Genomic DNA, 144179 nt, shown 5'->3' on the forward strand with positions numbered 1-144179 from the left:
ACGCTCTGCCATGTAGGAATACATAATCAAAGCACCCCCAACAGATTGGCATGCAGCCTTTGTTTAAAAACCTCCAAAGAAGGAGACTCCACCACTCTCTGAGGGAAATTCTTTCTAATGTTGAGGTGGAATTGTTTTTCCTGTAGATTGAATCCATTGCTTGTTGTCCTAGTCTCTGGATCTGTGTAAAACAAACCTCTTCTCTCTTCGATATGACATCCCTTCAAATATTTAAACATGACTATCATGATCCCTCTTAACCTTCTTTTCACCAGGGTAAACATTCCCAGATCCCTAAGCCACTCCTCATAGGGCATGGCTTCCAGATCTTTCACCATTTTGGTTGCCCTCCTCTGGACATGTTCTGGCTTGTCAACATCCTTCTTGAACTGATGTGCCCAGAATTGGACACAGTATTCCAGGTGAGGCCTGACCAAAGCAGAATACAGTGGTACTATTGCTTCCCTTTAGACACTATACTTCCATTGATGCAACCAAGAGTCATATTGGCTTTCTTGCCTGCCACATCACACTGCTGACTCATGCTCAGTTTGTGGTCTACTAAGACTCCTAGATCCCTTTCCATGAACTGTAAGAGGCTTTGAAAATCCTGTATAAAGATACTATGGAAGCCTACACAGGTAGGAGTGTTTCCACTAGCTTTTCTCTGTGACTATTCTGATAGAGTATGACCATCTGTGATCTTAAGATGGCCATCCTTAATCATAATATTAAAATCTTAACATGATTTAACAGCTGATTTAAGCAGCAGGTATAAAATAAAAAACAGCTCATTCCCCATACAATGCGTAAAATTAAAGGAGCACTGAATGTGATATATACACATGAAAGAAAAGACCATCAGTGGTGAGAATGTATCATAGGAAGAGCTATTGTTCTTCCTGTAACAGTAAGAGGTGTTGCTTGGTCACACTCACTGTCTAGTATAATCAGGGTTGGAGGTGAGAAATAGCCTCTCCCCAGCTTTGAGGCTCAGAGAAGCAGTGTCAGGAAGCCATCCTTGTTCAGTGATGTTTTGGTGGGTTGACCTTAAGTCATTTGTACTTCAATCACTCCACTCTCAGGATGGCAAATGGGCATGGGTGCCTTCAAGGGTGCCCTGCAGGATTGTTTAGCCTCTGGCACATGAGAGGAAACTTCTCCCCACACAGTTGAAGTTTATTTCAAAAGGCATTTATGTCATATTTTCACTCATTTCCTTTTTTTCTCTTCATGCATTTTCAAGCAATTTGATCTAGGTCAACTCTCTGTGAGAGCCAATATGAGGTAGTGGTTTCAGCACTGGACCATGGTTTTGGAGTCCAGGTTGGAATCCCCACTCAGCCATGGAAACCCACTGGATGACCTTAGGAAAGTCATAATCTTTTCAGTCTCAGAGGGAAGCAAAGGCAACCCATTCTCTGAATATGTCTTGCCAAGATAACCCTATGATAGGATCGCTTCAGGGTCACCATAAGTTGGAAGTGACTTGAAGGCACACCACCGTCACAACAACCGCTCTGTCCCCTGCTTTCCCGTACTTACACATACGTTAACAATTACATTTAGGAGGTCATAAACATGGGGAAGGGGTCACTATTCTATGCCATTTGCTGAGGATCATGGGTGCTTCTGGAGGGAAAGTAAAGATTGTAGTCTGGATTATTATCTATGATCCTATCATTTTAATTGTTTTGCAACTATATATTTAACCAATTTTGTTGTCTAAAGTTTTAAAGAAACATATTAGATGTGTACAAAAATTCCAAGTCTGTAAACAGTAGGAATGTAGTACTTGTAACTGACAGCCTTTCCTACACTTTATCATTTTCTGACTGCTTATTTTTATATTATAAGCCACTTTGGACAGGAACTGTTTTGTAGATCTGCCCTTTTAGTACAGTAAAATATAGTTTAAGCACTATACAAATATGTTGGGGATTGTTCTACAGATAACAGAAGGGCGAGTTTCAGTTGGAAGTATAAAATCGGATAATTTCTGTGCATGCACATGCTAAGGGATGCTCTTTCAATAGCACTCTGCAAAAGGCCTGAGAATTTTATTTAAAAGCCATAGCAATTCCAGGTCAAGAATTCATATTTGTAGCACAGGTACAAAAATGGTCATTTGAAAATAATGTCTGAAATCCTGTTGGTTAGTTCCAATGACAGTAGACACATTGAATCAATTACTGAATAGCAAGTCAAGACATAAATAAATCCAGATGATGCAGAGGCTCTCCTTTTACTTTTGGCAACGATGGAGTTAGGCCATTATAGTGATACATGAATTTTCTACCAGCTACATATTTAACAACATTCCTTTTTTCTGATGATCTGAATAATTCAGAAAAAGCACTCCACTACAAAACTACCCAAAGCTTACTCTGTTTTTATTATAATGGTCTTAGCTTTTTCCAAGAGTCACAACCCTTTGTAATACTTTGCAATTTTCAATTCATTATATTGGCACTTTACTGTGAATGTGATACATTTTCTAAATTTTATGCTGCTGCTTTGCTTATAACTGTATTGAGAGGAAAATAGTTCTTTGGTTAGCCAATTATTTTAGGGAAACAGTTTTTGTAAGTAAGCAGCTTACTGAGAGAAACTGGATATTTTTTCATAGTCCGATTCTACAACTGTTGTTACTATTTGATATATGTAAATAAAGGTAACTTCAACTTCATGTTTTGTCATTTGTATATAATATGACAGTCCTTATTTGCTGATTCTCATTTTAGAAATAATAAAAGATCTTTCCTCATTTAGTATATGTGTGTGTGTGTTGGTGGAGGATCATGCAGACTCCAGGTATTGTTGAACTACAAGCCCATCCCTGCAGTTCTAACTGTCTTCATTAGTAAAATATGTTGGGAAATGCAGGCCAGTTATCTCTGGAGGACTGAATTATTAACACCCCAGCAATATAAATGATGAAAAGTAATAGTTTTGCTTTCTGAGAGGTTAAGAAAAATTGTAACCTGTATTCACAATCTTATAAGCTAGGGGTGGGCCATGGTGGGAGGCTTGGGGGCACACACCCTCTGCTAAAAATAACAAAACAAAAAATGTTTTTGTCCCACAATGCATCCCCCCAAATACCCTCTTGGGGGCATGGGGGTGGTGAGCCATTTGGGGCCCAGGAGAAGCCTTTGTTATGAACAGCAAGTTACCATGCGGCACTTCCTATTCACTTTCTGCTTTAAAATTAGGCTTCTCCTGGGCCTAAAATGGCCTGGGATGGGGCAAAAATACCACCCAAGCCTTCCACAGTACATTTTGGGGTAAAATGCCCCACAGAGTGTACTCTGCCCAACCACTGCCTTTAGTACAGTTGTTGTCAAAAGTCGTATCTTTATGGTTATTTATTTAATTTATATCATGCTTTTCTCCCATAGGGAATCCAAAACAACTTACGCATTAAAATCATATAATAGAATCATACCATTGGAAGAGACCACAAGGGCCATCCAGTCCAACCCCCTGCCATGCAGGAAATCACAATCAAAGCATGCCCAAAAGTATGCAAAGGAATCTTGTAGCATACCTCCAAAGTGACCTGAAGCAGCTTTATTTTGGCCTGTCTGTTCAGGCCCATTGCTAGGTATAGACACTCATGTTAGAATCCCTGCAGAATCCCGGATTTTAAAGTTGTATTTCCCAGAAGAAGGCCATACAAATATTTCTAGACTGAAACATGTTGAGCAGTTTTCAAGAATAAAATCTTCTCTTTTTTAAAAAAACTCTGGCCCTTATCACACGGAGGGTTTTGCAGTTCTGATCTGAAGCCACTGCGGGTCCAACCTTGTGAATTCATGTTAAAACGTGATGTATTATCTCATGTGATTGCTTTCTATGGGGGGAGTTGTTCTGAGGCAGATCCACAGTCAATCCAAAGTGACTCCTGATTTTTGTGAATTCGGTAACAAGCAAATTCACAAAAATTGTTTCCAAGCTCACTTCGATTTCACTCTGAATTGGTCTGGTGTGGAATGCAACTTTGCTTCCGTCCTGGTTCACCCCCCCAAACCTCCAAGCGCCCACATTTCCCATGATGCTGCACTGCAGTTTTTCCCCATTTGCTTCCAGTGCTCCTTCAAGAACGGAGGGCACGTTTGCATGTAGTTGACAGGGATGAAGGGAATGAAACAGGAGGCTGGGGGTAGATATGGGAGCAACGGAGGGGCAATTGGAGGCTGGGGGGACCAACAAATTCCAACTCCCAGAATTCCATAGCCTCGAGCCAAGGACCCCACAACCAACTCCAACTCCCAGAATTCCATAGCACTCAGCCAGGACAGCTAAAGTGGAGTCAAACCAGATTATTTCCCCAGTTCGGATGCAACTGTTACAAAGGGAAGGAGAGTGGACTGGATTCAGGGAGGTGGTACTTTAGGGAGCATGGAGAATATGGGAAACCGGATCATTTCTGCAATCCTCCAAAATGGGTCTCCTTCAGATCCAAAGGAATTACTTCCAAGTAAACCTTCAGCTTCTACACTTATTATTTTGCAGTGAAAGAAAATTATTATTATTATTATTATTATTATTATTAAGGAATTATTATTATTATTAAAATTTATTTCACTGCATAATAATAATAATAATAATAATAATAATAATAATAATAATAATAATTTTGCTGGTGATACATTCGGATGAAGCAGAGGGCATTTAGAGATAGGTGACACATTCGGATGAAGCAGAGAGCATGTAGGGATAGGTGACATTCCCTATCATCCACGTGAGGCTAGCATTCACGTGAAACTGGAACCATGAAGTGGCCCTCTTCTTCTTCTTCTTCACCCTGGAAGTGCAAAGGTTCATGATGCGTTTAGAGCCCCACTGAGCATGTGCAAGGATCCCAATTCAGATCATTGAATCTGCATGGTATGTACCAGTGTGATAATTTAATGTGCACTCACTCCACTTTCACTCAGGAATCAGCACAATTTCGTTCTTCATGTGTGATAATTCATCATGTGAATTGCCTTGGATTCGAATTTACTCTGCTTCCCCTTCACTACAGATTGGCTCTGGATTGGAGTTCCAGTCTCGTGTGTGTTAAGGGCCTCTGAGACTTTATCTCTTTCCCATTTCGTACTCACTTAGGTATAGCAACATTTGATTGTGGACATTAATCTCTATGTAGGTTAGCAAAGATTCCCAATGGCTTCACAGTGACAAAACTGAGTTACTGTAGACTATTTAAGAAGATGGGTTGACCTGCAACACCGAAAGCCAAACAGCTTCATCTTTAAAAGTGTGCAAACCTCTGCTGAGAAGGAAATTAAAAGGATGAATGCACTTTGCATCCCAATGACAAAGTAATAAACTTTTCTTCAAAGCTATTGTTTCTGCCCTAAATCAAAACAGTTCAAAAACAGAATTTCAACTGGAAAAACAAATAATTTCTCCTGATACATACTGAAGTCATGGAAACAAAACAACAGCCATGAAAAACACCATGTTGAAATTAAAATAACACACTGGGAGCCTGTATTCAACAAGAGGATTATATTTGTTTTAAGAGATAGATTAGAGGGAAAACATTTCTGCAGAGCTATTACATAAATCAGATTTTGGTTCTTGGCTTATTCATTCTAAATGCCTAAGTCTATAGGGCACTGGGTGACAGATTTTGTATCCACAATAAAAAGGATCTTAGTAGGATGGCCCAAGTTCTTGCCCTAAGGCAAGCTCAGTCCAACTATTATATTTCAAAAAGACTTGAAGGAAACAGTATGCATTGCATAGGCATTGATTGACAATATAAAAGTCCATAAAGCTGTGGCTTCCAATACATTTTGAAAGGGCCTCTGGCTTTAAAAATACCAAAGTTGTGTCTGACATGAAACATAGTTAACAGGCCTATTGTTTCCCAAGTGTGGGCTCAGTAGTGGGATCCATAGCTAGCATGACCAATGGTTGAGGGTTCTTTAGCTTCTAGTCCAACATCTGGGACCTGAATTTAGGAATCCTGCTTAGAGTATTATGTCAGATTCTGAACTCAAAGATTTGTATTAAAACTGCTGATTAGGAAGGAAGCTTGCTGGACACACTTTCTTAGCCTATTGCTTACTCTTTTATTACGGCATTGTAAAACAATTTTCTTGAGAGATTAAAACAAAACAAAACAGAAACACACTCAGTAGTGGTGAGCAGACTTATTTTCAGGCTTTTGCATGGGTATTTTTAATCTTTAAATACTAGAACCCCAAAGTCCCCCAACTGAATCAGGTGTAAAATAACAGGTGGATGTGGATGCAGAGTCAGGTACAAAACTAATTCAAGAGATAGTTTCAGTGATCAAGAACAATATCACATAAGCCATGGCTTATGACAACCTTCACATTAAAGAAAACTGACTTAATAGATATGAGGAACAATAGAAAGAAGTAATAAAATATCAGAACTATGTCTAGCTCCCCCTGGCGCATGCATCTCACATTCCATGTCCCTATAATATGTTTGGATATTATTTCTTGTGTCAAATGTGTGTGCTGCTTATTTCCCATCTTTTTCAGTTCTTCTGTGATCTTGAGCAACTCTCTATTTGTGATTTGCCACTGTAGCTACACTTTTGCTCTCTGTTTGTGTTCTAATCTTGCTTTATTTTCATTTTTGGTAGTTTGATCATGCCCTCTATTCTGTCCCTTTAGCTGTCTGTATTCTTTCTTGTTTTTCATGAGATTGTCATATCCTGGGATTTTCTTGGTGAAACGATTGGATGACAATGTTAATACTGTACTGTAATGATGAGAGGATTTGTTTGAGAACAAATGGTAAAAGGTTGAGAAACTGTGGTATTAGGATACAGATATACTTTCTATTATATAAAGAGACTGAATAGTTAAGAATGTAATGTGGAAAGCAAAGTTGTTATTAGACACTTATATTGAGTATGCTGAAATGGAAATATGATGCGGTTAGATTTGTAACTCATACATCATTATAAATATACAGTGCTACCTCGGGTTACGAAATTAATTCGTTCTGCGGCGCCGTTCGTAACCCGATACATTTCGCAACCCAAAAAGGCTTTCCGTTAGCGCTGGAAAGCCGCTAGCCGCGCTTCGCATTTAAATTTCGCACCGAAATGAATTTCGTAACCCGAAAATTCTTTCGTTACCCGGAACAGTTTTTTCCAATCTAACTTTTTCGTACCCCGGAAATTTCGTAACGCGATCAATTCGTATCCCGGGGTACCACTGTATAGGCTCACATTTTTTCTGTTTTGTTTTGCTTGTTTGTTTTTTCTTCTATTGTTTCCTTTGTTCTTGCCCTTCTTCTGTTTTTTCTCTCTCTTCCTTTCTTTATTTTGTATTTTTAATGTATGAAAATTCAATAAAAAATATTATCATTCTAAAGGCCAGCCATTGATGATATTAATGAGCAGTTTGAAGTAAAAAATGCTGGTTAAGGGGGAGGTAGATCAGCATCTAACCATTCTCCAGGCTGAATACACAGAGAAAACCATTTTCTGGATCTGCCTGGGAAAGCAGCCAGTAATGCTGATAGCAGCACTAAACAAGAGTATCTGCTCATGGAGGCTGGTGCAGTTTTAAGGAAAAGCAAAGTCAATTTGAAACAAAATAGGATTAAAGCAAAGTTCCATAGTACAAACCAAGAGTCCAGCCAGAGAATAGTCAAGCAGTCTGAGGTCTAGGGTTCCAACGAGGCAGATTAATAAGGCAGTCCAAGGGTTCCAGATAGTCAAGATGAGAAAGCAGTCCGAGCATCAAGGGTTCAGGCCAAGGAGGGAGTCAGAGACAAGCATGCTTTCGCCAACAAATTTGAGACTATCTCTGCCAACTGACCTGGCATCCTGCACCTGTTTATATTACTAGCTTGCATGAGCTCAGCTGTTGCTGATGGTTCAGCGTTTTTCATAAAGCCTCCTTGAATGCCGGAGTCACACCCTTTCAGCTCTTCGCTGGTCGAAGGTAGGTATACCGCTTATCAGTACACTTAAACACTCCCTAAGCAGTTTACAAAGTGTAAGCTAATTGCCCCCAACAATCTGGGTACTCATTTTAGTGATCTCCTCAGAAGGATACAAGCCTGAGTCGAGCTTGAGCCCTTGGCTGGTATTGAACTCGTAACCTTGCGGTTTGTGAGTGAGTGGCTTTTCATCCTCTTCTGTGCCTGAAAGCTCTGCTGCTGGGAGGCCTGGTTGCTGAGCCTCTAGACTCTGCTTGAGCTGGCAGGGCAGAGCTAGGGCCTGGCTCAGCTTCAGTCTCAATCTCAGACTGGGACTCTAACTCAGCCCCCTCATCCTCTGAGTCCTCAGCCATGCTGGGCACAGCAGGATATTCTAGGACAGGGGTTCCCAACCTGGGGGTTGTGACCCCTTCTCAGGGGTCACCAGGTTGGGAACCCTCCTTGCCTCCCCCCTATCCTTCTCCTTGTGGGTGCCGGCGCTGGCGCAGGCACCGCGCAGGGAAAAGGGGAAGGGGCGGGGCTCTCTCCTTTCCCTTCTCCCTGTGAGTGCCGGCGCTGGCACAGGCACCTGCGGGTAGGAAGGGACGGGGGGCCACCTCCTCCTCCTCCCTCCCTTCCCACGGGTGCAGGTACCCACGGGGAGAAAGGGATGGGGGGCCGTCTCCTCTTCCTCCCTTCCTTCCCACGGGTGCAGACACCCGCGGGGAGGAAGGGACGGGGGCTGCCTCCTCCTCTTCTCCCCGTGGCTGTCAGGCAACCGCGGGGAGAAGGGGACGGGACTGCAAGCCCCAGCAGAATTTGCGGCCAGAAGTCTTGCCCCTTCTCCCTCGGCGGCCTCCCTAATTGGTTGGGAGGCCGGGAAGGGGCAGGACCTTCGGCCCCAAAGCCCGCTGGGGCTTGTAGGCGTCCAAAAGTCCCGCCCCTTCCCAGCCTCCCAACTGATCAGGGAGGTCGTGGGCTTTCATCCCCAATGGGGGTTGCAGCCCCACAAAGGTTGGGAACCACTGTTCTAGGAGGTCCTCCTGAGATCTCAGAGAATGATGTCATTGCTCTTTATCCAACTATAGAAACATAGCTGGGTGTTTCTCTTCTCTCCCCCCCCCCCCCTTTCTCTTTACTGGGCACTACATTGCTTTGTTGGGAGGAGGTTACAACAGATGGATTTGAGAGGGAGAGCATTTGTTGGGTGTTTTGTAGAGAATGTTGACCTCTGGCACAATAAACAAGTGAGTAAGATGTAAGTTGGATATATGCCATACCTTTGATCATTTCACAGATGAAAATACGTGGACACACGTGGCCAAGCAACATCAGAGATAGCAAAATAATAATAATAATAAAATAAAAAAATGACAAAAAGCACACAATTTAGCAGAGGCTGCAACAATTTTACTTTTGCCTGATTCCTTCCCCTCTTCCCCCCCACTCCTGAGGTAACTGAGTGCAAAGTACTCTTTCACTTCACAGTATCTAGCAATTGAAGTAAGCTGGGGACAAATGGGGAAAGTGGAAATAGGAGAAAGAAACTTGGACATTTTAAAAGCAGTTGAAAAAATGGGATGACAAAGGATTAATCAAGACTGTGCCTGCCAAATTAGAACAGTTGGAGAGTAGGGCATGCCTCCATAACTCACCAACTGCATCTTAGCCATATTATTTATAGACTGTAAGCTCCTTGGGGCAAGGACATGTCTTTGTCATTCATGAAGCATCACGTATGTTGATGGTGCTATGTTACTAAAGAGGTAAATAAAGTATGGATCATTTAAATTTCTTCTGCAAACTGTGTCTGTTTGAAAAACACAAAGATGATTAATGAATATAAATTTCGTATAAACCTTTTACTTGAAACAATATATATGCCTATGCAAGTTTATCTAAAACAATATGTTTATATAAGTCTTGGTTTTCAAATAAAGCCAAATTGATTAAAAAGTAAAAAGCTGAAAATATTTTTCTGTTGCTTAAAAAAAAAACTTTTAAGCTTGCATTTCAAGCAGGCAGATGGAATTGGATCTGTTTGTTTGTTTTTGTTATAAACCCCCCCCCCCCAACTTATATGTTATACTAACAATAAGGGAGGTTGTGAGCATTACTTTTATGGACTATAACCATCAGAAGCTGAAAATCAGTGTGGTTCCTGAATTTAGAGTCCAACAAAGTGGCTTTTCCAAGCTATGAACAACAGACTAGCCTTCCACAAAGTGATGCCCAGGTAATAGGCTATTTACAGATACATCATATTTCAAAGACACTGATCTTGTATTATAGATCATAGCCTATCTATATGCCTTCATTTTTGTATCTCTCTGTGGTTCTACTCAAGCCAATTTTAAGACATTTTCAGTTCAAAAAGCTGAGTATTATAAAGGTTAAACTAGCTTAAATAAACATGTTTGGTATTAATCAAAGTCAGTATGCTGTAATTGCTAAGAGTGCTAGACAAAAATGACATGGAGGTTGAAAAGATAGGCCAAATAAAGCAGTTTCTAACCACTTTGAAGATGTGTTGAATATTTATATGACACATGTCTCCAAAGCGGACAGAAACCGGACTGAAGCTGTCCTTTGGGGCTAAAAACCAGAGCAAACAGAACCTGGGATAGTTTTGCTTGGAATGGAAGATGGACATCTTTTTCTCTGCATATAAACATCCCAAAATGAGTGTGAGGCTGCAGCAAATAAACAAATGAAAGTGTGCCAACCCCAATTGATTTAATTACAATGCACACAAACCAGACAGTCCAACAGAGGGCATGGGGCAAAGGAGCATGTATGGAGGGGGGACTCCATGATTGTGCTTTGCCAAGGTACACCAATGCACCTCCTCCCTTACTGACTTGCGTGCAAACTACTTTTGCATGTTGAACTCTGCTTGCAGCAACTGAAGTAAACTGAGAAAACAAAGGGAGTAATTGGGAGGATGAGTAACTGGGACATTCTAAAATCAGGTTAAAAATTGGGAACACAGAGAAGTAACTAGGACTATCCCTGCCAAATTGGGGCAGTGATACTACAATCTGTCTTTCCCCCTCACCTGGTGTTTTTGAAGTAGTTGAACAATAACAAATGCTGTGCCAAAATAATAGTAAGGGGCAATTTGAAACTATAATCATGCAATGGACAAGGATACACTATGGCAAGGATAAATTGAGTCTTCTTTCAGATTTATATGACACAAGTCAATATACTTCATTCTACACTCTAGACTTTATTCTGTGTCAAATTCATATTTTATTGTAATATACTCTGGAAGCAGCAGAGTCATTCTCAATAGGTAATTAGATAAAATGGAAATGAAGCATCCAGAGGCCCATTCACACATGTTTTTGTATTGAGTAGATCCAGGGAGAATTGATGATGCAGTACGGAATCAAAGTTCACATTATGTTTACTCCAATCGAATCTCTCCGTGACAATTTAACCCTGTTGATGTTCACATTACCATTTGTATCAATTTAAAATGAAGCCTCCATTTTGATCACTCTCGGATTTTTTTTTAATGTCAATCAAATGATGTGCATGTACGTCACACTGTTTGGGTGACTTTTTCCAGTCTAGTTCAACATTAAACTGCATTCCCATGCTGAAATAGTATAAAGGAATTGTAAAGTGTGCAAACTGCAATAATGACTACTGGTGTGTAAACTGATGCCATGCCCTTCACCACCTCACAGGATGGCAATGGCAAGCCCCTCTGAAGAAGCCTTGCCACGAAACCCTGTGATAGCTTCAGTTTGGAGAGATTCTTCCCCTCGGTCAGCCTCAGAGGATGGCAATGGCAAGCCCCTCTGAAGAAACTCTGCAAAGAAAACCCCGTGATAGGGTGGCTCTAGGGTCACCATAAGTTGGAAACAAGAGCAAACAACACATAGTGCAGTGGCAAAACCCTCAAACCCCCTGTGGCAACCATGCGAAAGCAACAGTGCACATAAGGCGTCAAATTTTTTTATTAAAAATCCACCATTTCATCATGTTCTGACCCTCATCACATAAGCCCTCCTTCGGAATGGGATCAATATTGTGTTCTCTTTCAAAAAACCAGTTCTTTTTTAAAAACACACTGGAACCCCTGTGTCCAAAAGAACTGGTTTAAGTGGGCTTTGCACCCTCCCAATTGCACCGGGTGTAATTGGGGTGAGTATGAATACCCTCCCTCGTTTAACCAACTCTCTATACTGGGTTAAAACATAGTATGAATGAGGCCCAGGTCTCCAAATCCACACAGATTCTAGGTTGTTTTTTTTTCCAACACCCTTTTGCAAAGAACAGCTTCTAGCTGTTTTTCTTCATCTTATTTTCTTGTTGGCATTAACAAAAAAGTATGGCTTATTCTCTGTTTAATGTACAAATAGGACTCTGTCTCCTGAAATAAAATGAGAGAAAAACCTTTTGACTCCAGATCCTGATCCATGCCAGATTTTATAAAATATGTTATGTCTTCTTGCATCCTCATCCTTCCTCTGATTTTCTATAATCCTAACTATAACCCAGCACTGAACACTGTTTCATACAAATTATCAGCATATCACTACCCTGGACTGAGAAACACAGCTTTGGTGACCTATGACTGGCTTTGAATGACAAATCAAAAGTCAGCATTTCAGCAATCAGCTGGGCTTTTTTGTTTGTTACTGCTGAGCTGCAGCAAGGAGAGGAAAGGGAGAATGAAAGAATCTGAAAATAAAGGTAAGAAAAAGCTATTACTAGAAACAGGTACAGTGTTGCAAACAATGATGCCTAATTAAGATATGGGCTACTAATTAGTATATTACAGTCTATTCTGCTGAGTAACCATTTTAAAATTGCATCTTCACATCCTGCATCTTGGATGCTTTAAAAATTAATGCAATTATGTAATATGCTGAGGGACAGACTTTGCATGAAATTTATCTGTTATGCCAAAACCTTTCACATTTGCTGTTTGATATGCTACTGAGAATGCCAAATTCAGTAATTTATAGCTGCCATCATTATTGTACATGTTATTGTACAAATGGGAAAATTATCTCTTTCCTCTCTTATTGTGGCTTTCTTCAGATTCCAATACATATTTAATATTTCATGTGGTGTTATCTGATTATAATAAAATCAGCAAGGAATAATGAGATAGTTTCAGGCTAAAATTTTAGCAGCATGGGATCTAGAACAGATAAACAGACCTCTGCTTCTTTTTGAAAGAAAAAAAATCAGTATCAAAATACCCAGTCTTTCAGGTTATATGCATGAAACTGACTTTTATAACTGCAGCAGGGTGATATTTCAAGATCACATAACGTTTACTGTTTTGGAAAACACGCTAATAAATCCCAAACACATATCATCTTAGATTTATTTTTAAATTATTTCTGCTTTGATATCTGAAATACCAAAACCAAAGGAGTAAAAGTGTTAGTGATGCAATGATATGACATTACCAATGCTATAGGTAGGTTATCCAAGATCTTATAATGAAGCTTTGGCCTTTTCTGCTGTTTTTCAGATGTATACTTTTATATACAGATCTTGGCTATTTCTCAGTGTTGCAAAATAAATAAATAAATAAATAAATAAATAAATAAATAAATAAATAAAATGACATGCACAGTGTAGATTCAGATGCCAAATTTGGGTTGAGACCTCCATCTTCTAATCCTCCTTTGCGGGGAGGGAACTAGGTATCTCAGTTGCAGCTTCATTTTTGTGGTAAAAGCTTTCTGTCTGTTCATGTAATTCAGATGCTGCTACCAACAACAGCTTGAAGAGGCAATGCAGGGATGTGCTAAATTTAGCCAGCTGTGACAGCGTCTGTTTCCCACTGATCCAAGAAATGCTTGTGGCTGGTATATATGCAGCATTTACAAATCTCTTTAACCTTTAAGGTGGAGCCATGTTTCGCCCTTGAAACTCTTGTTTTTTGTTTCTACTGCATACCAATGGTAGTATAAGCACTCTTGTTTAATTGCTGACTGAACTAATCTGTTCCACATAAGGCTTTTCCCCAGCTGAAGACTAATCCTCAGAGGAGAAAGAAAGCCTAGGCCGCAAGCCTAGATGTTGTGCTGTGTGATTCCATCCCACTCACTCTTGCAACACACACACACACACACACACACTTTTTCTGAACAGTGCTGCTGTGGAGTTCCTGGCACATTAAAATACATATACTTCCCCCTTCATAAACAAGATTCTTACCTTAAGGTCTAGCGTATAACTCATTTAAAAAAACAATATTTATCTTTTGGATTTAGCAGCTATATATCAGCACCTTAAACTATCTTACCTATGGCACATGAACTCTATAGAGAAAGCAGCATAAATCTACAGCTGCTTCTCTATTTTTAGCATTAGAGTTCCTGTAGCCAGCATAATATTACATCAACAGTAGCCAATAAGTAGTCCAAGGGACACTTTGTCTAGTGAGAAGGTTCCAATAGTCCCCCTTTTTCCATGACTGTACAGGTTTCATTTACAGGTAAGGAATATGTATTTGAAGGCAGCTCCACAAAATAATAATGCCTCGTTATTGTTGTTTTTGTTGTTGTAGTCGTGTGTGCCTTCAAGTAATTTCCAACTTATGGCGATTCTAAGATGAACCTATCATGGGGGTTTCTTGGCAAGATTTGTTCAGAGATTCGTCATTGCTTTCTTCTGAAGTTCAGAACATGTGTCTAGCCGAAGGTCACCCAATGGATTTCATGGCCAAGTGGGAAATCGAACCCTGGTCCCCAGAGTCATAATCCAACATTCAAACCATTATGCATCCTTTCACATATCAAAAATGGTATGTCAAGGAGATAACTGGTTTTGAATCTTTCTATCTAAAAAAATAATTATATATGCACAGGGAGAGTGGTTTCTTTGTCATTCTCATGGGAGGTATTCAAACATATATTTCTCCACCTGGGGTGGTAAAGTCCAGGAAATCATAACAGGGGCTTTTTTATACAGTACAGTTTTTCCACTGTGATTCTACTTTAAATTCTGTGTCTACATATTGTGGAATCATGAGGTTTGTAGTCTGGTGAGACACTAGCTGATTTTCTAATTCTCTGGTTGATCATTCTAAATGTGCCTCTGAAAAGGCATTTAGATACTGAAAAGTCCAAGACGCCATATGATGTTGCCATGGTAGATAAAGTGGAATCATTGTGCTCTAACTGTATTCTGCAGTTGAAAGGGCTGCTGCATTCTGCTGAATGTACCTTTTAGCCTATATGGTTTGAGGGTGCAAAGAATCTGTTCCTGATTATGTCAGCTTGTTTAATATCTATATGGGGAGATCACTCTTCTCTCATCCCTAGCTTAACATATGACTCATATGACTAGTAGGAAAGGGCCACTTTTCCTTGGTATATGACTCACTTGCTTTAACCATCTGGACTCATTATATAAACTTGTTTTTTTCTTTTAAAGATGCCTCAAGCATGGCACACTTTTTTGTTGTTCCACTTTGTTTGGGACAGACACTGTGATATGGATAATATACTGGTATGTTACAAATGACAGATGCTTCTAATTCAACTGCAGAATTAATGCAGCTTGACACACATTTAACTGTCATTGCTCCATCCTTTAGAATCCTGGGATTTGTAGTTTATTGTGGCACCAGAGCTCTCAGACAGAGAAGGCTAAAGCTGTTACAAAACTACAAATCCCAGATTTTGATAGCATTGAGTCATGGCAATTAAGCAGTGTAACACTGCATTAATTCTGCCATGTAGATGCAGCCTCTGACTGTGATTATATATTTATTAGCAGTGCAGGAGATTTTTCTTTCTTTCTTTCTTTCTCTTTTCTTTTTTGTGTTTCACAGCTGGCAAGAGTACTCCAGCCACCATGGGCCATCCTGGCTGGCTCGTTCTGATAGCTGTAGACTAAAAATATAAGTTTCTCAACCACTACTTATTAGGGGATAAGCTCCATTAAACATAATTTAATAGATTTATCTCTGAGTTTAATTGATTTATCTGTCATAGTTTAATAGATTTATCTCCCAATGCTTGAAACCAGATTAGTTTACCTTCCAGTTGCACATTACTCTCTTGTTCTTTAGTAGAGCCAAGAATAGATACTATTGCCACCCTAAAATAATAACAAATTGCATATATAATCATTATCAGTGACATTACATGTAAAATCAATGTACATTCGGCCCTCTGTATGCACATATTCAACCATCTATGGCTTTAAAATATTCCAAAATTAAAATAAGATAACTATCCAAAAGGCAAACTTTGATTTTGCCATTTTATATAAGAGACACCATTTTACTACATCATTGTATAATAGGAATTGCGCATCCATGAATTTTAGTATCCATTGTGCGTGTGTGTCCTGGAAGCATGTCCCAATGGAAACCAAAGACCAAATTTAATATTAGATGTTGTTTAATATTATAAATCTTTTGAATTTGAAGACTTCCACTCTGCAACACAGATTCTTCCCTGTTACATTAATTATCAGAAGACTTTGAGGGGTGATGAAAAAACCCCTTTTTGAGTGTTGATGGAGTGACCACCAGGTGATTTATTTTTGACAGAGAGACTGCAGATCCTTTAACTGTCTTGATTTGGCAGGGACAGTCCTTAATAATCCTCTGTCCTCCCACTTTTTCAGCTGCTTTTCAACTGTTTCACTTTCTCGTTCCTCCTCCCATTTTCCTCTTTTGTCATCGGCTTACTTCCCTTGTTGCAAACTGAGTTCAAACTGCAAAAGTACTTTGTTTTTGTTGTCATGATTGTGTAACGTCAAATCATTTCCAACCTATGTTGACCCTAAGGCAGACATATCATGGGCTTTTCTTGGCATGTTTCTTCATAAGGGGGGTTGCTATTGCCATCCTCTGAGGCTGAGAGAGTATAACTTGCCCAAGGTCACCCACTGGGTTTACGTGGCCAAGCTGGGATTCAAACCATGGTCTCCAACATCTAGACCACTAGACCACACTGGCTCTCATACTTTGTACAAAGCACTTTCCACTAAATTAACTCAGGCTGACAGAGTGAAGAGGAGGGAATCTTGCCCTTTTCTGTAGACTCAAATAAAAGAAAACTGTTCCAATCCTCTCCTAGCTTGTGTGTTCTTCCTCATTAATAGCTTTTGCCATTATGATCATGTTCTCATGATCCTTGGCAATATTTTCATCTATGAAATATCAGAAGGTATGAACTGACCTCTTCAGCTTTTCAACATATTGCAGCGTGAAACTCACAATTTCAAACCTGACTTGATTTTAGATTCGGTTCACTTAATGGGAACACAATAATACTACAGGAATTCCAGGACAGACTACATATTTCCTTAGCTCTTTACTGGTTATATGTACCAGCCTTACTTCCTAGGCCTCCTTCCTAGGCCCTTCCCATTAGGATCATAGGATCATAAAACCATAGAGCTGGAAGAGTCTACAAAGGACATCCAGCCCAACCCCCTACCAGGAAAGAATACACAATCAAAGCACCCCCAACAGATGGCCATCCAGCCTCTGTTTAAAAACTTCCAAAGATGGAGACTCCACTGCACTCTGAGGCAATATATTTCACTGCTGAATAGCTCTTTCTGTCAGGTGGAATGTCTTTTCCTGTAGTTTGAATCCATTGCTCCATATCCTAGCCTCTGAAGCAGCAGAAAACAAGCTTGCCCCATCCTCAATTTGACATTCTTTCACATATTTAAACATGGCTTTCATGTTACCTCTTAGTCTTTTTTTCTCTGGGCTAAACTTGCCTAGCTCCCTAAGCCACCCCTTCAAGTGCATGGCTTCCAGACTCTTCACTATTTTGGTCACCCTCCTCTGGGCATGCTCCAGCTTGTCCACATCCTACTTGAATTATGGCACCCAGAAATGGACACAGTATTCCAGGTGAGGTCTGACCAAAGCAGAACAGAATGATATTATTACTTCCTTCATGAACTCCCATCTCTTTTAGTATTTCTGACCATGGGATCACACCCAGTATTTCCCTAAGATTAATGAAATCAGCTTTCTTAAAGTGTAGAATGTGTGCCCAACTTCTCCTACTGAGGGGAGCAGATGTAATGGTTTGTGAGCTTGATAGGATTCGAGAAGTATGTTGTCTCCTTGGGGCAAAAACCTTTGATGTAAGAAAGAGGCTGACAAGACTCATCAAACCTTCTGACCATTACCCCTTCCTTTTGGTTCATGCGAACCGTAGCAAGGTATAACCTTCAGGATATTACAGGGGATTACGAAGCTCTGGGTAGGAAGATGAAGGACTTTGATATCAGCACAGGTTGCCATTCTGTCTCTCCTCGCAGCTGAAGGGCATTACCTGTCACCTGATTCTTTATCTAAAAATCAAGGGTACCAGATTTTAAACCTGGGTCTTTCCCCAAAAGGTGCTGTGCCAGTGAGCTTTGGTCTTATCACAAATTTGTTTTCTGCCTGGCTTAACCTGCATTAGTGGCATGACAACTATAACTCTATGAGCTCACCTCAGGGCTGGCTGAAGATATTTTGAGGCAAATGAGGGGATGAAATATATACATAAAGAATGGACCGAACTGCATTTCCTGGTCTTAATCTTGATAGTCACCCATTTATCCATGCCTTTGCATGGAGTTTACAGTGGAGTGTATACAGCATTATAGACTTTGCTTGTGACCTTCACTGTAAAGAAAGTCAGATGAACACATGGAAATGAAGGTGGGGCCTGTGGCTTCATTCCCAACTCCCCTTCCCCACATTAATTCTCTAAAAATGCACTGTAATCTACCCAAGGCTATTAATATGCAGACCCCATATGCCCAGCTGTAATTCCTAATACATTAACAACAGAATGCCTTTAAAATGTGGAATTACTCTAAAAGTAACCAACTAGAATATAGCAGGTTCATGGAATCACAGAATCATAAAGTTGGAAGGGGCGCATGGGCCATCAAATCCACCCTCCCACACCTCTCAATGTAGGATCTCCAGCTAAAACATCCCCAGCAATTATAATAATAATAAAATAAAAACTTTATTTATATACTGCCTTTTCTATAGATCAAAGCGGTTTACAGTGTAGCGGGTATGTGACACATGTCACAGTAGAGAACAATAAAATACCTCACTAGTTACAATTCACAGTTTTATACAATTTCATAAAAATCTGAGCCATATCCAAACCATTAAAACCAACGGTTATGGGGGGAAGTTCCTAATCTAAACAGAATCGGGAGGGTATGCTACTAAAAAAAGGTGAGTTTTTAATGCCTTCTTAAAGGCTACTAATGTGGGACAGAGTCGGATCTTTTCTGGGAGAGAGTTCCAGAGGGTAGGAGCTGTTGTCATATAAGCCCTCCAGTGAGTTGTTGCTAGTTTTACCCTGGGGCAGTCAAGTAAAAATTTCCCTGTTGTTCTGAGGGTGCAGGGCGGATTATGTAGGGAGAGGCGCTCCCTCAAGTAACTCGAGCCCAAGCCATATAGGGCTTTATATGTAATGACCAAGACTTTGTATTGCGCCTGGAAGCTAATAGGCAGCCAGCGAAGAGATTTTAGTATAGGTGTTATATGATCCGATCTCGGGGTACCTGTAATTAATCTGGCTGCAGCATTCTGAACTAGTTGTAGCTTCCGAACCTGGTACAAAGGTAGCCCCATGTAGAGCATGTTGCAGAAATCCAAGCGAGAGGTTACCAGTGCATGTGCTATAGTTTCAAGGTCCTTTCTGTCCAGACAGGGACACAGTTGGCATATCAGCCGAAGCTGATACCAAGCACTCCTGGCCATCGCATCTACATGAGATGACAATTGTAGAGATGAGTCCAGGAGTACTCCCAAACTGAGAACTTTATCCTTTAGGGGAAGCTTAATCCCATCAAGGATAGCATGGCAAATTTCCCTGTCTGGACTTGGGGTACCTATCACAAGTACCTCTGTTTTCTCTGGATTCAGCTTGTTTGTTTTCCCTCATCCAGCCCATTACTGACCCCAGGCAGGCATCCAGAGGGAAGGTGCCATCCTTAGTCACTGTATCAGTCGGAGACATGGAGAGATAGATCTGGGTGTCATCAGCGTACTGATAACACCGTGCTTCATGCTTCCGGATGATCTCTCCCAGCGGCTTCATGTAAATGTTGAATAGTGTGGGGGATAGAATGGCACCCTGAGGAACGCCAGATGTCATCTCTCTTTTACAAGAGTGACTATCCCCCAGTCTCACCGACTGGAACCTTCCTGAGAGGTTGTCTAGCCTCTTTTTAAGCTGTCTAGATGAGACCCAACCACCCCTCTAGGCAATTGGTTCCATTGCTTAATCACTCCTATTATCAAGAGGTTCTTTCCAATGTTTAATCGAAATCTACTCTCCTGTAATTTATAACTGTTAGACCTGATCCTGTCCTCTGGGGCAGGAAAGAACAAACGTACACCCTCCACTCTGTGACAGCCTTTGAGGTATTAAAGAATGCAATTTTATCACTCTTCAGTCTTGTCTTCTCCAAAATGAACATATCTATATGTTTTGTTCTCCATACCCTATTATCATTCTTGTTGCCTGTCTCTGAACCCATTTCAACATGTCTGTCTCCCTCTTAAAAATTAGGCACCCAGAACTGAACACAGGACTCCAGATGAGGTCTAACCAATGCAAAATATAGTGGGACTATTATTTCCCTTGACTTAGAAACTATGGTTCTATTGTTGTTGTTAGCTGCCCTTGAGTCACTTCTGACTCATGGCGACCCCATGGATGAGACCTCTGGGAGAGGCCTACTTCAGCCACAAAAATCTAGGCTTTCGACTACCTCCCAGAGGGCATTTTCCATCGTCGCCCCCAGACTGTGAAACAGCATGCCGGATGAGATCCGTCTACTTACATCCTTAGACAGCTTTAAAAAGGCTGTTAAGACGGATCTCTTCTGGCAGGCCTTCCCAGAATGGAGAACCCGGCCTTAGAAGAATGTCTGGGAAAGATACTGCTGCTCCCACTGATTGCGGGCGTGATGTTGCTGACTTTTTGGTCAGTTTTTAACTTGTATGTTTGTGTATTTTTTGTTTTGTGCCTTTTTAAATACTGTAGTGGATTTAATACTTTTTTAAGCAGGGGATGGTATTAGGGATTTTACATGTTCTGTATTTTAACTTTGTTAGCCGCCCCGATTGTTCTCAGAGGGGTGGGATACAAATAAATTTTATTATTATTATTATTATTATTATTATTATTATTAGAATCCCTATCCTTCACTGCCCTGCCAGATCCTGCAAGCCCCTGCCCACAGCCCCCCTGACTGAGTCTATCCATCTGGTTTCTGGTCTTCCTCTTTTTCTTCCACCTCCACCTTTCCTAGCATTATTGTTTTTTCTAGTGATCTGTGCCTTCTCATTATGTGTCCAAAGTATGATAGTCTCAACTTGATCATCTTTGCTTTCAAGGAGAGCCCTGGTCTGATCTGTTCAAGAACCCATTTGTTTGTCTTCTTGGCTGTCCATGGTATCCTAAGTACTCTTCTCCAGCACCACATTTCAAGTGAGTTGATTTTCTTTCTGTCTACTTCCTTCACTATCCACCTTTCACATCCATACATGGTAAATGGGAATACAATGGCCTGAACGATTCTGACTGCTCAGTTGTATGTCTTTGCTCTTCAGTATCTTTTCCCGTTCTTTCATAGCTGCCCTTCCCATTCCTAGTCTTCTTCTTATTTCTTGACTGCAGTCTCCATTCTGGTCAATGTTTGAACCTAGATATGGGAATTCTTTAACTATTTCAACTTCCTCATTATCTAGATTGAATTTGTGTATTTCTTCTGTGGTCATTATTTTTGTTTTCTTTATGTTCAGCATCAGACCTGCCTTTGCACTTCCATCTTTGATCTTCCTTATTAACTGTTCCAATTCCTGAGTGTCTTCTGCTAATACAGCGGGCCCTTCCCTTACATGGGGGATATGTTCTGGACACACACCCCCCCCCCCGGTGTAAGGGGAATTCTGTCTATGCTCAAGCCCCATTAAAGATATGGCGTGCTCGCCATTACCTCTACTGGGGCACGCCGAGCCTTCTTCTGGTGCAGCTTTCAGCATATGCGGAAAGCCACGTAAATTGCATCCACGTATGCGGGCGCACTGTATTATGGTGTTGTCTGAATATCTTAGGTTGTTAATGTTGCTTCTTCCTATCTTCACTCCTCCTTTTTCTGATTAATTCTGCTTTTATTATGATGATTTCAGCTAAGGTGATAGGGTGCAGCCTTGCCTGGCCTCTTTGCCTATTGGGAACCACTCTGTTTCCCCGAATTCTGTTCTGACAGTGGCCTCTTGTCCTTGGTACAGATTCCTCGTCAAGACTATCAGATGTAGTGGCACACCCATGTCTTTGAGTGCATTCCATAGCTTTTCATGATCTATACAATCAAATGCTTTGTTGTAGTCTATAAAACACATGCTGATTCTTTTTTGGAATTTTTCGGTGCAATCCATTAGCCATCGCAAGTTTGCAATGTGGTCCTTAGTGCCCCTCCCTTTTCTGAATCCTGCTTGCTCTTGCTCTATTAGTGGAGGCTTAAATATTATTTTTATTCTTTGCTGCAGCATCACACTGCTGTGTCATTCAATTCATGATCAACAATAATCTCAAGGTCTTTTCCATATGTAGTAATGCCAAGCCACATATCCCCTATCCTATATCTGTCCATTTGTTTTTTGTGGCCTAAATGTAGAATTTTTCATTTGTCTTTGATGAATTTAATTTTATTACTTTCTACCCAATTTATCAAGGTTCTTTTGAATTCTATTTCTCTCTTCCTATATATTAGCTACCCCTCCCAGTTTTGTATCAACACTTTCAAGGCAAGGTGGGTTCTTCTGCTAGGCAAAATAGGGCTCCCTGAGGCAGCAGATTCTGGAGGAGAAGCAATGAAGTGTTGGAGGACAGAGGTATAGAATCATAGAATCATAGAGTTGGAAGAGACCACAAGGGCCATCCAGTCCATTCAGGAAATCCAAATCAAAGCATCCCCAACAGATGGCCATCCAGCCTCTGTTTGAAGACCTCTAAGGAAGGAGACTCCACTACACTCCGAAGGAGTTTGTTCCACTGTCAAACAGCCCTTATTGTCAGGAAGTTCCTCCTAATGTTGAGGTGGAATCTCTTTTCCTTCCTCCCTTGCACCCCCAATGCTATGATGTTGTTCTCAGATGTGGTATATGGCATTACCCCCTTGTAAGTGTTGAAACAAAACCTAGTTATTGCTTTGGTCAACTTCTGCATTTAAACTACAGAAGGGATACATTATCTTTCATCTCAGGCAGAAAAATGTTTTGAGACAGTCCTGCTTTCATGTACCTTCTAGATAATACAAACTGTGTTTTTTAGCCCAGGGAAAAAGCCCTCATCATTTCAATGTCTGTTTTGCTAACTGTACAATATTTAAAGTTCATTAAATACATTGTTACTCATGGGGCACTTCTCAAAAGTCTCTAGGCAAATTTCAGTTAAGTTAGTTTTAACTTTTGAGGGCAAAATGTTTAAATTAGTACAATCTATACCATAAAATATTAAAATCAGTGTAGAGTTTTAAAATGGCTTAATGAAGAATTCAGGAAGGCCGGGAAGTGGCTGTCTTCCAGGTAAGGTAAGAGTGATGGAAGGCAGGAACCAACCTGAGAAGACCAAGTAGGCCAGCAGGAGGGAGGGTAAAATGGAGGGGCTGCACACAGAACCATGAGCACCAAATTAACCGGGTGCTTGGCATGGACTGGAAGATGATTTGGAAATCTTTAGCCATGTTCAAATCTCTTCCTCTTCCTCCTCCTCCTCCTCTTCTGCTCCCATCTACTATTAGCACCATAAACATATAAAGTATTGGTCCTCTGTATCCATGGATTCAACCATCCATGGCTTGAAAATGTTTTAAAAATATATACATTCCAAAAAGGAGACCTTGATTTTGTCATTTTATATAAGGGACAACACTTCATTTTGCCACAATATTTAATGGGACATCAGCATTTTGGCATCTACCAGGGTCCTGGAACCAACCCAGCAGATACCAAGGGCCCACTGTATTATTATTATTGCTATATTTACTATTTCTATACCAATGGGCAAGGAAGAAAATCATGCTAACCCTCCCCCTTCCATCACTACTCTACTCTATTGCTTCATGTAGAGGACACCCTTCTGAAGAAGAAAATTTCTAAGGACACATCTCATTAGTGTCCAAATACATATTGAAAAAGCAATTAAAAACAGCCTTAAGAGAACAGGATATATAGGAGTTCTAATTCAAAGGGAGGGCTGTGGTACTGTAGCATAGGAAGCGGTGTTTGGTAGCCAGTACTAACTCAGGCCATGTCCACACAGAGGAAAAGAAACATTCCCACCTCGTTCCTGCTGATCTGTTTAGATAATGACAAAACGGGTGGATCATGGGTCCAATGCATACTCCAGAGTGATTATCTGGAGTAAAAAGAGTCCCTGTTTCCCCTGAATCAGGCCAGAAACTCAGGAGAATCCCTTGGATGTGCAGACTGTGCGCTGGTGCAGAGATGGGGGAGGAGTGTCAGCAGACAAGGTCAAGACCGTTAACCCAGAGGAATCCTCCCAAGAAGCTGGGGTTTCATGTCAGTGCAGACACAATGTCAGTGGAATGACTTACCAGCAAATAAATTATTAGGCATGCCAGTGTATTAGAAGCAGTAATTGGTCATTGTTGCCATTGTAGAACTGTGGAAGAGGTGGAATACAAATTTAATTGGCATATATTTTTTATTTATTTATTTTATATAGTTTTGTGTATTTGTGGATTGCAACCATCCTGCAATTTTACCTCTCCCTTGTTTTAGGCATATGATGAGAAACACCAGCTTTTTTAGCTGGAATTTTAAAATGATTTAAGTACTACTACTAAATAGGAAGGCATATTTCTCATAGGCATATGAAGCATGTGCAGATGTTCCTCTTGCTAAAATGCTTACAAAGATATGTCAGTTTCTGTATGGCAATAGGGAGCAATTGAGCATTCAGTTTACTGCCTGTTTTGTGAGCCCCAAACCATGCCCAGACTACCAGCCCATGGCTACTGCCAAGAGAGGGGGATTGATATAAAACAAGAAAAAGCACACTTCTGGGATCCTCTAGGATTCTCCTCTGAAGTACAGTGCATTGTCTTGCTTTGCAGAAAAAGTGCTTTTTCATGTCTTCTGTTTCAATGGCTCATGAACTTCAATCATTTGTTGTTTAATTTTTTCACCCCACAGTTTTAGAGGGCATATAACTTTCAGTGCATCTCTAAAAGCATAATTAGTCCACCTCTGCTCTAAGGAGATTTATTTCACCGAAGATTATATATAATAATTGCCATTAAGATATGACTTTATTATACTTGTAGTACACCAGAAGGTAAACATCTAAAGCAGCCATTGCTGGCCAAACACTGCAAGGAATACTTTCCCTGTCATTGGGCCTGAACAGACAGGCCAAAATAAAGCTGGTTTGGGCCACTTTGCAAGTGTGCTGTTTAAATGATGCATGCGTCCTAAGAGGCCGGAAGCCGTGTCAAAGTCATGCTCCAGTCCTAGGGACTGGAGCACAGCTTTGTCACAGCTTCTGGCCTCTTAAGATGTGTGTGTCATTTAAACAGCATACCTCCAAAGTGACCTGAAGGAGCTGTATTTTGGCCTTTCTGTTCGGGCCCATTGTCTGAATTTAGAATCTAGCAGTGCTTCAAAGTAAGACCACTGATTTCAGAAGCTGCAGTCTTATGTAGTGGAGTGACATCCTGTGGCTCTCTCAATGCAATTCCCATCATTCCCTAGCTAGCATAACTAATGTGAGGGGAGTATGCAGGTTGAATATAATCTGCAAAATCATAAATTGCACAACCCTGTTATATACATGTACCTGGAAGTTAGCCCAGTGGTCAAAGTTATTGGACAATGTATGACTGACTTTTCAGTAAGTATGTATTGGATTTGGCTGTGAGGCTGAAACTGTTCACACTTATTTTGGCCTAAGTACTGATAAAACCAATGGCACTTACCTCTGATAAACATGCATTAAACCAAGCTCCACATGATAGCAGACTGAATTGAACTGTTTTGTGTTGAATCAGATAATTTTCAAATATACAGGACAAGGATTTATAGCTTTTTGATAAGCCATGCAATGTTATGGTTCCAGCCAAATTATGCTATGCAGACTTTCCCTGAGGTGTACCCCTAGTTTTTCTGTTGATGACTATTATATTATTTTACTTTATTATTACATTTTCATGTGCCATACTTACTGTATCCACAGATTTGCTCATTCTGTCAGAATGTAGCTGATAAATATACAAATTACTAAATTAAAGGCTCTTCTTTTAGATGTAGGCCTAATAGGCAGGTTCTAATTAATAGAAGAGGTTTTTTTAAAAAAAAAAAAAACATTGTGTGTTAGTTCCTTTCTTTTAATTTATAGTCAATGATAGTTAAAAATGACACAATAGCACATTTGTTTTGTTAGGTACTTTCAAGTCAATTCTGACCTATGGTGATCCTATTATTGAGTTTTCTTGGTAAGATTTACTAGGCAGAGACTTGCTGTTGCCTTTCTCCTAAGCTGAGAAAACTTGCTCAAGGTCACCCAATGGGTTTCCATGGCTGAGCAGGGATTTGAACCCTGCTCTTCCTGAATTCTAGTCCAACATCAAACCACAGGGATATGTCCCACATCACTGACATCTGATAGCTGAAGTTTTCTCTTTTATAGCATACTAGCAACATAGTTCTAGAGAAGGACCCAATCTCAGCATAGCATCAGAGTTGGAAACAACCAGTTTACAAGTAGTACCATTATTTGTAGCATGTTACTTGGAGGGCAAGGGCTAAGGAGGATGGAATCAAGTTAAATTTTAAAAGTAACATGGTACTGTTTGCTACTTTTTGGAGAAGCAAGTAATGATTTCTAATTACTTTCAAAATTTACCTTTTAAGAAGCTGTATTGGCCTAGGAGAGGCCTTTTTAAAACCAAGTTGACTGCGGTTCTCAACCGCCTAGTTTAGAAAAACTTCTTCTGGTTTAATGATAGGTTTAAGAATATATTTCCCCCCGATCCTGAAACAATTCCCACTAAAGAGATAGTATAGGGGCTATTTCAAATTTTAACACTTCAAAAAAAAAAAGTTTTAAAATCTTCATACTGATGACAGCAATATGCAAATAACACCCAGTTCTAATTCTAAGGAGACTGTTTCCTGTGCTGAGTCAGTGCTGTTGTCAATAATGAACTTGATGAGAATGAAGAAAGTCTAAAGACAAATCAGGGAATCGGATTCCACATGTACTGAATGGAAATACACTCCATCCCCCAAATAGGATAATGGGTTAGGAGGTGAATTTCTGGACTCAGGCTCTGAGCTCGAATGTCAGTGGTGGTCAGGAGTACACACTTCAAATTAGTGTACCAGTGGTGCCACTTACTGGAGATGTCCGATCTGGCATGGTAACACATGCTTTGGCTACTTCCCATTTGAATTTCCATCACATACAATGAGGCAGCATGATAAAGCGGTTTGAGTGCTGAATTGGGAGACCAAGAGACCTGGATTTGAAACCCCACTCAACCATGGAAAACTGCTAAGTGACCTTGAGCAAATTCATACCTTCTCAATCACACTTCCTCAGCAATGGCAAAGTGCCTTTGAATAAATCTTGCCACAGTTTATTTGGGCTGCCACTGGAAAGTGTTTGGAAACTTCAATGGGTCCAAATTGCTGCACACTCATTGTTAACTGATTCTGGCTACAGAGTACATATAATTCCTTCCCTATAACAATTTCACTGGCTCCTAGTCTGATCCAAGCACAGTTCAAAATGTTGTCCATGACATATAAAGCCTTATACAGCATGGGTCTAGGTTATTTGAAGGACTATGTTTTCTGATATGAACCTACCCTAAAAGGTATGTTTGATGAGGACACAAGAGAAAACCTTTTTCATGGCTGGAAATCCTTTCCATGGGAGCATAAATTGAACCCCTCTTGGTCTTCTTCTGCTGACTTATTTAAAAATTTGGCCCTGGTAGTTGTAGAATAGCCTTTTAATGCGGAATTCTGTACTCCCCATATTGTATTCTTTAAATGCTTTTAAAAGGTTTTTAATTTCTGGTGTTTTAAATATGATAGTTTATTTGTGTTTTAATTGTCTTAAATATTATGATTTCTTTGAGATGCATTCAGTTTTAATCTGTGTTGTAAGTCTCCTTGGATGCTGGAGAAAAGAAGAATATAAATAAAATGGAGATAAATAAACTTGAGGGGGAATTGAAAGACATAGCTATGTTAGTCTGGAAAATCAAAATGCAAAGGGATCTCGTAGCACCCTTGAGATTAACTAAAAGTATGAAACTGGTAGCATGAGCTTTCCTAGAGTTGAACCTACTTCCTCAGGTGCAAGTTTGGAGATGCACTTCAAACGCATCTGAGGAAGTAGACTCAAGTCTATGGACTTTTTCACATGGTTGGCAAGCATCATTAAAATGTGATTAAGTCATGGTAATAGCACGGTCAGGGGGAAGATTATCACACCCCCATGTGCTTCTCCCATTCGTGTCCTGTTCGTAAACTGTAATTGATGCGTCATTGAGTAATAATGTGTCCATTACAGTTTATGCATGGGACACAAATGGGAGAAGTATGCGCGGGTGTGAAAATCTTCTCCTCGATCACACTATTAGCATGATTTAATCATGTTTTAATGATGCTTGCCTCCTCTGTGTGAAAGAGCCCTATGAAAGCTCATGCTACCAGCTTCTTGTGTTTAGTTAGTCTCAGAGGTGCTACAAAATCAGTTCATTTCTCCAAACCCTGGAAGTCACCTATCCCTGAGATATGTTTTCTTTGCTATTTACTTAATGGTCCATTGTGCCAAGTTGTAAAGAAAAGATATCTTGTTAATACAGTAGAGTCTCGATTATCCAACCTTCAATTATCCAACATTCTGGATTATCCAACGTCGCTGCTCAGTGATTTCTTTACATTTTCAGAGGACTGAACTGTTTATACAGTACATATTGTACATCACAATGTTGATCAGTGATTTTTTTACATTTTTAGAGGACTGTTTATACATTACAATGTTATTCCTATAACGTTACTGCAACGTTACTTTTACTGTTACTGCAATAAAACTTCAATACGTTTGCAATTCATAGTGATTTCAAGGCTTTTCTTGGACCCTCTGGATTATCCAACATTTTCGGCTATCCAACTATCAGCCCGCCCATTTATGTCAGATAATCAAGACTCTACTGTGTCTTGAAAGAAAGCAGAACGTGGTCCACTAGATAACTTGCTTGTTATAAGTAACATGTGGCTGACTTTAATTACAGTGATAAATTTAGATATAAGATGTCTGGTTTTGAAGCTTGAGTCCAACAATATTGTGCTGTGATGCTCCTTTCAGGCATAAATGTTTTGTGTAATGTTGGTTCAATCATGTTCTTGCTAAGAATGATATATTTGATGTTACGTGCATCATGTATCACTCTTATTATAGCAACTTCTCATGATAACTTGTCAAGAAAGGGATCTCTATTCTCTAGATTATTTTCCTTCATATTAGAAAAACCGGTGAATATTTTATAGCGAGTCTGTGGGGATTATCTTTGGCAAGAAAGGAGAAATAGATATGGTTGATCTAGGCAGTCTGGACAGCTTAATTTACTTTTTCACATTCTTATCTGTCGCTTTTTATCTCAACCAATTTAGTACAACTTCTGCAAGGTTTAATTTTTTTAGCTGTTCAAGTGTTCTTTCTAGACAGCCCATTTTTCTGTCTCATTCTTCATTTTGTATCTGGTGATCTCCAAGGAAAAAAACAATGGGCTGCATACCCTGCAAGCTGCACTGGATATACCTTTCACCATGGTTATTCATTTGGTTTGGCTATGACAAATTCAGTCTACTCAATAAACCACAAACCACTTGTGATCCATTCATGCAACATCATGCCTCACTGAAAGCTCAGGAAGTAAATCCCATGATACAGTAGGACAGGGCAAATATTTCACATCCTACAATAAAACTACCAAAGGGAATTGCCTTCAAAGATGCCTTGGCATAATATCAAGGATTCTGTCATGCACCAGATGGCAGCTTCCCACCAGATTTGCCCAACTGTGTGGCATAAATAGCTTTGGGCCTCTTGTGAGAAGCAAATAGATACTGTCTCACAATTCCTATTCCTAACCCTATGCAGAATAAGTGTGTGAATATTTATGCTCCATGTGCATTGCCAACAGTAAATTAAAAATAAGCAAAAGCTACGAGTATACTGCAAAATTAATGCAGTTTGACCTCATTTTACCTCCCATTATTCAATATTATGGAATTCTGGGGATCGTAGTTTTGTGAGATATTTAGCCTTCTCTGTGAGAGCTCTGGTGCCACAACAAACTACAAATCCCAGGATTCCATAGGATGGAACCATGACAGTCAAAGCGGTGTCAGATGGCTTTAATTCTGCAATGTGACAGCAGCCAAAGAGAAGTTTTGTTCAAAAGAAAATGACATATCTAGTTCTTATAATTCAGTTGTTCAAAATAAATTTAAAATTACTGTGGCCCTTGGAAGTGAGGATACAACACTATACCCTCTAAAATTTCAGAGACAAAATCTGGGACACAAGTGGCCAAGCAACCTTAGAGCATGGTCAAGATTCATGGAGATATCCATGGGGAGAAACATACAAGCTAGGAGATGCTGTAGCAGTTTAATTTTGCCTTGAGTCTACAGGGAAGCGCAAGATTCCTCCCCTTCTTCTCCACTCTCTCCACTGAATTAACTGAGTATTCATCACTTTTGCACCTTGAACTCAGTTTGCAGCAACTGAAGTAAATGTAGGATGAAGGGCCAAAGTGGAAGTAAGAGAGAGAAACTGACCTTTAAAAGTAGCTGAAAAAAATGGGACCATAGAGAATTAATTGGGACTGTCCCTGCCAGATCGTGCCACTTGGATAGTAAGCCAGAGTAGGGCTAAAAATGCAAATGACACCTGAAGGTGACTGTGGTCTGTGTTCACACTTTAGGTAGTAGAAAGAATTGTGCTATTAGCTTGGAAACACCATGCTACATTGTATGTCCTTCACACGCTTAACAATTACTTTAGCAGTTATACACAAACCATGAAAAGGGAATGTAGGAAAAACATGTTTCATATCTATGACAGATTTATGTCCTTGCTTCTTTTTGTAATCTATGGAAAAGAGACAAATTGAGATCACTTTCCAGGACAACATTTTGACATGATTTTGCCTCTGAAAACCACAAGAAATTAACCACTGCAAAAGGTCAAGAGCAGAAACATTGGATAGGAAAAGAGTCAGAATTCCACACTACCATTTGCAGTCTAATCAAGGCTGGGGAACATTGAACTTTCCAAATATTGTTGGACTGCAGCTTCCACCATTAACTCCACTGACAATGGATTATGGGAATTTCATGCCAACAATATTTAGGGGATTACAGTTTGCTCATCCCTACTCTAAATGTAGGGTAGGAGCTTTTGAAGAGTTCCCTTCAAACGCATTACTGTACATCAGTGGGGTCACAAAGTTTGGTGTCACCCAGTGCAGTAACTCATGATGTTATCCCCCACTGACTTCCTCCCATACCACACCATACAGAATCCTGTTACTAGTTGTGACATAAACAACTAGCTAAATTAAAATTATACATTTAAATTACAATATCATATGCCCAGCCTAAATGCATGTACATATCCATAGTTCCATGTGGTTGAAGTGAAAATTTGGTAAAGTGTGATATTTTTAAAGAAAATTTAAAAAAACAACGTTAAATTTAAAATTTAAAAACTAGGGCCTTACCTTTCTCCTCCCATTAAGCCTCACCCTACTTACACCATCTCTTCAGCACTTTAAAGGGACATAGGCAAATGCCAGAGCCCATTTCTGCCCAAAGGTAAATGTTTGAGGAGCAGTGGTGTCACCTCACCTTTGGGTGTCTGCTGGTGCAGTCCTCACAATCTGCACCCCCTAGTGATACCACTGCTGTATATCCACATATTGTATTTCTTAAAAATAGGGGTTACAGTTCTGAAGGGCATGCATAGGTATGAAACCATCTGGACATGCAGAAGGCAAACATATTTTTTTCAATTGAGATTCCTTTTTGACAGCTGCCCCCACAGATCCCCTGAGTTGACATATTTGGCATTAGTTCTATTAAAAGGGAAACTGCACAAACAGCATTCTTTCATTCTCTGCCTTTCCTTTAAGGAATTTTCATATTGAATCCCAGATTTATTTGTTAATCACATTACAGGTATACCTAAGTTAACAGGTAGAAACATCCCTGGGTACTACTTTAGCAGAAAATTTGGTTCCAGAGGTAAAAATAACATGGAAGGGCTCTTGCATCACACAAAAAAGTAGTAGGTCAATGTGTTTTAACAAACTTTTTTTAAAACGAAACACTCAGGTCAGGGAAGTGTTGCATATTTTTTTAAAAAAATGTTCCAGCTAGTCAGATCACAAGGAAGAAAAGTGGCATTGGGCAGGTATAAGAAGACTTTGTAACAAGGAGTTTCTTCGTCAGAGGCTTTGTTAACTGAGGAGTTTATCACACGGGAGGAATTTCTCTTAATTTCGAATGAAAAGAAAGTGGGGCCAGAACACATTCACGTGAATTCGCTAGTTTAGTGAATTTACGTGAATTCGAATTGCATTCGAACTGACTTCCCATTGCCCAAAAATAGCTTGCCATTGCCTGAAATTGCATGTGATCACCTCTCACGCAATAACGTGAAAGCCCATGATTGCGTTCGGACTGATTTCCCATTGCTTGAAATTGCGTGTGGTAGTCTATCACGCAATAACATTAAACCCCATGATTGCGTTTGGATTGCCATTGGATTATACTTCCAATTTCCCTTGTCAAACTCCTCAGATATGTCTGTAAGAGATTCTACCAAGAACTGCTTGCTCGGTTGTGTGTAGGTACCTCATAGTACCCACCCATCGCAAATACCCTTTATACGTCTTGCTCTTCCCATCATAATTCCACACCAGAATCTGATTTTATTACTTTTAATGTTAGTAGTCTGACTCCTGACAGATTTCCCTGCTTTTAATAACTATTTCTGCTTATTTTATTTTCTGATCACCTAACTCACCTGTCATAAGTCTGTTATATGTTGGATTAAAACTAATTTGGCCACCATTTAAAAACTATCCTTTCATCACTGACCATCAGTGCATAGTGCATAGATGACTCATTTTTACTAAGGATAAAGGTGCCCCCCTTAGGTATACATCTAAGATACATAGTGTATAGAGTGACACATTACAGACCAATTCCCTTTACCCTGTCCAATGGGTTGGTCTTTGATGTGTCACTCCACACACTATGTCTCTTAGATGTATACCTAAAAGGCGGGGCCACCTTTATCATTAGTAAAAGTGAGTTTTCTTTCTTAGGTACAGATAGGTCAGCAACATCATATATCCAAAGATTTGAGGGCCAAGACCTGAGACTGGGAAGCAAAGCCCTAAGACCAGGGGGTCAGGTACTTGTGATGCTAGAGGCAAGCCCTTTGGAGGGTCTTTATGATATTACAGAGGCAATGAAGGATTGGGAGATGGCTGGAACTGCTTCTAGGTCAGGTGGTTGTGGAAACAGGCTTGAAAGCAAACCATGCAATGCTGGGGTTGTGAAAGCCCAGCATGTGAGCTGCATGCAGATCCTGAGGCCATTTGTGTGAATCCCAGTGAACCCCACTATCTCCCATATTAGTGTAGCCATGTTTTGGGCCTTACCCAGGCTGATATAGATAAAATAAAAAAGAAAACATTTTTCCCAACAAGAAGTCACTTGGTAATTGACTTTGATGTCCCTTTCTGTTGGAAAAAAAGAGACTCACCTACGTCCCAGTTCTGCTCTATGTGTCAAAATTGTTGGCCAGATTTGTAAGAAGTGTTAGGGGTCATTTGGGGGCAATTTTATGTTTTTAAAAAAAATATGTTGACTTTCCTTTTCCTAACATAAATGTATTCCAAATTTGGGTAAAACCCAGTGAACTAGGTAATAGGGAGACCCCCCCCCCCCAAAAGGGGGGGAGGAATGCTTTTCAGTTGTCAGTCATGCTGCAAAATATCCATTACCACATCATTCCTGCCAGTCCTCACATTCCATGCAGCTTTCCTTATATCACAGGCCCTCTGCTGCTCCCTATGCTCACTGTCAGCCCTTGGTGATTTTTCCCTTAAAGCTTTAGTCTTGGATGCGTAGATCTTTTTCACATGTCCTGCCATCAAACCAGGTGTTACCTATCCTATATCTATGCATTTCATTTTTATTGCCCAAGTGTAGCACCTTCCATTTCTCCCTGTTGAACTTCATTTTGTTAATTTTGGCCCATCTGTTAAAGACATTTTGTATTCTGATTTAGGAGCAACCCCTCCTAAATTGGTATCATCTCCAAATTTGATAAGCATGTCCTCTATTCCATCATCTAAGTCACTGATAAAGATATTGGCTAGCACTGGGACCATGCAGAGGAGGCCAAAGACATCAGTTGGTCAAACAGTGTTTGAATCTCTCTTTTAAAAAATCTCTAAAACACGTTTTTATTGTTATACTGATAAACAAAATGACAAAGAAATTATTCCTTTTCACATTGCTCAGCATAGCTACCCCACACAGATCGGTAGATTGCACTGTACTAGGAGAATCACAGCACCCAGTCTTGACCATTTTAATCTGATGTTCATGTGAGATGTTCATCATGGCCATTCAACATTTCAGTAGTGGGTCAGATAGAACTATAACACAAGTAAACAGTCCTGTAAGACAAGCAAACGATTCATTCTTCAAAGTTGGCAGCAAAATCAGCTGATGTAATCCTGGGAGATGCATGTCTATGTTGATTCAGGAACTCTGACAATGCAAATCCATCACAGTAGATTCAGACAATAGAATTGACACAATTAGGATTAATTGTATATTTAGAAGTCCAACTTTCCAATACTATGTCTGTCTATTCAGTGTTTCTCTGGCCATAGTAAGGATGAATACTTAACATTGTAATCCTGTGAATTATCTACTCAGTAATAAGTCCTGCTCCCTTTAATGGGGTTTACTTCTGGGCAACTAGGTAAAATATTGTAATCTAAGAAAATCTAGTTTCTATCAAGGCACTACACTGGTTCCTTATCATATCTTATAAATACATATATTGACTTTGTTAATGCCTAATGGTTGGTTATAATAGGATAAAGTAGGAATGTCTCTGGAAATACGTTATTACCTAGAATATTATTTTGTTATTCTTGTTCTTTTAAATTTATATGACAGTTGTAACAGTGGCAATGGCAAACTCTCTCTGAAGAAACCTGCTATGACTCCATGATAAGGTCACCATAAGTCAGAAAAAACTTGAAGGCAAATGACACACAAACATACATACCAGTTTAATTTTTTTGAGTTGATATTCCTGTAGTTAGCAATATTGGGATTGTGATCATACTGATTTTCTCCTGGCAAAGGGTGACACTTTTAAAAATGTACATTTCTGTTACATAATGCAATTCTTTAATTTGGGAATCCAGAATCCTTTTATGATATCTTGGAAGGCATTGTATAACCCAGTCACTATCTTGATTAGGAAGGCTAGATGCAATGCCTGATAACATTCCCTCCACAGTTTAACTATTAAAGCTGCTCGTTTCTCTTTTACATGTAGCAACATAGTGATCCTCTGGTTACATTAATATTCTGATCCTATGTAGTCAGAACCATAGTTAAATGTGCTTTAAATCACTGATGTTCTCCTGCCTAATTATTCATCAGCTTGGAATGCAAGGGTGCACTTACAGTGTATGCACATTTACTTGAAAATAAACTGAATTCTGTGCAACTTGCTTCTAAGTAAAGAATTTGCCACTAGTTGTTCTGACCCATGACTGAAGTATATTTAAACTTCAACAAATATACAGTCTCAAGAATTGTCACTCAGGAGTAAGCCTTACTGAGTTCAGTGGAGCTTACTTTCAGGTAAATGTATATAGGATAGCAGTAGAAACTAGTAATTGTATAAGTGATGGGTCAAGTACAGTGTATTTGCCTCCCTATTTTTCTCTACTCAAAAATATCTACAGAATTGCTAATTATATTTTATTTCTATGAAAGTCAGATCGGGCTGACCCTTAAAGTAATCTATCACTAATCTCCATACATAATGGGGCTTGACTTAATGCTTTAAGGATCAGAATTGGCAGCTTGCTGTCAGTAAGCCTCTGTGCTATAAATCATATGCTCTGGCAGGTGTTTTACCTGTTTTTATGAATATCTGTCATACTTTTCTGGAAAGCATGAATTAACATTAAATATTTTTAGATATTTTCAAAGAATATTTTTGTGTATTTTGCTTTAAATGAGTTTACCATAAAATAGGAAATGTTTAATGAGCCAAATGTTTCATTTAAAAAAAAAATCAAAATCCCCTCAAATACTTCTTAAATCTTATCTGCGCTAAAGACACTGCAGTGGATTCTGTTCTAAGAGAAATGAAGATATAATCAGATCTTGGTTTATGCTCCATCTTGCTTTTGACTTAAAACCTTCAATCTAGCATTGTATCTTTCTTTTTTAAAAAAATATTTTTATTGATTATTTACATAATTATACACATACAATATACATATTGTATTACAATAAATTTCTTTCTTCATTTTTTTCATCTAGCATTATATCTTTCACAAGCTGTTATTATTGTCTGAGGTGATAAAGCCATCAGAAGGTGATCTTGTTATATCAAGAATATGTTGCTTGTTGACATCATTGTCGCTGTGAGCAAGTATTTACAATACAAGAAATAAACTGTTGTAAAGCAGTGTTTGGTATAGAAAGATAATACAAGCTCTTGTAAAACATTTTAAGGCCAAGATTGAATAGTGTCATTGTGCTTGCTAGGGCTCTTGGGAATCACAGTCCAACAGTATTAGAACCAGTACTTGGCTGTGTATATGAACCAGTACTTGTGACATGTTATCTTCAAGCTTTGCATTTGATCTTGGCCGTATTTCTCACTTCCCTAAAGCAAGTGACAGTTTCTATCTTTCCATTAAGTTACCATTTAATTATGGTTTTGTCTAATATACAAAGACTTTACAGTTTCTGCCCTCATGTATGGCTTAGTTTGATTAGTGTTATTAAAGCCAATGGGATTTCTCTAGATCAGGACTGGCCCTCCAGATGTTGTTAGATTGCAAAGCTTTGCATCCATTTGCAACAAAGAGATGATGGAACAATTAATTACATTGGCTAATGTTAATGGGAGGTTTAATCTAACATCTGGAGATGCTAAACCTTGTTGTAAAGGGTGAGGAAGTTGGCTATCTTAGTTCTAGCAAAGGAATGGGCAATGTATGGCTCTGGAGTCACGTGCAGCACTCAAGGTTTTGTGGCTGATATTTTATTGGCCAAAGAAAGAAGGCAAATTACTGTGGCCTCCAGGTGCCACAATTTACTTTTAAATAGGTCTCAAAGGTACCATTTAGCATTTAAAAATACAAATTTTTGAGGCTCAGAAGTGGACTTCCAGCCACTTTTGTGCTTTTTTGAATTTTTTCAGTAGTCCTTGCCATTCTGTCCTGAACCGGCTGCAGTTGCCTGCTCCAAACTCCAGAGCAAATAACTTTGGGTGCATAATCGAAATTGTAATAGGTACTGTGCTATGGGTCAGAGTTGGGAATCATGCAGAAGTAAAAGAAAAGGGAGATAGGAACAATACCAGAACCATGAATGCAACAGTACAATGACTAGTGTGCAAGGATAAAGAGAACTACTATAATGATTAACAGAAGACAACAGCAAAAAAGAAAGAATGACAGACCTCTTCCACAAGATCTGGGAACTCAAAGGGAAGTTCAAAACAAGGGCCAAGATGCTCTATGACAAGGAAAGAAACATACTGCAAGATAAAAAAGAAATGAAAGATGTTGGATGCAATACACAGAAGACTTATATAAAAAAGATGGAAAAAAATAGTGAAACGTGGAATCAAGAACCACATGAAGATGAACCTAAAATTCTAACTTGAAAGTGGAAGCTGCAATAAGAGAAACTGGTAAAAATCAATCATCAGAAAAAATGATATTCCAGTTGAACTGCTATAAGCCACACAAACAGAATCAGTTGCAGAGTTAACTTATATATGTCAGCAAATATGGAAAACAAAACAGGGGCCAATAGACTGGGGAAAAATCAATATACATCCTCACCCACAAAAAGGGGACATGAAAGACTGCAGTAACTATGGTTGCATCTGGACTGCAGAAATAATCCAGTTTGACAGCATTTTAACTTCCATGGCTCGATGCTGTGGAATTTTGGATTAGAATAGAATGAGGGAGAAGGAACATCAACAATCTAAGATAGCGGATGACACCTTACTACTAGCAGAAAACATCACACTTGGAAAAATTACTAAGGAAGGTCAAAGAAAAAATGTAAAAGCCTGTTTAACACTGAACATATAAAAACAAAACAAAACAAACAAACCCCCCCCCCCCAAAAAAATAATGACTATGGAGGATCTACATAAATTCAGCTTAGACAATGAGGAAATTGAAATAGTTAAAGAGTTCCCATACCCTGAATCAAACATTGTCCAGAATGGAGATTACAATCAAGAAATCAGAAGAAGACTAGAAATGGGAAGGGCAGCTATGAAAGAACTAGACAAGATGCTAAAGTGTAAAGATATACAATTGATACTAAAGTCAGAATCACCCACGCCATTGTATCCTCCATCACTATATATAGTGTGAGAGCTGGACAGTGAAAAAAGCTGATAAGAAAATCAAGTTTTTTTCAGATGTGGTGCTGGGGAAGAGTGCTGGGGATACCATGGGCACCCAAAAAGACAAACAAATGGGGGCAGGCCTGAAGTCTCCCTGGAAACCAAAATGATCAAATTTAGGCTGTTCTATTTCAGCCACATCATGAGAAGGCTTGTATCATTAGAAAAGACAATAATGCTAGTAAAGGTAAAGAGTAGTAGAAAGAGAGTAAGACTGTATGCCAGATGGTTAAACTCAGTCAGGGAGGTCATGGGTCCGAATGTTCAGGACCTGAGCAAAGCAGTGGACGATAGGTGGTCTTGGAGATGTCTCATCGACAGAGTCACCATGAGTCAGGGTTGACTTGAAGGCAGTTAACAACAAACAAAACCTTTCATGACAAGTCCTTAGGGAAACATTTAGCCAACCTAATCAAGAGGAAAGGACAGATTTGTATGGTGAAACAATTAAGAGTGATACAGGAATTTTTTTTTAAACAAAATTATATTTTGACATACAGATCAACTTGACTCTTTCCACTAGTTATATGTATTAGAAAGCCATGTTTATCTAGGGTATCTGATTAATTAATAATAGAAAGTCTAATGGGTTTTCTCCATTAACTATCTTTTTAAAGCTTTCTAATTAAGCATACTATTAAGATGTCCACTAAATGATGGGAAAGTGTATGAACCAGTTTGTCAGCTGGTCAGAGCTGATGGTGGTAGATAGTAATCGGTGATATCACTTTTAAAAAATCATTTCCCTTATCCCTGATGTGGTTAAACAAGATTTGGCTGTCCCTTGCCTAATAAATTCAAAGTCTTGGGGGCATTTATAAGGTTAATTATAAATGAATATCAAAAAAGCTCCAAGCTCAACTTTGTGCCAATTTTAATTAATTATAAGTGAGAATAATGCCCAGAAGCTCCAGTTCCAGACACGAAGTGGTGGGACATGGCATTCTGATAAAGGCACATTGCTCATGCTTAAAGGCCACCCCTTATTGCGTTGGAGTTGAAAATGAATTGTGAAACTGATTTAGGCATAGATTAAGCTTCCTCTCTGGTTTACTACTCTCCCGCCATCTGCATTTTCTCCCTAAGCTTTAGATATCATATATATTTATTGACATTACAATTTATTGGGTTCATTAGCACCTTAGGAATAATAAAGCATGTATAAGCAGCTAGTAGTATAATCATTTTTACATATATTCATACTGTTTTCCTTCTTTGGGAACTCTTTTACTGACAATATTGTAAGGGTTTGGGTAAGAGAAGAGAAGAGAAGAGAAGAGAAGAGAAGAGAAGAGGCTTACTTAACAGCTGATAGCAAGGCTACTGAATTAGGTTTTGTTGGGGAGATTCTTGTTTGTTTGTGCATGATGGATGCCTTTAACAAGACAAACAAACAAACAAACAAAAAGGTTTCTGAGGGAGCAAAACCATCTCTGTACCTGAAGATGATGTAATCTAGATATTCATGAAATGGAACCAAAGACAGATTGCAGTTTCCAACTGAGATTAAGGCTGTTGCCACACCGAAGAATTAATGCAGTTTGACACTGCATTAACTTTATGTCTTCATCCTATGGAACCCTGAGAAGTGTAATTTGTTCTGGTATTATAAGGCTAAATAATAATAATAATAATAATAATAATAATAATAATAATAATTTTATTTTTATCCTGTTGTCCATCAGGATCAAGGTGTCTTACAATAACAATAATTTCATATAATACAAAAATAATCCCATTACCCCCTCCCTCCCTTAAACAGAACATAATGATCCCTACATAACCATAATAAATAACATTTAAAACATTAAAATCATTAAAATAAACAGAGATAGAAAGACGGGCTTGTAGGGGTATTCAATATGATAGTCCATTTTGGCAGGTAACCAAGTTTGTTACTCAGGGAAGGCCTGTCGGAAGAGATCTGTCTTGACAGCCTTTTTAAAGCTGTCAAGACTGGCGATATGACAGATCTCCTCCGACAGGCCCTTCCATAATCTGGGAGCAGCAGATATAAAGGTCCTTTGGGTAACCAAAGCCAACCTGGTCTTTGTAGGTGGCAGTAATTTTTTCCCCAGAGGACCTAAGTGTGCGGGGTGGATTATATGGAATCATAGAATCATAGAGTTGGAAGAGACCGCAAGGGCCATCCAGTCCAACCCCCTGCCATGCAGGAAATCCAAATCAAAGCATCCCCAACAGATGGCCATCCAGCCTCTGTTTGAAAACCTCCAGGGAAGGAGACTCCACTACACTCCGAGGGAGTGTGTTCCACTGTTGAACAGCCCTTACTGTCAGGAAGTTCTTCCTAATGTTGAGGTGGAATCTCTTTTCCTGGAGCTTGCATCCATTGTTCCGGGTCCTGTTCTCTGGAGCAGCCTCCTCAATATGACTTCCTTTCAAATATTTAAACAGGGCTATCCCACAAGCAGGTTGGACCCAGGCCATGAAGGGCTTTAAAGGTCATTGCCAACACCTTGTACTGCGCCCCGAAACTAGTGCACAGCCAGGGGAGAGATTTTAAAATAGGTGCTATGTGGTCACCTCTAGTTTTTTCAGTGACTAATCTGGCAGCCATATTTTGAACTAGTTGAAGTTTCCGGACAAGGCACAAGGGTAGCCCCATGTAGAGAGGTTACCAGTGCATGTACCAGCATTTCCAGGTCCCCTGGTTCCAGGAAGGGATGCAGGGAGATAGGAACAAAAGTATCCTAAAGTATCTCACAAAGCTACAAACCCAAGAATTAACTGAGCCAAGGCAGTTAAAGCAGTGCCAAAATGCATTAATTCTGTAGTGTAGATGTAGCCTGAGAGAGATGAGTTTCTATGCTGTATACATCAATTGTATTTTGCACTGCCTGTCTGGAAATTTGTAATGGAAGCTGTTGAATTTTGCTGTCTATTGGAGTGTTTAAACATGGTTGCCTCCATATATTCTCAAGTAGTATATCTGTAAATAAATTCAGATATTTTAAAATGCTGTTCCATCAGCCCACAGTGCTCACTTTCTATAATAAACTGAATTTGTTTAAGCAGTGCATCCCAGAACATCTTACTGCTTAGAGGCCCAGAAGCTATAATATATAATAATACAAAGGAATTCTAGAGAATTAATTTACAGAAGTCTAAATAGGATCCCCCCAAAAAGCAGCCACTCATTAGGAACCTTAGTAGTGAAGGCTGGTCCTGCCAGTACAGAAAGTGAAAAAGCAATTTAAGGCAGCTGATTTTGTATGTCATGAAAGGGCAACATAGAATCATAGAATCATAGAGTTGGTAGAGACCGCAAGGGCCATCCAGTCCAACCCCCTGCCATGCAGAAAATCCAGATCAAAGCATCCCCGACAGATGGCCATCCAGCCTCCGTTTGAAGACCTCCAAGGAGGGAGACTCCACTACACTCCGAGGAAGGAGTGTGTTCCACTGTCGAACAGCCCTTACAAATCATTAGCTATTTAATCTGTTACTGTATTTTTGCTTCCAGGGAGAGGTGCTTGTGGGATTTTTGTTATAAAATCCCAAATAATTTAGCTGGCCTTGGATGCCATAAAATGAGTGACCAATGAGTGAATGGGTAATAGTTCACAGCTTCACTTTGGCACTAATAGATACACATTTTGAATTATTTCAGTGAGCTATACATGTAGTTTGAATAGTTAATTGTAATGCTATCTCAATAGACTGTTGTGTTTCTCTTGCATGAATTTGCCTGTAGCATGTGGATGCAGCCTCAACTAATGCTAAGCAACGTGCATTCCTTGTAGCTGCCATGTAGTAGAAAGCTTGGCCCATATTCATTGACCATCATGAACTGTTGGGTTTATTGATATGATTATGTTGACTGGCATCATGAAGAAACTTACACATATGCACATATGACTAACTGTTATTGTCTTTGCTCCAAACTAACAAGAATAACAACACTATTTTGTGTGGTGATATGCATGATACCACACTTCCAGTTCAACATCTCATGATGAGTATGGATGCAAAATTTTAAAGTAAAACCACCAAATGTAGTGGAGTAGCAATTGAAAAATAGGATTTCAACAGTTGTGTCTTATTCAATGATTCTGTTAAACTATCCAGTGTGAATCCATTTTCTGTATGCTATACCTTGGTTGACTAATTTGTGGATTATCTTTTACCTTGAAAAATGCCTCAAAAAGATGAAATGGGAGTCTAAGGTATTTACCCCAAGGTCCCTAATTTTCAGTGTCATTCTCTGCAGCTCTGTGCACTTCCCTAAGGCAAAATAACCCAACCTCTAAGTTAATGTTTCCCAGACAATAGAAGCTAAACAGTTTCAGGCAGGGGACATTGTATATTATGAGTGATTGGGGAAGACCTTGTGAAAAAGAGCTTGAGTGGAGGGTGAGAGACACCTCTTGGGGAGATGGGGTGGAAAGTGCATATATATGTCTGAGGGGAAAAACTTGGCAAAACTTTCCTTTGTATTGAGTGCTAGAGCAATAGTAGTTACGATGGGTTCTTTCTAGGGGCTGGAGAGTGTAAGGTAGAGTCATTGTGGTGTAGTGATTTGAGAGTTGGACTACAATCCCGGAGGCCAGGATTTGAATCCCCACTTATTCATGGAAACTAACGGAGTGACCTTGGAAGATCACACTCTCTCAACCTCAGAGGATGGCAATGGCACAACCCCCCTGAAGAAACTTGCCAAGAAAACCCCATGATAGGGTTGCTATAAGTCAGAAATGACTTGAAGGCACGCAACAAGAATAAGACTGTAAAATGCCACGAGGGTGGGTGTGTGGGCAGCGGGGGCCCCTTCCTGTGCCACAGGCACCCGTTTGCCCCACTTGGACTCTGCAATGTGGACCTCTAAAGGCTTTTGATCCTGGAAGTTCAGTTGGATCATTTTCTTCTTGCTCCACCCCCCAGGGATGGAGGAGGATCAAGTCTCTGTCTGAGTTGTTGTTGTTGTTGTTGTTGTGTGCCTTCAAATTGCATCAAACTTATGGTGACCCTAAGGTGACCCTATCATAGGGTTTTCTTGGCAAGTTTCTTCAGAGGGGCTTTACCTTCCTTTGAGACTGAGAGAGTGTGGCTTGTCCAAGGTTACCCACTGGATTTCATAGCTGATCCAGAATTCGAACAGTGCTCTCCATAGCCCTAGTCCAACTCTCAAACCACTGCACCATGCTGGCTTCTCTCTGCCTGGGGAGGGAGGTTGGGAATTGTTTCTTGCTTCCCTCCTGGCCTCCTGTTTAAATAGTATTTGAAGGGATGTCATACTGAAAATGGAGCAAGCTTGTCTTCTGCTGCTCCAGAGACTAGAATACAGAGCAATGGATTCAAAGTACAGGACAGAAATTCCACCTGAACATTAGGAAGAACGTCCTGATGGCAAGAGCTGTTTGACAGTGGAATATGCCTCCTTGGAGTGTGGTGTAGTCTCCTCCTTTGGAGGTTTTTAAGCAGAGGCTGGATGGCCATGTGTCAGGATTGCTTTGATAGTGTAGCCCTGCATGGCAGAGGGTTGGACCTCATGGCTGGTATGGTCTCTTCCAACTCATAAAATCACAGAGTTGGAAGAGACCCTGACCTGAGGGCCATCTAGTCCAACCCTGACATGCGGAAATTAACCATCAAAGCACTCTCAGCAGATGGCCATCCAACTTCTGTTTAAAAACCTGCAAAGAAGGGCACTGCACTCTAAAAGGCAGTGTGGTGAATAATATAATAATAATAAAAATTTATTTATATACCGCTATTCCAAATTAGATCACAGCGGTGAACAGCCCTTACTGTCAAGAGGTTCCTCCTAATGTTGACCTGGAATCTCTCTTTCTACAGTTTGCATCCACCTCATCATTAGGAGGAACTTTCTGACAGTAAGGGATGTCTGACAGTGGAACGCACTTCCTTGGAGTATGGTGATGTCTCCCTCCTTGGAAGTTGTTAAAGAGAGGATGGATGGCCATCTGTCGGGGATGCTTTGACTGAGAGTTCCTGCATGGCAGGGGATTGGACTGGATAGCCCTTGTGGTATATTCCAACTCTATGATTCTATGCTCTCTGGAGCAGCAGAAAACAAGTTTGCTCCATCCTCACCATGACACTCCTTCCAATGCTTAAGCAGGGCTTCTTCCATGTCACCCCTGACCCTTCTCTGAGCCTCCCACAGAAGAGGGACCTTGTGGGTGGTGGTGAGGGGGTTGCAGAGGGTGGGCAGGGTCTGCTCCCAGGCTCCTCCGGCCCTTGCTTCCGGCCCTTGCCTCCTCTTCCTCCCTTCCTCCCTTGTCTGATGCAGGAGGCGAGGCGGTGCCTGGGCAAGGCTGCTCCAATCCCTTCCAAGCCGGGAGAGGAGGAGGAGGAGAAAGAAAGAGAGAGAGAGGGAGGGAGGGAGGGAGAGGAGGCCCACACCCAGCCCAGCAGCCAGGCCCTTGTGGGGCTCCAGCCCCCTCCTCTCTCTCTCTCTCTCTCTCTCTCTCTGGGTGTGTGGTTGCATTGCACTCTTCCTCCTCCTCCTCTTCCCTCTCGGCGGAGCCTTCCTCCCTTGAGCCTCTCCATGAGCCTCCTGGGGAGCTACCGGAAAAAGACCAACAATGATGGCTATGAATCTTTGCAGTTGGTGGACAGCAACGGTGACTTCTCCAGCAGCCGGGCAGCAGCAGCAGCAGCAGGAGGAGGAAGCACCAGCAGCCTCAGCAGCCTCAGCAAGCAAGGCGGGATCCCGGGGCTGGCGGCCAAAGCCCGGAGCCCAGTGCGCCAGCAGCAGCAGCAGCACCCCCAGCCCCAGCCGCTCGGCTGCAGCCCCAGCACCATGGACAGCTCAGGTAGGGAGACGCCTGCCTCGCCTTGGCCTGGGAGGAGGGATGGGGAGGGAGAGCCCCTTCCTCTGGCAGCTCCCTCTGGGAGGCTTGGGCGGCAGGCCTTGTTCTTGGCAGGGCTTGGACCTCTTGGACCTCTTCAGGCCCAGAGAGAGGAAACCCGAGAGGGCCCCCTGTTGCAAATTTAAAGAGCTTTCTGATGAGTGGAAAGAGAGCCCAGCTCTGTCACCGAGGAGGAAGGGGAGTCTCTGCTGCTGGGGCCCAGGCTTTGTTCCAGGGCTGGGAAGGACAAGGGGCACCTTGGCTCTCTGGCCCATGGGCTTTCTTGCAAGGCACCCCTGGACCGGTGCTGTTGTTTCCACTACACTTGGCCCCCCACAGCCACAGATTTGGGATCCCATGCTGTACGGCTCTTGAGCAAATGTCTGAGAGAAAGCATTGGGAGCCTGGCTCCCCCCCAAAAAGGAATGTTTGCCTTAGAAGGGGCCTAAGTGACAATAAAGAGAGATACTTCCAAGGCTTGGAAATAAACATGCTGATATATCACTCAGTGATATATGATAATCCTGTGGTATATGTAGTCTCACTGAGACTACAAATAATGTTCCCTGCATTAAGGACGAGATCTTTCCACTCCCCCACCACACTAGGTGCGTGTGTGTGTGTGTGTGTGTGTGTGGTTTTCCCTATCAATATCAAAATCAATCGACAATGCAATCCTGTATGGGCTTCATTTAATCCAATAGGCCTTGCATCTAGGTAAGAGAATATATCACTAAAATGTGGTTTGTGACTTATGGCGACCCTAAGGGGGAACCTGTCATGGGGCTTCCTTGGCAAGGTTTGCTCAGTGCTTGGCCCCCTGGCCTTCCTCTGTGGCTGAGAGCATGTGGCTTGCCCAAGGTCATCCTGTGGGTTTACATGACCATCCAAGCCTGGTCTCCAGGGTCACAGTCCAACATTCAAACCACTAGCCCTCTAAACTTGGGGAAGTCCTGTGGTGATGCATTTGTGTGTGAGAGAGAATGAGAGAGATGGCCTTCTCGCCCTCCTCCAGATCTGGTCCATGGCCAGTCAATGTTGCCTGTAATGAGCATGCTTTGGAAAGGTGTGCATCACCTCAAAGGGAAAACAGATCAAATGCAGAAAATATGGATCATCCTGACCAATGCTTTTTGCCATTGTAACTGAGGGATGCTGAACAATGGTTGACTTATTTGTACAAACAGTCATCCATGGCTTGCTACTCTTGGCCAAAGGAGTTCTTTTGTTATCTGCGAAAGCTAACAGGCCCCCTGGTAAACTCTCCATCTGCTAGAGACTGGGTGAGGTTAGCCCCTTAGAAGGGATTAGGAATCATTAATTTGCCTGAAGCGAGAGATTTCTTTTTCCTCATAGCAAGAAAAGGGAGCAATATATATGCAATTTTATTAGGCTGTTGTGCCCTCCCCTCCACATGCCAATGGGTATTCGGATAGATAGAACCGGTGGAATTAGATTGCCATGCTGCATGAATAGGTTTTTTTCCCTCTGCTAAATCTCCCAATTGGATGGCCAGATGGTTCGCAGGATTGGTAATAAGAAGCTATTCACTTCAGGGGTCCTGCTTCAGATTGGCCTGGATTGCTAAAAGTAGTTATTGATGGATTATCTTTTATGCACTTCAGTTGGAAGTGGGTGTGTTCCTTTGAAAGACCTTTTCTTGGCAAAGCCATGGACACCAGCAATACTTGCAAAGAATTTTACCCACAACTTTGCATCCTTTCTGATGTTGGCCTCCTTTTCCCTCCAGAGTGCATCTTTCTGATGTATAAGCACTTTCCATAAAGTGATGTGCTGCCACTTTGCTTCTTTTTTTAAAAAAAATCCTCATATCAAGTGCAAAAGTGAATCCCAAGGCGCAACTGTCAGATTGAGTGTTTGATAGTCTACTAGTGCTCAGTTGGTTTTTCTTTGATGTAATATAAATGCTTTAAGAAAAAGAGAGTTGCTTATCAGAAGCTTGTGAGGTGGCTTGAGAGTGTATGCTTGGGAATTTCAGCTACATTATAAAATATGACAGTAAAACACAATCTAAATTCTACACAATAAAGTGTGCAACCATAGCTAGGATAATATAGTAAGCCCTTGGTATCTGCTGGGGATGGTTCTAGCACCCCCACGGATACCAAAATCCATGGATGTGCAAGTCCCACTATATACAATGGCATAATAAAATGGTGTCCCTTATGTAAAATGGCAAATTCAAGATTTGCCCTTTAGCTATTTTTTGGAAAAATATTTTCAAACCATGGATGACTGAATCCATGGATGCAGAATCTGTGGCTATGGAGGGCCAAATGTAATGGAAAGGGATTTATTAAAGTTGTAGTTCACAAATCACCTGGAGGGTCACAGCTGGCCACCTCTGGGATAGGGACTGTAGCCAGAAATACCTTATCCGAGAAGTGGACAACTCTGACCTTCCAGATGATTTTTGAACTTCAGCTTTAATAAATCCCTTTCCACTGCAGTTGGCCCTCCATAGCCACAGATTCTGCATCCATGGATTCCACTATTGTACGGCTCCTAAGCAAATGTCTGGGACAAAGCATTGGGAGTCTGACTTTTTTCAACAGGAGTGTTTGCCTGTGAGGTGTCATAAATGACAATAAGGAGAGATACTTCAAAGGCTTGGAAATAAATATGCTGAAGTATATCACTGAGACTACAAATAATGTTCCCTGCATTAAGGATGAGATCTTCCCACTCCCCCACCACACTATTTTTTGTAGTTTTCCCTATCAATATCAAAATTGATTGACAGTGCAGTCCTGTATGTGTTTCATTTAATTCAACAGGCCTTACATCCAGGTAAGGGAATATATCACTAAAATGTAGATTTCTGGAAAGCAGAATATATATATATATATATATATATATATATATATATACATATATATATATATACACATATATATTTATTTCCAGATGTATGTCTCCATTTTAGCTTGGTGTAAAAATGCTTTTTCAAATCTTTAAATCCTGCAATTATTTGTTATATTTATATCCTCATTTATTTGCAACAAGTTCTCCTTCCTCCCCAGTTTATCTTCACAATAACCCCATGAGGTGGATCAGGATGAGACTGTGTCATCTAGCTTGTTTCATGGCTCATTAGACAACTCATCATGGATCTTTCAAACCCAGTCCAATACTCTGAACACTACATATACACACATACAAACACATACCACACTTGCAAAGAATATAAGAATATAATATTTCGGTGGCTGACTTGACTAAGAATAGTCATGAGAAAATTGGACAAAAACAGGTGTATCTGAAGGTTTCTGAGCTGTGTTTTGAATGTAAGATAACTTCTGGGAATTTTAAAATGGAAATGCACACATGTTAATAACATGAGCCCAGAATGAATATAGGATACAAAAAAGTACCACAATAACCATTATATTAGATTTAAAATCATGGAATCATAGAATTATAGAGTTGGAAAAGACCACAAGGGCCATCCAGCCTGACCTCCTGCCATGCAGGAACTCACATTCAAAGCATCCCCGACAGGTGGTCATCCAGCCTTTCTTTAAAGACCTCCAAAGACGGAGACTCCACCACACTCCAAGGAAGTGTATTCCACTGTTGCACAGCTCCTACTGTCAGGAAGTTCTCCTAATGTTGAGGTCGTATCTCTTTTCTTGTAGCTTGCATCTGTTGTTCCATGTCCTATTCTCTGGAGTAGCAGAAAACAAGCTTGCTTCATCCTCAATATGACATCCCTTCAAATACTTAAACAGGGCTATCATATCACCTCTGAACTTTCTCTTCCCCAAGCTAAACATACCCAGCTCTCTAAGCTGGTCCTTGTAGGGCAGGGGTAGGCAACCTTTTTGAGCTGGGGGCCGGGTTGCTGTCCCTCAGACAACTGGGGGGCCGAAGCAGGGGGTGGAGCTTCCACCCTCTGGAGGCGGAGCCTCATGCCAGGGGTGGAGCTTCCACCCTCCAGGGGCGGAGCCACACACAAGGGGCGGGGCTTCCGCCAAAGCCCTGGAGGAGGAGGAGGGGTGTGCTGACTGATATAATCATCATCATCATCATCATCACCACTATCATTGTTAAAGCAGACCTTTCAGCAATAAATGCATCGAAAATACACAGAAATGCACTTTGGAAAGTCACACTGTCTCACCTTCAGAAATAATAAAAATACTGAAATAAAATAAAAAAGCAATAATAAAAATAATGAAATGAAATAAAAAGCAGTAATAAAATACTGAAATAAAATAAAAAGCAATAATAAACATAATGAAATAAAATAAAAAGCAGGAATAAAATAGTGAAATAAAATAAAAAGCAATAATAAAATACTGAAATAAATTAAAAAGCAATGATAAAAATAATGAAATAAAAAAAGCAATAATAAATTACTGGATAAAATTAAAAAGCAATAATAAAATAATGAAATAAAATAAAAAGCAGTAATAAAAATACTGAAATAAAATAAAAAAGCAATAATATAATACTGAAATAAAATAAAAAAGCAATAATAAAAATACTGAAATAAAATAAAAAGCAAGAATAAAATACTGAAATAAAATAAAAAAGAAATAAAAATACTGAAATAAAATAAAAAAGCAATAATAAAATACTGGATAAAATTAAAAAGCAATAATAAAATAATGAAATAAAATAAAAAAGCAGTAATAAAAATACTGAAATAAAATAAAAAAGCAATAATATAATACTGAAATAAAATAAAAAAGCAATAATATAAATACTGAAATAAAATAAAAAGCAAGAATAAAATACTGAAATAAAATAAAAAAGAAATAAAAATACTGAAATAAAATAAAGCAATAATAAAATACTGGATAAAATTAAAAAGCAATACTAAAATAATGAAATAAAATAAAAAAGCAATAATAAAAATACTGAAATAAAATAAGAAGCAAGAAAAAATTACTGAAATAAAATAAGAAGCAAGAATAAAATACTGAAATAAAATAAGAAGCAAGAATAAAATACTGGAATAAAATAAGAAGCAAGAATAAAATACTGAAATAAAATTAAAAAGCAAGAATAAAATAATTAAATAAAATAAAAAAGAAATAATAAAAATACTGAAATAAAATAAGAAGCAATAATAAAATACTGAAATAAAAAAAACAAAAATAAGTATTGTATATTTTAAAAAATTAATAAAAAAACCCCCAAGGCAGACCTGAGAAGTCTCACCTTTCCAATTCCTCCTCCTCCGCTTTCTCATCCTCATCCTCCTCCTCTTTTTCATCCTCCTTCTCCTCCGCTTTCTCATCCTCCTCCTCTTGCTCCTTCCCGGTCTGAGCGGAGCCTAGGCCCCAGGCAGGTCAGGGGGGGAAAGCCAGCGAGGCTGCTGGCTTCTCCCTCGGCCTCAGTGGAGCCTAAGCCCCAGGCAGGCCGGGGGGGAAAGCCAGCGGCCCCGCTGGCTTCTCCCTCGGCCTGAACGGAGCCAGGGCCCCATCCAGGCCGAGAGGGAAGCCAGCGGCCCCGCTGGCTTCTCCCTCGGCCTGAACGGAGCCAGGGCCCCATCCAGGCCGAGAGGGAAGCCAGCGGCCCCGCTGGCTTCTCCCTCGGCCTGAACGGAGCCAGGGCCCCATCCAGGCCGAGAGGGAAGCCAGCGGCGACGCCGGCTTCTCCCTCGGCCTGAGTGGAGCCTAAGCCCCAGGCAGGCCGGAGGGGAAAGCCAGCGGCCCCGCTGGCTTCTTCCTCGGCCTGAACGGAGCCAGGGCCCCATCCAGGCCGAGAGGGAAGCCAGCGGCGACGCCGGCTTCTCCCTCGGCCTGAGTGGAGCCTAGGCCCCATCCAGGCCGAGAGGGAAGCCAGCAGCAGCGGGGAGGCGGGGAAGGTGGCGCGGCCGCGTGCAGGAGGCACCGCCTCCACCTTCGCCTCTTCCGCCCCAGACCTCGCTGCCCTCCTCTTCCTTCGCCTCCTCCGCACGGCCATGCGTGGTGGAGGAGGAGGATGGCAGCGAGGCACCCGCGGGCGCCCGGAGCAGCGCCCAAGCTGCGGCGGGGCGGCAATCGGCGGCGGCAATCGGCGGCAGGACCAGGCTGGGGCCGGTCCCGCTGCCTTGGCGGGCTGATTTCGGCGGCAATTTCGGCGGCATTAGGGACCGGGGGCCGGCGGAAAGGCGCCCGCGGGCCGGATCCGGCCCGCGGGCCGGAGGTTGCCGACCCCTGTTGTAGGGCATGGTTTCCAGACCCTTCACCATGTTAGCTGTCCTCATTTGGACAACATCCAACATCCAGCTTGTCCACATCTTTGTTGAATTGTGGTGCTCAGAACTGGACACAGTATTCCAGGTGAGGCTTGACCAACCTGAATAGAGTGGAACTATTTGCTTCACTTGATCTAGACACTATACATCTATTGATGCAACATAAAATCACATTGGCCTTTTTAGCTGCCATATCACACTGTTGACTCATGTTCAACTTGTGGTCTGCTAGGACTTCTAGATCCCTTTTGCATGTTGTTTTGTTAAGCCAGGTGTCCTCCATCCTATATCTATGCATTTCATTTTCCCACTTTAAGTGCAGTATGTTACATTTCTCTGTGTTGAAATTCATTTTGTTAGCTTTGGCCCGCTTTCTAACCTATTAAGGTCATATTGAATTTTGATCCTGTCCTCTGGGGTATTGGCTATTCCTCCTAATTTGGTGTCATCTGCAAATTTGATAAGCATGTCCCCTATTCTTTCATCTAAGTCATTGATGAAGATGCTGAATAGCACTGGGACCAGGACAGAACCCAGTGGCACCCCACTGGCCACTTCTCTCCAGGATAAAGAAGAGCCATCACTGAGTACCTTTTGGGTTCAGTTGGTCAGTCAATTACAAATCTACTTAACAGTTGCAATGTCTAGTCCACATGCTATTAGCTTGTTTTCAAGAATCTAATGGGAGACCTTGTCAAAGGCCTTACTGAACTCAAGATATACTATACCCATAGTATTCCCTTCATCTACCAAGCTGATAATCTTATCAGATTTGTTTTTCTGATTTTGGAATTGCTTTCTAAATGTTCACAGAATCTCTGTTTAATGATTTGCTCTAGAATCTTTCCTGGTATTGATGTTACACTAACTGGACGATAATTGTTGGGATCCTCTTTTCCTCCCCTTTTTGAAGATGCTTGCCCTTCTCCAGTCTGGTGGGACTTCTCCTGTCCTCCAGGAGTTCTCAAAGATTATTGCCAGTGGCACAGATATTAGATTTGCCAGTTCTTTTAATACCCTTGGATGTAGTTCACCTGGTCCCGGAGACTTAAATTCATTTAGATTAACCAGATATTCCTGTACTACCTCTTTAGTTATTCTGTACTGCATTGCCCCTATTGTGTCCTCTGTTCCATTTTTCTCAGAGCGAGCACCCTTTTCCTTTTCTGAGAAGACTGAGGCAAAGAAGATGATGATTAATTCTGCCTTTTCTTTATCCTCTGTTAGCATTTCTTCATCGTTTCCAGACAGTGGCCCTACCATTTCCTTCTTCTTTTTGCTACAGACATAACCAAAAATGCCCATTTTATTGTTCTTAACCTCTCTAGCAAGCCTGACTTCATTCTGCGCTTTAGCTTTTCTGACTTTAGCCCTACCCTTGAATTCCTCTTAGGTGATTTCTCCCTTTTCCAATTTCTTATACATGTCCCAATTAAAACTTGCTATTTAAGACTTGATATTCTAAGAATTTGGAGCAAGTATAAAAACAGGTTATACCCAAAAACACCAACTTAGATTCAAAACACACTGTAGATATAATCCAGTTAAATTAGATATAATCCAGTTAACTGCCAGGACAGTTAAATTGGTCTTAAACACAATTATTTCTGCAGTTTATTTTGGACCATGGACTTCAGAACAGAAGGCATTCTTTAAGATAGACAAAAATGAGAAAGAAAGCTGGTTGACATATCAAGACTTAATTGATATGTGAAATTCAACAAAGTGGATTCAAAACAAAAGAAGATCTTATGTTAGAGCACATTAATTTTTAGTGGTAGTATCACAGGCAGTTATTTGAAAGTTTTAAAACCGACAAAGAACGATATTGTTTTGATTTTAGGAAAATGGAATTAGAGCTCCAGATATATGTGAAACAGGACCACCTGATTGGTAGAGCCTATACGTTGTTATTAAGAATAGAGTTAGAAGAGGAACAGGTGAAAGCATATATTCCAATATTGAATTGGAATGGTGGAAAGGGATGTGACACAGAGGAATAAAATTCACATTATCCATCAACTTTAGAGAAAACTGTTACCAGATTAGTTACCTAACACCAAGAAAATTAGCAAAGATTTATGAAGGTGTGAATAATAAATGCTGGAAGTGTGAAAGAATTGAAAACTTTAAAACTGTAAAAAAGCAAAACAATATGGGAGATGAATTCATGAAATGATTAGGATAAAAGTGAGTTTCAAACCTAAAATTTATTACTGGAATTAACAGAAGGGAAATGAAAAGACAGCAAATAAAAATATTACAGTATATGATAACAACAGTGAGACTTGTGTACACCCAAAAATGGAAGACTAAGAAAGTACCTTCAATAGAAGAATGGATATTGAAAAGTTTGAATTAGTTGAGATGGATAAATTAACCTTTAATCTATTGATAATTTTATCAATAGATATTCTGAAAGATTGGAAGTCCTTATACAATTTATATGGGAGAAAAATCATGAGGTGATATTCACAGGTATGGAAAACTAATGATTTTCAAAGTAAAACATTGAAGCTAGTTGTATTTTGACATGTTTTAAGTGAAAGGTAAATTTAATATATGAGAGATGCCCATAAGGGGAATCTCAAATTTCCTGCTTGAGTATAAAAACTCACTGGGTGACCTTGGGCAAAATCACACTTTCTCAGCCTCAGAAGATGGCAATGGCAAACCCCTGCTGAATAAACTTGCCAAGAAAAGTGCATGATTGGTTTGCCTTAGGATTGCCATAAGTCAGAAACGTGTGTTATATGTTATGTGATACGAAGTGTAAAAAATTTTCTTTTTAAAATTTTCTTACAGTATTGTAATTTACTTCAATATGTGTGTTTATTGTCTGATATGCATAATTGATAATGCATGCATGTAAAACTACAATAAAAAAGGTTTGAATTTCCCCCCAAATGACTAGATACATAACCTTTTTTAAAAATATAATAAAATAAATATTAGGCTTTATGTGCAGAAGATGCTACGTTTTGGTTTTTGATGTGCCTCTGAGAAGAGGCAATTCCAAATTATCCCTGAGAGAACTTTTATGCACTGGATATATTGCTGAGTTAGCATGGAAGGCATGCTGGAAATATCTTCTAATACTTACTTGCCTCAATCCATTTAGAAATTTCAGTGCTGAATCTAAATAAGAGTGCCTCTTGAGCACACAAATTTTACTAGTATAGATTTTAAACCACTGTATTAGGCAGCCCTATTATATATATGTATAACCACACACACACACACACACACACACAGTTTCAGGAATGTGCTTATAAAATGTGACATGATTACTTCTAAGAGGACTTGTCATCCAAGTAAAATGCACTAAATTAAAATGGAGCACTTCAAAATCAAATGGTGCATATTTTAATTTGATGGAAAAAGAACAGAAAAATCCCTATAGTATGGCAAAATCATATGCAGCCTTTACCCCAAATGCAGACCTGAGAAAGATGGAAGTAATTGATTGACAGGGCTACAATGATTTTGGTAGAGTTAATGAACTGGCTACTATTTTTAACTTTTGTTTAGGACGTTCTAAGAGAACATAAAGAAGGCAAGCCAAATCCATTGCTGATTGTTTTGTGTCTCACAAGGCACAGATATAACTATGAATCCGATCCATATGGTGGTGGTCCCTTTAATTCTTTCCATGAATTCCACCCATACTCTGTCTCTTTGCAAAGGAAGTAGCTGTGTTAAGCCTGTTGCAGCAAAACAACCCAGAATGCTGTGACACCTTAAATATTTAACACATTTTTAGAGCGTGAGCTTTCATGGACTATATTCCCCCTTCATCAGATGCATGGTTTTTTTTTCTTCAGAATTCCAGGCTGGAATTCTGGTTGGAGATGGGATTGTAGACACTAAGATCACAGAAACCTATATATAAGTCCACCTCCAGTCATGTGTAATGTATGTATACCTGAAATTCTGAGTAACATGTCATGCATTGGATGGAGTAGTCTATAGTTCATGAAAGCTCATATTATAATACATTATAATACATGTGTTAGTCTTTAACCATGGTAGGCAAGGGGAATGAGATACAATTTTTGTTCTAGCATCTTTAAGGTAGGGTGTGACACTGCCTTTTTACCTGAAAATTGGCCAGCAGGTAAACCTGGAAATGATTGGAAGTCTACTTCTTCTTTGCATTCCCTGGTTTTTGTTGGTACTTGTTGGTACTCTACACTAGTGCTACGATTTGTGTGATGGTGTTGAGGAAAGAAGACAAAATGCACTAGATTCCAGCAACCTATTTCTCCAGTGCCTTATTTGCTTCATGGACACTGTGCTCGTGGCCTCTTCCCTCCTGCTTACACTTGTGTAAGTGGCCTAATAGGATTTTGTACATTATGAGTAGCCAGTAATTCTTACTTTGTTCATTGCTTTTTAAAAAAATAAAAACTTGGTTGTCCCTTATCACTCAATGATCTTTACCATTGTGTGTAATTTTTTGACCTGCAATTGCCTCCTCTCCCTAACAATCCAGCTGAGATAGGTGGTGAAAAGGGAAAGAGCTGCTGGGGCCAGTAGTGCTCTGTAAAGCTACTGCTCTCTGTAGTTTTCATTGTTTAGCCCTATTGGTGTTACTGAGAAAAAAACAATCATTTTGCTTGCTATGAGAGCTTTGCCTCTCAAGAACTTTCCATATTCTAGGAGCTATCTTGTTCTCTCTGTCACACACAAACCTAACCCCACACAACACTAGGTCAAATACAGAAAGGGCAAGATGGAACTCTACCGTGAATGAGAAGTACCTCTGGAGACCAGCTCTATAACAATCCACCAAATCCCTTGGCTGGCTCATTATTACTCTGCTACCTTGAATTTATTTTATGTGTGTTGCGTTAATGATATATTTCAAAGTAATCATACAGAGTGTGCAATGTTTACTTGAACAGAGAAGGCAAGTGTAGGGAATAATCTAAAGCTGTTTCAAGTTGCTAGGTTTATTCCAAGAAAACTTGTATGCTACTTGCATATTGCTGCATTCATTATGCATTTTCTACTTCCCATCTGTTCATACTAAGTAACAAAAACAATGTTATGATAGTCATGAAGATGGTAGTAATGAAAGTAGGAGCAGTAATAATAATGAACTCTGCTTTTGTATGTCAAGATTTATGTTGCAAATTAGTATGAATCCCAAGCATGTTCATACGTAATAAATACAACCAGTTAAGGAGCATTTCCAGGTTATTTATGTTATTCTCTCATTCAAGCATTTCTGATTCTAGTAAAGTTACAGAAATCTGATGAGAATGTCTTCACTTTTATGATTTTCATTCATTTAGCTATTGTCATGTTAGAAATGTGTATTATGAGTTGCCCTATAAACATTAAGGGAATGGCATGCAGAGTTCTCTACAGAGAAAGCTCCCAGCAGCAGCAGCAGGGGCTACAGGGGAAGTTGCAAAAGTTGCCTCCACCATTTTCTATCAGAAGGATACCTCATCTGGGTAAACAGCCTTCCATGTTGTAAGAAAGAGGTCCTTCCCTTTGGGGGCAGCAAAATCTGCTTCCAGTAAGTTATATAAAGCAGAGCTAAACAACATTTATGCCATGTCTTGGTTAACAAAGCCTAAATACCCTAAAGGCACCAAAGTCTGATCTTGGAAGATAAGCAAGTTCGTCCCTGAACACTACTGGATTGGGAGACCATCAACAAATACCATGCATCCTCCTTTCAGAGGAAGGAACTGGCAAAATCATCTCTGAATATGCCTTACTTAAGAAAAAAAATTGTATGAAATTCATGGGGTCCCCATAAATCAACAGGTCACTTGAAGGCCCATACATACATGCCAGATCTAATATTTAATATATGTTCAATTATTATTTAATTTTATGAATAAGGCATACATTTCCAGACACTAACATATTGTTGCTAGTAATAGGTTTTCTACAGACAGCTGAAAAATGCAATTAAAAATCCAATTCATTGTAATAATTTGACAAATTTGTATATGTCTAAGGCTACATAGTGCTTTTCTCCAGCAGTATTTCTGTCATTTTGAATATTTCTACTGTTTCCAGTAAAGTAGTACGAGTGCACATGAACAATTTTCTTTTTGCCCATATTATTTGTTCTGTGTGTGGAAGATGGAATGTCAGTTCATTACTACTTGATAAGGCCTAGATATTTTGGAGGGTAAGAAAGTACAGCTCACATGTTGTATGTGGCTGCAACCTCTTCTTTGCAGTTCACCTTCAATATGCCTAGTTTTTAATTTTTAAAAACATTTCACAATGTTTCTTTCTGCCAGCAGCTGAAGACATTTTTATTCAGGCAGGCATTTGGTGGATAGATTTTATTTGAGTAATGTAGTGTCCTGTTTTAATGTTTCTTTAGCTTTACTGTTTTAAACGCTGCTGTTTTTCTTTATTTTTATTTTTTAACTTTTCTAATCAATGTCTTTTTAATATATTGTAACCCACCTTGAATCCCATTGTGGAAGAAAGGCAGAATATAAATCCTGGAAATAAATAAATAAAAATAATAATTATACCAAAATTTCATAACAAGCTGCTAAATGAAATATGTTCCATTGGTAAATGAATTAAACACACTGTAGTCAGTGGGATATCAATAACTGATTTAGTTCATTATATTCTAATATGAAAAGTCAGTATAATGCTAATGAAAATCAATTTAAGTACACTTAAGGTTTATTTATATAGAAATTCAATAAATAACAGTAGGATTTTATTTCTTAAAAATGAGTGGGAAGTTTAGTTAATTTGTTGTTGTTGTTGTTTGTCTTCAAGTCATTTCTGACTTATGGTGACCTTAATTCAAGCCTATCATGGGATTTTCTTGGCAAGTTTCTTCAGAGGGTTTTGCCTTTGCCATACTCTGAGGCTAAGAGAGTGTGACTTGCCGAAGGTCACCCACTGAGCTTCCATGGCCGAGCCATGATTAGAACCCTGTCTCCAGAGTTATAGTCTATCACTCAGACCACTACACTCCCTTAATTAATTTAATTGTATTCAATTAATTAGGTTTTTTATTTGTAGCTAATGTAATCTATGTTGCATAGCTAGCTAGTTAGTTTTATGTATATTTACTAAAACCCTGTAAAAATCACAAAATAAACAAACAAAAAAGCTATCCTTGAACACTTAGCCAACCTGTAAAGTGATTCCTAGTGCCATGGCAGCTGCTCACCCTAAGTTAAAAATATATATATATAACAACCCTTGCATTTGTTTTATACCCAATTAGATACTTGGATGCTTCTTCATCTTTAGTAGTCCTTTCCTTCAAGAAGAAGGACATAGAAATGCAGGATGGGACAGTGTGGTAGAGTCTGGACAGAGTGACAGAGCCATGTAGTTTTCATTGATGTGCATATGTTTCATAAAGCAATATTTGAAATATCAGCTTCCTGAAATGTGCAAGTATCTCTTAATGTTCATGTTTTAATGAACCTTCACAGTTTCAAGATAAACTCTGTGAATAGCCTTCCCTTATTGGAAATGCTGAATTCAGTCACAATGTTTGTGACTGTTCAACTAGCAATGTTTGTTTCTAATTTCAGCAGTTCTGACTTACATTGGCTTTTCCTTTTACTAGAAAATGTGTAAGCTGTATGTTCAGAAGACTCATTGCGAATTATATTAGAAGGCGAAGACATGCTAATGCTAAATTCACTTTTTAAACAAAATATACCACTAAATGCCTGATCTGTAAATATCCTATTGCTGGACTGTTCATCTAGTTTTCTTGGCAGAGAGGAGGCCCTGACATACTTCAGTAATTTTCAGAAGATTTAGGATTTACAGTACAATTCTAAAAATATTTACTTAGATGTAAGACCCGCTGTGTTCAGTGAGATTTACATCCTACTCAGTGGGTTTAGGATTGCAGTAGATTTAATTTTATTTTTATGAAAGAGAACTGGAGACTGGCATCTCACTAACATGTGATTTATTTACAGATATATGAGTAGTGGAGGCAGTGTTTCAACTAATAGTTGATCTTCTAAGCCTATATCAGATTCCAAAGAATTTATAAACCAAGGTCCTTCATCTTACTGTCTCTCCAAAAATACAGTACATGGTTTCCAAACTGTTACACAGCTCCCTCTCACTTCAGGAGATTGTCAACTTTCTGAACTGTGTATTGCATTCTAAAATCTATACAGAGATTCTCAGCTAATAAGAGTATGAAGCAATTTTTAGAGTTGTTTTGAAGTGTTTAAAAGATGATGGTGAAATGACCAATCAAATAATCAAAAGTAATAAAACCTGTAGAATATTATAATTTGCCATACAATAATTTCCCCTCCAAAAAGAAAAAAAATGTTTGATAAACAAGTTTTATTCATTATGTGCCTTCATAGGTTCTGAGTGGGTTCGGAGAATAGGCTTTCTTTAAAAGATAGGAAACACTAGATTAAGTCACAAAAGGCTGTAATGCCAAAGTTTTATTTTCATTTATTTTTTTCCAATCTTAAAGCTATTTTTAATTTAATTTAATTATTTTTAAAAATCAATAATAAAAAAATAAGTGTTACCTGCCAATGTTAGCTTGGTCCAAAATAGCTTTAGATCAGGAAAAATAAATGAAAATAAAAGCATGGCATTTGAATCCTAGAAAAAAGAGCTAATAGTGGTCAGTGAAATAGTGATTAATATAATAATATAGTGTTATTTGTAAATGCATTTAATATATTGTATATTATAAAAAAAAATCAAATAAAGCAAATAACTTTTCAACTTCTAGAAGTTACATTCCCTTGCATTTTTATATTTACTTTTTGAATAAGCCAAGCGATGTCTCCATATCTCATGAAAACAAAACAGGGCAGTCACTTGGACAATGTCTGGTCTGTCTTTCGCTTTTTGACTTTTTAAAAGAAAAGGGTGCATTTCATTAGTCTCTTTGTTTCTGAGGAATGAATAGGGTGACCAGATCATCTACACATTTTTTGTTTCAGTAGCATTATATTGCCCTTGGCTGTGTTTTGTGTCATCATTGTTTAAATGGCAATTTTAAGCATGAATTTATAGACTTTTTCTGTAGGGTAAATTGTTTTAGAATGTGAACAAGGAAATTTTCTTTTGGATGTATGTAAACCTTAGCTGCCCAACTTGTAGAAGTGTCAAGGAAATGAGACAGTGAAAGAGACCATTAAGCATTCAGCTTGCACTGGGTGGTGGTTAAGTATTTATGCAGCCTTATAGTACTAAAGTATATCCTGCCCATAAGGTTATTAATGAGGATGTTATCACAAGCTGCCACCTGTATTTCTTCTCTGTTTCTTTTTGAAAAGCTCTTGCAGTGAGGAAAACAACTACTAAATTAGTGAAGAATTTCTGTCGCACAACATTACATGTTGGTAACAATCCTTTCCAACAAAGACAGTGTTCACAACAAAACATCCTAGTCTTTCACAATTACCCAGACAGAAGCTCACCAGAAATGTTGGAGATAATTGGGCTGTTTTGAACACATGTACTACAGTTGATTGTGATAAGGATGTGGGGTCTCTGCTTGAACGGGGAGAAAGGAAGAAGTCACAGTAGGCATCCACAAGCCTTACAGCATGGATAAAGTGACTTAGAATTGTGTTTTGTTTTCTTCTGTAGTGCAGTGGAATTATTACCTGTTACACTACTATCACATGATTAAAGGCAGCAACTTCTTGAAAAGCAATATGCATATTCTTATACCTTATTTTCTTCTGTTAAGGTGCCTCATCTCCTGACATGGAGACTAGCTATGGAGGTGGTCTGTTGGACATGATGAAAGGAGGAGCAGGGAGACTCTTCAGCAATTTAAAGGATAACCTGAAGGACACTCTAAAAGACACCTCTACTAAAGTTATGCAATCTGTTGCAAGGTACTGTGAGACACATACACTTGGATTGGTTTATACTATCAAAACAGCAATTTCAAGATGTCTGTAAGGAATAATTAGGTTATAGTAATCTTGCATAAAAGAAATTAGATTACTTAGTAGCCTGGTGAAAGATTAAGAGTAAAAAGGGAAATATGCTCACGAATCAAACTAAAGCAGTGGCAGCCAACTGTGGGTGACTAAAGGGCCACATTAGCTTCACAAGGAGACCTGCTACAATCCGCATCAAAACCTCAACACAATTTTGCCCCCAAAGCCCTGTATGGGGTGTGGGAAGCATCTTCTCCATATTTCAGATCACCCCAAGCCATTACAGACTGAAGAGAGGCCTTAGAGTTTATGACATCCAAGTTAGAACGGCCCTTGAGCGTTCTTAAAGGGACCATTCTGGGTAGGGTTGCCATAACCCGGCGGGCCCCGTGCCATTCACGGTTTCGGGGGGCCCCTCCCGGTCCCGGTCCGGTTTGGGCCCCCACCCGTGCCTTGTTCCCGGTTTGGGGGCCCGCTCCGGCCATTGCCGCTGCTGCTAATGCGGCTGCTGCAGCGCCAACCCACCTCCTCCTCCGGCTCCCCCTTCCTCCCCTTCCTCGGCAGGTGGCAGAAGCGCCGCCGCCACCGCGCCCCCACTGGGAGGGCTTGCGCGCCGCCCAGGCCTCAGCAGGGGCCAGTGGCAGCGCGCACCCTGCCCCATTCCCTCCGCACGCGCGCGCGCCTGCCCCACTTTCCTCCCACCCCCGCGTGCGCCTGCCTCACTTTCCTCCCCCCGCGCGCCTGCCCCAGTTCCCTCTGCGCGTGCGCGCGCCTGCCCTGCTTGCCTCCCCCCGCGCGCACACCTGCCCCACTTTCCTCCCACCCCCGCGTGCGCCTGCCTCACTTTCCTCCCCCGCGCGCCTGCCCCGGTTCCCTCTGCGCGCGCGCGCGCCTGCCCTGCTTGGCTCCCCCCGCGCGCGCGCCTGCCCCACTTTCCTCCCACCCCCGCGTGCGCCTGCCTCACTTTCCTTCCCCCGCGCGCCTGCCCCGGTTCCCTCTGCGCGCGCGCGCGCCTGCCCTGCTTGCCTCCCCCCGCGCGCGCGCCTGCCCCACTTTCCTCCCACCCCCGCGTGCGCCTGCCTCACTTTCCTCCCCCCGCGCGCCTGCCCCGGTTCCCTCTGCGCGCGCGCGCGCCTGCCCTGCTTGCCTCCCCCCCCACGCGCCTGCCCCACTTTCCTCCCACCCCCGCGTGCGCCTGCCTCACTTTCCTCCCCCGCGCGCCTGCCCCGGTTCCCTCTGCGCGCGCGCGCCTGCCCTGCTTGCCTCCCCCCGCGCGCGCGCCTGCCCCACTTTCCTCCCACCCCCGCGTGCGCCTGCCTCACTTTCCTCCCCCCGCACGCCTGCCCCGGTTCCCTCTGCGCGCGCGCGCGCCTGCCCTGCTTGCCTCCCCCCGCGCGCGTGCCTGCCCCACTTTCCTCCCACCCCCGCGTGCGCCTGCCTCACTTTCTGCCCCCCGCGCGCCTGCCCCGGTTCCCTCTGCGCGCGCGCGCGCCTGCCCTGCTTGCCTCCCCCCGCGCGCGCGCCTGCCCCACTTTCCTCCCACCCCCGCGTGCGCCTGCCTCACTTTCCTCCCCCCGCGCGCCTGCCCCGGTTCCCTCTGTGCGCGCGCGCGCCTGCCCTGCTTGCCTCCTCCCGCGCGCGCGCCTGCCCCACTTTCCTCCCACCCCCGCGTGCGCCTGCCTCACTTTCCTACCCCCGTGCGCCTGCCCCGGTTCCCTCTGCGCGCGCGCCTGCCCTGCTTGCCTCCCCCCGCGCGCGCGCCTGCCCCACTTTCCTCCCACCCCAGCGTGCGCCTGCCTCACTTTCCTCCCCCCGCGTGCCTGCCCCGGTTCCCTCTGCGTGCGTGCGCGCCTGCCCTGCTTACCTCCCCCCGCGCGCGCGCCTGCCCCACTTTCCTCCCACCCCCGCGTGCGCCTGCCTCACTTTCCTACCCCCATGCGCCTGCCCCGGTTCCCTCTGCGCACGCGCCTGCCCTGCTTGCCTCCCCCCCCGCGCGCGCCTGCCCCACTTTCCTCCCACCCCCGCGTGCGCCTGCCTCACTTTCCTCCCCCCGCGCGCCTGCCCCGGTTCCCTCTGCGTGCGCGCGCGCCTGCCCTGCTTACCTCCCCCCGCGCGCGCGCCTGCCCCACTTTCCTCCCACCCCGCGTGCGCCTGCCTCACTTTCCTCCCCCCGCGCGCCTGCCCCGGTTCCCTCTGCGCGCGCGCGCGCCTGCCCTGCTTGCCTCCCCCCCCACGCGCACGCCTGCCTCACTTTCCTCCCCCCCGTGCCAGCCATCAAAAGGAGGAGGAGGGGGGAGAGGAGGAAGAGGAGGAGGAAGGAGCCGGAGGAAGGGTGCCTGAAGGCCAGGGCAGAATTGGGCCAGAGGAGGAGGAGGAGGAGGAGGAGGAGAGCTGAGTCAGTGGCCATTAGGTCTGCCTTGGTTTTTTGGGGTTTTTAAATTATATTTAAAAATATAAAAATGGTGGCGCAGTGGTTAAATGCCTGTACTGCAGCCATTCACTCGAAACCACAAGGTTGCGAGTTCAAGACCAGCAAAAGGGCCCAAGCTCGACTCAGGCTTGCATCCTTCCGAGGTCGCTAAAATGAGTACCCAGACTGTTGGGGGCAAATTAGCTTACTTGCTAATTAGCTTACTTGCTGTTCACCGCTATGATCTTTGGAATAGCGGTATATAAATAAAACAAATTATTATTATTATTATTAAAATACTTATTTTATTTATTTTTTTAATTTTTATTATTGCTTGTTTTTATTTTATTTAATTAATTTTTATTATTGCTTGTTTTTGTTTTATTAATTTTTATTATTGCTTGTTTTATTTTATTTCATTAATTTTTATTATTGCTTGTTTTTGTTTTATTTTATTAATTTTTATTATTGCTTGTTTTATTTTATTTTATTAATTTTTATTATTGCTTGTTTTTGTTTTATTTTATTAATTTTTATTATTGCTTGTTTTTATTTTATTTCATTTTTATTATTGCTTGTTTTTGTTTTATTTCATTAATTTTTATTATTGCTTGTTTTTATTTTATTTCATTTTTATTATTGCTTGTTTTTGTTTTATTTCATTAATTTTTATTATTGCTTGTTTTTGTTTTATTTCATTAATTTTTATTATTGCTTGTTTTTGTTTTATTTTGTTAATTTTTATTATTGCTTGGTTTTATTTTGTTACATTAATTTTTATTATTAAATATATACACCCCTGCCTTGTTTTTATTTATTTTTTCATTATTTTTTATTATTAAATATATGCAAGTGCATTTTCTGTGTATTTATGGCGCTTTGAATGCTAACAAGTCTGCCTTTCTTGCACAATTATAGTGGTGATGATGATGATGATGATGATGATGATGATGATGATGATGATGATGATGATGGTGGTGATATTGATATCAACAAGCCTCTGAGGCACGGCCAATGTAACTTGCTGTGGTTTTTACAAACTCATGCGCAGTGAAGAAAAACCACAGTCCCTTGACCAAGTACACACTTCTGAGAAGTACAGTTGAACCTGAGGCAAATACATTTCTGCCATCTGTCTACGAATAATGCCAAAATGTCCTCCATTTTGATCATGCCTAAAAACATACATTTATATTAACATTTTTAAAAAAAAAACCTCAATTTTTTGCGCGTCCTCCATTTTTATAAAAATGTGTCCTACATTTGAAAATGTTGCCCTACATTTGTCCTACATTTGTCCCGGTTTGGAGGTCCTCACTTATGGCAACCCTAATTCTGGGGACCATTCTAAAGGGCCGATTTTCGAGAATGCTTGAGAAAGCGTTCCTGAAAATCGGCCCTGGGGAACGCTCCCAGAACGGAAGGGGAATGCTTGGCAGTGGCAGGGTTCTCACTGTGTGATATACAGCGTTTCCCACCGCCTCCCGTCCCCAGAACGGTCCCTTTAATAACGCTCAAGGGCCATTCTAACTTGAATGCAATAAACTCCCTTGTTTTAACAACAAGGAGTGGAAGTCACTTCCTCTTAATTTTTTTGTTTTTAAATAAAAGCTCTCACATGTAAAATGAACCATGGGGTCCACCAATGAGGCAAATGCCCCCATACCATCTGGAGGGCAGTTGGGACATTTGGGGATAATGGCCTGTGGACTGCACTTTGTCCACCCTGCAGTAAAGGTAGATGTGAAAGCCTGAGCTTGGCACAACATGATTATGGCATTTTATTATGCAATGAGCAATTACAGTCGGTTTTCCGCATTTGTGGCTTTGAGTTTTGCAGATCTGATTATTCACAGATTTGATTAATATGCTTTCTCTAGAATTCAAAGATATAGCCCTGTTAGTCTGGAAAATCAGTATGCAAAAAGATCTTGCAGCAAAGTGTCAGTATGCAAAGGAATCTTACAGCACCTTTGACACTTACTGAAAGATAAACGTTGAGCTTTCATAGACTTTGTGGACATTTAGACATGCATCTGAAGAAACAGGTTCAAATCTACGAAAGCCCTTGCTACCAATGCTCATATTTCAGTTAGCCTCAAAGGTGCTACAAGATCCTTTTGCATATTAATGTACTCTCCAGGAGTATCTATTTCATCCAGTGTGACTTTGCCAGAGGCTGACCACAGATTAACACTGGAGGACCTAGAGAGAACATTTTCTAGGCATTTGTAGGCCCTCCAGTGCAATTCTGTGGTCAACTTCTGCCAGATGTTGGCTGTAGAGTTGCAGTGGAGGACATAGAGATTCCTGGAGAGGTGTTCTTGCAGGTTAAAAAAAAGAGTAGGGTTTTTAAAAATGTTTTTTCCAGACTTTCACAGGGGTCCTGTGCCTCTAACCCCAGTGAATGTGGAGGGTCGACTGTAATCTATTGTTTATTTCAGATTCAACATTTGTAATCCCTTCCTTCAGATCTGACATCTTAGATCTGAGAAAGTAGGTTATACTCCATGAAAGATCATGTGGAAATAAATCTGTCAGTCCTGGGGTGCCACAAGACTCCATTGTTTGGATCTCTAAATTTATCAGATCTCCAAATTTTTGGCTGTCAATCTCTAAATATTGGCATCTTGGTGGGGCCAGAGATGGAGCTGGAAGTGAACCTGATCAGAAGGACCAGATTCTGCATTGCCAGCTAAACCAGGGCCTCAGCTGTTGATAATAAAAGTTTTCCTGCCATTTCCATAAGGTTTTTTGGCATTTCCCATTAGAATAAATATTGGTTGTTCTGTCATGACATAGGCTGCACTTGCAAAACAATCAGCTGTGCCTATGTGCATGTTGACAGAGAAGAAAAGATTGTGACTCAGCATGATTCTTTAACTTATGTATAAAAAAGGAGTGGCATTTCAGCTGTTGTTGGATTGCCACTACCATCATTGGTTATGCTGGCTAAAGCTTACTATATCTGGAGAGTCAGAAGCAGAGAGTCCATTGCTGCTTGAACCTCTGGTTTAAATTAAATAATTGAGGGCCATACACATTGATATAAGACTAAACTATTAAACTGTCTTAGGTAGATTTTAGTCTGGTAAAGTGAAGTTCTTTGAAAAAATTGGGAGTTCTAAGAATAAAGCTCTTTACTTTGGTTTTGTTTTTCCTGCACCTGGTACATATATGTTCTGAGATAATGGTTGATTACTGCAACATCCACCCAAACACACACATAATTGTAACTTCAGGACTCTTGTCCCCCAACAACAGAGGCAATTGTTCTTTACTCCTTTGCACTACCAATAGAAATTTCACTTGCTCATCATGAGTAATAGCCAACTTTATTAAGTTATTCCCTAAACCATCTCCTCTGACCTGTTTTCCATATCAGTTGTATTGTAGTTCCAAGAATCTCAGCCAACACAGGTGGTAGTTTCAGTCTAAGGTATCTGAAGGGCAACAGGAAGCAGACTGCCATAAACTAACTGTGTGATGTGTGAAGAATTATTTTATTTTCTTTCTCATGAATTTATAATGTTGTTCAATTCCATTGCATGACCTTAGGTTATAGAATTGTGAGATAACGAAGAGGAAAATTTCTTATCTGTGCCAAGCTCTCCTACCCTGTCTGGAAAGTATGTGCAGAACCAGAGACAGAAATAAGAGATTTTTCTGATTGTTGAGGTCTTCAGCATCAAGACAAATGAGTGGAGCCTACCATAATTAATTTAAAGATTCTGTTTCTTTCCTAAAGTTCAAAGAGGTCACTTTAGCATTCCTTTTTCTTACAATTGCTTATCCTTTTATCTTATATGCTGTTCTCCTTTCTGGGTCTGTAGCTGCTGGAGCTTCAGATCAAAGGGTCATTTATTATTAGCTGAGTATACACAATAGTATCATATAATAGATATTGGGTACTACTGTGTGCAAGCAGGAACAGAGGATGAGAACTGGAGACTTTGACCACTTACTCATGATAATACAAATTAGGTGCAGATTCTGAATCTTTAATACAGGGGAAGTTGGGAAGCATGGACGTGAGAGTGAGTACTAAAGAGTGGTTTATGACTAATTTGCCATGGCTTTTTTGCATATTAGTGCCAAGCAATTTATCAAAATGCAAAGATACACAACTGACGACAAAAGTTAGAATCATACAAACCATCATATTCCCTATTACCATGTATGGATATGAGATCTGGACAATCAAGAAAGATGATAGGAAGAAAATCAATTCATTTGAGATGTGGTGCTGGAGAAGAGTGCTCAGGATCCCATAGACAGCCAAAAGAACAAACAAATGGGTCCTAGAGCAGATCAAGATGGAAACCTTCCTGGAAGCCAAGATGACCAGACTGAGGTTGTTGTACTTTGGACACATCATGAGAAGGGAGGACTCATTGAAAAAGACAATAATGCTGGGAAAGGTGGAGGGAAGTAGAAAGAGAGGAAGGCCAAATACCAGATAGATAGACTCTCTTAAGGAGAGCATGGGTATGAGTTTGTAGGAATTAAGCATAGCAGTGGAGGCCAGAGGGTCTTGGAAATGTTTCATCCATAGGGTCGCCATGGGTCGAGATCGACTCAAGGGCAGTTAACAACAACAAATTTATCAAACCAGTAAGTTGCTGTTATGAAATATCTTCACTTGTGTTGTTTATATAGTTACATTTCAGAAACCAGTAACATTTTAATGTTTTGACACAAAATTATGACTCCAGTAATTAAAGATGGAATCATAGGAGCAAAATTGGAGAAATGGTCTACAGAAATGTTTGTCATGGTGGTATCCATTTGCTAAACAAATATGATGGGTGAATTCAGAGGAACAGAGACAATAATCAGCATCCAGGATATGTGGTTAATTTAGGGGAAATCGATTGTGTATGAACACGTTTTCTAAACATTTTTATATATTTATGTGCACATACATATTAACTATAATCTATTTTCTTGTTCTCTCTTGCTTTCTTTTTCACAGTTACACCAAGGGAGAATTAGATATTTCTTATATTACCTCAAGAATTATTGGTAAGTAGGTCACTTACTTCAAATAATAAAAAAGGTAATTTAAACTTTTGAGCTCCAATGTTGTCGCTGGTCTGGTATAGAATATAAATGTGACTTCCTCCTGGTTTTCTTGGTAGTGATGTCATTTCCTGGTGAAGGAGTTGAACTGGGATTTAGGAATCATATTGATGATGTACGGACATTCTTGGATACAAGACATCCTGATCACTACACAGTTTTCAATTTGTCACCAAAGTCTTATCGTACTACGAGGTTTCATAACAGGGTAAGTGATTTCTGCTGGTATAATGATGGGTCAAACATATTCACAAGGTTTATGATGATTTCAGCCCTACTGGTAAAATTAGTTATGCCATTACTGTAATTAATAAGGGGGGAAAGGAATGCTGTGCTGCCTTTGAAAGAGAGAATTTAGTGCCATAGGTAACCAATTTATGATTTGCTGGATGGGGAAGACTATAAGGTGTAGGAAAGAGAGATTGCTTGATACAAATATCTACCCTGAGAAAGAGAAATTGCCTGTGATAACTAATTAGCCACAGATCATGTAAAATCCATCTTTCTACTTGATAATTTGTCCATGTTTGTGGCCTGAAGTATTACGGATGGAGAAATAAATCTGTTTCCAGTTCACCTCAGTTTTTACATGTATTCAGTCATGTTGCGTTTCATCCAATTTGCACATCAGCCTCGAGTTAAACACATGTACAAACACATACTCACACTCTCACTTATTTGCAGTTTTCCTTAATATATATTCAATTCATATGCAATTTTCTCTAATATATACCCCTTTATATGCAGCTTTCCACCATCCTATCTCAAACACCATACAAAAGAGTCCTACTTACAAGAGGCCTCTAAGCTGTATCAGGTTATAATGCGCTTTTGCTGTTGTTGTGTGCCTTCAAATAGCTGTTCTGAGGTCTGAGATGGAATGCCCAGGGACCTCAGAACACTGGTCCTTGAACAAAAGAACTACAAAGGCAGATTAGAAAGAGAAACAGACGAATTGGAGTTTCAGCTACAGACTACAATCTCTCAGCAATGGATTGAACAAAAATAACAGCTTTTTGGCACACTACACACATTTCAAGACTATCTGACTTGAGCCTCATGGGTACATCCTACACTCATCTATTCTCTCCATCTACCTACTAGTTTGTAATGCCAAACTGGTCTTGCCACTCCATTTCCACACGCAAATGCTAGTTCCCAATGCCTTTGTTCAAACTGGACTTGCCACTAAATTTCCATACACAAAGGATTTTGAATTTCAATTGACCATTGTGACAATTGTGTCAAAATCATGGCTAAGTAGCAATCATGAATATGTAACAGTTACAGAAGAGGAAACCTCGGTAACTATTTTATATGCATGATTGCTGTACAGGGGTGAAACAGACTGCCCCTTTGCCCCACTGTCTGGATGGCTTCCAGCTGCCCAGTTGCCCACATGTGGGCTGACTTACACGTTGCATTCCACCACAGCATCATAAAGCCGGCTTCCATCCATGGTGGGGCAGGAAAAGCTGGCTTTTTGTTAGTGCAAAAAGGAGAGGCTCTCTTGTGCTCCTTTTTCAGCCAACAAAAAGGCAGATTGGGGCCATGGTGTGAGATTGCTGTGGCCCCAATCCATCTTCAAAAGGGGCAGCTTGAAGTCCCTTAGTCACAATAGTGCGTAAGCGACTGATACTTTTTATACTTACCCACAGAAAATAGATTGTGCATCCAGCCTATTCTCTCTCTCCCCCCCCCCCGTTTTCCAGATAGCTGACCTGACCACTCTCCTTTTATAAAACAAGTTGTAGTTTTCAAAGTCAAAGGTTTTTGTTTTGATTTTGTTTTTTTAAAAAAACATCATTGGCAGTTGCAATAAGCATTGCAAGCAGAGGCTGTAGATGTATATAATGTTAACATGTAAGAGTTTGGATCCTAGGTTTTTGATCCATAAATGGTAGGAGTTAAGAATCTGTACTCAAATTGTTCTGCTCATATAAGGGCAGAATTATTTCCATGAAAGGAAGCTCTTTCTGTTCATGGAATGAAACTTAGAATCAAAGCCATTATGTTTTGGTATTTTCACTGCTTTCCAGTGTCATTATATAAAGAAAATGAAACTGATGCTTTTTTATCTCTTAAATGTGTGTTTAGATACATAATTATAGATACTTCCCCCAACAAAGTGCTTGTTTCTTGACAGCCAGTTAATAGCTTACACTCAACTGCTTTGAGGCCTAGTTGGAGGATATTTAGTGTATGGTTCATTGGTCATTTTGACAGTAACTGCTGAGATTAGGATAGTAACAGTGGGCAATCTAGACTAATTGCATACAAAATCTCATTAATTTTAAAGCAGTGGAAGGAGAAGACATGGAGGACAATATTCATTCAGCCTATTTTGTTGCACCGTGATAGAAAAGCCCTGTCATCTATAAATCCAACTGGCATCCCTAGGCTGCCTTAAGACATTCAATGAATCATATACACATTCTGTTGTTTTATAAATAGGCCCAGCTAAATAAACATTCAAGAGCATTAAAATTTTTAAGTAATTGCTATCGCTTCCATTGAATTTTGGTATCACCTTGTATTGAAGTATACATCAAATTAGAATGAACTTGTGTTTTAAAAAAATTAAGCTTTTAAAAACCTTATATTTACTTAGAAATAAGTTCCACTGTGTTAAGCAAAGCTTGCTCCTTAGTGTGTTTAGGGTTGTAATCTGTAATTTTCTTGGTGGAGCCTCCTGTATATCCACTTTTAAAATATTAAACAAAGTTTAATATTTTAAAACTTCAAAAAAGTACCATGTGACAGCTGATGAGAGAAGTTGTGTTAGCATTGGTTGATCTTAAATCAACATCTTGAATTATCTGGAGGTATCCTCCTGGAGGCTGATTAGACCAGAACTGCAAAGCTTGGCTCTTCTTCTGTCCACATTTTTGTCTCCATGAAGAAGGAAGCCTTTCCCCGATAGAGACAGTTATAACATGGATGGGTGACATCAGATGATCCAGGGACCAATTTCCTGCCATGGACTGCAGGACCCTACCATCCATAACAAAATGACTAAAATCAACTTCTGCTTTTTTTCTTTAAAAACTTTTACTTTTTTACTTAAAAAAATGAAAACAAAAGATGCAGGATCTGTACTTCTTGATTGAGATATTCCATGTTTTAACAACACAATGGAGGGTGCATTTTATGTGCAGGCAATATTTCCATGCAGAAATATTATTTTCTACGTAGAAAAAAATGTTTCCAGAAAATGCACTTTTCTATATGAAATGTGTGAATTTTGTGCAGAAAAAATTCTAACTTGTGAATAGGCTTTAAAAACTGCATGGGGAGAAAATGGCTAAAATTACTTGTTGTTTCCTTCAAGAAGAAAATTTGTGACAAATTACATCACTAGTGTGAACCCTACTGAACTCAGTGAACAGACATATGCGGGACTGTGCTGTGGGCAATGTAGACTAATTGCATTCACAATTATTTTGACATTCCAAATGAATTGCTTTTCACTCTTGTCCCTTTTGCAGGTATCTGAATGTAGTTGGCCAATTAGACAAGCACCAAGTCTTCACAACCTCTATGCTGTATGTAAGAACATGCATAACTGGTTGCAACAAAACCCTAAAAATGTTTGTGTCATCCACTGTATGGTAAGTCAGGCAGTAAGTAACCATTTTTGAAAAACATCTGATCAAAACCAGCATGCTTATAGAAGAATAGATATTAAAAATGCACTTTAAATACAACTTTTGCTATAAACTAGTATCATTTAATGTGAAAAAAGCTAAGTTGTTCAAAATATGATTTGAGATACGCACAATGTAAAGAACAACTTTTGATTTTATGTTGTTTTTATTTAGTATAAGTTAAAAGTTATTTCAATGTGTTAAAACTGCAATGTGCCATAATTCATACTATGATGCTAATGATAACCATAAGAGAGCTTTTGGATACAAAATGAGGAACAGTCTCACCATTTACCTGGAATGTTGCTGTGGATTCTCCCACCTATAGATGTAAATAAATGTTGATCACATTGAAAATCAGAGAGCAGAGAAGTACTTTTTCATCAAAATGTAGCTGAAACAAGTAATCTTTTTAAGATTGGCTTGTGTCTGATTGAGGCCTAGCCCTAGCTAGCAGGGCTGTCACCAGACAAATCTGAATTTACATATAAATAAAATAGATTTTTGGAAAATAGCATATTTGATATTTAGAAAAAAGTGAAATAGGATTTCTTCCACTGTTGTATGTGCTAATACCAGAAATAACTACTTATAAAAAAATCAATAATTTAATCACATTTTTAAAAAAAATAAAAACCTATTAGTTTGGGTATAGTGGTGTAGTGCTTTGAGTTTTCAACTTGAACTCTGGGAAGTTAGGGTTCAAATACAGAGCCAGTATGGCATAGTAGTTTGAGTGTTGGAACTATGACTCTGGAGAACAGGGCTTGAATCCTTGCTTGGCAATAAAAACTCACTGGTAATCTTGGACAACTCACACACACTCAGGCTCAGTGAAAGGCAAAGGCAAATTGCCCTCTGAACAAATATTGCCACGAAATCTTGCCTTATGGTCACTATAAGTCAGAAACGACTTGAAGGCAGACAAAAACAGGGTTTGATTCCCTTGCTCACCTATGGAAAACTACTAGTTAACCTCAGGCAAGTCAGACTTGTTCTGTCTAAGAGGGTCTTCTAAATAAATCCTGCCAAGAAGAAGTCAGAGTCAGCTTGAAGGCACACAACAACAACACACCCTTACCAGGGGAAGGAATGTAGTTATCCACCATTTCCAAAGCTCTTCTGGCCTGCATGGAAGATGTGGGTAGGGCATGGGTTTATTTACTTTTTTCTGTTGGTCACACACTTTAAATGTAAACCAAAATATAGGAAATGGACTAAAACCAATAAGAAATATAACAGCCAGCTAGGTAGGCAGCAGGAGCCTTGGTTCCAGTAATTCCAAAACTACCTCTATCTTGCCCTCCCCCTTAAATGCCCTCTTTTGAGTCTTCTTGATAGTGGTAGATTTATGGCCACTGAGCTTTTTGAGGGGCTCCCTGGATTCCCTAGGATAAAAATACTTTCCTCTTCGTTACTCTGACAGGGAAAAGAAATTAGAAAGTGCCAGAAGTGCCTTCCTCTTCAAAGGTTGTAATTGTGTTAATATATGGAAGATGTACATTTAAAGATGCCACATCACAGTAGACTGAATGCAGCCTATTGATAATATAGTTCTGAGTACATCTCTGAGCATATCTAAGCAAAGTCGAAAGCTGCTTAATAAGTTATGGACCCTATGGGGAGATCTCTGAAAAACTCTTTCTTTCTACATTGTGACCTAGAGAATCTGTAATGTTTATAGGCTTCTTTATCACATCCACCTACTCAGCTTTATGCCAGAGTCAGTAGTTGCCAGGGAAATAACAGACTTGTGTGGAGATTTCTTTTCATACAGTCAGGCAGAATCAGCAGTATGAGGCATGTAAATGTTAGTGTTTCCATGGAATGTGCTAAATAAAAACAGTTTCTCATGGTTTCTATGCTAGGTTTAAAATTTTCTTTATAGATTATATGAGCATCACTGAGTGAGTGCAAGCTAGGTCTGTATGTTGCTTTAGGGTATTAATAGTCTCTGTAGTCAATTGCTATTTTGTGAATTTAATATTAAAATTAATTGCAGTTTGCAGTTGTTTCCAAAAACTTCAGAAAATTAATTTTTGGACAATAACTCCTATTATCCTTTAGCCAACATAGGCCTCAAACAGATGGCCCATGACAAACACCCCAGAGTCACCCAGAAGCTGCATTGGGGCCATCGATGCAGCCCAAAACTGGCCATGAAAGGAGAGGTTTCTTACTGCTCCTTTTCATGGTCCTTTTCAGGATTGCAGGAGGCATCTGGTTGCTGTGGTCCCAGGTCGGTACCCAGGCAATTGGAGTGGGTATGGCCTCTGGCTGCTCTTTCTGCCCTGTCTGCTTTTTTCCAGTCTCATATTGGTTGGGAAAATCCTGAGACCTATAGTCCTAAAAAAGTAATATTTGCAAACTTTGAGGGGCATTCATAAAAATGGTTGGTCCATGAAAGCACCTATATAGAAAGGAATAACTTTGGACCCTTCTCCTCCATTGCTATTAATCTCAACCAAACATTTATTGCTGATTAATTCATTTAATGTTGTGCATGCTTACTCAGAAGAAAGCACCTTATTAATATCAAAGGAGCATCTGTTTTAGCTTGGGGATTCTGTGCTGATGGAATCTTTTTCAAATGGTCTTGTAAGTTAAAATGCTAATTGGATGGTAAGATTTTTCTGAAGGTTGCTCTTGCATTTTTTTTGACAGGATGGTCGTGTAGCATCAGCAGTCCTGGTCAGTGCAATGTTCTGTTTCTGTCATCTCTTTTCTAGTCCACCTCCTGCCATTCAGTTGCTAAATTCAAAGAGACCAGGAATAGTACTCTGGCCATCCCACAGAAGGTAAGGCACACTTGGACCAAATATCTAATAATGTGCAATGTAGTTTTTCATCTTGTGATACCTATGTCCACATTTCTTTGGACCCTTTGACATCTTTTTTTGTATAAAAAACCCCTTTGCCTAAAAATCTCCTTTAAAAACTCAACAATGAGGGGGATTCTTCTGCAAATAGGTGCCTGAAAACATGGGGCTGGAGGCTGCCCTTTCTCAGACCCTGACATATACTTATATCTATGCAACTACACTGAAATCAATGTGGAAATCAGTGCTAAAATACATAACTGATTGGAGGCAGATTGGTGAAAACTAATTGTTTTAGGCCCTTGGATTTTTGTATTTCCAACACACACATTCTCCTAAATTATGAAACCCTTCCAGAATAAACAGGGAAGATACTTTTTAAGCATCTGAATTTTGGAGAGTAACGTGGTACAGTCCGAGAAGCACAAAAGCTTCAAGCACTTAAACAGTATTCTAAACCAGGATGGCAGTGATTTGGTCCTGCAGGCATTGATGGACTGCTGAAAGCGTAGCTAGTATAGCCCATGGAGAGGAATGCTGTAAGATGTAATTTAACATCTGAAAAACTGCATGACTCCTGTTACATCTATTTATACATGGAAGAAGTGGGGAACCTGTGACCCTCTAAATATTGTTGCATTTTAGATTCCAAAACCCTAACCTTTATAGTCAGTAAGTAGGCATGATGGTAAATATAAATCATCAACCTCTGGAAGTCCATGAGTTCCCCACCCCTGATATTTGGCATGTTGCTATAACTTTGGATTGGGTAATTGTCTTGTTACTTGTTATAGCTTCAAATGAAACTGCATCAGATCCAGGATAATATGTGTGTTTATAATTATTCTATCCCTTTGGTTATTAAAGATTCTTCACTGGATTTCCATCCATTAGTTCAGGGGTAGGCAACCTGCAGCCCGGCGAGGCCTTGGGACCGGCCCCAGCCCGGTCCTGCCGCCGATTGCCTCCGGGGCCTTTGGCCTCTCGCGCGAGGGGCATGGTGGGGCAATTGTCTATAGAAGCCTCAGAAACATGCATTTATATTAACATTTTTTAAAAAAAAAATCAGCAAAAAAGTGTCCTCCATTTGAAAATTTTATCCTACATTTGTCCCGGTATATTTATTTATTTAATATTTTTTAAAAATTATTTAATTATTTATTTTTTGGCTTCGGCCCCCCAGTTGTCTGAAGGACAGCACCCGGCCCCCGGCTCAAAAAGGTTGCCTACCCCTGCATTAGTTCATCTAATTATAATATGTTTCCATGACAGCAGCTTTTGTGCTATTAAAAATATCAAATCATGGTAAATAATGTAAGCTCCAAGTATACATTCTTAGAAAGGTATAAAGGTATAAAAACAATAATATGAATGGACTCCTCTGAATTATTCACTGCAGGTACATAGGATATATTTGCGATCTAATAGCAGACAAGCCTGTTCACCCTCACTGCAAGCCTCTAACGATCAAATCAGTCCTGCTCAGCCCAGTGCCCTGTTTCAACAAACAGAGAAATGGCTGCCGGCCTTTCTGTGATATTCTTATTGGTGAAACTAGAATCTTCACAACCTCACAAGAATATGAAAGAATGAAGTAAGTTTTGTGGTTTATAGTTAGACTATTGTGTGAACAAAAGTCATTTTTGAGTGCTTGGTGCCCATCATGCACAAAGGGGTATCCAGAATGTTCAAGTCAGCCATGCATCCTAAACACTGATGCACCCTGGACAATGTATGATGTTAGGCTGAAGAGGGCCTATAGAGGTGGAGACCTTGATTCATCCTGGTTTTTGTAGCATGCAGAGTATGCTAACAACATCCATCCATATGAAGCAAGACCCTCTTCTGACTGCTTGCCATTCTGATTCTGAGCCAAATTCAAAGTGCAGGTTTTAACATTTAAAGCCTTAAATGGCTTGGGGCCATGTTACCTGGAGAACATTCTACTCATACTTTCCTACCTGGACTCTCATGTCATTACCCTCCTCCATGTGTTTAGGCCGAAAGATTCTAGTGGTTACTTTTCACTCTGATAGCGACTTTTCACTGCTGGCAACCCATCTGGAATGTCCCTTGCAGAATGGCTCACCTAGTGTCTACATTTGTCACCAGCCAAAGACTATTAGTCTTCTAGGCATTTACATACTTTTAAAAATGCTTTTGCACCCTCCCCCGTACTTTTTCCTGTTGCTGGTTTTAGTTTAGTTTTTATATGTTGAAATGTTTTTGTTCTCTTTTAGTGATTTCATCTTGGTTATGTATTATCTTCTTGAAACATTATTTTCTTGTGTTGATTTTATTTTTAAAATTGTTAACAGATTGCATGCTGTCTACAAAATTGGTGGGGGGGGGGAATTAAAATGCACTAAATAATTTAAAAAACACCAGGTTTCCAGGGACTACTGACATGCATGTCAGAAACTAGGAGTGTTATCCCACATGTTCTTGATATCTTCTTCATATATTCAGCACACATATTTCTTGAATGTGTGAACAAGGCTACTAATTAATTTAAATGTTTTTCTGATTGCTCTGTTATGAAATATGTTTTAACTGTACATGTAGTTCATTGCATGTGTGTTGATCAATCATGTACATGCAATGACACAGATGTGTGTCATGCATGGATATACATAGATTGCACAGAGCTTAGACTGCCATGTGAAATGCTACCTGAGAAATATATCAACTTGTTAAAATGGTTGGAGAATTAAACAAGACAGTGTTAATCCGTTTAAAATGGGGGAAAAGAGAACTATTGTTAAAATTATATGAATGGCATTTGAATGTCAATGCTGGGAGCATCAAGGTTTTTTGATTGCAATGATTAACCAATGCATATGCAATTCCAGAGTTGAGCTAGCCTATAAAGTATGGGGGAAAACACATTTAAAACAAATTGGGTAATTATTTTTATGGTGTTTCCCCCCACATGTAGGTTGTAGTTATATGTAATAAGTTTTATACAAGGCATGCTATTTTGCTTTTCTTTAGGGAATTCCGTGTTCAAGAAGGAAAAGTTGTAATTCCTTTAGGAGTCACTGTCCATGGCGATGTGGTTGTTTCTGTCTACCATATGCGATCAACCATTGGGGGACGGCTTCAAGCTAAAGTATGACTGATGTAATCTTGAAATGCAAAGATAAATATGCATGACTGTCAGCCTACCCAAGTCCTTTCATACTTAGGGATGCAACAATGGGATTTAAATATGAGTCAGAAAGAAAATATATTTTTACAGTAAAGTAGGATCAATTTGCACTTCAGCAAAACTTAAACCAAGGGATATGGAATTAAAATGAGAGAAACAGCAATGCTCCTTTTGGAAACCTGATTGGTAGATTAATGAGCATCACTACACTTGTCCAGCTTTGTATATTTGTTTATTTAATAATATTTCTGGTGGAGTGTCTTTACCAGCTGGATGTTACTTTATAATACAACCCAGTTCACACATTTAGGCAGGCTTTTGTTGACCAACCATGAAATAATGAGACAAGATGCTGGATTTGAGGTTAAACAAGGGCCATTGTTATTGTCCTAAAACCTAGTTATATGTTTGAGACCTGAGGTTGATTAAATGAAGTGGGGAGGAACCTGGTGCGGGTTTAGCTGAGGCACAGCTGTCAACCTGTGACACTTCCCCAGCCACCCCTGAGTGAAACACTAGACTCCCAAGGGCAATAAAAAAGATTGGTTTCCATCTCAGATGGTCATTTGTAGGACAACCTGGGGGGGGGGGGGGAGAGTCTCTCCCAAGCCCCATGACTTTATAAAAGTAAGCCCACAGACAGCGATCAGGCACGTGAGGGGACAATGAGTTTTTAAATAGCCTCCTTCTGGCCCTCTGCATGTTATTTCGCTTGGCTGTATGGGCCAAGTGCCTAGCCCCGCAGTTCTCCTCTCATGGATGCCAACAAAATGCCCCTTCCCCTGCAGTGCCATTTGCTGCATGGCTTGGGTACAAATTCTGTGACATTCTTCTTGGAGTAACTAGAATATCTGAGGCGTAATGGACACATCTAAGGAACAGTTGCATCTGAACATATAAATTATTATGAACTTAAGAAGCACCATGTTGGATCAGACCAAGGGTCCATCTTATGAAGAAGCATTTTGATAATACAAAGGCCAACCAGTTGTCTATGGCAAATCCATAAGCAGGATGTAAGGGCAACTGCACTATACATCTCACATTCCTAGGAACTTATATACACAGAAATACTTTCTCTGATATTGCATGTGACATATAGTCATCAGGACTAATAGCCATGATAGCCCTAATATGCATATATTTATCTACCCACCCTTTCAGGTAGAATCATAGAATCATAGAATCGTAGAGTTGGAAGAGACCACAAGGGCCATCCAGTCCAACCCCCTGCCATGCAGGAAATCCAATTCAAAGCATCCCTGACAGATGGCCATCCAGCCTCTGTTTAAAGACCTCCAAGGAAGGAGACTCTATCACCCTCCGAGGGAGTGCATTCCACTGTCGAACAGCCCTTACTGTCAGGAAGTTCCTCCTAATGTTCAGGTGGAATCTCTTTTCCTGTAGCTTGCATCCATTGTTCCGGGTCCTGTTCTCTGGAGCAGCAGAAAACAAGCTTGCTCCCTCTTCAATATGACATCCTTTCAAATATTTAAACAGGGCTATCATATCACCTCTTAACCTTCTTTTCTCCAGGCTAGACATTCCCAGCTCCCTAAGTCGTTCCTCATAGGGCATGGTTTCCAGACCCTTCACCATTTTTGTCGCCCTCCTTTGGACACGCTCCAGTTTCTCAATGTCCTTTCTGAATTGTGGTGCCCAGAACTGGACACAATATTCTAGGTGGGGCCTGACCAGAGCAGAATACAGTGGCACTATTACTTCTCTCGATCTAGACACTATGCTTCTATTGATGCAGCCTAAAATAGCATTGGCCTTTTTAGCTGCCGCATCACACTGTTCACTCATGTTCAACTTGTGGTCTACTTGGACTCCTAGATCCCTTTCACACGTAGTTTCATTCAGCCAGGTGTCACCCATCCTATATCTGTGCATTTTATTTTTCCGCCCTAAGTGCAATACCTTACATTTTTCTGTGTTGAATTTCATTTTGTTAGCTTTGGCCCAGCTTTCTAGTCTATTCAGGTCATTTTGAATCTTGATCCTGTCCTCTGGGGTATTAGCTATTCCCCCTAATTTGGTGTCATCTGCAAATTTGATAAGTATGCTCCCAATTCTGTCATCCAGGTCATTGATAAAGATGTTGAATAGCACTGGGCCCAGGTCAGAGCCCTGTGGGACCCCACTGGTCACTTCTCTCCAGGATGAAAAGGAGCCATTGTTGAGCACCCTTTGGGTTCGGCCGGTCAACTAATTACAGATCCATGTAACAGTTCCTTTGTCTAGCCCACATTTTACAAGCTTGTTTGCAAGTATGTCATGGGAAACCTTGTCAAAGGCCTTAGTGAAATCAAGATATACTATATCCACAGCATTCCCTTCATCTACCAAGCTGGTAATTTTATCAAAGAAAGAGATTAGGTTTGTCTGGCATGACTTGTTTCTCTGAAACCCATGTTGACTTCCAGACCTGTTTCAAAAGAAGTGAAAGAATGATATAGAATGATATTGCAGTCATTCTAGTGTACAGTGGAATAGAAATAATACTTCTATATTGTGTACTTTACAAAGTAATTTGTACCATATAACTTTATATGTAGTGAATTAGAAGGAAATACTTATGTTCACTTAAATATAAGAACAGTAATTCTGGAATGGATTTTGTTGCTTTTAGTTTTTATATTAGGCTTATATGTGTCATTATTTTTGGTTTTTACTATTTTGTTAGCACTTAGGGAACATGATGTTATATCTTGCACCATTATGTTGAAGGCATGAGATATAAAGAGTGGTTGGAGCCAATCTTAATCTTATTTAATGTGATATATTGCTATTAATTGGGCTTAAAGCCAGATTTAAGTAGGACTAATAGTGCAATCCTATATGCATCTGAACCAGTGTGGTATGGTGGTTTGAGCACTGGACTGTGACTCTGGAGACCAGGGTTCAATTTCCCACTCAGCCATGGAAACCCACTGGGTGACTTTGGGTGAGTCACACACACACAGCCTCAGAAAACCCTTAGAATTGCCAAAAAATGGAAACGACTTAAAGACACACAACAACAATAGCATATACGTCTACTAAAATTAAATCTCATTAAGTTCAATATGGTTTAATTAAGTGGGAATAGAAGTACAGCCTCAGCCTGGATCCAACACTATGCAATTAAATATGCCCTAATATTGCTTTCTTTTACTGATTTTTCAATTTGCCATTTCAAATTATTCACTTTTAAAATAAGGAATTATAGCAGTAGCTTGTAGTGTGATAGAACTAACTGGCTAATTTCTGTATGGCATACCTCTGAGATTAGCTCTGTTTTTATTTTATTTTATTTTTTGGTAATGGAATGTTTATTATTTCCTTTTAGATGTCAAACACACAAATATTCCAGATTCAGTTTCACACTGGATTTATAGCCCTAGGAACAACGGTATTAAAATTTACCAAGTGAGTATCCCACAACTGGAGATTGTGTGCTGAATGATAAAAAAAAAGTGGATATAGACTGATGTAATAGTGTCACTCATTATGCTGATATGTAAACAAGACCCATTTATTGTAACAGATACTGCAATCATCTGAGTGAATGGAAACTGTGGTCTCCAATTTTTCTCAATATATTTCTCTTGCAAAAATAATGAATACTTTAAAGCCTCCCAGTGCTACATATTGTTTCATTATGTTGTGCTATTAAAAGCTGCAAGGAAGATTGTGATTCAGCCCATAACTTCAACTGTGGCTGAGCTCCAAACGATGCAGAAGCAAAATCCACAGAGAAATCTATGTGATACTGGTTGTTGTAGATTTCATAAAAATTCATGTGATAAGCTTAAAAATTTAATTACTTGATGAATAACTGTTCTGATCCTTGCTGATGATTTTTTGCTAGTGAATGCAGAATAATGCCTTTTGAACTTAAGGTTTAGGAGTGAACCTATAGAGCAGGGATGAGGAGAGTGTGGCTTGCAGGCAGAAGGTGGTCTGCCAGAAGTATTGTACTTTTTAACTTTGAAACTAAAAATATTGAATACCTAGGTGCCAGGAGGGGTGTTTTGCCATCCATGTCTGGGTTATTGCAGTTCTTTCTTAGGCTGAACATAAATTGGTGTTGACTTATGTTTTTTGGTACTGGTATAGTCTGCAGTGGATACTGAGGTGAAAAATTGCCTACCATGTAAGATTATTAAAGTGAGCCAGTCAAGCCTGTGGTACACATATATGTCTACAGGCTAGTATATGTAGATGATGGGGTTTCTGTGGCAGCTGCAGCAGATTCCACTTCAGTCTGTGAAGTTCTACCAGTTTGGTCATATTTTTCCCCCTCTGTTGACTGAGGAAGTCAGCTACTTCAAAAGAGGAAAGGCAGTAGTGGTAGTAGCCACTGGGCTCCTGAATGGGCTAGAACGGAGATGGCTGTACCTGTGTTTTGAAACTGAATAGGTTTTCAGTGAGGGGAACACTGATTATGGTTCAACTCTGCATTCATGTGGTCCAAAAGGAATGAGATACAACAATTATTTGCAAAGATTTTGGAAGAATTTCTCGTATCTGCTTCTTTGGACTGTTCTTCAGTATTCCAAATCAGAAAATTATTCTGAGCCCCCAAATACTTAGGTTCTAAACATGAGAAAAAATAATTAGTAACTTAATGTCTCAAAAGTAGTTTTATTTTGTCTCCTGGCCACTTTAATGAAATGCTGTCTAACAGGGCTGGGCAACTTGTGATCATCATGTGTTTTTGGGCTGCAACTCTCACTAGCTCCAGTCAGCACACCTAGCAAAAGGTTGTGGAGACTGCATTCTACCATTCTCTTAAAGGCCATAAATTGCACGCTGACCTCTATAGTACATACTACAAAGTCAAGTTTTAACTATATGACAAAGCAACTTATTTGTTGCCATCATATTCAGGCAAAAGATTTGATTTTAACAGGTCATCTTCAAACTGTTTGTTTTTATTTTAATTTGAAGAACTTTCTATCAATGTTTAGACCTGAACTGGATGCATGTGACTCACCAGAAAAATATCCCCAGCTGTTCCATATCCTACTGGAGATAGAAATAGATTCTGCTGATAGACCGACTGACCTAACTCCTCCATGGGAGAACTTCACAACAAAAGACATAAATCCAAGCATTCTTTTCTCTTCACACCAGGAACAGCAGGACACCCTTGCCATGGCTGGTAAGAGCTATTATTTGTGCAGATGTTTCAGCTTTCATGAAAATATCAAGCTTGACCATTTTCAATTTCACTCATCTTTGGTTTGGTTTGACTTTGTACATTATAGGTAGAGGTTCTATAGATCTGCCACAAGATAACCTAAAGAATGCTGGACAGGGTGCATTCTTATCATCTCTCAGCTGGCAAGGTACATAAGATTTCTGCTTTGGTAACACTTTTCACAATTCACAGTCCATATATTAATTTATTCCCCTCTTTCACCTCATTGTCTATCTCCAGAGAACCTGTCAATGCTGTGGGACAGCTAATAAGCATTCCAAGGCTTATAGAAAATAACTGGTTAGGACATACATAGAATTTAATTGGCTCCAGCTGTGGGAACCTGGACAGACTGATATCAGACTGATTCTGTTTTCCATTATTACATGGTAATGTAACTAATGGTGTCCTTGAAAACACTGTACAATGGGCCCTTGGTATCTACTGGAGTTTGGTTCCAAGCCCCCCATCCCCATGGATACCAAAATCTGTGGATGCTCAAGTCCCATTAAATACAGTGGCATAACTAAATGGTGTCTTTTATATAAAATGGCAAAATCAAGGTTTGGTTTTTGGAATTTATATATATTGATTTGAATATTTTCAAGCTATGGATGGTTGAATCCATGGATAAAGAATACATGGGTATGGAGGGGTGACTGTATTACTTCCAGTTTTGAATTTTAGGGTTTCAGTTGTATTCTTAGAATTTAACTAAAATTACTTGGATTACATGTAAATGTTATCATGATGGACATTCTTTGCTTCCAGAAAAGAAAAGAAGAGAAAAAGGCCCCCTCCCAATATCTAGTATTACAGAATCAAAAGAACGTTGGACTAATTCAGTGCTTCTCTTTACCACTTAGATCAAAAAATGGAAAGAAGCAGCTCATATCCCAGTGCTGAGGATCGAACAGCATTGGTTCATGAAGAAAGTGAGCAGTCAGATGATGAACTCCTATCCCTCTCCAGTCAGCACAGTAACACCAGTGCTGACAGAATCCATGGAGCACCAAAGCACAGCAAAAAGCACCAAGAACCACTGGGTCCACCCCCACCCCCAGAGGAGGTGGACCTTTTAGGATTGGATGGCAGCCCTATGAGCAAGAACTTCCCAGCAGCACCTACTGCACCACCCTCTAATTCAGACTTGCTGAGTGATTTTTTTGGGGCTGACCATTCTGCAGGATCAAACCAAGTTGCACAACCAGGAGTTGAGGATGTCTTTCAAATGGGAGGAACTGGGTCTGCACAATCCACCCCACGGCGATCTGCAGCTTCAGCATCCCCATCTTTGTCCCCCAAAGTAGGGGAAGGTAAAAATCCCTGATTGAGGCACTTGGAGTAGGGGGTTGCTTTAAAAATCTAACTTATTTTATTTCTAATTTATTGGATTTTCTCTCATTCTGCTTCACCTGGGTGTGTGTGTGTGTGTGTGTGTGTATATGTATGAAAAGGGTCTGAACTGCTTTTGGGGATGGGGGGAATTCACTAATGGTTTTTGGGCTGAAAAAAATCAGTCTTTTATAGACACAAGACCCTACATCCAATTTATATTCTTAACTAGAATTGATCCATTGAAGCTAAATGGTCGGTCATTATTTGCATAAATCTTACTGACTAAATGGGTCTACTGTGTTTGGGACTACTAATTGGATTTAGGCAAAGGGATTCCTCATTCTTCTATACTTCTAACTGTGATAGCATGGGACCTTGACCAGCACATGTTGGCAGTGGTCATGTATCTTTCCACTACCACCTCAGCATGAGTTGAAATTGTTGTTTTTATTGCTTCAGTAGTAGCTGAGTACTGAGGAGACGAAGCTCCTATACAGATTAGCCAGAAAGGCTGGCCTATGGGCAGAGTCAGGGTGCAGTGTCTTGACAATGCATGCCCTGACTCTGTCCCCAGGGCGCCATGATGCCACGTGCCACTCCATGCAGCACATGGCATCATGATGCACCTCCAGCACTGCATCCAGATGACGCAGTGCCGAAGGGGCACTATACAGCTGCGCCGCTGCAGCTGTGGCACCCTTTGGAGAGTGCAAAAAGGAGCCACTTTTTGCGGCTCCTTTTTGCACCCTCCAAAGGCCAGATCAAAGCCGTGATGGGAGGTTGTTGCAGCCCCAATCCAGGGGCCTAAGTGAATCCCCCCCCCCTTTCAAACTGGACAACAGAAATTACTACTTATGTTAAAGTATACATTGGCATGTTTTAACCATATTAAACAGCTATCAATATGCAAGCAAACTAGATATCCAAGATTTTGTGTGTGTGTAAGTACAGAACAACTAAGGATAAAGCAAGAGGGCTCTGAAGTAAAAGAATACATCTCAATGGTAACTGGATGTAAAATGGTTGCATAGTTTGCAAAGCAAATATGTTGTTTTTTGCAGCAACTGCCTTTGACCCATTTGGAGGTAGCCCTAAGAAAACTGCCCCAGATCTCCTAGGCTCTTTTCTTGGTTCATCAAATGCTTCCACAGATCCTTTCCTTCAAGCAGCAAGGAGTCCTTCACCTACAGTGCAAGGGGATCCTTTTAACATGGGTAGGATTTTTTTTTTAAATGTCTCTGCTTTCATTTAGAAATACAAGAACCAAGGCTGCTGCCAGACTGCAGAGTTAATGCAGTTTGACACTGCATTAACTGTCATGGCTGCATCCTATGGAATCTCTGGGATTTGTGGTTTGTTGTGGCACCAGAGCTCTGTCACAGAAAAATCACACAAAACTACAAATCCCAAGATTCCATGGTATGGAGACATATCAATTAAAGCAGTGTCAAACTGCATTACTTTTGCAGTGTAGATGTTGCCTTCATGGTGAAAACTTCTTTCTCTAAAGTTGCAATTCCCTTGAAGTGGGCTTATGCCAAATAAATGAAAGGTTATATTTATTTTTATCTTTATATTTTTAAGGTGCTGTAAGACAGTTTCTTATAAAGAGTATAATGTTGTAAAACAATTTCTCTTCCAGTTTCCTAAATGTTTTAGACCACAGATATTCAATAGGAAGGTGCATTTTGCACATTACGAAGTCAACAGGAACAACCCACAAGTTGTTCAGTATGTCAAAGAATACAAAAATATTTGATATCAGGAACTTTTCCATAAAATGTAAGATAAAGTATATCACATCAGGTGTGGAGTACCTAGGCCCCTAAGATGTTGTTGGATGCTGAACACCCATTAGGATGGTGGCAGTTGTGACTTATCAGATATTGTTGGGGCAAAAAGACCCCCAAACCATTTATCTTTTAGTCTTTAATGTATTTAACTCCCGCCCCAAACCGGGAAAGTCCCGCCCCCAGGCGGGATATGGCAAACCTAGCTGCAGCGTCCCTCTGGAGGGAAATAGGCTGCCGGCAGGCCGCCCTTTTGGGGTGGTCTGTCCCGGGCCTATGAGATCTTTGTTTATAACTCTGCAGGTGAGAATGTAATAAAATGCCTACCTTGTAAGTCTAATTCTATGTGAATTCTGCAACAAAGTGTGAATCTTGAGCACTTAGATATCCCATTTGTCTGGTTGAAAGAATTTATTTGTGTGTGGGTGCCTTCAAGCCAACCCCATGTATTTTATAGGGTTTCCTTAGGCAAGGAATACTCAGAAGTAGTTTTACCAGTTTCTTCTTCTGGAATATAGCCTAAATATAGGTACGTATTTGTTGGTGCTCTCCAATCCAATTAAAATTGCTTAGTTTCTAAGATCAAACAGGATGCATTTCCTTTAGGATATTTAAGCTGTAAAAGTGGATTAAGGCATTCACTATTTGATGTTCTTGAGGGCTACAATTGTTCACCACTGTGTATTGGGTTAAGTGCCATCCCATTTAGTGATTACATCTTTAAAAACCTTCATTGCAACAACTGGTTTCAAATCTTGCAAAAAGGAAAGAGCATGCTAATAAACAATTGTCATCTTGTTTAGGTCCTTCGAGTACACCAACTGTTTCCATTCAACCAGATGTTTCAGGTGACTGGGAATGGCCTCATAAATCAGGTTTGTCAGCAACCATTTTCTAATTTGTTTAAAATTATCTATGTGAAATGTGTTAATTTTAGCTAGGAATCATAACCTTTCCCTTTAGTGTCCCAAAAGTTTCTTTTCTATTACAATCTTTTATAGTGGGGCAGCTACACAAATGAAATATGCTCAAAAATTAGTCAGGCCACTCAGTTTTCTTCAGATGTTCTGGGCCTCAACAACATGTCTTGATTATGTGTGCTGTAATCCAGAGTAACAACAACACTGGAAGGTAGCAGTCAAATGTTTTTATTTGAATATGTGTCACACTCAAGAAGCTTGGACCACAGGTTCAACTTATTCATGAATCTTAATACATTGTAAAATACATGTATTTTTAAAAGCATGTTAATAGTAGCAAGTGGTTTCTGTGATGGTTTTCAGAACTGCAAAAATCAGAAAAGCAGGAATATGTAATCCTGAGATGAGTACCTTTGGCCCTTCAAGTGTTTTGGATTATATTTACCCTTTACTACTGGCCTTGCTGTGTAGTTTTAATGGGATCTGTAGACCTGGACCTCATTCACACTATGTTTTGAGCTGTTTGGAAACCTGTTTAAAAGGGGGTGGTTCACACTTGTGCCGGTATTTCCCAACTTGAATTTTGGGGGAGGGGTGGTGCAAATTCCCTTTAACCCAGTTCTTTTGAAACCAAGGCATTTTCCGCCAATGGGAACACATTGCTGATCCCATTCAGGGCACCCGGGAGGGAGGGGCAATGGGCAAAGGGTAGGCAGAGGGGCAGAACATACCCATCCCACAGGTATTGGCAAACCAGCAATATTTTTTCCCTCTTGGTGCTCGCGGTTCCATAGGCGAAGATGCTGGCTCTTTTAATCCTGTGAATTCAAATTTTCCTTGCTGTCAAAGGTCCCTTTAAATAAGCATGCAGCTGTTCATTGCTTCTGCCTGTGAACTGGTTCCCTTTTCCCTTTTGGCCAGAGGTCAGGGAAGTCTGGGAGGAGATTCCTTGGGGGCAGGGGGCATGGTGCTGCATGATTTTTTAAAAAAACTTTGAAGGTTTCTGTGGACTGTTGCATTTGTGTGCCTTTGGGGGGGCTCTTCCCTGGCATGGATGGATTTGTGGCTGCCATGGGAGATTCTTCCCTGGCATGGATGGATTCGTGAGTGCGATGGGAGATTTTTCCCAGGCACGGATGGATTTGTAGGTGCCATGGAGATTCTGCCCTGGCATGCATGGATTTCGTGTGACAGTGCTTTTAAAAAATTGTGAAGTTGCTATTTATTGTTGATCAAGATCTGCGGTATGTCACAGTGATGAAGATGTGTGTCACTTGACTGACAGTTAAAAAATGTCTGCTCTGATGGCCATTTTGAATCAGTTGCAAATTAAATGTGGATGTGAATTGGGTCAAATTGCCACTAAGAGTTTTGATCGTGACAAGCATAGTCTGAACATCTATTCGGCGTTGAATTGATGGAGCAATTCGAACCCATCCAACATAAAAACATGAGTGTGAATGAAGCCCAAAACATCTCTAAAGTCCTTCTCTGTTCATTTTGACAGGCAATCCCACATTAGTGCTGGTAGAATAAATTTCCCCAGTACAGATATCAACATCAGTGAAGGAGTTTTCATTAGGATCACAGGATGGATGGAAAGGGTTAAATCACCTGTTTTTACCTACTACAATCCTGATAATCATCAGCCCCTTACTAATACATATTTTTTAAAAATACATTCATGTTGAATACAAGGACACATTTTAATGTCACCATTTTAGGCCTCAGATCACATACAGAGATCATAGGCAGAGAAAACTTAACTTTGAGCAAGATGTGTTCAAAGGCATTATAGAAGTCTAAAAGAACTGTAAAATGGTGACATACAAAGATCATTTTTTTTGCAAAGCTTGAATATGTCTAATGGTTAGTACCCTACTACAATTGCACAATTGTCAAAAGGCAATTCATAAACATGAACAAAGTTAAATTCTTTAGTGTCTGTTCATTTGATGGCAAAATTTAATGAGGGGGCATCATAAGACATTGCCATCCCTAATGTGCTCTGCCAGGAATCATTTGGGCAGTTGCTGGAACATGGTCAACACTTTTTTCTGTGTATGTTTGATAGAACCATTTCATCTCCAAATCACAACTCAACATAACACTCAAATTAGTATGTTAGTGGTTTGTATGTGTTGAGTTAACCAAATGATACATGCTCCAATTATGTCAATTTTTATTTTTACAGTCATTTTGCTTGCATTTGATAAGCCTGCTCTTTTTCTTCTTAGGTGGCCTAGGTAAGGGGAGCAAATCAGCTGCTACCAGCCCTACAGGGTCAGTGCATAGCACCCCTACTCATCAAGCCAAACCACAAACTCTGGATCCTTTTGCTGACTTGGGAACTCTTGGAGCAAATCTAGCAGGTTAGGATGGGTATGATAGTTGCATGGAATGGAATTAGATAATTACAACTCCATTTCAAACTGGGTGATTAAAAAAGGGGCCATAGTGAATTGTAAACTTCTCCAGAGTATACAGCCGTTTAGCCTATATAGTCCTTTTAATTTGGGCAGTGTAGGGTACTGTAATTGCATTAAAATATTCAATGTATATGACATGGGGAGAAAAGGGAGGGGGAAGGTGGTCTGAGAAAAATGGAAGGGACAAATAAACACATGAATGGAAGCAAGCTTTAAAAATGTACAATATTTGCAAAACTAGTAAGAGTCAGAACATCTGAGATCTGCCAGTGAGATCTGTCACAAAGATCAATTCCTAGATTACCGCACTATATTCTTATAGTGCTGCTATTCCACTTTAACTGCTCTGGCTGCCTCCTGTTGCATTCTGGGATTTGCAATTTAAGGAGGGGCATTTAGGCCTCACTGAACTACACCCCCAGAATGCAACAGGAGGCAGCCAGAGCAGTAAAAACAGAATAACAGCACTATAAAAGTGTAGTGAGGTAATGTGGATACTGATTTGTGATTTTTTTACACTACCAATAAAAATGTTGTGTTTAATATATTACAATTTAGAAGGGATCTCCTATCTGTTTCTGCTTGATCCCCATCCATAGTTACCCTGAAACGTTGTCCTAAAATGGAAAGAGAGAACCATAGCTTGGCTTCCCTATCCTGCAGTAGTTGTTAGTACTATGACAAAAAGAACACACCTTTACCAGTATGTCTGTTCTGAGCCTAACATTTTGTGATGAACTGGCTTCCTGGTATCTCTTCATGACATGCACTTTGCTCAATTAAAATTCTGAAAATATGTGTGCAATTTACTCTTTATGCTTGGATGGGAAGTCCTGGTGGGAAAATGGAAAGCAAGGAAGAAGCAGGCGATAAGACAACTTAGGGAAAAGTGACTGATAATGAAGAAGTGCTTACCTTTAGGGCAGAAGTGGGCAACTGTGACAGGTTAAGGACCGTTCAGAAACCAAAAGTGTAAAAAAGAAAAGAAAAGAAAAAAGGAAACAAAACTGGAAGTGGCCACAAGTCTACTTCTCATTTTGAAAAACTGTGATTTTTTTTTAAAAAAGAGCTTGATACCCCTGTAACCTATTTGGAAGGTAAATTGCTGCTGCTGAAAGCTTACAGGAGAGACAACCCCTTTTTTCTCACCAGAAAATGTGCAGTCTAGAAAATCCAGAATAGTCAAAGGATGTGATAACAGCTCTTGGAGGAAGGGACAACATGCAGCCCCTGAACTGCAGTTTGATTACCCTTGTTTTGGAGTGTCTTAACATGTCAAATTCTGACATTAACCCCCCTCCTCCCAATCTAGTGATTGTTTTAAAATTGCTTCAAACTTTTCACTAGCTTTTTTTTTTTTTTTACTCAAATGAGAAGTTATGCTTACAGGAAAACTGAAAGGTATAGCAGTAAAATCTTATTGTTGTTTTGTGCCTTCAAGTCATTTCTGATTTATGGCGACCTAAATCATGGGCTTTTCTTGGCAATATGTGTTCAGAGGGGTTTTGCTTTTGCCTTTTCTGATGCTAAGAGAATGTGACTTGCCCAAGGTCACCCAGTGGATTTCCATGGCTGGATGGGGATTTAAAGCCCAAACTACTGCTTTAAATGGCAATATTGCATGTAGCCCTACAAACAGAACATGACAACATATCAGTATTATTTTTTGACACAAAATAATCTCATGATATTATTCAATCCAATATTAGAACACCTGAATACACCTTTCTATAGTAAGTTGTTTTCTCAGAATGTATCTACACTACCTAGTTATAGCAATTTGAGGCTACTTTACAAATGTGACTCCGTCATGTGGAGGCATAGAATTTGCAGTTTGGTGAGATATTTAGAATTTTGCACTGGAGAGCTCAAGAGCTATATGAAGTTCAGGGATGTTCCCTGCTAGAGCAAGCTAGTAGAGAATTCTAAATACCTCACCAAATCAAAGATATCAGTGGAGAGGAGGCATATTGGTTAAAATGGTATCAGACCGCTATAACTCTATGGAAGCACTTTTAGGCATGGGACAGACCGCCCCAACCGGGTGGCCTGTCAGCGGCCTATTTCCCTCCAGAGGGCCGCTGCAGCCGCCCAAACACGCGGCATCCCTCAAGAGTAAAAAGAACCCGGAAAAGCCGGGTTCTTTTTCAGCCACCGGGAAGACGATGCAAGCAACGTGCAGCTACATGTATATGCAGCACGTTTCTTATATCGAAATGGTGGTGCCCGTGTACATGGGATGCCAGCATTAGCATGCCGCCACACCATGCTAGGGTTAGGGACCATGCGGTTGGTGCACAGTCCCGAACCCTAGAATCGGTACCAGCACGGCACTTTGGGACTGTCTGTCCCACATCTTAGATATGTAAGAATCTTATACTTCTTGATTTAAAGAGGTAGGCGACAAACAGTAGAATGGAATTTTGTTGAAAACTGCACTAACTATCCATCCACCAATCTATTTACATCCTGCTGTTCTCCCTGACTGGGACTCAAGGTGGCTTAAAAAAAGGCAGAAAAGACAATAAAACACAGATAGTTACAAACATACAGAATTACTTTTAAGACAGAATTTAACAACACAATTAAAAGAATTTAAAATCTTACTTTATAACAAAGACTAAGCAGCTTTGAACATGATAGCTATGTGTAAATATTTGAAGGGATGTCATATTGTGAAAGGAAAAGCTCATTTTCTGCTGCTCCAGAGACTAGGGCAGTGATGGATGACCTTTTAGGGACCGAGTGCCCAAACTAAAAGACCTTCTGGCACCGGGTGTTACCTGGTGCTGGGGACAGGACTTCTGGTGTAGGACTTCTGCCCTCTGAGGGCAGGATCTCTGGGGCGGGACTTCTTCCCCTTACCCTCTTGGGCCTCCAGCTGCCTCTCTGGAGGAAGTGAAGTCCTGGGGGTGGGGATGAGGGATGAAGAAGAGGAACAGGCACATGCCTATTCGGAGGCAGCTGAAGGCCCAGGATGGTCGGGAAGAGAAGGAACAGGTGTGCAGTTGTTCCTCCTCCTCCCCCCACACCCTCCCGGGCCTTCAGCTGCCTCTCCATGAAAAATGGCTTCGTGTGCCATTTCTGGCATGTGTGCCATAGGTTTGCCACTATGGGACTAGGACACAGAGCAGCTGATCACAACTACAGAGAAAGAGATTCCACCAAAACATTACTTAAAACCTCCTGACAGCAAGAGTTGTTTGCCAGTGGAATAGACTGCCTCTGAGTGTGGTGGAGTCCCCTTCTTTGGAGTTTTTAAAATGGAGGATAGATGACCATTTGTTGGGAGAGCTTTGTTGGGAGTGCATGACAGAATGGGATTGGAATGTATGGCCCTTGTGGTCTCTTTCAGCTCTGTAATTCTAGCATCCCATGTGCTTTTTGAGTACAAGCAAATCTTTAGCTTTCTATCTTTTCACAGAAATATTCTTAAATTATTATACACATGCCTGACAGTGTAAGCAAGGTTTTATGCTTTGCAGTTTAAGCTGTGATCCTATATCCAATAGGATTTACCAGTGTAAGTACTTTGGCAGCAGAGATTATCTTTTTATTGTTATTGTTGCCAGTTCCAGCCAATCAGTGGTAGCTGATCACATGTTACTCTCAGCAGATGTTCTTTCACACTCAAATTTTAAGTGATAACTGGATTTATCAAATTATTTCTGTAATGTGGGATCATGTACATGGCATCACTTAAATGTAGGGCATGGTCCCAGAAGCTATACATTTACACAGCATTGCCAATTTTGCATCTTTGGTTTTATATGTGAAAAATTACCAGTTTTAATAAAAGGTCTGACATTAATAATATTAGAGAAACAGATAAAGATTAATTAAAAAAGGAAAATTAAATGTAACCAGTTGTTTTCTTTTACAATAGCTTTTCAATCTGTTGGTGCTTTCTCCCCTCCTCCCCTTTTCATAAACGGATTCTCCCCCCTACTTTAGATAGTTCTTACCCCTTAATTTCTGCCATGGTAGCAGGCAGTTTGAGTTTCCTCCCTTGCTGTTTACTGCCTCATCTGCTAAAATGTCTTGTTGGTTCTGAAATTAGGTATTCTGCTCCTCCTGCTGGTTTTTTGTAGCTCTGCAGGATCAAAACAAAAAAAATGTGCCTGATGTCACGTAGTGCTGCTACTTATGGTTCTTTTCTCCTGCCCCCCCCCCCTTTAAAAATATAGATGGACTTCTGTAATTTTAAGGGGAAGATTAGACTATACAGGATCTAAACACCTGGGTGGGAAAGAAAACAGTGATGTCAGGTTGGTTCTGGATATTTTTAAATTAATTTAATGCAGGAATGAACTATTGCAGAAGGCCCCGGGGAACGGGCAGTTTTTGGTCCTTGTGGTCCACCAAATGCAAAACATAAATTGAAACAAAAGTGAATTGGAAGTGGCCATTCTTCTTTCTGTTATTATTATTGTAGCTCCGAGGAGGTATGTGTGTGAAGGCTTCTAGAATCACAGAACTGCCAATGCAAGAAAGCTGTTTTTATTTTTTATTTTGTAGGGTAGGAGTCCATGGGCCATATTTTGCTCACTTCTTAAGCCTGATTGTGATTGTTATTTTCAGCTAGCGTAGGTTCATTGAATCACTGGAACTATGATTGCCTTCTCTGAAAGTGCTGATAGCTGAGGTGTGGGAAGTTGTGGGAGGATCTTCCCCACTCCCAGAGACTATGTGTAAATATTCTGCTCCAGAATGGGATGTTTCCAATATTAACAGTGTTGAAAAACTTGGAATTTCATCTATACACCAAACCCAAAATGTTTAGGAAGTTCACAATTCCCTACGTCTTGTAAAAAAAAATTCAATGTTTCTGCGTAACATTTGTAAAAGGTTTAAACATTCTAAACATTTAAACTTTTTTATTTTATATATATATATATATATATATATATATATATATATATATATGTTGTAAGTTTTACCTACCTTCAGTTTAATTGGAAGTCATGTAGATATTTATATATAATTTTGAAATCTAACATATTTTAAAATAAATAAATAATAGATTTTTAAATAAAGAATTGTTTTAACAAGACTATGAAACCTGAACCAAACTAGATAGCCCTGCATGTTTCACCTAAAAAGCTTCATACAGGTTTCAAAGAATTCAGTTTTAATTTTTTATCCTTTATGCAATATTGAATGTCTCTCTAGGGGCTTCATGGCCCTTCAGGAACAGAAGGGATAAAGGAAAACTATCCAAAGGCATGAAGAAGTTTATTTTGCACTTCACCTTGAATCTTGGCAGAACCTTCCAGTAGATAAGAAGATGAGAATTCCCAAGCATTGAGCCAGGGCAGTTAAAATGGTCTCAAACTGGATTATTTCTGCAGTGTGTTTTGGACCTGTCTTTACTCTTCCTATCTTCACAGCTTTTAGGAGACGGGAGGGGACCCTTGCACCTGTATAAAAGAAATCACTTTGCATAGGCTTTCATCATAAGCCTTCCTCTGTTAGCCACACCTTTGACCTGATGCCAGGTGGGGATGCACACACTATGCATCCTGAGAGTGTCTGAGAGTTTCTAGGCCCTTCTCAATAGTCTTGGAGTCCAGCCACTTGAGTGGGGAAAGTCGGCTTTCTCTGTTGTAAACAACTGCTACATCTATTAATTAACAATAAAACTATTTTCCACCAGTCGTTCATAACATATTTGGGATCAAAAACATATCTTGGAGAGGCCTAGAAATATCACTTGTTCCTTTGAAATACTGCAGTTCTTAAAATACAGCTATATCATCCATTTCTCATTCTGGCTTCCTGTTAAGCTGACCAAACTATTAATACACATTGCTTTGCTTCATATTTCAGGTTGTCCTTCCTTTGCCAGCAAGCCTAGCACACCTACAGGAATAGGTGGAGGATTTCCTCCTATGGGATCACCACAGAAACCATCTCCCCAGCCAATGGGAGGTGGCAGCTGGCAACAGGGCACTGGATACTCCTGGCCACAATCACAGACCAAACCTCAGCAAAGCATGCCACATTCCTCTCCACAAAATAGGCCTAACTATAATGTGAGTTTTTCTGCAATGCCAGGTGGCCAAAATGATCGTGGAAAAGGATCAGGCAGTTCTGGTAAACGGAATTTTAAAATTCTCATATTTTTCTTGTAAAATGGTTGTAAAGCTGTGGGACAAAAACTTCTAAGCTAAGGGGTTTTAGCCAGCATTTAGCTAGATATTCCATTTCTAATCAGATATGGGGCCTTTGATAAAAGGAGTAGTCTAGATTTAGTTCTTCTCTTTCCAATAACTTCCTGCCATGAGCTTCAGTTTACATGTGACATCATGCTATGAGTTCTTCCAACAGCTAGTAGGGAGATATTATTGGGAAGAGAGTGAGAACGTAGCTTCATCTGAAGGTTCATTCAAAGATACTTGCAACTATACATTCACAGTACCTTTTATATCAGCTTATGTGGGCTGAACTCATCAAACATATGCAAAGGGATCTTGTAGATCCCTTTACATACTGATTTTCCATACCAATATGGCTATGTCTTTGAATTCTATCATTATCAAATATAGTGAGTAAATAATTAAAAGGCATCCAACTCTTACTTCTCACTGTTATGGTCAATGAAATACTTCCAGCTTGAATTGGTAAGTGATTTCAAGATCAAAATGGGAGAGAAGACATCAGAAACTCATTTGAGGAATTCTGCTAATTCATGGACAGTTTAGAAAGAACTACATGTTAATTGCCTAGCTACACATTATATGGGAGATCTGATTGTGACCGAATCCTTGACTAGCTTTTTCAGGGATATGCTACTTTGAGGGATCTCAGTGGGCTCAGAATAGCCTGGCTGGCAGAGCAGATACTAAAATAGTTTCCTCCTCATGCTATAGGAAAAATTCTAGTGCCCCTTAAAACGTGTTTGGCCTGAGTTCTTACTGCAGAAAGTAATAACCTTCTGTTAATGTTATGGCAATTGTGTCTAACTAAATCAAGAAAAACATTAACTGTCTGGATTTTTATTGATTGATTTTGGTCATCAAGATTCCAAACCAAAAGTAGCTGCTGATTTTGAAGACCTCTTATCTGGTCAAGGATTTAATGCCCACAAAGACAAAAAAGGACCAAGAACAATAGCAGAAATGCGGAAAGAAGAAATGGCCAAGGAGATGGACCCTGAAAAGTTAAAAGTAAGTAGCATGAATGAGATGTTTAACACATAATTTAGGACATTGTCCTTTTTGGATTAGTAAACACATTAACATTTAAAACATTGGAGATGCTTTAGGACAGGGGTAGGCAACCTGCGGCCCGCGGGCCAGATGCGGCCCGGCGAGGCCTTGGGACTGGCCCCAGCCCGGTCCTGCCGCTGATTGCCGCCGGGGCCTTTGGCCACTTGCACGCAGGGGCAAGGGGGGCAATTGTCTATAGATGCCTCAGAAACATGCATTTATATTAACATTTTTTTAAAAATCAGCAAATTTTTTTGCGTGTCCTCCACTTTTTTTTAAAAAGTGTCCACAATTTGAAAATTTTGTCCTACATTTATCCCGGTTTATTTATTTATTTATTTATATTTTTTAAAAAATATTTAATTATTTATATTTTTGGCTTCGGCCCTCCAGTTGTCTGAGGGACAGCAACCCGGCCCCCAGCTCAAAATGGTTGTCTACCCCTGCTTTAGGAGATATTTTGTTATTTTTGTGTCCAATACAACAATCCTGCAGCATATTTTTCATGCTCTGTATTTTAGGATACGGGTTTATATTCCTTCTTTGGACTTTATCACACAGGAGGGAAGCGCCCAAATCCTGTAGATAAACAGGATTTAAATCCAGGAATATCCTGCAAAAGTGGGATTATTTTCAGACGACGTCAGGCTAATTGAGCATTAACGCAACATTAACCCGTGCAGAGAGTTACAAAATTCTGCCGCCTTTTACTTTCAGGAAAATCCTTAAAGTAAAAAGCAGTGTGATTTTTCCCACTTTCTGCACAGGTTAATGTTGCGTTAATGCTCAGTTTGCCTGACGTGTCTGAAAACAATCCCACTTTTGCTGGATATTCCTGGGATTTAAACCCCATTTATCCATGGGATTTGGGCACTTTGCCTCCTGTGTGATAAGGTCCTTTGTGTACAAACATCAGTGTCTGTGTGAGGACACTGATGATAGAAAACTCTGGGGATTTCATTTGTAAAGGTAGGAGGATATTTCTGCTGATGGGAGAAAAGCTGCAAAAGCTTTTCACGTCCCAAGTTCATTTCAACTTGAAGCTGATATGCGTGTTACTCTTGCACCTTGCTTGAGGATTTCATTTGGTCTCCTTTTAAAAGTAATACATCCCACGCCTCCCATACTCATGCACAAATGAAAACACAGCTGTCCTTCAGACTGCACACTTCCTGAATGTTGTCAGGCAGTTTGACTGAAAATGTATTAATTATGCATTAAAAGCTAATTACTAGCTTTATAGCTTGGACTATCTCTCTGTGTATTCTTTTAAATTGTTCCCCTAGTACCATTTCAACTGCAAATACACACACAATAAACAACTTAGTAGTGTAACTTTGTAGTGCAATGACTTAATGTGGCTCTATTGGGAGATTCAATAGGTTTTACTGAACCTCTTAAAGAAGCATTCATTTTCTGGTGCAGTAAAACTTGGAATTGCATTGGACTGTGGGTATAAATGCTTTTATTACTGCACATGAATGTGTGTGTGTGTGCCTTTAAGTCATCTGTTGACTTATGGAGACCCCATAAATCATCAATTTCATAGGGTTTCCTTAGGGAAGGAAAACGCAGGCCCGGTACATACGGGCCCTTTTGAACACCCTTGTCACATGCCTCGCAACTCTACCACGTGATGAGGGCATAACAATGGTGGTGCCCTGTATACATGGGCGCAGCCATTGTTACGTAAGCGCCATGCAGCATCCACACGGCACTGCTTGGCACTTATGTAACCAGTGCGCCAATGGCTTTTTGCGGGTTCTTTTTCTTCCGGTGGGAAGCCATGTGGTTTGGCAGCTGCAGCTTCCTTCCGGCGGAAAAACAGGCACTGGGAGGCCACCCTTTTTGGGTGGTCTGTACCGCACCTCAGACATGGTTTTACTTCCTCTGAAATACAGCCTACAGCGCCTGTTATTTGTTGGTGGTCTCCCACTGTTGCTTTGTGTGTGTTTGTGAATGGAGGCAGTAACTTTTGATTTGGGTGGAGAAAAGTAGCCCCTTCTTTTTGGACCCCTACAGTGGGCCAGAGGACAAAATTACTGCACCCTCCAAGTCTGTATATATTGACAGCCAGCATGGTGAAGTAGTTTGAGGATTGGACTACAACTCTAGAGATATCCCATTTAACCATAGAAACCCACTTGTGCAGTGGGTTTCCTTGGGCAAGTGACCTTCGGCAAGTCACACACTCTCAGCCCCAAAAATACCCATAATGGGTTTCCTTTAGGGTTGCCATAAGTTGGAAATGACTTGAAGGCACACAACAACAACAACAACAACTGTGTATGGGCATTAGGTACTGAGACATATAATAGGAAAAAGGTCACAGCTTTTACATAATGGGTTACACAGAAATAGGAACTGTTCAAGACTACTATATTACTATGATAATCATTAATGAGATTTTTGTGATAATTAGTTTGTTCTCTGTGAACACTGTGGGACACTGAAATAAATCTTTCATGAAGGAGTAAATGGGCACTGTCCCAATGCTTTGAAGCTGAACAAAAATATCTAAAAGCCCTATGCTTTTCAGGAAAACTAGATAATGAAATTTGACCAATTTATTTAGGATAAGCATTCATGGACTATTGCCCACTTATTTAGATATGTCATGTATCTGAAGTGGGTTGTAGTTCATGAAAGCTTATACTGAATAAACTTATTTTTTTAAAGTAAATTTATTGAATTGTTTTAACATATATACAAACAGTGTTACACATGCCCCATTTCCTCTCCGTATTCCATATTCCCTTTGACCTTCTCAAGTAGAATTTCCCAACCCAAGTTCTTCTTCCCTCCTTTCTCCAGTATTGTTTAATCTTCTAGCTATCAAACAGCAAGTTATCTGCTAAATACTGTACTTATTTACCTTGTTCAAGTTCCAATTTTTACTTTCTTTCCACCCTGATACTTTCACTGTTTGTGTTGCTTTTAATACATACTTTACTGCATTTTCTTCATTATTATTCATTTCCTTATTCTTTAGATTTAATGTTATACAATTCTCTTTGCTCAAAGGAACATCCTTGCCTATTATTTTGTTAATCTTTCTTATCACTTCACCCCAAAATTTCTGAACAAAAGGATAATCCCACCACATATGCATGTATAAACCCTTGGACCCACCGCAATACCAACATTTTGCTGATGTTTTTATTGAAAAGTGCTACAGTAATTGAAAAGGACTCCTGTACCATCGCTCTATTAATTTCATCTCTTGCTGTCTTATCCTAGTGTGCTTGTTTCTCTTAACATCATGTATCCACAGTTGTATATCTTCCCTTATTAAATTTAAATCTCTTTCTTAATAAATTGATTAAAGGTACCACAACACACCTTTCTTCATGTAGTGAAACAGACTAACACTGGCCTGAAACAGATAGGCCAAATAACCTGGCTTCTGGACATGTTTGGGGTGTAGCGTTTAGATGATGCATGCCTTGAGTGCAGCTGGAAGCCACTGCAAGGTTGCACCTTTGCTGAAGAACTGGGCCAAAAATGAGCAGACAGGCTCCCAAAAGGAGCTTTTGCCAGCTCGGTTCAAAACCGCAGCAGTGGCCCAAATTGATTTATTTAAATTGCTTTATCAGCCCCATCTGTTTCATCCCACTGCTGTCACTTTGAAAGTCTGTTCTCCTTTTTCATGTGCATGTACACACGTATATTCACACAGTCACACTTTCCTTCCTAGTATTTATTTTCCTGGGTTTATAATCTTTGCATCTCAAGCCATTGTACTTTCAAAAATAATTACTTTAGCCTTATAACTTTAATCCTAATTTGAGAGATGCTATCTTATTTCTCACTTTCAGAAGGTTTAATATATTTATATATTTGGTTGGGGTGACCTGTCCATTTGACAGAGCTCACTTTTGTTTCTGATTCTGAAGCAAGTCAGGTAGAAACAGTATATGAAATAACAAGACCGGACACGATTAGCTGGATTAAACAAGGCGCATTTTATTGACCTATAATCAATTTAACTGTGTGAGGCATGGGAATAAGCAAATTGATAAATGGGGGGGGGGGGGGGAAGAAACCTCAAGCAGGTCCAGCTGAGTCCCAGATATCAACCTCTGACACCTCTTAGAGAGAGTAAGCCCCAGATCAGCCCCAAGGGTAGACTCCTTCCCACAGCTCTGGTGACATAACCCATAGAAGCAGTTCCAGAGGCCAGACTTCCACTACAATGGAGTGCCAAGGTGTACACCATTCTAAAATCTTAACTCCTGACTACCTGCCAAAGGAAACTTAGTTGTCGACACCACCTCAAGTCAATTTTCCAAGTCCCAACAGTACAGTACAGTATGTGGTAGGAGACAAAACCCAGGTAATGAAAATAAAATTCCTATCCAGCCCCTAGGCAACCAGCAAAGCTCATACTGCACTGTAGGCAGCTGGATGGGTTGCAGAAATCAATGAAGACACAGTGTGAGGGGACAACAGACTTAAATAGGTTCAGTGATCACCCCATCACATGATGCAGCCTGGCCAAGGAGGACAAGTGGAGAGTCATTTAGTCAACCTTCATGGAAGCCAACAAAGAGGTCCCCTCCCATTCAGCAGTTTTTGCTGCATGGTTTGGGACCAAATATATACCCATTGCCTTTGAATGCTGTTGGACTACAACTCCCATCAAACCTAGCTAGCATATCCAAGAATGTGTTCTGCAACAATATCTACCCCTGCTCTAATCAGCCAAATACTGATTGCAGTTTGTTCAAATTTGTATCTGTCTACACAGATATTAGAATGGATTGAAGGAAAAGAGAGAAACATAAGAGCACTGTTATCTACAATGCATACAGTGTTATGGGAGGGAGAAACAAAATGGAAACCAGTGGGCATGGCAGATCTTGTAACTCCAGAACAAGTGAAGAAGGTTTACCGGAGAGCAGTGCTTGTTGTTCATCCTGATAAAGTAAGTGATGCTATCTTTAGACTACCAACCTCTTTTATGTAACCAGTGGATTGATGTAAGATTCAGCCCTGTGATTTTTTTTCTGGCAAAATGATCAAATAATATTAGCCATGGGTCCAACCTAAGATATCTTGCAGCCTTAGGCAAAGGATTAGAGGATATCCCCACTTCAGTTCCATGTGCAGAGAGTGACCATTTAATCTCTCTCTGACAATGCTGATGTATCAGCATTTTCACTGCACCTGAGCATGGCAGGCTAGCTTAGGGGACAGGTTATAGGTACATGTCATGTTCAGCTCTGTTCTTCAACATATTGCCTCTGCCCTTTGACCACCAAAATCTGTTGCATGTGCCATCTGCCTCACCCTACATAATGGTCATCCATCCCTGATTCTCCAGAAGACTTTGACCAGTAGGGTGTATTGCTGGGAAAATGTTTATCTTGCCTGTTGTCTATATATGATAAGAAGAATTATATAACTCAAAGCAGCTTTGAAAATGGATTATGACCAGGTTGAGGGAGAAAGTTACAAGTCTAAAGTAAACCTCTGTGAAACCCAATCTGGGAAAAAGGTAGAAGACAAAGAAGACATAGAAGACGAAGAACAAGAATAAGAAGATTATAGATTCTGGACAGTTTACTAGTGATACATGAGTATGATATTAAGAGTATGACCTCCTTGATAGGGTAGGGTATAAACCACTTTTATTCTCCTTTGAAAACACTTCCATCTACTCAGACTTTGATGCTGCAAAATGTGTACACAGACCAGGCTTAAACACTTGTTGCTTTTGATAAGTAGGAATATATAAATAAATAATGATAAACGATAAATAAATTCAAGCTTCATTACATATTTGATTTTTTTAAACTCCAAAACTACTAAGAGGTACAGAAATACAGGCATGGAAGGGTTTTGTGGACTAGTGACCTTTCCTGATTTGCTCCAGAGGCTTTTGTTGGCTCTGAAATTTGCTCACTTTTCTGCAACAAATCTAAAGTAATATTTTATTAATCATATTCCAACACCTTTTGAAATGTTTGTGATAAATCTTACTGTTTTATATCCTAAGCTGCCTTAGTAAATAACTTGTCTTTTTTCCTCCCCTTCTAGGCTACAGGACAGCCATATGAACAATATGCAAAGATGATTTTTATGGAGCTCAATGATGCCTGGTCAGAATTTGAAAACCAAGGCCAAAAACCCTTGTATTAGTGTCCTTCCTCAGACATTGCTATAGACCTGTGCTAGTGCTTGTATAGTTCCTTGCCACAAGATTTTCACAGTTGAACCGATTCCTGGCTGGAAATGTGAAAACAGTAAAACTGAAACCTTTCTTCATGGAGAGGGAGGAAATATGGAGGCTGCTCCTTGCACCTGCCATGTCTCACAAATGCAAAGGAGTTCTTGGCATTAGTCTAATAGTGTTATTTCAGGGTGAAACAGGGTAGGGAAGGGGACATTCCAGCAAACTGGGATAGTTTGTCTTGGAATGTGAGGTGAAATAGATGGCCTCTTATGACCTTGACCAAATGGACCCTGTACCATGAGGGATGTGGCATAGTCTTGAAAGTTTGTATCCAGGACAAACTTCCGCAAAATCTTCATCTGTATCCAGCTATTCACTGTACACTATCTCTTATAATTTGACCCTTCAATTATTGGCTGTAGTATGTTTTCAAATCTGACAGCTAGGCAATTGATTATGTCTCTGGCAACTTACTGCTGCCTTAAGCATAGTACTGTATCTCATGTTTCTGACAAGCAAATAAGCAGACGTTCTAAGTGACCCTACAATTTGGGGAATGTCTTTAAATTATTTAAATTATTTAATATGTTATACAGACAGAAACCAGTTGAAGATGGTGTCCAAATCAACAGAGTACTGAGTTGACTTCTGGGCACTGATAGAAAATGAGAGTAAATATTTTGCAGACACTTTTAAAAAATACCCACTGAAATAAGGCCCAAATATCTCATATCTAAAACAAAGAGGAGTCCTTTCTTCTCCTTTGACATTGTGAAGTTATATCTTTCTTAATTCATTCAGACTTTATTCAGTCAAAAATCAAAATATCCACTGTTTCCCAGAGAGTCAGGAAGGGAAGCTGATGCTGTGACACAGCTTCTAAACCTCTGTGGATAATTCATTACATTGTTCGTGTGATTCTGTTAGAAATGAAAATCAGCAAATAATCAGATTTACTTACCTACAAAATATATATTGGCCCAGTAAGCAATAATGTTCATGTATTCACGTGGTAGTATCTGAAAAGATAAAATGAAAGCTATGTTCTTTTTCATCTTCTTACAAAACTAATTTTACATGCCTTTTTTTTTTTACTTTTGCAGAAAAAATTGTAAAGGCACTTTTATTTACTGACACCTCCTGAATGAAACGCAGTTCCTCAGGCATGAGGTGGATGAATATTATGTACTTGTTTTCTCTTAAAGAAGTTGACATTTAGTCAGTTTGAAATGACAGCCATGAAGAACTGGGTTGCTTGGAGAGAACCACAGTATTGATTAGATTCTGAAATGGCATCAGTTTTTGACAAGAAGGTATTTTCAGTTTGTGGAAGGCATGGTGACACTAGAGTGCTATCATACATTGGATTCTGATATGCAACCCATTTCCTCATGAGTACTGTTCGGTAGACACTACATTCACTACATGAGAAAAGTGGTCATCTGTATTTTCATTAGGCAGCTAGTGGACAGGCAGAAAGGTTTCCGCATACGTTGTTAAACAAAAAAAACTCTGTAAGTGGTGTGAAAATCTTTTGTCAAATTGATGTTTTTTTTAAAAGACAATCTGTTTTTCTGTTGTCTTGGTTTTCTAGTGGGAAACTCCTTTCTGCAGATACAGCATGTCAACCAGCCTACATTTATTTTTATATTAAATGCCATCTTTTTGTTGTTTTAATCCTTTATTTATTGCCATTTACTGCCAATGTGAAACAAAACACAAGTTCTCCTTTTTATATTAACATTGAACAGCTATAACAAACTGGATGTTATTTATTAACATATAATGAAATGTTTTGATCAAGTATGTGCTTGTCTATTAAAAACATTTTGGAATGTGAATCATGTTCCTGTCTTTCATCCACATCTGTAGATATTGTGCGAACAATGCTTAGGATATACAAATGAATTTGATTAATGTAGCATACATTTTTGAAATTCCAAAAATGGCACTAGCTTTGTACATTAGATTTAACTAGTTTATTTTTTAAAAGCCCTCAGTAACTCAGATCCCCAAAATAGAAGTTATTGAAGCATCATCTAGTTCTGTTAAAAACTTTAAAAATTCCCTAACTGAAACACCACCTTTAATTCCAGTGTGTTTTTATGGTGCATGAAAGTCAGTCCTGTTAATGAATTCCTACACTTTCCCCCTTTTTCTTCGTTATATCTGGACATTTCAGAACTTGTCATTGTTTAGATTTACTGTCTGATTGAAAGCTTACTGTATTTTTTTTTTTTGGTGTAAATATACAGTATACTCAGTTGTGACTGGTCTAAAACATTTGTATATATTAAAAAACAACCCGTAAAGAAAGTTCATTTTATTTGTATTTTATCCTTCATATAAAAAGGAAAGGCTCAAGTGGCAAAATATGACCACCATTAGACATGACATTTCAGATAGAAAAAAGACTTTACTCATTCTGACTATACTGGGGGACGGGGGACGGTCCTGAACCCTCTTACAGGAAAACAAGCTCACTGAATTTAATATATGGGACTCAATATAGATACTTCTGAAGATTTCTTTATGTACGTATATACGATATCTCTGTTTTTATGTTAACTCTCTGTATATCCCCAGGGGAGCAACCATTTGTTTGTTTATGATATCTTTGTATTGCTTTCTAGCCCACACTCAAAACAGTAGAAAGATAAAAACATTTAAAAGCATGTTAGTATACTCCTTAAAACTTGTAAACAATTTAAAAACAGACCTAAAATCCAATTTTAAGAGTTGGAACAGAGCATTTCCAGACTTTAAAGACCATTTAGAACCGCACGATTTTGGCTGCCCACCCAAGCTTCCTTGGGCAGAGAGTTCCACAGTCAAGGCACCGCTGGAGAGAAAGCCCTCTGCAGGTCTACTGTGCTGATTCTAACTATACTGAGGGGGCTGCCCCGAACCTGCTTACAAGCAAAGAAGCTCATTGAACTTAATATATGGGACATAATATATGTACTATATTGTACTTCCAAGAGCCAGTGGGGCATAGTGGTTTGAGTGCAGCTCTGGAGACCAGGGTTCATTTCCCAGCTCAGCCATGAAACCCGTTGGGTGACCTTGAGTTAGTCACATGTTCTCAGCCTCAGGGGAAGGCAATGACAAACCTCTTCTGAACAAATTGTGCCAGGAAAACAGCACAACAGGTTTTCCTTAGGGTCGCCATATGTCAGAAATGACTTGAAGGCACACAACACACACACACACACACATGCATTGCACATCTGCATATTTCTTTATCTGTCCATTTCTGGGTGTAAATCTTTGTATATGCTCAGAGGAGCAACAGAATTCAGTTGTCTCAGGACTAATACACTTAGTTTTTTTTCCTGCCTAGAAAAGCTTGGTTGGCATCCTGTTAGTGCTTTACACAGGTACAAGTCCAACTGATACCTACAAAGCCTATTTATTTATTTGTCACTGTAGAGGCTGGAGTTCTCTACTGACCTCATGCAATGACCAAACTGCTCTGCAAAACTCATTGTTTAGCTGTTGTAGGCCACACACACACCCAATACCAATTTACTGGCTCGTGGAGAGCAGGGGAGCAGCAGAGAAACATCCAACTATGTTCCCATACCTGCATACACAGCACTGTGCTCATGCTCCAGGATGATCCTCTCAGAGGATGCTTCCTAGCTATGTGTTCAGTTATAGAAACACAGCAAAATGCTTCTATGTTGCCTCTCATTCTCCACTGGCCAATAAACTGATTATGTTTATGTGTATGTGTTGGATGGGGGGGGGGAGAAAACTACAGCAACTGAATAGTGGGTTGGGGAGTGTTTGACAGAATGCATTTCATAGTTCTGCTAATGTGGAACTTTATAACACATCTCCCAATTCAGGATCTTGGGCCCTGAGTCTCAAGTATTATCTGCAATGTTGTGGCTTTGTTCTCCATGCTATATAAACAGATTTCCCACTTTTCAGCGTGGACAAAATTCAGTATCGGAACTGGCTAAAGTATACAGGCAGTAGGAATGGCAACAGTTTCTAGGTTTTGCTGCTTCGTATCAATAGCGTATGGAGCAGAACAAGCAAAAGTATACATTAGAATTGCAACAAAAGATCGCAATAGCCATGAAAGTGTAGATGGTTCTACAGCTGTACAGCTATATCCCAAGTATGGAAGATCACATCTAAATATTAATGTGCATATATGAGAAATAGAGGGAAATAAGAGAAAACCAGAACTTACAAAACTTTCTTTTCTTCCATAATTATCGAGGAATTCTGAAACAAAATAAGCAAACCTGTGTGCCATTTGATCTGAGGTGGGAAGCAGAGATGTCCACAAAACCAACTGCTCTTGAAATAGCTGATGTATAACCAGCATAGATTACTTTAATTTTTCTGAATTAAACCCTTGTCTAATCTTTTAATGGCTACAAATGCCAGAAGCAGAAATGTGGTTACCATTATATGCTGTTGTCAGGATGGCTCGCAGGGGATAGGATGTTAACTTTATGCCATCTTGGTGAGCAACACTTCTAACCTTGTAGGCAACCAGGCTCTGCAGGTCGGTCTCTTGGTAGCAGATATGGGGAAAACTGAAGCCGAGGAGTCGTCCGCACTGGCCAAATAAAGCAACTTCTAACTCCTTTGAAGCCTAGCTGTTCAGACGACACACAAAGCAAAACCAGGAAAGAGAAACGAAGCCGCACTCTGGGGCTAAAAACTGGAGCAAAAAGAAGCTTAGATATTTCACTTCAAGGTAGAAAATGTGCATCATTGCAGTGCATATAAACAGCCCAGAGGCAATGCGGGACTGCAGTGAAGCAAAAATGCGAAAGTACATCAGGGAAGGCAACAAACACAAGTCAGAGAGTCCAACAGAGGGGCATGGGCTGAAGGGAGCATGTATGGGGGTGGTCCATGATTGTGGTTTGCCAGTGTATCATTGGGCATACCAATGCACCAAAGCACTACATAGGCGGTGCATTGCACCTGCGACTGTGTGGTCGGTCATATGGGTGGGCATCCAATGGATTGGCATCTGGGCAGGAAGAGGTTGCAGGTAGTGTTTGTGTGATGGTGTGCATAGATAGTGACAAAAACAAACCAACAAACCACACAGTGCAGCTTGAGGCCACGTGGTGCGGACAGCCCCTGTGTGTTCGGTCCATCCTGGAAGAGGGCTGGGTGGATAGTGGGGTTTCCAACCACTTTTGGAAAACCCAGGATTGAGTTGCTTTTTCCTTCCTGTCTGCTCTGGCCCTGAGAGATTCTAAGGAGCTTATCACACGAGGCACTTACCACGCTGGAATTGTGGGCCAAACACTTCAGAAGTGTGGAGGTGGGATCGCCAGTTGTGCTTCTCAAATGTCACTGAAGTGCATCCTGCTCTTTTCCTGTTGACAAATCGTTCACGGAGCAGCCATTTGTGTAATAACAGGATCATTTGTATAATAACAGCTTCTCTGCAAACGATTTGTTGACGGGAGAAGAATGAAAAGCCTTAATGATGCTTGAGAAGCGCGACCGGCGATCTAACCTCCGAGCTTCTGAAGCGTTTGGCCCATGATTCCAGGGTGGTGCCTTGTGTGATTGGGGCAATAGTGCAGAATTAAAGCAGTTTGACACCCCTTTAACTGCCATTCCTTCATCCTAAAGACTCCTGGGATTTGTAGTTTGCTGAGCTGCTCAGCCTGGTCTGTCAGAGAGCTCACACTCGTTGAAAAATGAAAAAGTCGGGCCCTGGGCTGGGAAGTGTGCCTAAAATAAAAAGACTCTGTGTGCGTCCCTTCAAATAAGCTGTGAGGCCTTAGGGTGACCCCATGCATTTGACAGGGTTTTCTCAGGCAAAGGTTACTCAAGTCTGCATCCACACTGGAGAAAAAACCCAGTTTGGCACCGTTTTAACTGCCCTGGCTCAAGGCTATGGAATTCTGGGAGTTGGGGTTTGGCACCCCTTTAACTGCCCTGGCTCAAGGCTAAGTGATTTTGGAAATCTAACTGCCAGAATTCCATAGCCTTGAGCCAGAGCAGTTAAAGCGGTGCCAAACCGGGTTATTTCTCCAGTGTGGATGCAGCCTCACAGCGGTGGTTTGCCAGCAGTGAGGAAAAGAGGAATTGGCTGGATCCCTCTCCCTGCAGCAACAGTAGCAAACGCCCCAAAACAAATGTATCTCTGAAAAGGGGCCATTTTGTGAGGAGAAAGCCCACCAGCGCTTGCTGCCATTCCCAGGAGGAGCCCCTGAAGCAACACCTTCTTCTCTTGATATGTCTAGAGAAAGGCCTTCCTTGTTTGTTTGGGTTTCTCTCTGTGGGTGGAAAAGGGAAGGCTTAGGCAAGGCCCACGTGAGCAGAGGACTAGACACGGAACAAGACACCGCCTCCATCTTCTTCGCCTTCCGAATCCGGAAAAGAGCCCCCACAGCAAGGAAAGGCGCCCCAAAGCCAGGAGGGGGGCATGGCGGGAATTAAAGGTAGTAGTAGCCCCTTCTTCTCCCTCTCTCTGAGGGATTGCCTAACTTTCCCCGCATACACACACCCTTTTCTCCACACTCCTTTGCAATGGCTTTGGCCAAGGCGTCCTTCTTTCTTTCTTGGTAAACTAAAGGCCCCCTCGTCTTCCCTTCCTATTCCCCCACTTTCTGAAGGGATGCCCCTTCTCTGCCCCAAATGGCTTGGGGACTTCAGGTCCCTGGCATGCAGATTTCTCCCAGCTGGAAAGCATACTTATTTTTTGTTTTGTTTTGTTTCTGCTTTGTTGGGTGCCAACAAGTCTTCCCCCACCCATGGCGACCCTCTCTTTCTCTTGCCAACTTTCATTCAGAGGGAGTTTCCCCTTGCCTTCCTCTGAGGCTGAGAGAGTGTGACTTGACCAAGTGGTCAAGCAGGGAGTCGACGCCTGGTCTCTCCCCAGTGTCCTAGTCCAATGCTCAAACCACTACGCCTTAATGTCAGTGGTTCTCCATCTGTGAGTCGCAGCCCCTTTGGGGGTCGAACCACCCTTTCACAGGGGTTGCCGGACCACTGGAAAACAGGAGCGAAATTACAGTTATGAAGTAGCAATGAAAATAATTTTATGGTTGTAGGGTCACCACAACATGAGGAACTGTATTAAAGGGTCGCGGCATTAGGAAGGTTGAGAACCACTGCCTTATGTGAATATACGATGCACTGAAGGCACACAACAACAACAGCAACAACATCTGCCTTGGTGGTGATGTGTGGCTACAAGTTATTCCCAAATTATGGCAACCCTAAGTGGGTTTTCTTGGCAAGATATATTCAGAGGTTTGCCCTTCCCATCCTCTGAGGCTGAGAAAGTGTGACTAGCCCAAGGCTGAGCTGGGAATCAAACCCTGGCCTCCAGAATGGTAGGTCAACACTCAAACCGCTATACCATGCCTGCCCCTTGTTTAATATCACTGCCTCCACTCTTGCCTTTGTTTTTGGGGTGTTGACCAAATATGACCAAACTGAGGCCATGTTGGGAAATGCTCTGGTTCCTGATGTTTTCCAGATCCCTTGAGAAAGTGCTGTAAATATCCCCCCCTCTCTCTATATATGGTTGACTTCTTTTGTAAATGTGAAACGTAATCTGGAGCAATGTTTCTGAGGGCTTCCTGTTTGGATGCTCCTGTGAGAACTTGGATCACCAGGCAGGGCGGCTCCTTTTGTAATTGCGTCAAACAGGACATTCGGGTTGGGGTGACTGATCCTGTTGTTGTTGTGTGCCTTCGTAGGCTTTTGTAGGGTTTTCTTGGCAGAGGGGGTTCGCCATTGCCATCCTCTGAGGCTGAGAGACTGTGACTTGACCAAGGTCATCCAGTGGGTCTTTATGCACCAGCAGGGAACCAAACCCTGATCTGCAGAATCATAGTCCAAAACAGAACACCACACGTATAGGGCCATATAGGACCAAGCAAAACTGCCTTTGCAACAATGCAATGTTTGGAATAATTTATTTTATTGTAATTCCCAGGATCCCACAGGCTATGTTGGCTGGGAGATCCTGGGAGCTGCAGTCCAAAACCCAACAGTTCCAAGATTTACATTTGAGGAAATTTCCTCCTATTGGAATCTATTAAGATAGCAGAGCTCTGACAGCCTGTGGATCTAATGGACAAACACCTTCATTTCAAAGCCCACTCCCATTTTCTTTGGAAAATTTTGTAATTTTTACCCTTGACATGCAAGTTTGTTTCTGGTAGCCACCACCAGACCATTTCTGTGCAAACTGCAGTGTGTACTTCATACCCTAAAAGCACCAGATCCTGTCTGATCTTGGAAGCTATGCAGAGTCAGCCCTGGTTAGTATTTGGATGGGAGATATTCAATTAATACCAGGTGTTATAAGCTGTATTTCCGAGGTCAGAACTGACAAAAACCACCACTTAGTATTCCTTCCTTAGGGAAACCCTATGAATTTCATGGGGCCACCATAAGCCAACAGGTAACTTGAAGGCACATATGCACAACAGATTTGCCCTAGGAGTGCCATAAGTCACAAATAACTTGAAGGTACACAACAAATTAAAATTTCAACTCCATTAGCAATAGCAAAGTAACTTCACCTTGAGAACATTTATTGGATAAGGAAGCTGCTGCACATTTAAGATAAACATCGGATTGCTTTGTGTAGTGATCTGTGAATTATACTGCAGAAAATATGTTATATGTCAATAACTGGATAGTGATTTTTACAAATTAATTTGATTTACAGCTTGGTGATCTTATTCATTTTATTTTAATTTTTCCAGCTTTGGTTGGTTTGTCATTTACTGGAGTCATTGGACTGACATTCCTAATGTTGGGATGTGCTCTAGAACGTTATGGGTAAGAATGTACTGATTATGTGTGTGTGTCTTTGTCTCTCTGTGTGTATGTGTGTATTGTTTATTGTTGTCATATGCCTTCAAGTCATTTCTAACTTGCAGCGATCTCATCATAGGGTCTTTGTGGCAAGATTAATTCAAAGGGGGTTTATCATTGTATTCCTCTGAAGCTGAGAGTGTGTGACTTGCTCAAGATCATCCAGTGGGCCCCAGTAGCTGGATTGTCTCCCAAGTCCAACATTATGACCTGGCCACACTGGCTCATGTTCTGACCAATTCATTTGGAATAAATACCTTTTGTCAGCTTCAGCTAACTGAACTATAACCGTGTCTGTTTGACCACAGTGGTCCAAGTGCTGGTAACCTCTACAATACGTTCTGCACAGGGCCTACTTTTGAGACTGGAATCTGTTAATGAATGCAGTTGCTTGTTTCCTGAGTAGAGTGAGGTGTCAAAAGCGCATAAAAGTGGCCTTGTAAGTTCTGTACTGACGGTCCGCATACTACAGTATATAGACCATATCAAAAATGTTGACATTAGTGTATATAATGTTAAATAATCTGGATCCAGCGTATTTGAGTAACTACTATACACCCTATTCCTACCTCAAACATTTTATTCAGCGATGGTAACTATTGTGTGCGTGTGCATGTGTGTGTGTTTGTGTGGTGGGATTATATTTTGTGGCAAGCACTAACAATCTTACTAAAAAGGGAATTTTACGAAAAAGCACTAAACATCTTACTAAAAAGGCAAAAAGGCTTCCCATGCCTTAGTTCAAAGGGAAATTGTGGAGTTTGGGACATTCACTAGTATGGTGAAAAATACATCCTCCCATGAGTTTGCAAGGAGCCAGTGCATCTCACCCCACTATAAAAGTTTTCACCCTAATATTATATTTATGTTCAGTTTATTACGCCTATGTATATAGTTTGTGTATATATGAGTGCTTAATTAGGGATGAAACTAGCTTATAGATGAAGTTATTTTTTAAACTAGCTTACACTTGCATTTCTTGCCTTTGTATTCGACAGGGTTTACTGGCCATTATTTGTCTTGATATTTTACTTCATAAGCCCTATTCCTCATTTCATTGCAAAAAGAGTAAGTGATGATACAGATGCTACAAGCAGTGCCTGCAAGGAACTGGCATATTTTTTCACTACGGGAATTGTGGTTTCTGCCTTTGGATTTCCTATCATCCTTGCGCGAGTTGAATTGGTAAGATATCAAACCAAGATAATGTAAGCTGATTCATGTGTCTCTTGACTTACATGCTTTAATTATTGGTTTCTTAATTATTTATTAATGTATTATTTATTAATTGTTAGTGTTTCTACTGGATATTACAGTTGCTGTTTTGCTATTTTCACTCTTTTGACAAATCGTGGCAAGATTTGGTCAGAGGGAGTTTGCCTTTGCCTCCCTCTGAGCATGAGAAAGTGTGACTTGCCCACTTGGCCAAGAAGGGCATCGAACCCTGGTCTTCAGAGACATAGTCCAATACTCAAACCACTTCCTTATGTTGGTTTTCTCCAAATAACATTGTTGTGTGCCTTCAGGTCATTTTCAACTTACAACAACCCTAAGGCAAACCTGTCATGAAGGTTTCTTGGCAAGTTTCTTCAAAGACAGTTTGTTATTGCCATCCTCTGAGGCTGAGTGTGTGACTTGCCCAAGGTCACTCAGTGGCTTCCATGGCTGAGCAGGGACTCAAACTCTGGTCTCTAGAGTCGCAATCCAGTGCTCAAACCACTACACCACACATATACTTCTCAACTATTCTTTTCTGTACATGAATGTTGAGTGGCCCCCCTCCCCACATTATTTACCTTTTCTTCATGTTCTGTTTGAGGAAGAAGTTTGATAATTCAGTGATTAAATGGGATATAAATTTTAAGATTTCTTTAAAAACAATAACATGTATTTCTTCAGCATTTTTGGTAAGGCACTTGAGCTTCCTGCAAGGTTTTTTTGGTTGTTTTGGTTGCTTCTTCTTATTCTTTTTGTTTCTTATTTCCTTATCTGCTTTTTGGTTACTACTTATTCCACTCTTTTACTAAAACTGTGTATTTCTCCTTTTTAGATGTCATACTGTTTCTAGGTTCCTTTTTTCTAGGTCTTTACTGGCACTTGTATTTTTCTATAAAATATCTATCCTAGGTTCTTGATGAAACTGTTTTTACATCTTCATTAGTCCATTCAGTAAAATACACTTCTTTCTTCTAATTTAGTGTAAGAGTAAGTAATGTAATTTTACCACTAGAGAGCGCTCTAATTCCTTCTTTTTTCTTACAGAAAGACATTATTTCTTCTTCTTCTTTCCTTTTTTGTTCTTGTTAGAAACGAGGAAGAAATGAAATGTATATAATACTTTTCAATACTAGCACTAAGAATAATACGAAGCAAAAATTTAATCCCTTATATGCTTAGAAAGGTTAGAAAATAATTCAGTAATAACAACAACTCTGGACAATGAATTTAAGCTTTATAATTGAGTGCTACATCACCATCCACTGGAAATCTGCATGTTTGTCCCATATTTGTAAGCTTCTCTGAATCAATGGGACTTGCTTTGGTGTAAATGTGGAGTGAGTATAGTGCATCCCCATAGCTATTTTTGAGCGGTCAGCCCCTTCCAGGCTGTATTTTTCTGCCAAAGAGAGGTAGGGGTGAATTACCCCCTCACAGAAGTCTCCAGGAATGAAGATATACCCCTTAAATAAGTTGCAGGACCCTCTTTGCTGTGTAATATCAAATAATACTGTACAAGTTTTTACTATTTCCAGCTCTTCCCCTTCCCCCAATTTGGGGCAATCTGTGCAGTCCTCAGGGGAAAATGGTTGGCAGACCCACTAAAATTGTCCACTCCTGATGCAAAGAATCAGGCTGAAAATACTATACGGTCAGCTTTCCGTATCCATGGATTTTTTATCTGGGGATTCAATCTTACATGGCTTGAAAATCTTCATACCATATATAAATTCCAAGAACCAAACCTTGATTTTGCCATTTTATAGGAGTGTTTTATATAAGAGTCATTTACTCTGTCATTGTATTTAATGGGACTTGATTATTCATGGATCTTGTTATCTACAGGGTTCCTGGAACCAAACGCCACCAAATACTAAGGGCCTACTGTATTAGCTGTAAACTGAGAGCTAGTGTGGTGTAACTTGGCTGCAACTCTGGAGCTTGGGGTTTTAATTCCTACTCAGCCATGAAAACAGACTGGGTAGCTGTGGACAAGTCACACTCTCTCAGCCTCAAAGGAAGGCAAAGGCAAACTCCTTCTGAACAAATCTTGCCAAGGATTTGATATGTCCTGTCAGAAATGACTTGAGAGCACATAAGAACAACAAATAGAGCTAACTATCCTGAACTCATATTTATGCTGTTTATCTCTTTTGTTAGAGCAAGATATACAGCAGTAGCTTGCTTAGGACAACTCTGATTTTGGGTGTTTGGGTGTATGGACCTTCTTGCCACAGTAAATAATAAAGATCTTCAATAGATTTTCCAGTCGTAGTATCCAGCATTAACTGTAAAACCCTATTCTGATGCCACTTTATAGAAACAGTTGCTTTGTTTCAATGGCAATGGCATGAGACTGACAGTACCAATAAAGGCAACAAAATTAAAATATTAATTAAAGGAATAATGAGTAAACATTATCTTTCATATAGTAGAAAGAGACTGTCTACACACACAGTTCTTAAGTCAAATATGTTAACTTAATAGTTCCCATACATACAAAAGTGTGCATTGAGCTACATAAGCATATGTAGTCCTAATCCAGTCAAGCACAGAAATAATCTTTGCTATTTTTACTCTTGATTCTTAAGGGTGTTAAACATTTCTCAGCAACTTTCCCACCAGGCCAGTTTTTCATAACTTTCACCCCAGCCAATCATTCACCACTATGCTGTACAGATGCTGTATTTTATATGTACCCATTGAATCTCTCTCTCTCTCTCTCTCTCTCTCTCTCTCTCTCTCTCTCTCTCTCTCTCTCTCTCTCACACACACACACACACACACACACACACACCAGTTGTACATTTTGCAGATAACTCTGGTGGTTCAGGGATCTAAAAGTGCATTAAACAAAGAAAGAAGCAAATAATCATAGCATATTCCTTCTACGCCACATTCCTCTTGCTGGCTCTGATCTTCTAAGATGATCCAAATGTTTTCCTGTAGTCTTCAGGTCCTGTTCTAGCTTTCAGCCACTAACTGACCTCTGACTGACTGACTTCTTTAAAATACTCTGGGGATAATATGTTGTTATTGTGTGAGGACTTTCAACTACTGGTCTTTTTTTAAGGTCAAAGTTATGTCTCTTTATAAACCTCCTGACCACAAACCAAATTTTTGGACTTCTTGATCAATCTGAATTGTATTTTGGTATACACTTATTTCTATATAAACAGTAAAAGTAGTTTTCCAACACCAACTCCTAAGAATGTTCCTGGCTGTGAATGCAATTCCTTGCTCACTTCCTGAGAGAGAAGCTCCCTTTGACTTAACTGGGGCTTGTTTCAGAGAACACATGCATAAAATTAAGTTGCACTGCTAACAACCCAGTTGAGTACCATAGCAATGGTATCACTAGTGATATGGTATCATCTTTTATTTTTGGTTCCTAGGAAATTTACAGCAGAATGAATTTTATGTAAGAATTGTATATTTAAAGCTTGTTGAAAATAGTCTTTTATTAATCATTATGAACAATGAAATACTTAATGTTAAGGTTTCTTCCAATATTTTAAACCAAACAGGAGCAAAGAAGAGAAATAATCTGTGAGGAGCAGTGGTTCAGATCTTCATATGTCTTGTGATAGCTAGGAGCTTTTGAATTAATTTGAGAGGAGTGTGGCTAAATCATTTTTTCATAGGGCACGGATGCTGCTGCTGATGGAAAAAATCTCAGAATGTCTTGTACATATTTCCTTATTTGCTCTCTTGATCAGATTTATTATACATTATCAAGGACTAATAAATGGTTCTGCATTTCAGTAAAATAATAAGCAAGTGCTGTAATTATTACTAATTATGTAATGACTATAAATTACTTTAGTTGGCTTCATACTCAGAATTTACTGTTTGATCTTAAGCGCTTTTAGCATGCGGATGTTGTATTTCTTTGTGTCACTCTAATGCTGGAAATAATATGTTTTTTTGATCAATTCATGAAGGGATATATATATGTGTGTGTGTTTTAATTTTCTATTTCAGATCAAGTGGGGAGCTTGTGCCCTTGTACTGGCTGGCAATGCTGTAATTTTCCTTACGGTTCTAGGCTTTTTTGTTCTGTTTGGAAGAGCAGATGATTTTACCTGGGAACAGTGGTAGACCTCAGTATGATACGGATCTGTCCTATATACCTTGACTATTGACTTGGCATTTTACAGTGCGTTGTAATTGTGTGTATATACTATGTATACATGTGCACATGTTAACCTGTATTAAGTGCACGCAGATATAGCTGTACAATGTTAGAAACAAGAATAACCTTTGGTCAGAATCCATTAATGCATTTGGGTATCAACATCAGCAAAATTGAGAGTCCCTTGCCCCACTTTACCCCAGCTGCAGTCCTCCTTGATACTGAAAATCTTGCTCTGGAGAAGCAGATTTCTGGAACATTTCTGTAGGATGTATGGATGGATGAAATAAGAGCTGCAGGAAGAGGCAGGCCTCTAATTCTGACAGAAGCAAGAAGAACCAGTGGAAGTAAACATTTCGATTTTTACCTTTATATTTTGGTTGGCCAAAAACACCGAAGACTCATTGCATTTCTAATGCTGGAATATGTGTTTATCTGGGTATGTGTAATTTAGGGGCTCAGCAGATGGTCCCTAAGTGGTGGCTCAGCACTGCCCCTGAAAGTGCTGGATTGGAGACTTGACAACTGCATGCCACGTCCCTAACCTGATGCAGAAAGAAGCCACAAAAAGTGGTTTCTTTTTGCGCCGTAGAAATGGCACCCTTTTTGCATCCACCTTGGCTCTTCTGCAGCTCTTTGGTGCAGCACATCTACACACTGTGCCAAAGACGTGGCGTGATGCTGCCCGCCATGCAGTGGGGCATGCAGTGTGCAGCCGACATGGGGCGGAGTCAAGGCGGCCAGTGAGCAGTTACCACGCCCCAGCTCTTCCCTGATGCCAGCGTTTATTGCCAGTCTGTGAGGGCCTTACTCTAGCTTGTGAAGATCTTTGGGAAAAGTCTCCTGAATCACAGTCTTGGGGCAAAAACAGGGACTAAATAAAGGGACAGTGATTGACTGACTGTAGCATACATTTGAAAGTTGGGATGGGCTTGAAAGTTAAGGCAGACTTGAAGAGCTGTTGGGAAATCAAGCAAGGTCAGTCGTGTTAGTCCTTGGATGGGGGACTACTAAGGAATGCCATGTGCTGTAGCCTACATTTCAGAGGAAGGAATTAATAAAACCACTTCTGAGTATTCCTTGCCTAAGAAAACTCTGTGGAGTTCATGGGGCTATGTTCATTCATACATATGTTGGAGGCACATAAAAACACAACCCCCTCCCCCCCTCAGTATTCACATTAAGTACAACAGTTGCTTTTTTTCTCTTCTTTTTTGTGTGCTATAACAAAAGGTATCGAGGTTTATTAAATACAAAATTAAATATGTTAAAAGATTAACAAATTCAATTTTGTCCAAATGCTCATATAACTGTTCCCTAGTAGAGCTTTCTGTTGTGGCAGTTGCACAGGCCTACTTTAATTGTGATACATGTAGTGTATCCACTCTATTAGAATCTTAAATCACTAAAGATTTGTAATTATTCAAACCATCTTGTAAAAAGAGTGTATTAAATCTCACCAAAAAATAGCAATAATTAAGTTTTACATGACTACGGTCTAAAACACACTGCAGAAATAATCCAGTCTGAAACCGCTTTAATTGCCCTGGCTCAATGCTAGGGAATTCTGGGAACTGTGGTATTGTGAAACATTTAGCCTTCTCTGTCAGAGCGCTCTGGTACCGCAATAAACTACCGTCCCCAAATTCCCTAGCATTGAGCCAGGCCAGTTAAAGCGGTCTCAAACTGGATTATTTCTGCAGTGTGTTTTGGACCTACATTTAGAAAAAAATTGATCCTCTACTTGCAGATTGTGTGGTATAATCCTAAAAGTGCCTTTCATGTGCTGGATTGCATTCAGAATTTTCTCTGGCAAATGGATGGACTCTTTCCAGTCATAGGAATCTTCTAGTCAGAAGAATCCCACTAATAAAAGGGAGAAGGCAACTTCCCTTTCTGCTTGTGGGAGTTTTCTGAGAGGAACCATGCTCAAGGAATGCTTCCACACATAGCTGGATTGAACCTATCACCAATTTCATATTTGGTTTGCATTAATGTAGATCATAATAATTTTTAATTCTTAAAAGTGGTTCTAGCAATAATTAGAGTAGAGGCAGAAAGATTAAACCTTCAGTCTTCGGCATACATATAAATGCATTGCAGTGAATACAATGGGTTTCATTTTTGAATAAACATGAGCTTTAAAGCTACCCTGTAAATATCACTGGTAAGGAAGGAATAGAAAGAAGAACTACTTTGAAAGGAAGGAGTAGGAACTAAGGTTAGATTTTTGTTCCAGGGAAAACCACCACTCTAAAATCATACAGGCTCACATTCAGCACAACACTTATGATAGTGTTGGGATTTTTTTACCCTGCAAATTTTTATTTTTTACCACAAATTGCATTAGACCAGTTTTTTTGGATCACATGGTGAGTTGTGGGAGGGAGCTGCTTCCACATACACAATTGCTACATTGGATACTCACCACTGTATTAAGAAGCTTTTCAAAATGGTATATGATGAATAAAGTAAAATGGTAACTAGTAACATTAGTTTTCTAGCCAATATCAAACTGCCATTTTTCTTTTTAAAATTGAAACAAAATGGCATACTATTCCTCCTCTTACTTGTGCAAACTTAAATTGTTCTTGCTTCCCTGTTGCAGTTTGTTTGACATGGGTTTACTGCTATAGTTGTAAAAATTCCCATAAGCCTTATACTGACCCGTTCCAAGATTGTCATCCTACCTGATGTGAACATTCATTTACTTTAATGGTTTCCATGATAGTAAACATCAAAGTGCCTTTACCTCCAAGATTATTATTACTGAAGAAAGTTTGTGCATAATGCAATATGTATTTTTGCAAGCTGATCTTTCAAAGAATTGGCTGCTTTGTATTTGCTCATGTTTAGGCTTTCTATATTTCATATTTGGTATTCAGTAATATTATTATAAACTCTGTCATTTGAAGTACTGAAATCATGCACTATTGCAATGTAATTGTGAATTGAAGCAAGTTTTAAACTCTAATAAAACTAAACTTTAAAGTTTATTGTCATTAACTTTGAATTATTTTTGTGTCTTTCCATTTTATTTCAAATGAGAAGAAGCTCAAGATCACACTGACCTCATACAAGGCAAGACGGTATAAATTAAAGACGAATAAAGAATGTCTTTAAAGCACAGTAGAACAAAAGTTCAAAAACCATTTGCTCTTCAGATTTGGACAACTGTTGCCAAGTAAATGTTCCAAACTTAGTTTAAACTATGCATATGCTCTTATATGACGTTTAGCACTTATCAAAACTGGTGGATAGGGAGAAGAGTTGCTCATCCATGCTTGAGTGTAACAAAATACAGTTTCATTTTAAATTGGTGGCACATCTTACTCTGAGATCAAGTGGATAGCTCAACATTTTCTTCATTTGTAACAGGGTAAAAAGCATATTTGTCAAGTGAGTTGGACATCTGGGGAGATATATATTTTCTTTCATAACTTATGGGAAAGAACCTGAACTTACTGAAACTGCTGCGAATTTTAACATTTTCAAATGAGATTGATTCAGAATGTTTTCTAGAGCTGTAGCTTCTTGTCATGTCCTTTCATTCACAGAATGGTCTTTTAATCTACTAGACACTTCCATTAAGGGAAGGAGAAGAATATGATTTCTCCTTATTCTTCATCCCTCTTGCATCACCACTGCTGGTGCCATGATTAATGCTGTTCTGGAGGGTTCCTCAATCTTAAAGGTAAAACCTACTGGAGTAGATTTGCAGGAGAAATGCGGGTTTCCCTTTCCAATAGCCACTGAAGTAGGTAAAACTTGCCAATAAAATTATCACTGTTTTGTGGAGTTTGTATTTTGTTGAATTTTGCTCCGTGGTCAGCATGGTTATCCCAAATATACTTTCTGGATTTGAAGATACAAAATTAGCCACAATAAGGTAATATTTAGTCAGCAACCCTAAGTCAGAGGGAGATAATGGACTGGGACTGAAATCTCTGAAAATATTCAGAAAACAGACAGATGAACCTGGAAATAATTATTGTCAAGCGGAAGGTAATTCAGACTACAATTAAGTTAGGAAGAAAGTAAATGAAAGTAAATGATTTTTTTTTTTTTTAAAAATACATTTTTCTTCCTGTGAAAAAAGGAATCAATACCTATTATGGTTTTCTCCAAATACATGGGGGGTATACTTCCACAGTTTCTTTCCTGTCCCTAAAATGTGCCCCTAATCCTCTTCGTAGCATGATCAAGGAACTGGGGGTGGGGTGGGGGGTGTTGTCAATTGTTGAATGGTGATTCAGTATGTAGGTAAATCCCATTCAACTGATCTACTCTAGGCAAACTGCTGCAAGAGTCTAAATTTTCTTTTGCATTCTCTTCTTTCTTTTCTTCTGGTCTTTACAATTCCCAGAAGTACCTGAACTTAGCAAATTTGCTAAGCATAACTTCTTGTGCTCTCCCAGAAACTGAAAACTTGCCCACTTTGGTCCACTTGGGCCTTCCCTGATCTTGGCCTAGGTTTTCAGATTTCACAAGCTCTCACTCTAAACTCCCAAGTGTATCTCTAAGTTAGTTTTCCCACATTGAAGTCTTGTTTATGGATTTTTATTGTGTTTATTTAATTCTTTGTCTTATACGTTTGACATCAGATAGTCTGTTGCACACTGCACACTGTTCTACTATAGTTCACAGTTACAGTATTTTGCTACTCCCCTTTGAATATTTTGTTGTATTATGACTTGAAATCGAAATGGATTTAACTGGCATTGCTACCACTTGATATGCAAAACAGTGAAGTTGCAAAATATTGTTACTATGCAGTAGGTTGTGACATAAAATGTGGAAGGTTAAAGAAGCAAGGCACTATATAAGATTAATTCAGAAACTGTGATTATTTATGTGCATATTTGTTCTTTATCTGCATTCAATAACAAATGCCTAAGAAATGGCTCTGTTTCAGTCACTGAACAGAGCTGTTAAGACATGCTGCTGCCAAGATTAAAAAACCCTCTATGCAAGTATACCTTGGAACATGTATGGTCTCATAAAAGTGCCTGCAGAGCTCACTTGTAGCTAGAATGCACTTCAGAATATAGAACAATCATCATCATACAAGACAGATATGAATGGCTAGGTTTGGAGGTCAAGGCTTTTAAATCTTTTTGAAATGCACTGAACATTATTTGAAAAGCTAGTCAATAGGTTGTTTTGTAACTGAGCCCATTTGTTAGAATACCAAATGCAATATTCATTATGTCTTCTATCATTGAGTATATTAGGAAAATAAAATGCCAGAGAGTGCTTTCAAATGAGCAATTGTGCTTTATTCAGGCACACAGTTACCTTTCCAGAGGAAGAGGTTCTGAGGAACATTTGCAATGTGCAGGTTCTGTCCACTTTTTATCCCTAGCCCTTTGTTCTTAATGTCCTGTTTCATCAATGACTGATGGTGCCATACTTGGAGTGTGGATATGTTGCACAACCAAAACATTCCCTTGAACTTCCCACCTTGAGGAGAAAATGAATTAGAACATTTAAAAATAATTTATGAAAAGGTTTTGTAAGGAAATTGTTCCTTGAATTATCCAGAACCTTGGCTTTTGATGATATTATAATTCAACAGTAAGCAAGACTATGTCACTCTCTTCCTCTTAGTCTATTTTTGGATGCTACTTGAAACAAAATTAAACCATGATAAAATAATTAGCCAATAATATTCCCTTATGGCTGCTACTTACACTACAAAAATTCACTCTAGAAGTTCACATCCATCGCGACATTGAAGTCTCCCCTAATATGTGTATTCCACCCCCAACATAAACATTTCAAAAGTGTTAAATTTTTAAAACTTTTCTAAACTTCAAAAAACCTCCTTTTTAAAGAAAGATAATATTTTAAAAACCCTTTAAATACTTCAACAGCTGTACAGTTTGATTTTAAATTAATACTTTCTTTCTCTGTTTATCCTCTATACATCTATCATAATATTCCATGGGCATTTCATAGCATATAATACTCTTTTAACTTTACTCATTTAACGAATTTACACAAGGTTTCGTGATAAAGTCTTTTCTTCATCCTTCTAATATTTCCCTGAGCTCTACTGACCCTTAGGCTACAATTTATCTGGTGAATGAATCCCAGAAAACTTATTTCCCATGACACATAAACATTAGGACATACTGGCATATTGCACACACTATCTTCTGTTTTCTTCTGCATCGAGACCAATTGCTTAGAGGGAAAGCAAAATCTTGTTTGTATCTCACTTCACAGAAAGAAGTTGCAAACGTGTATTCTTGTTAATCAACAACAACAACAACAACAACAAACCCTCTTAGTGCAAGTAAATCAAAGGGCAAACCCTAATGGTTATGTTTTGTTCTTCTGACAGTGAAATGAACATTTTGTTGTGCACGTCTCCAGTAAGGTATTATAAGTTGTTGAAACTAATTTTATTCCCTACGCTAAATCTCTTTTGTAATGTGCAGATAATGAGGAAGTCTTCTAGTTAAATTCATTATTAGGAGCAGTCAATATGTGTTTCCCTGTAGCGCTTTGTATAATTTCATTAGCTCTGTAACATTTCTTCGGCTTTCTGCAAACATATAGGCTTAAGTGAGAGATCATTCATACTTACTTGAAGACTTGTAGCACAATCCTGTGCATGTTTACTGAGAAATCAGTACAGCATTCAAGGAGACTTACTTCAGAGAAATGTATGTATGGTTGTGGTCCATCCATGCAAATAAAACATTTTTAGGACATAAAACATCTCCCCTCCAAACTAAATTTTATGAATTCAGAGATATAGACCTGAAACAGATGGGCAGTAAAGTGACTTCCGATGATGCATACCCCCAGAATGGCCAGAAGCTGCATGGGAAAAGCCAGCTGCAAAAGGAGCAGCGAAAAGCTGTTCCTTGCCAGCAGTCCATTGAGGGCTATGGCAGTGGCTGGCTTTGGGACCGTGCAGAATCCGGTTGCTACAGTCCCACACTGAATGGGCTCCGACTGGCACTGGAGTGGCCAGAGGCCGCTCCAAGCTGCTGGTCTGCATGACTCCAAAGCCATGTTAGTATGAAATATCAGTATGCAAAGGGATCTTGTAGTACCTTTGAAACTCAAAGATATAGCCATGTTAGTCTGTAGAATCAGTATGTACAGAGATCTTGTAGCACCTTTGAGACTAATTGAAATAAAGATGTTGGCAGCATGAGCTTTCATAGATTTCATTATAGAAAGTTCCTGCTGCCAACTTCTTCATTTCAGTTGGTTTCAAAGGTGCTACAAGATCTCTTTACATATCTTTGCAACTGTTAGGTTAACTTCTTCTGCACAGTTAGTCTCAAAGGTGCTACAAGATCCCTTTGCATATTTAATTTTAAGGAGTTAATTTTCAAATGTTATGCTTCAGTACTTCTTACATTCAAAGTCTTATAATTCATTGTTACAGCAATGCTATGATAGTGTCCTGTAGTAATCCTTCCCATTCTCTTCTTTGCAATATATATGTGTGTGTGTGTGTGTGTGTGTGTGTGTGTGTGTGTGTGTGATGCTTTCTTGAAGAGTTGAAAGACCCCCGAGGTAGGAGACTATAAAACTTATTTATTCTACTAGACCTTTTCAGATTTTTTATTTTATCTAACTGCTGCTCTTGTAAGTTTTGCAGCCTTTGTAAACTACTCAGAGAACCTTTTTGGCTGGCAGAAAAGTGGTGGGTGTGTATAATAAAATACATATAATCTTCAAGGCCATAAAGCAAAAAGAAAATACCTTCAAGCAGTTGTTGGCCTTACATACCAAATGGATAAAATTTGATAGCTTCATGTTGTAATGCTCCTGTTGCATTTCAGACCACTGTAGACAAAGCTGTATTGGGAAAATAGAGGAAACACAACTTGAAAAAAGTTGATGGGGAGAACACATGGTGCACATTTTGATAGAGGGAAAAGAAGGACACTCTGGGTTTGGCCTGAGCATCAAAAACACGACATGACACAAGTTGTCATGAATTCTTTGTCACGAAGACACAGAATTGAAAACTTGCATATTGGGAAAGAGAGAGTTTTCAATGGAAAGCACATTTTTGTTGAGCTATTCAAAAGCAGGAAGAAAAGCATGATGAGATATTTATGGGGAAATGCTGGGATCTCTCTGCGTTACTCTGATAAAGATGTTTGGGACTTTATTTAAAAGACTGGCCTACTGTTAGGCAGAATGACATTGCCACCTCAGGTGGCAGATGCAGGGGATAGAAAATGGTTAAACATTAGAGGGTGGGGTTGTGTGTTGCACAGAACCTATAGTCCTGGCCCTACAGTTAAAAGCACACCATCTTTGCCTGTCATCAATAGTACCTAAGACCACAGGGAAGATGCCCCCACTGCATCTGAAGAGCCAAAGGAGAGTACAATTTAGACTATCTGTTGAGCAGAGCAGAAGAAACTGTGGGGAGTTTGATTTCTCCTCCCTGCCTGATTTGGAAATGCAGAAGAAATATACCTATTCATTAGCTGAAAGAACGAAGGCCACTAACTGGTCTTCAAGCGAGATGCTTCAGCAAGATTATTTGAAGAATAGATCTCCTACTGCTTCCTTTAACTTCCAATCCTTTTTCTTTGTGTGTCTTGTTTTAATTACTAAGCCTGATGGCAGACCTTGTTTCGTTTTTTATAAAATTGCTGTGAGCTGCTTTAAGAGACAATTGCTTGACATGTGTGTTAAAAAGACGGTAAGTAACTAAATAAACAGGCCGAGTGATGTCTAAGCAGATACTGTGAGAAAGCAACACATTGTTGGTGAATAAATTCTGTAAAGCAGCTTATCACTCCACTTAAATAATCTGTTTTACCTCATCTGAATTCAAGCCCAAATTATGAGGCATACTGCAAGGATTTTGCCACCGAGCCACTGGGCGAGTACAGCCCGGATGCAACCCGGGTCCCAAGCAAGCTCCATTTTCCCAAGTCAGAAAGCTCCTGACTTCGAAATAAGGCTGCCGGAGCTTGCCTGGGACCTGGGCTGCAGCCAGGCTGTATCACCCAGTGGCTTAGGTCGCAAAATCCTTGTGGTCAGAGCTGGCTGCCTCCCGATTTAGGCTTGAATTTGGATAAGCTAAAATGAGTTATTTAAGTGGCGCAATAAGCCACAAAGGCTACCCTATGCTTCCACAATTAGCCTGCTCCATTGAGGTACAGTGGAGAATGCTGTCCCATTGTGGAAGAAAGATTCAACCAGCACGTTAATTAACTATGGTGCATGGAATAGGAGTAGCTGCCACCTTGAACAGAAAGATGTCTTGGGCAAGCTCTTATGCTTAATTCCAATTAAGAGAAGTGCCGAGGTGCAGCAGTATGTGTCCTTGTTGTTTTTCATTTGTTGCACATTGGTTGCAGATCTGCCACAACTAAAAACAATCACATAGCATTTGAATGCAAAATGAAGTGGAAAACATAAACCATAGAGACACCTAGGGAAGCTACTATACTGACTGGAAAGCAAAAAGTTTTCTCTGTATGAGAAAATACACACTTTGACTTTGGTGGTATAAGCCAAAGTCAAAAAGGAGATCTCCAAAATTTCAACGGGAATTGTGGAGGGCCATAAAGGGGATTTCTGCTGTTGTCTTTATATGCCTTAAAGTCAATTCTGACATACAGTAACCCTATCACAGTATTTTTCCCCCACCAATATTTATTTAGAGGAGGTTTGTTGTTGCCTTGTATGACTTGCTGAAGTCACCCAGTGGATTTCCATGGCTGAGCAAAGATTTGAACCCTGGTCTTCTGGAGTCCTAATCCATCTCAAACCACTACACCATACTAGCTCTTGATGTGTTGTTAGTCCATTATTCCCTGTAAACCCACATAATTAATCCTGAATATTAGGAGTGGGCATATAAAATATAATTGAAACAATGAGGATGATATATTTAGCACATGATCAGAGGCATTTTTCTACATGTATATCAGGATTTGGCTCTGAATCTAGGTGCCATATTTTATATTCAGTTAGTTCTAGCACAAATACAAGCCTGAGTACAACACCATTTTCTTTGTAATTTGACTTTTTTGTTAAAAAATGTTTTTGTGCGTAAGAAATTAATATGCACATTACCATGTAAGTTCCTTGGTTCATAAGATGAAAGGATGTAAATGACGCATGGGCTGTGAAGAATGAAAGAAGACAGACAACATGTTCACGGTCAATGAAAATATAAAACAAAAGGAAAGTACTCAAGGCTTAGGGATAGCAAGTGGTCTCTGTTGTTGGTATACATGGAGTAACATTGTAGCAACAGAATCTGTGGGTAAGGGAGAAGCTGGGATTGTGAATTGTATTTGTTGTTCTTTGTGTACCAACATCCATACTTGGTATGTAGGGCAAATGCTGGAACCTCCAGACCTTGGATCACCTACCAAGCATTATCACTTTTTTATTTCTCAAATTCAAAAACAGCAACCAGCTCTTCTGTAGCTCTGATAGGATGTATTGAACAAGGAAGTTGCTGGAGTTGCCTTCTTGATCACAGCTGGAGAAAGTTATTTCTTTGAACAGCAGCTCCCAGAATCACCAGAAAGCAGGGGATTCTGGGAATTGTTGTCCTGAAGTAACATTTCCAAGTCCTTGTCTTGATTACCCCATATATTCTCTGGACTCCAAAGAAATGGAGCCTAGAGATATTATGTGGGAAAGAAAGATAATGTTACAGCCATTTCAACCAGTGCCTCTCTTTTCTGCTGAGCACTGAGCAAAAGCCTGTCACCAGTCCTTACTGTTGTCTGCCATGCCTGGCCTTGTAAATTTAAAGGAGGATCTGTAAAGGAGGGGCTCAGGCTGCAGCCAGTTGGCAGATATATCAACCAGAGCCTGTACATAGCAGACAAGTACCCAGTGAACTGCTTGTGGTGGCAAAATTAACCTTGCAGAAGGGAGGTGGGAGTGGTACTGGGGGCATAGAGGACAGCTTGCTCTGAGCCCACTCAAACCTGACGCCAACCCTGTCACTAGTAGCAACTCAAAACTGGATTTTTTCCTATTGTTTTTTCAGTTGCAAACCAACAGTGAATATGTTATGTGCAGGTTTAATGTTTCGCTTGGCTGGTTTGGGTGATGTATAAACAAAACAAACTCTGGCCATATAATCGGTGACAAAGTACACTTTGGAATCATGTTAAATGTGACCTTTACTGGGGGAAGTAATGTCTGTCTAAACAGCGAAATCAGGCTTATATTTGACATGGATCACAGCAAGACCTTTTGGTTAAAGAAGCTGATCAATACAGGGAAAAAGGCACACAGGTAGCTTGTGATAGGCAGCCATATGGTAGTGCAATGTATTGTTTTAAGATGGAGAGCAAGGATGGAGAAAATATGGCCGTACATTTGGGGGGTGCTGGCTGGAATTGGTCCCCAAGACCAGCCAGCACCCCCCAAATGTACCTCTAAGAAATCAACCGTAAAATGTACCTCTTGAAAGTCAAACTCTGGTTTACTTCCTTGTTTTAATATAAAAGCATTCCCTGGGCTTAAACCAGCCTTGGCTCTGCCCTACGCCAAACATTGGAAATTGTTCTGCCATTTGAATGGTTTTTTAAAGCCACAACACCAAAATGGGGAGGAGGTGTACAGTAATGAGGAAGTGACACTTCGTGGTCTCAAATGCTGCTGGTTGCCCACCATGATGCAGTGGTCCCACTTGATGTGGCCCCACTGACATACTCCCATACTACTCCATTCAGAATCCTTAGTAATGTTTTTTGTACTAATGTAACTCATAAATCATCATTCCCATATATCGCTGAATGTAATTGTAAAAGTTGTGAAACAACTGTCAAAATTAAACTGATACCAAACTCCTTTCCAGGCAAGCATTCTCTGAAGATGCTAGCCACAGACGCTGGCAAAACGTCAGGAAGAAACTCTTCTAGAACATGGCCACATAACCTGAAAACCCCACAAAAAAACTATTAAAATGATACCTTTAAATTACAATATCATATACTCAGTATAATTGTATTTACATGTAAATAGCTTCATGTGCTAAATTTAAAATTTGGTAAGATGTGATTTTTTTTTAAAAAGTTTTTTTTAAAAATAAAATCTATTTTTTTCAAAAACCAGGGAACTCTCCTTTCTTCTCTCACAACAGCACACAACTCCCTTGTTGTAACTGCTGCTGTTTCTGGGCACCATTCAAAGTGCTTTTTTTGACCTATAAAGCACTATATGACGCATGTCTAGGATATTTGAAGGGTCATATCTTACCCTATGAGACTTCCTGAACTCTAAGATCTGCAGGGGAGGCACTTTTCTCTATCCCACCACCTTTCCAAGCATGGCTGATGGGAACATGGGAGATGGCCTTCTCTGTATCTGCACCCACACTTTGGAACTCCCACCTTCGGCAGGTTTGGGTGGCTCTTTCTTTGTTTTCATTTCAGGGACAGGTTGAGAGTTTTACTTCCCAGCAAATGTTTGGAAATTTATTTTAACCAAAAATGGCTTTTATAATGCTATAGTGTTTTAAAATGTATTTAAAGTATGATTTTAATTTATTTTAATTATGTTGTTTTTAATGATGTTTCAATCTTAATTATGTATGCTTTTAACTATGTGTATTTTATTGTATTCTTTATCTCTGAGTCCCAGTATTGGAAATGTGGAATTATAAATGAAGGGATGGATGAATGGATAGATGGACCAAAGTCTGCTTAGTTATAAGGCAGCTTTTGACTTCTTATGAGTATGAGTAGGGAAGTGAAAGATGTATGCCTGTGCATGATTAGACATATATATAGGCTGGCTAAGCATACGTGCCTATCTGCGAATGAGTGCTGTCCTCACTTTCCACCTGATCTGCTGGTGAGATGGGTAGAAAGTTAGGGCAAAGGGAGGAAAGTAGTCTCTCTTGCTCTCTCTTGCCCACTATGAAGTACCACAGCTCATCACTTTCAGACAATAATGTTCTGCACAGCACCTGTTAAGGAAAGTTTTGATTTGACCTCTCACATTTAGCAGCAGAATTTCATTTTTACATGACCAGCTATGTTCCTTCTCTGCATTGCTAGGTCTGTTTACATCTTCTGTATAGTCTGACCAAGTCATATGTTTAAAGTGGAGAAAAAAGAGGAAAATGCAAAGTAGATCAAGCTTTCTCTGGAATTTCTAATGTCAATTATTCACTTTAATTGAGTTCTGCTCTGTACTTTATTAAGCGGTCTAGCAACTAATTCATGTCAGGCTCTAGGAGTATTTTTACTGGGAAAGTTAAAATGTGAGCGGTTTTTTTTTCTATTTTGTAATGAAAAAATGACATGCTTGTTTGTTCCATAGTCCTCTCCCACTTCTACTCTGCCCAAACATCTTTCTGTTCAGCACGTACAACCTATTAAACATTAGACTTTGTTTGTGTGCAACATGGCTATCGTCCTGAATTGGCTTTTTCTATCATAATCATGTAGAAATCTATATCGCATACACCCTATAATTATAGAAAATTTTCCTAGAACACCAAAAATAAATATATTGCTGAGAACATGACTTAACAACAATATTCTAGCTGAAGAATTAGCAACAAGGTATACCCAAAACGCATTAGATCCCATCTGATCTTGTAAGCTAAGATGGGTCAGCGCTGGTTAGTTCTTGGATGAGAGACCACCAATGAATACCATGTGCTGCAGGCTATATTTCAGAGGAAAGAATTGGCAAAGCCACCTCTGGTACTCTTTACCTTAAAACAATAACAACAACAATACACACACACATATGGACCTTATGAAATTCATGTAGTCATCATAAGTCAATAGGCAACTTGAAGGCACATGTACGTGCATGCGCGTGTGCACATGCACACACATCTTTGTAAGTTACTACTTCACCTCAGTAGTCATGGATCTTTAGTCTCCCACAGTAACATCATTAAAGTTGTGTCTGTCTTTATATAGGAAGGTTATGCACATTTCACCCCACCCCCCAGCATACATATCTATGTTGGGGGTGCTGGACTTTCAAAATAGGATAGTCACGTTGATATTGCCAATCAAAGCCAAAATGCAGCCTCTTGAAAGAGAACAAAATTTGAGCCAAATTTGCACACTCGTGCACACATTCCTTGAAAATGTATAATTATATTTTAAACAAAAATAGAGTATATCACAGCACAGTAGCAAAGAGAGAGCCAGCATGGTGTAGTGGTTTGAGCATTGGACTATAAATCTGGAGACCAGAGTTCAAATCCCTGCTTGGCCATGGAAACCCACTGGGTGGCCTTGGGCAAGTCACACTCTCTCAGCCTCAGAAGGCCAATGCCCTCTGAAGAAAACCTTGTGATAGGTTTGCCTTAGGATTGCCCTAAATTGAAAATGACTTGGAGGCGCACATCAACAAAACAGTGTGGAAGGCTGTGAATAGATTTGAGGCACTTGCTTTCATCTCTCATGTACTTTCTCTTTAGAAACTGGGAACTTTAAAACAGAATATGCTTACAAAGAGAGGGCTGTCTTTTACAAGCCCATCAAAAAGAAGGCTATCCTTCTAGGACACATATCTACCTTGTTTCAAACATTCTGCAGTACTGTGGAATGAATTCATGGAAAAATAATCCCTGAGCTACGTATAGTCTGATAGTGTGTCTTTTGAACAGAACTGATGGTTTGAGTCCTATAGTACATGAAGCCTTACACAAATAAAGCCACAATCCTCTGATGACATTATGACATGACTATCATTTTGCTCCCCATGGCTTAAGATCAAGAGAAAGTTGCCTGGAACAAAGTATTACATGGACTAATAGATGAATGTTGTTCCATGAACCATTCCACATTTCTATGGCTTTCACTTCCCTTCCCTCTGGTGTTGTCCCCACATTCCAATCTCTGGTACATGTCTTTCATTTCACAGCTTTCATTCACTTTGCTTTTATCAGTTGCCCTAATATTTTTCCCTTGCTCAACCTCTGTTTCCTTTCCAGCTTTGCTTTTTCATCACCTGCCTTCCAAACAGTTTAGCTGCCTAGTGAAATAGCAAGATAGTGACAGCATACTTGGATTCCTGAAACTTTAATGCCCTGTGGGCTAAAGGAATGGACAGAGTGTTTGTCAGGACATTGTTGGTAGATGAGACAGACATATCTCTATGACATTCTGTTCCTTGTTTAGGATGGTGTTGTACAGTTATGATTTTCAATTTGTGAATATTCAGTGCTGCTTTTGGATGGACAGGTGGCAATGATTAGGAATGCTTTGCCTAGTATAAATGGTATTTTCTCAAGAGGTAGAACAAGGCACTGGTTATGTTCAGATGAGATCATTTTATTTTATTTTATTTATATTTCACTCATCTCTCAGGACTGGGACTCAGAGCGACTTACAACATTAAAAACAATACAGTTAAAAAGATACAAAAATAAAACATTAAAATAATATTAAGCTACTACAATAAAATAAAAAAGAAGATACAAATATCTAAAAAACATTAAAACAATACAGCATCCCAGTTCTTTCAAAGTTTTCTGTTTTGGATGCCTGTTTGAAGAGGAAGATTTTTGCCTGATGCCGGAAGGCCATCAAGGAAGGGGCCATTCTGGCCTCCCTGGACAGGGAGTTCCATAGTCTAGGGGCACCAACTGTGCTTGTGATGGTGGTGGAATGGAGAAAAGGATCTCAGAGCCCTGGCTGGCTCATAGGAGAAGTACCAAAACTTCAAAAGATCTTTGCCTTGTCAAATTTTGAAGCACTGGGAATCAAAACCTCTGCAGCGATGGGGACCAAGTAGAATGGTCTGTTTCCAGAAGGCTGATGGATCCAGACAGATTCCTGATGACTCTTAGGGGTTTTCCTGTCACCTTGGCAGCCGATTCTGTCAATGAACATGATGACCTCTGTGCTAGGGTATTGGTAAAAGTCAACAGCAGATCATTCTCAGTAAAACATGAGAAACAGGAGATCAGTCAACACTTCTGCACTCACGTGTATCAGCCTAGTAAAAGATAAGACAGAGTCTTCATCTACAGTAACATAAAAATAGTTTTACTCACAGATCTTGTGCATAGCTCATACACAGGAACAGCTTTATGGTAAAGATAAAAGAAGTTGAAGTTCTACATGCTACTTGAAAAAGGCATTGAGAAGAAAAGTTTGTCAGTGTCTTAAAAGAAACATGCTGACCACATGGAGACAAAATGGAGACCAAAAACAAAATGGAGACCAGAGACTAAGGAAAGTGTGCTTGAAGGAAGTGAGAAGGCATGTTAAAAAATAGGAAATTACCACAAACATGTACTTAAGGCCCTAGAGAGTCTCAGCATGTGAGAGTTGCTATACCCAACACTTTGGAATAGGGATATAGTCATTCCAGTGGCCATGGGCAGTGTCTTGTCTTATGGAGTGAAGCCAAACCAAATCCCTGGTTTTTGAGGAAGTTAGTGGTGATGAAGCGAATAAGATGGAGACTAGAGAGACATTGACAGAAGATACAAGCAAACCTGATTGAACATAGGAGTTTATCACATGGGGTTTATTCCATATAGAAACTGGATTTAAAACCAGAAAATCATGCAAAAATGGGATTGTTTTCACATGATGTTGGGGGCATTGAGCATTAATCCTGCGTTAACCTGCATAGAAAGTGAACAAAATCAGCTGCTTTTTACTTTCAGGATTCTCCTGAAAGTAAAAAGTGGCTGATTTTGTCCACTTTCTGTGTGTGTTAGTTTTGTATTAATGCTCAGTATCCCCAATGAGTCTGAAAACAATCCTGTTTTTGCGGGATTTCTCTGTGATTTAAATTTCTGCATGGGATTTAGGCACTTAGCCTCCCACGCGATAAACTCCATAGGCTAGAGCCTATTTGAGGCCTACTTTATAGCAGTGCATGCAGCAAATAAATTGTTTTTGAACCATTTTGAATGCATTTTGAATTTTTGAATGCATTTTTAACCAATGAATCTGCAAGGAGCCATTCAGCAAAACTGTTTCAAGTTGTCAGAGATCTATTACACACTCGTCCTCAAGTGGAAAATGCAGACCACTCAACAACTAGCTGTGAAGAATTTGTATGGCAGTTTGTAGATGAAAACTGCTAAGATCTGCTCCAACTTGGATGCTACAGTTGATACAGTTCCAGTGAATGTAATCTTGGTTTCTGCTTGTCCAGTGCCATTGGATAGATACTTTTTAATTTGTGCAGCCTGAGGATGTGGGCAGGATCCTTGGAGAGGTGAGAGCCACCTCACTACTCCATGTGTTAGACCCTTGTCCTCCGTGGCTTATCAAACAAGCCTCCTTACAGCAAGGCAGAGTTTCAACTTGACTAAAGGATGCATTGTGAAGCCTTTGTTGAAAAAGATATCCCTGAATCCCTCTGCAATACATAATTATCAGCCAGTTTATTTTGTGTGCAAGGTATTGGAGTGTGTGGTGGCTTTCCGTCTTTAGGGATTTCTGGATGAAACGGATTATCTGGATCCATTTCAATCTAGTTTCAGGACTAGCTATGGGACAGAGACAGCTTTGGTCACCTTGGAGGATGACCTAGTCAGGGAAATTGACAGGGGGAGCATGGTCTTGTTGGTTACATTGGACCTTTTAGCAGCTTCTGATGCTGTCAACCATCATATCCTCTGGGCCACCACAAAGACACTGTTTTATAGTGTTTCTATTTCCTCCTGAAGGGGCGAATCCAGTAGATGGTGCTAGGAGACTCCTGTTTGAGTCTTTGCTGTTGGCCTATGAGCTCCCTGAGGGGTTCTCTTTTTGTTATATCTGGTTTCCCCATACTATTTAACACATACATGAAACCACTGGAGTTCTGAGGTGAGGTGCTGTCAATATACAGATGACACCCAACTCTACTACTCATTTCCACCTCAGTTCAAAGAGGCTGTCTTGATAGTAAACAAGTGTGTCACCAGTAATGGGCTGGAGGAAGGCAAATACATTGGAGCTTAATCCAGATAGGACAGAGGTGCCCCTGGCCAGTAGAAAGGCAGATCATGGAAGAGTGATTCAGACAATGTTAGACGGTGTTAAACTTCCCTTGAAGACAGGATTGCAGTTTGGGTGTACTCTTGGACTCAGCTTTGAACCTAGAGGCCCAGGTTTCTGTGGTGGCCTGGAATGCTTTTGCATATTTAAAGCTTGCTTGCCAACTATGCCCATTCTTTGAGATATCACATCTGGCTGCTGGTGGTACATGCCTTAGTTACATCTCATTTAGACTACTGCAATGTACTGTATTTGGGGCTGCCTTTGAATAATGTTTGGTAACCACCTGCAGCCAGACTGTTATCTGGGACAGGTTACAGAAACCACACTACATCCCATTAAAACAATTCTGCTGACTGCCAGTTTGTTCTTTTGCACAATTCAAAGTGCTGGTTTTGATCTATAAAGCTCTATATGGCTCAAGTCCAAGCTATTTGGCAGACTTCTTATGAGCCTGTTGGGCCCTGAGATCATCATGAGAGGCACATCTGTCAGTCCCACCACCATCACAAGAAAGGTTGGTGGGGACATGAGGGAGGGCCTCCTTGGTGGCTGTCCCTAGACTCTGGAACTCTCTTCTCTAAGGAGGCCAAAATGTTGCCTTTCGTTGTCCTTCCATCAGCAGGCTAAAATCTTTCTATCCAAACAGGCTTTTAAAACAGAAAGTTTTTTAAAGTAATGGGCTAGAGGTTGCTGTATTGTTTTAACTAAACTGTTTAACTGCACTGTTTTTAATAGCTTCTTATTATTTTTAACTTGAGCTTTGAATTATTTTAATACTTTGAATAATTTAATTGTATTTTAATGTTTACATTTTGTATGTTTAATAGTATTGTTCTTTTAAATTACATTGTTCATTTGATTGCATTGTTCTTTTAAATTGTGATTTAATTAAATAAAAATAACTAATCAATTAAAAATTAAAAATAACTCTGAGGAGCACACCCTACAATCCACTTAGTTTCCACAACAAGTTTCAGGATTTTAAATTCATGATCTTGGAGCCATAATGGAAATAACACACATACATGGATACACAACTCTCTTCTGTTATTATTGATAAAACTAATTAGTAGACAGGTAGACTGATTTTACTGGTTGTCCATTGCTTGACTTGTTGAGAGGCTGTGGGAAAGTGTTTTTAGAGATAGCATGTTAGTCTTAAATGAGTTGAAAGCAATTACAGCTATACAGTTGGTGAAGTAGATGTGTTCCCAGGCATTACGTTTTCAACAGAAAATTTGGTACCAGAGGCAAAAATAATATAGAAATCAAAGAAGAGCTGCTGAACATGTTTCAGTAAACTTTTTAACACATGCATGTTAGGAGTCTAACATTAGTGGTGTCTATCTTTCCTGTGTTGGTAGCCACACACAGCTTCAGTAGGATTAGTTAAGAGCAGAATCCCACTCTTTACCAGATCAAGCTTTAGTGTATTGTTTACTGCAAACATGCTGCTGCAGCCTAACACTGAAAGTCTGTGTTTCTCCAGTGCCCCTTCACCATTCTCCCAATGAAGATACTGCTAAAAAGACTAGCTAGACAGAGGATGAGGATGAGAAAGAGGGCTGTAGTGGTATAAAAGACTTTGTAAAAAGGAGCCTCTTTCTCAGAGGCTTGTTAACTCAGTTATGCTTGTGCATTTACAGTTGTAAGAGAAACAAAGCTACAAGTATGAAGCACCAATGTTGCTAATATTTTCATGATACTTATAGCCTTACACCTTCTATTATACCTTTCCTCAGAGATCAGACATGCCCTTTTACCTCCCATAACAATTACTTATTACATTTGTTTTTTTTAAAAATAGATCAACTATACTACTTGAAAAGTTGAAAGGAATAAACCTCAGGGGGGAAATGTCTATTTATTGGAAAATAGACTTGTTCTTTATAATACTGAAGAAATACAAAGGGTCACATGTCAGATTGTCTTTCTGTATCACTGGTAGCATAAGTACAACCTATGATGCAAATGTTACTATAGAAACTACTGTTTTTATTTAAAACTCAGTAAACAAGTCTGCCAAACACATATATGTTACAGGTTAGGAAGGTGCCGCTGGCTGGGTATGTGTCCTTTATACTTTTATGCATATGACACACATTTTTCTTATATTAAAGTACTTGAGGCCCAGTATTTTTCTTAGTTATAGTGTTATTGCTTTTATTCAGGCAAAATTCTTCAAAAAAAAGGAGAAGAAAATAAAGAGGGAAAGTCTAAAGTACATGCAAACAATGAAAATGTTTAAGATTTTCATTTTGGATGACTGCAGTTACAGAATGATGAAGGAAAGATAAGTCCCTTTATACCAACAGTTATAAAGTCTAAAAATATACAATAGAAAAGATTATAAAGTAGAATCACAATGGTATAAAATGCAATTTAGGATCAGTAAAGCATATGTTTAAAATTAAATATAGTTATTTAGAGCCCAACCAGACAGGTGAAAAAAGCTCACTTCCAGGTGTCATTGGCACAAGGTGTTTATATGCCACATGTCCCAATGATGGCTAGAAGCTGGCTTGAAGCTGCTTCACTGCCCAGAAGTGGGCAGCTTCATGACTCTCCAGCAGTGCGGCATTTATATGCTGTACACCACCAGAGTGTCTTAAACCCGGCTTCAATCTGCAGCAGGGCAGGAAAAGCCAGCTTTTCGCTGGCCAAAAAAAGAGTAGATGGGGGAAAGAGATAGGCAGGAAGGGGCAGCTTGAAGACTTCAAGCCATCTCTTCCAAGGATGGATTGGGACTGTGGTGAACAGCCCCAATCCCTCTTGAAGCCAGCTGAAAATGGAGTGGATCTGCTTCTTTTCCAGCTGGCAAAAAGCTGGCTTATCCCGTCCCACTGTAGCTTGAAGCCAGCTTTAAGATACTCCGGGGGCAGGCACCATATAAATGGCACTTTGCTGGAGTGTCATAAAGCCACCCATGTCTGGCCAGCCAGTCAGCTTCAAGATGGCATTCTACCATCTTCAGGATGTATGCTGTCTAAATGTGCCAATGGTGCCTGGAAGCAGGATTTTTTTGCCTGTCTGTTTTGGCTTGATCTTATCTGTTCCTTTTTCGGCTGGCTTCAAGGTGGATTGGGGTTGCGGCATCTGTTCTTTGCAGCCTCAGTCCTTCCTACCTGTCTGTTTCCCCCCAAAAGTTAGTTCGTTGCAACAAATGCTGCTTTTTCTTTTTAAAATCCGTAAATAGAAACATCTCTTTACAAGATGAGCAAAAGAATAACACTGACCCTAATCTAACCTGTCACCTAAGCTAAGGGTGAGGAGAAGCAAACTGTGCCAGTCCAGAGGATCTGCTGAGAACCATAAAACATTGTTTCTTCTTCTCCTTGATCTGTGTGGTTATTATAAAAAGTCTGTAATTAAGAAGTAATTTTAAATGTTGTAAACGATAATTAGCTCCTGGGTTTGCTTTGTTTCTTCCTCCCTTTTCATATCTTTTTGTTTTGCCACTGCAATGAAGCTGAATGAATTATTTTCTTATTTTCTTCAGTTCTAATAAATACCTGTGCTTCTCTAGGTGAGGAGAATAATGAAATGAGTCAGATAATAGTAACTAAAGAGGAAGTCTGATACCTTACAAATTGCAGAGAGATTATTGGGTCCAGATGGTATCTCCCTAAGACTTCTTAAACAAATCAAATTAGTGAATCTTCTCACTAATAAAATAATCCCAGGATCAACTATTGTGCTAGAGGAATCAAAGCCAATGTAACATTGGTTTTTTTTACTTTTTATTGTTAATATATATAATCATAATAAAAAAATATGCTCCACTAAATATTTCCAATATGGCAATTATATAACATACAATACCAACATGAATACACATTGAACATGAACTTCCTCGGTCCCTCTAATACATGGTCTCAAATCTTCTTGTTATTTCTTTATACTTATTTTTAACAGTATTACAATTATGTTCATTTTCAATGAAGTTTTTGTAAAGTTTATTCCATACCCAGACAATTTATCATGGTATTCATGTAGTATTCTAAACAATTTGTCATTCTTCTGCACCTTTCAATACTTATTTTTGCAATATAATAATATCGGGGACCATTCCTTCTCTGCTACCTCCATATCTTTATGGTTTATGAAGCAGATTAATTTGTCCATTTAACACATCTCTAATAACTTACTTAACCAGTCCTCAACTTTAGGCATTTCTTGATTCTTCCAGTATTGAGCCATCACTATTCTGGCAGTCGTTATTAAATATATCATTATATGCCCGTGCTTTCTTTAAATCTGTACTGGAATTTTATTCAACATGTTCAAAAAATATATTTCTTGTGTCATTTCATATTTTATGTGTAGCATTTGTTCAATCATAATGTGTATCTGCTTCTAGTATATTTTAAGTTTTGGGCACCACCACCATACATGAAATTATGAGCCGGAAGCCATTTGACATTTCCAACATCTATCGGATCCAGTTTTGTAAATCTTGGCCATTTTGTTTGGTGTTAAATAACTTTTTTTTAAAAAAAAAGGAATCCATTGGACATCCAGGAACTCAAAGACCAGCTGGATTAAGCTCTGTTTTATGTAAATTACTAGAAAGTATAATCAAAGATACTTTGACAGACATCTAAAAAGCCAAGCCTGCTAAATAGAATCAACATGGCTTCTGCAAAGGTTAAGTCCTACTTCAACCAATCAACCTATCAATCAGTCCATGACTGATTTATTCTGTTTCACTAATCATTTGGAGTTCTTTGAAAATACAAATAAACACATGGACAGAAGTGATCTGCAAGCCATTTTTATTTCACAATTCCTAAAGGCTTTTGACAAAGTCCATCATCAAAAACTCCTGAGCAAATGTGACAGTCACTGATAAAAGAAGTTCTTTTATGGGCTGAATATTAGTTAAACATCAGGAAGCAGAGAACAGGAATAAATATTAAATTTTCAGAGCAGAGGGATGTGAACCAGAGTAACCTTAATACTGGTAACAGTGCTTTTAAACTTGGTCATAAATGTTCTGGGCTAACAAGCGAGTACAGTGGTGGCAAGGTTATTTAGTTTGGTGTGCACAAAAATGTACTGTGAAGAAAATGTATTGTGAAAGGGATCTCTTCAAATGGAGGGAAATGGAATTCAAATGGCAAACAAAAGTTGATGTAAGCAAGTGTAAAGTGATGTGTGTTGAAGCAAAAAGACCCAGCTTCACACACACACACACACACACACACACACACACACACACACACACTTTAAGTAATCTGAAAGCAACTGACCAAGAAAGGGATTGTGGTAGATAAATCAATAAAAATGTTGAATTAGGGTACAGCTGCTGCAGAAAATGCAAATTCCGTGTTGGGCATAATTAGAAAAGGGTGGAAAACAAAACTACCAAGATAGTACTGTGCATATACAAGATATGATGTCACCATATGTTGAATACAATGTACACTTCAGGTCACTGTATCAAAGAAGGAATATTGTAGAGCTGGAAAAGGGTATAAAAAGGGACCATAAAAACAACGAAGGATCTGGAATTTTCCCATGAGTAAATGTTACTATTTCAAAGACGAGGCTATTTCAAAGACGAGGAAGAGGAAAAATAACAGAGGCCAGATCTATCATGCTTGCTCTGTGGAGAGGACAAAGTAGACATAAAGGTTTCTTCCTCCTTATGAGGAAGCTGAAGCTGAATGGTGAAATATACTGGACAGGAATAGCAAGTAATAGCAATAGCAATAGCAAGTACATTTCTATATTGCTTATCAATGAACTAGCAGTCCCTAAATGGTTTACAATGTGTAAGCTAATTGCTCCCAACAAGCTGGGTACACATCTTAGTGACCTACAGAAGGATGGAAAGCTGAGTGGACCCTGGATCAAACTCACAACCTTGTGACTTCAGTACTGTTATTTATCCACTATGCCACCAAAGACAGGAAAAATGAAGTATACTCTCATTGTGCACAGTCAAGACAGTGAAATTCGCTGCCACAAATGTAATGATGTTTGCCAACTGGGACAGCTTTAAAAGCTAGTTAGATAAATTCATGACCAGTATGAATAACCAAGAGGTGATACATAGTCAGGATAGTTATACATCACCTCCAGCATCAGAGGCAGTATGCCTTCTGTAAATCAACTGCAGTATGAGACACTAAATGCAATTGCATTCATGTCCTGATAGCAGTCTTCCATAAAGAACTACCGTAGTTGACTGCTGTGTAAAGACAATGCAGGACTAGATAGCCCTTTGTTTTTATCCAGTATAGTTTTTCGCATCATTTCTTAGGTTATAAGTTTGAGGCAAGGACTGCCTTATTACTGGTCATTGTCGGGTAATCTGGAAACCTTTTTCTGCTTTAAAGACTGGATAAAAATCCTTCAAATAAATAATAAAACACATTAGTATTGCAGTCGGAAGGGAGCAAAAAGTAACATATAACAAAACTAAAATAATGATTAACCATAAAAATGTAGACTCGAGAGAATCTAGTGCAACTCTTTACAGTACAGGGACCCACTGTTATAGATGGTCTTTGTTTATTTATTTATTTACACTCCTCCCTTTACATTCACTGGGGTTAGGGGCACAGGATCCCCGTGAACGTGAGAAAACCACAAATAACAAAAACACTATGTTTTTATCTGAGAGAACACTTCTCTAGAAATCTCTAGGTCCTGCAGTGCAACTCTGTGGTCAACATTTGCCAGACATTGACCATAGAATTGCTCTGGAGGAGCTACAAATGCCTAGTGGAGTGTTCTCTCTAGGAATTTTGAGGTCTTTCAGTGCGATTTGTGCTTAAGGTTGATCATAGAGTTGCACTGCAGGACCTAGATATTCCTAGAGAGAACATATTAATAAAATCTGTGAATAATCAAATCCACAAAAGTCAAAGTCACAAATGTGGAGAGACGAGCATATTAGCATTACATTACTCTCTTTAGCTGAAAAGAAGTGCAAAGTCTCCCACGTAAGCAAACAAGACATGTCATAAAAAACCCAAAACTTCTCTGCAGTTTACAATCTGAATTTAAGACATGACACAAGAAAAAAGTGCCCGCGGGATACACAGAGGGGAAAATGTAAGTTCAATACTTATAATTATTATAATGAGACTACAATGCTAACAATGTGCAAATGCTGACCCTAGGCATGATGGAGAGGAAAATAGTTCTTCTTTGGACTGATCAATAGCAGCATGAAGTTGGTGAAAAGGAGGCTCATCGTCATTGTGCAGACACAATGGGCCAAAGTGATCCCATCTTTGCTGAAAAACTCCAGGGCAAGTGGGTCTACTACCTTCTGAGGCTGTCAGTCCCAATGTCAAATGCCTCTTACTGTCAGGATATTTTCCCTAATGTTTCGTTTCCTTCCTTGTAAATTTAATTCACTGGTTCTGGCCCTATCCACTGGATGTGCAGATAACAAAATTGCTTTGTCTTCCATCTGATAGTCCTCCAGATATTTGAAGATGCCTCTCAGTCTTCTCTTCTCCAGGATAAACATAGCCAGCTCCCCCAATCATTATTTAAGGGGCTTGGTTATCAGGCCCTTTATAGCACTGACCACCGTCTACTAGACATTTTCCAGCTTATCAATACCTTTGTTAAACTCTGGTGCTCAGAACTGAACATAGTACTCCAGAGGAAATCTGATCAAAGCAGAAGAGAAAGTACAGTGGGCTCTTGGTATCTGCAGGGGATCCAGAATGAATTCCCCCACGGATACCAAAATCTACGGATGCTCAAGTTGCATTGTCATCAATGGTGGCATGGCCACACGCCCATGCCACCATTGGGGACAATAGACCTTCCCCGCCCACCCCCTGAAGCCCACCTTGCCATGGCAGGCAGTTACTGTCAGGATATAGCAGAGCAACACTGAAGTATCCTGGAAGGTGTTCTCAGCCCTCAGCAGAAGTAGCAGCATGGCTGTCTTCCAGATGGATGGATCGCAGGTCACCGGGAGCTATCCAGCCTCCACCAGGCTTCTGATGATTAACGACAGACAAGTGGAGCTCCCGAAAGTGCTTATCTTTATTTACATGTGAGCAAACTGCAAACCAATTATCCAAGCGTGACTTTTACTATCCGATACCAAACTAACAAACACTCCTCTTACAACCCACAACACTGTCGGAAGCTTCTGAGCTTATATAGACCAAATGCCATGCGGTCCTAAAACCCAGCCTCTTTCATGTTTCCTGTGCCACC

At 40.0% G+C, this 144179-nt stretch overlaps 2 protein-coding genes across 9 annotated transcripts; both read left to right on the forward strand.

Moving 5' to 3' along the window:
• The first annotated feature begins 12424 nt into the window (after nucleotides 1-12424).
• DNAJC6 (DnaJ heat shock protein family (Hsp40) member C6) lies at nucleotides 12425-105691 on the forward strand. 7 transcript variants are annotated; one of them, XM_089515360.1, is made up of 22 exons: nucleotides 12425-12636; nucleotides 13665-13769; nucleotides 42905-42922; nucleotides 45328-45535; nucleotides 61486-61636; nucleotides 69070-69119; nucleotides 69236-69384; nucleotides 72665-72799; nucleotides 75488-75621; nucleotides 77042-77236; nucleotides 78637-78754; nucleotides 82128-82207; nucleotides 83752-83945; nucleotides 84052-84132; nucleotides 84851-85300; nucleotides 86384-86536; nucleotides 87916-87987; nucleotides 90270-90404; nucleotides 96291-96557; nucleotides 97485-97630; nucleotides 102423-102599; nucleotides 103715-105691. In XM_089515360.1, exons 3-22 carry the CDS (start codon nucleotides 42905-42907, stop codon nucleotides 103814-103816), a joined length of 3015 nt encoding a protein of 1004 aa, XP_089371486.1. In that variant the 5' UTR covers nucleotides 12425-12636; nucleotides 13665-13769; the 3' UTR covers nucleotides 103817-105691. The 7 variants fall into 7 exon arrangements, with proteins under 7 accessions (XP_089371486.1, XP_089371489.1, XP_089371483.1 ...); XM_089515357.1 differs by lacking the exons at nucleotides 12425-12636; nucleotides 13665-13769 and adding an exon at nucleotides 13788-13808; XM_089515363.1 differs by lacking the exons at nucleotides 13665-13769; nucleotides 42905-42922; nucleotides 45328-45535.
• A 4379-nt stretch (nucleotides 105692-110070) lies between these two features.
• On the forward strand, nucleotides 110071-121026 carry LEPROT (leptin receptor overlapping transcript). 2 transcript variants are annotated; one of them, XM_089515365.1, is made up of 4 exons: nucleotides 110071-110287; nucleotides 112571-112646; nucleotides 113681-113867; nucleotides 117428-117805. In XM_089515365.1, the coding sequence occupies exons 1-4, from the start codon at nucleotides 110272-110274 to the stop codon at nucleotides 117485-117487; spliced, it is 339 nt and encodes a 112-aa protein (XP_089371491.1). In that variant the 5' UTR covers nucleotides 110071-110271; the 3' UTR covers nucleotides 117488-117805. The 2 variants fall into 2 exon arrangements, with proteins under 2 accessions (XP_089371491.1, XP_089371490.1); XM_089515364.1 differs by lacking the exon at nucleotides 117428-117805 and adding an exon at nucleotides 117885-121026 and having other exon boundaries at nucleotides 110080-110287.
• The last annotated feature ends 23153 nt before the right edge of the window (nucleotides 121027-144179 follow it).

Source organism: Sceloporus occidentalis, unplaced genomic scaffold, assembly GCF_023333645.1.
Source record: "Sceloporus occidentalis isolate IW3139 unplaced genomic scaffold, rSceOcc1.0.p SCAF_3, whole genome shotgun sequence".
NCBI lineage: Eukaryota > Metazoa > Chordata > Lepidosauria > Squamata > Phrynosomatidae > Sceloporus > Sceloporus occidentalis.

Excerpts from the sequence above, each read along its gene's own strand:
- LEPROT (XM_089515364.1), top strand. Across the intron at positions 112,647-113,680 it reads TGTGCTCTAGAACGTTATGG|GGTTTACTGGCCATTATTTG; the intron begins GTAAGAATGTAC and ends TGTATTCGACAG. Across the intron at positions 113,868-117,884 it reads TCCTTGCGCGAGTTGAATTG|ATCAAGTGGGGAGCTTGTGC; the intron begins GTAAGATATCAA and ends TTTCTATTTCAG.
- DNAJC6 (XM_089515356.1), top strand. The coding sequence starts at position 45,268 with ATGAGCCTCCTGGGGAGCTACCGGAAAAAGACCAACAATGATGGCTAT. Across the intron at positions 69,120-69,235 it reads TATTACCTCAAGAATTATTG|TGATGTCATTTCCTGGTGAA; the intron begins GTAAGTAGGTCA and ends TTTTCTTGGTAG. Across the intron at positions 86,537-87,915 it reads AGGGGATCCTTTTAACATGG|GTCCTTCGAGTACACCAACT; the intron begins GTAGGATTTTTT and ends CATCTTGTTTAG.